General features: G+C 34.6%; 6 protein-coding genes, 1 long non-coding RNA gene and 3 pseudogenes across 11 annotated transcripts; all 10 read right to left on the reverse strand.

The window, feature by feature from the left end:
• Nucleotides 1-14,718: 14,718 nt before the first annotated feature.
• On the reverse strand, nucleotides 14,719-27,842 carry LOC126716856 (uncharacterized). The gene is made up of 2 exons (XR_007652302.1): nucleotides 27,389-27,842; nucleotides 14,719-15,060 (listed from the first exon to the last, which is right to left on the reverse strand). It is a non-coding gene; the product is annotated as an uncharacterized LOC126716856 (long non-coding RNA).
• Nucleotides 27,843-28,659: 817 nt separating this feature from the next.
• LOC126716863 (GTP-binding protein SAR1A-like) lies at nucleotides 28,660-32,780 on the reverse strand (annotated as a pseudogene).
• On the reverse strand, nucleotides 28,660-101,719 carry LOC126716857 (GTP-binding protein SAR1A-like). Of its 2 annotated transcripts, XR_007652303.1 has the most exons (5): nucleotides 101,459-101,719; nucleotides 101,265-101,366; nucleotides 100,192-100,329; nucleotides 98,631-99,063; nucleotides 28,660-28,930 (listed from the first exon to the last, which is right to left on the reverse strand). XR_007652303.1 is itself a non-coding variant. In XM_050417866.1 (4 exons), the coding sequence occupies exons 1-4, from the start codon at nucleotides 101,600-101,602 to the stop codon at nucleotides 98,737-98,739; spliced, it is 711 nt and encodes a 236-aa protein (XP_050273823.1). In that variant the 5' UTR covers nucleotides 101,603-101,719; the 3' UTR covers nucleotides 98,395-98,736. The 2 variants fall into 2 exon arrangements, 1 of the variants encoding a protein (XP_050273823.1); XM_050417866.1 differs by lacking the exon at nucleotides 28,660-28,930 and having other exon boundaries at nucleotides 98,395-99,063.
• Nucleotides 33,585-35,730, reverse strand: LOC126716861 (GTP-binding protein SAR1A-like). The gene is made up of 5 exons (XM_050417868.1): nucleotides 35,562-35,730; nucleotides 34,887-34,988; nucleotides 34,590-34,697; nucleotides 33,843-34,296; nucleotides 33,585-33,708 (listed from the first exon to the last, which is right to left on the reverse strand). Exons 1-4 carry the CDS (start codon nucleotides 35,622-35,624, stop codon nucleotides 33,940-33,942), a joined length of 630 nt encoding a protein of 209 aa, XP_050273825.1. The 5' UTR covers nucleotides 35,625-35,730; the 3' UTR covers nucleotides 33,585-33,708; nucleotides 33,843-33,939.
• LOC126716864 (GTP-binding protein SAR1A-like) lies at nucleotides 48,648-83,794 on the reverse strand. 2 transcript variants are annotated; one of them, XM_050417871.1, is made up of 3 exons: nucleotides 83,487-83,794; nucleotides 81,563-81,694; nucleotides 48,648-49,122 (listed from the first exon to the last, which is right to left on the reverse strand). In XM_050417871.1, exons 1-3 carry the CDS (start codon nucleotides 83,613-83,615, stop codon nucleotides 48,802-48,804), a joined length of 582 nt encoding a protein of 193 aa, XP_050273828.1. In that variant the 5' UTR covers nucleotides 83,616-83,794; the 3' UTR covers nucleotides 48,648-48,801. The 2 variants fall into 2 exon arrangements, with proteins under 2 accessions (XP_050273828.1, XP_050273829.1); XM_050417872.1 differs by lacking the exon at nucleotides 48,648-49,122 and adding an exon at nucleotides 79,369-79,991 and having other exon boundaries at nucleotides 83,487-83,789.
• Nucleotides 59,426-61,989, reverse strand: LOC126716862 (GTP-binding protein SAR1B-like). The gene is made up of 4 exons (XM_050417870.1): nucleotides 61,729-61,989; nucleotides 60,702-60,803; nucleotides 60,399-60,506; nucleotides 59,426-60,118 (listed from the first exon to the last, which is right to left on the reverse strand). Exons 1-4 carry the CDS (start codon nucleotides 61,789-61,791, stop codon nucleotides 59,765-59,767), a joined length of 627 nt encoding a protein of 208 aa, XP_050273827.1. The 5' UTR covers nucleotides 61,792-61,989; the 3' UTR covers nucleotides 59,426-59,764.
• On the reverse strand, nucleotides 80,439-80,565 carry LOC126720112 (small nucleolar RNA snoR83; annotated as a pseudogene).
• Nucleotides 80,879-80,999, reverse strand: LOC126720110 (small nucleolar RNA snoR83; annotated as a pseudogene).
• An 872-nt stretch (nucleotides 101,720-102,591) lies between the features above and the next one.
• On the reverse strand, nucleotides 102,592-106,171 carry LOC126716860 (GTP-binding protein SAR1A-like). The gene is made up of 4 exons (XM_050417867.1): nucleotides 105,924-106,171; nucleotides 105,717-105,818; nucleotides 104,470-104,625; nucleotides 102,592-103,389 (listed from the first exon to the last, which is right to left on the reverse strand). The coding sequence occupies exons 1-4, from the start codon at nucleotides 106,008-106,010 to the stop codon at nucleotides 103,039-103,041; spliced, it is 696 nt and encodes a 231-aa protein (XP_050273824.1). The 5' UTR covers nucleotides 106,011-106,171; the 3' UTR covers nucleotides 102,592-103,038.
• A 9,132-nt stretch (nucleotides 106,172-115,303) lies between these two features.
• LOC126716865 (GTP-binding protein SAR2-like) lies at nucleotides 115,304-119,366 on the reverse strand. Of its 3 annotated transcripts, none has more exons than XM_050417873.1 (4): nucleotides 119,076-119,348; nucleotides 118,852-118,956; nucleotides 117,917-118,042; nucleotides 115,304-115,718 (listed from the first exon to the last, which is right to left on the reverse strand). In XM_050417873.1, the coding sequence occupies exons 1-4, from the start codon at nucleotides 119,217-119,219 to the stop codon at nucleotides 115,392-115,394; spliced, it is 702 nt and encodes a 233-aa protein (XP_050273830.1). In that variant the 5' UTR covers nucleotides 119,220-119,348; the 3' UTR covers nucleotides 115,304-115,391. The 3 variants fall into 3 exon arrangements, with proteins under 3 accessions (XP_050273830.1, XP_050273832.1, XP_050273831.1); XM_050417874.1 differs by lacking the exon at nucleotides 115,304-115,718 and adding an exon at nucleotides 115,816-117,352 and having other exon boundaries at nucleotides 119,076-119,366; XM_050417875.1 differs by lacking the exon at nucleotides 117,917-118,042 and having other exon boundaries at nucleotides 119,076-119,357.
• Between the last annotated feature and the right edge of the window lie 20,912 nt (nucleotides 119,367-140,278).

The following is a 140,278-nucleotide window of genomic DNA, read 5'->3' on the forward strand; positions in this document are numbered from 1 at the left end:
GAAAAAGAGATCACACCAAGTGATTTGAGGCAAGGAAATGTCGAAAATCACGTGGGTTTTAAGGTTTTGAGAGATAAGTGAGTGTTTGGGAGGTGAAGAGATGAGTCTGTCAAGAGAGAGATCGAGAAAAGTGAGAAAGAAATCGTGAACAGCGCTTAAATAGGAACCTCATAAGGCTCGATCAATCGGGATGTGCTGAGGAGGTGTTGAGGTTTAAACGCGTGTCCAGCTATCGAGCCATCCATTGAGGTTCTGTTGAGGAGCTATCAAGGACGTAGAAAGTTTGTCGATCGATCCACCCAACTGTCGAGAGGTGTCGAGCTATCAATAAAAAAACAACTGAAGGGCTCGATAGATAAGCCAGGTGTCGAGGAGCTGCTGAGATTGCTTAAAAACAATTTTTCAAGAAGGGAAAAATACAAATATGAATGCAATCAAGCATGCAACTCAACCAAAGATCCAATCAACATTTAAACTCTCAAAAACATCTCTCAATAAGAAAAATGTCAAGCATTTTGATCCTAAAACGCACACACACACACTAAACAAGTCTAACCAATTTTATATTCCAAAAACAAGTTAAGACAGTTTAGTGAGCATACATTAACACATGTAAACCTTGTGATGGCCAAATCACATTGTACCTGCACATGTATCAAGAGTAGTAAAGAATAATGCGTGTGGTATGAAAAACATCGCAAGATTGCAAAGGTGTCTACATGTTATGACGATTTGAGATATGAGAAAATCATTTTAACTCACACACAATCATAACTGTTTGATGTGGACTATCACCTTCGAGATACATCTTATAACTCTCACATCTCCTAGAATACACGCTGCAATCATATTTAAAGTATTTTATTCTTTTTGCTTTTTATTTTTCTTTACATATTTTTCTTTTAAGCAAACCATGCATGGGCATATAAGAGATAGAAAATAAATACCTAATGATGTTAAGCTTTTAACATTACACTTTTACTATGCCAAAACATACAAATGTTTTTGACATTATACTTTAGCTATGCCGAAGCATATATATGTCATTTTATGATTGGTGGGCAACAGTAGTGAGATGGTTATTTATGCATTTCTCTTAGGATTTTTTAGTCCTTCCCGTTAAAAAAAGTGATACGAATGTTAAGTACAAGAGATCACTTAACCTTACTCATCACAAATATGAGCCACAAAACTCACTTGCTTAATTGTGCATAGAGATGCTCATATAAGCTACAAAAGATACAAAATTTAGAAAACTTTATTTCAATGGTCATCCAAGGTACACAAGTACCAATGTACACAAACACACATTATTTTTGTATTTTTTAATTTTTCAATTTTTTTTTATTTTTATATGCAAAACAAAATAAATAAAACTGAAAACAACAAACAAAAACATGTTAAGCAAAACAAAGTATGAAAACTAGACTGACTCAAAATAATAAAGCAAAACACACAAGTAATGCAAAACAAAAACAAGAAAAGAGAGAAAAAAAAGTGATAGAATCACTTGGAGCCCTTTTTCCTTCCATACCTTGGAAAAACCTTTCCGTTAAGTAAACTCTTAAACCAGCGGTGAGGAAGAAGAATTAAAACCGTTCAAGTTCGAAAGGAACACGAGGGCTTTGAGAAGATCTCCAAGAGGAGCAAGTGATGATTGAAGCTGATTCTAGTTTCCCAAAACTATCATGTCGTTGCTTTGTTGAGTGGCTAACTACTTATAGCAGTTTGGTTGAGTATGACCAACAACTCTATTATGATGACAAAGATACTGCTTCTTCTGTTTAGGCTTTTAAGAGTTAGCTTTCTTAGCCCTAGGGTTTTTAACTTCTTTCTTACCCTGCTTAGAGGGTGCTCCTAAGATAGATTTACCATTGTCTATGTTCTCATTAGCTAAATCAGTTTTGACATTAGTGTTCTCAATTTCAACATTATTAGCAAAAGGAACAAAAACAGTAGAACTAATAGAAGCAATACTAGGAGAAGAGAAATCATACCTTAAATCGATTCGATCAAAAACAGATTTCTGAAGACTGAGCATCTCATCAAGTTTTGTACTTGAAATCCTCTCTAATTGAGCTCTGACTTGGAACAACTCCGCTTCAAGCTTTTTGGTCTTCTCAGCCAAGAAATTATTCTTAAATCTCAGTGCTCCAATAGTCTAATTGGCTTCATCAAACTTTGTGAAAAACTCTTCTCACTCAAGCTCCACATCACTAAGCTTCTTGGAAGCCAACCTATACATCTTCTCATGCTTCTTTGAAACCTTGTATAACTTTGCATAAGCTGTGTGGATGTCATCTTGTTCATCCATCTTCTCAAACTTAGACTCCACCAATTCCTCTTCTTCGTCCTCATCTTTAACAATCCTCTCAGTAGAATTGACAGTGGTAGTGAAGACATTCAAGGTTCCATCGTTCTCATTGTCGGAATCATCCTCAGGCTCAATGTCGCTCAAAGTAGCAACAAGTGTCTTGTTCTTCCCAATGCTCTTCAGGTATATAGGACACTCCTATTTCATATGTCCAAAACCTTGACACCCGAAGCACTTTGGTTCTAAAGGAACAGTGCATTGACCGCCATCCCTAGCATCCTTCTTCCCTTTATCTTGGCTTTTGAACTAAGAAGAACTGGATTGCCTACGGTCCTTGTCGAAGCCCTTCCCATTGGCATTCTTCATGAACTTCTTGAATATCCTGGTAATGTAAGACTTCATCTTAGAATCTTCATCGTCTGAAGACTCATCTGTGTCACTACTCTTGGTTTTCAATGCCATGCCCTTGCTTTTACCTGACTTACCAATCCTCGTTAACCCTAGCTCATAGGTCTGCAGATTACCAACTAGCTCTGTCAAAGGGATCTTGTCAATATCCTTTGATTCCTCGATCCTCGTGATTTTTGCATGGAATCTCTCGAGTAGAGATCTGAGTACCTTTCTCACAATCTTGGATTCAAGAATGATTTTCCTAAGATTGAAGGCTAAGTTCACTATGTCCTTTAATTTGGCATAAAACTCATCAACCGACTCATCATCCTCCATCTTGATTTCTTCAAAGCTTGTAGTGAGCCTCTAAACCTTTGAATCCTTAACAGCCTTGGTTCCCTCATAGGTTGTCTGGAGAATGGTCCATGCCTCCTTAGTAATTTCAGTAGAGGATATCTTCTTAAACTCCTCATTAGTGACCGCACTGAATAAGGCATTCAATGCCTAGCTGTTGAAGTTTGCCACCTTAATCTTGGCATCATCCCAATCGGCTGGTGCTTCCTTCAGCTTGGTCCAGCCTATCTAAACAGCTTGCCACACTTTTTCATCTAAAAACTGCAAGAAAGCTCGTATATGTACTTTTCAGTATACATAGTTAGTGTCATCAAATAAAGGAGGTATAATTAAAGACTGTCCTCTATCCGTGACAAACAGAGGTCAATGGATTAACACAGCAAAGATTAAAACCTAATCAGAGTGTACTTACTCTGATACCACTTGATAGGCCAAAAATGTATTGACCCCTTGTGATTAATCAATTGATTAATTAGCCAAATTTATTAATTAATCAAATTAACATGCAACGCGTGTGATGGCACAAACAAATCACCAATTAAACTAAGTGCAGCGAAAATTAAATTGAAACGGTAATTTATTTACGAATGTGGAAAACCAATACGGCAAAAACCCCACCGAATGATTTTAAGGTTACCACTCCTGAGAATCCACTATTATCACAACAAGCAATTACAAATAAAGGAATCTCAATACCTTATACCAACTTACAGTTGAACCCTTACCCCAATACCCAATTGGACTTATTCTGTAGTGACAATCTCCTTGTAATGTACGGCTCTCAGTACGTGACTAACCAATTGCGCGAATCCCAGTACGCGACTTCAATCACTAACTAGAGAAGTTTGTTGACTGCAAAGCTTTTAAGTTCATCCAAACAATAAAGATCAAGAAGATACTTGGTCACAAAACCCAACGGTGCACAAACACAGCAACTTCTTCACAAGAAAAATGAACTAGGACAAATTCTGTCTTCGGTAACAATTTACTTAAACAAACTTTACTCAACACTTGTGCAACTTGTGTCACTTTTGACAGCTCTTAAAATAATTATTTTATATGTCTAGGGTTATGAGAAAAGAAAACTCAAACACATAATCACGGATTAGAATTAAAACAGATCTGAAACTCTGTTTTTCATAAACCTCAACAGATAGCTATCTGTTGAGCTACTATCAAGCCACAGAGCTGGAACAACTCTTAAAACTCGATAAATGCTAGCTGTCGACTTTAATGACAAGCACTTTCTTAGCTTGAATCTTGGACAAACTTGCATAGGTTTAACACTTGGTCTTGAAACAAGATTTCTTGAAATATTAAACACATCCTACATTTACCCAAATATAAGTAAAGTGTGTTTTATCAAAAGATTAGTCAATTACATAAAATAGTGACATATGTTCCTAACAAGTGAATTACATATGTCCTAACAATAGCAAAGATTAATAGTGCAAAAAATTTAGTGAATCCCTTTACCAAAGCCTTGCCCCAAAAGACTTTTGAGTCACATTTGGAGATAATGAGAGTTAGATTAGTGCACAATAGACTTTAATGCAAGTGGGAGATTGTTAGGATGTCTGTCCTTAAATCCTATTATATGACATTATGTATGACTTAATGTCATAATTAATAAAGTTATTTTATTATTATTTAAAATAATGGTAATATGAATATTTGTACATTATCATATAGTCCATGAGATGCATAGTATATGATTTATGTGATTTATGTCCTTAAATCACAAGTTTTTTTGTAAATTCAGAATTTTAGTTCGTAGTCAGTAACGAAATTGAGCATTTCATCCACAAAGACTATAACATATCAATTAAGATGATTTGTCTTGGTCATGAAAGTGGAGACTTCTAGTTGGTATATTGATATATTTTAAGAGTTAAGACATACTGAACTGTACTACTGTGAGATTTATTATTCTCCTAACGACTGTCAAATGAATAATAAATCTTATAACTTTTATTTACATGAATTCATAATCCTGAGAGAATAATGGACTTGATCATAAAGTGTAGATTGTTTTGATATATCAGAAGTGAGATCTAAAATTACGATCAAAATCTCAGTATGTTAGGCAACCACATTTAGTGTTGATGAAACATATATTTTCAAGATAGAATTCATAGTCTCTTAGTAGAGATATAAAATATTCTCTTAAGATAAGCTTAATGGATTTGGTTATTTAGAGTGTTAGGCCTAACCGCCTTAGTAAGGAGTTACTAAAGTATATATTTATAAAATTGGATTTCATAAATATATAATTAATAACTTAAAAGATTAAACCGGATACTTAAGGAATTAAGATGTAGTAATCTTCAAAGTGGCAATCTACTTTCATGACTTTGTATTACTACGAATATTTTATAAAAGGGTTGCATGTACATTAGAGTCTTGAGATATAATTTATAAATAGGGCTTAGAGTACAACTATATTAATATAGTGGTATTAAATATAGTTAATGGTAACTTTAGACTTGTCAAGAGTTGACAAAAAAACCCAAGACCTATTGGAGCTAGTGTCTTATTAGTCCATTTTCGTCCCGCTCCAAGCCACACATTAGAGCCCAATTGGAAAGGCCTAAAAGATTAGCCCAATTAGATAATCAATTAGACACAAAAAAAGAAACATACAGAATTTTATAAGAGACACTATGGTGAAATAGTGTGTATGTGAGAGAAAGCCACTCTTATTCTCCCTTGGAAATTGATTGATAGATCATACTTCTTAGGCATTAGTGAAATTGGAGTGAAGATTAAAAATATTCCCAAATGCTTCTGATCATTGTTTTGAAATTGACCGCTTCAAGGTACGCTCTCTTGTTCTTAAATTCTGAAATTTACATAGTACTTATTATCAATTGCGAATGAAGTAGATCCGTTAATTTTTCACTGTGTATGTTTTGTATGAGATACAAACCATGTTTTTCCAACAACCCACCCATTTTCCCTAGCCATGATGAGCTCCTTTCTATTCATCTTTTTAAAAACTAATTTCACCTTTCCCGGTTTCCTTTATATTCCCTGATTATTTCACTGTGGCCATAAATTATCTAAAACCACAAATTATAAGCAAAGCACACTCCCCTTCTTCTGCTCTTTCACTGAGAAATTACAATGGCATCATCACCTGATCATTGGTAAATAGCTTAACTTTTTCCCCCATTATTGTAAATTTGTGCTCTCTTTTTTCTTCTCTTTTTTTAATACTTGTAATTTTTCTTGATCAGGACACAGCAATTAAAAGCCAATATCAAGCTCGTTGCTGAAATAGCGGTACCCCTCATCAGCATTTGTGTTGCTGTCTATTTAACTTTTCGCAACTGCGCAGGGAGGAACAAGGCCGATCCAAAAGGCCACAACGAAGGCCCACCGGTCACAATTGAAGTGGATCTGCAAGAGATCGAATCTGCCCCCGAGAGTTAAATGTGAATTTCATGCTTCCAAAGTCTCTTTTAATTTAGTTTCTGTATGCTCTCTCTGTTGTAGTCCATGTTCTCTTCTTGCAAGTGAATTCCCCGGGTTTGTTTTGTAATGCAAGCGCAGACTAGAGCGTGGCCTTTTCTGATAAATTCAATATATATATCTATCTTGCTTTCTCATTTATTATATATATATTTTTAATATAAATTCCCGGACTAATTATTTGGGTATTTGTATGTTGTGTAAAAGAATTTAGAAAAAGTGATTCAATTCTGGGGTTTTTTTTTTTTTTTTTTTTGGGTCCTTTTTCCACTCTTTCTGGCTTTCCAATATCGATGCCGTTAGTCCCATCCGGCCTGGAGATTGGGCCGTCAGATCGGTCAAATCCGTGGGCCGTCGAAGAGATCTTGAATCTCGTTAGCTTCATTTGGAGCGCTTTGGTGGTTTTTGGTGGTCTATTATATTTTCTGTTCTGCGATGACTTTGGTTTTGGTAGGTAACCGTTTGGTGGGATCTGGGTGTCAGCCGGCGTTGTTGGAATATTTTGGGTCTGATTTATTAAAAAAAAAAAAAAAAATCTTATTTTGGTTTTTAGTAATTTTCTTACATGAGAAACTTTTTTTTAGTTAAAAAAAAAGACTTTTTAAGAGCTAAAATATACAAATTGAAATTATAAAACAACGGGTGTGCTTTTTTACTAATAGATATTTATTCTAATAATAAATTTTAGACAATAAGACAAGGAATTCTCAAAAAACTTAAAACACGAAGTTATACATTTCCTCCAACGGTTAAATATTTCCTTTTAACTGTCACCATTCTTAGAAGACCTGTCATGTAATTTCTTTGGTCTGTAGTATAAAGCTGTCACACATTCATTCTTTGAGAGTTTGTCCATATAACATTGCTTTTAGCCTCTCATCAGCTCTTTCATAAAAAATGTCATTTTGACACACCAAAAACCTACTTTATTATTTTAGCATATCATTTTACAACATACCATTTATCACATGTTCTATTCTTTAATCTCATACATTAAAATAACATGTACATCACATTAAAATATCATTAAAAAAACTTCAAACAGTAATATATACTACACAGCCCACCACCACCACTACCCATAGCACAACACCACCACCATTGCCCATAATAGCCCACCCCTACAACCACCACAATCCACCACCGCCGACAACCATAACCAAAACCCAAAATCAACCAACCAACCCACTACCACCGACCACCATAGATAAAATCCAAAATCAACCAACCCACCAAAATCAACATAATGCCACCACCACTACCCATCCGAACCCACCCACCCCCAATCTGTCCATCCGAACCCACCCATCAAACTATAGCCAAAAAAAAAAAAAAAAAAAAAAAAAACCATAGCTAGAGAGAGATCGGCGTGGAAGTGATGCATCGGAGGTGGGAGACCCATCAAACCCATCCCAAATCAAACAAACCCAAAAGTAAGACCCCACTCGCTCGACAATTATGGTCGAAGAAGAGACCTGCACGAGCACGAGAAGGAACCGCCAGGCAGTGTCGCAAACGAGTTGTTTGGCATCGCCGAGGTGCTCCACGATGGAGGGGACAAGGGCAGTATTGAAGTAGAGCTTGAGGTGGTCGCCGGAGAGCACGACGACGCAGTCCAGAGTTTGGAGTGCACCTTGGGAGACTCTAAAATTGTTGTCCTTGAGGAGGGAGGTGTTGGGAGGAGAGAGAGGAAAAGTAAATAAAATAAGCATATAAAACATTGGCATTCTCGTCCGTACGCTCTCATATTTGAGAGCGTACTGTAGCTCCATGCCAAATCTTATGAGATTTGAAACATCTGATGAGTTGGTTTTTGCTGTTTGGTTGAGAATGCTCTAAAAGAGTTTGATTCGCCATGATATGATGCATCTAAAATGACTAAAATACCTTTGGAATCGCCAAAATGACCACAATACCCCCAAAAATCTTAAAATAACCAAAATACCCTTGAAATCTCTAAAATTACCAAATACCCCCACAAAACCTCTAAAATGATGAAAATACCCTAAAACCTAAAAAAAATATTAAAATAACCTCGAAACCTCTCAAATGACCAAAATACCCCAAAACCTCTAAATTGACCAAAATACCCCCAACACCACTAAAATGATAAAAAATAAATAAAAAATCCCCAAAACCTCAAAAATGATTTTTTTAAAAAAATAGCTTGAAACCTCTAAAATGACCAAAGTACTCTCGGAACCACTAAAATGACCAAAATACCTCAAAACCTCTAAAATGACTAAAAATATCTTGAAACCACTAAAATGACCAAAATACCACTAAAACCTCTAAAATGACCAAAATACTTATGAAACCTCTAAAATGACAAAAATAATCTCGAAACCACTACAAATAACTAAAATACCCTCAAATCACTAAAATAACCAAAATATGCTCGAAACCATTAGAATGACCAAAATACCCCCAAAACTTCAAAACAACAAAAAATACACTGAAACCTCTTGATTTACCAAAATAACCCCAAAACCTCTAAAACGACCAAAAATACCCCAAAACTTACCCCAAAAACTATAAAATGATTAAAAAAAATACCCCCCCAAATCGCGAAAATGACCAAAATGCCCTTAAATCCTCCAAAATGAGCAAAAAAGAAAAATGAAACCTCTAAAATGACCAAAATACCCCAAAACCTATAAAATAAATACTCCCAAAATCGCAAGATGTATGATGAATGCCAACGAAGAAAACAATCTTATATCAATAACATAACTTATTAGGACTTTGTTTTTCTTTTATTTTTTGAGAATCAACTTTCTAGGAGTACAACAGAAAAAAGAATAGCATTAATTTTCAAATAGATTCATCATAATACAGAAAATTCAACAAAATCTAAGACATACTTGCAACCAATCCTCCATTAAAATTATCCAACAAAAATTGGACACAAAAAATAAAATAATGCTATGGTGCGCACATTATTTTCTAAAAGGGATACTCTTTCCATATTAATCTAAAGCTATTAGTCTTATATAAATCAGATAGGTACGGCTTTAACAATTTCTAAAAGTAAAAAGTTTATGCATCATTAACCTCTGCTAAGTTTGTGTTGAGGTCTAAAATGTGACAAATATTGAAGTCCAAAGTAAATGTGCCCTCAAAGATAAGAAAGGCCCAATCCATGGGCTAAGGCCCATTTATATGGGTAAAAGGAAGCCCAAACCCATGAATGGGTAAGCTCTAGGACTCAGAAAAGGAAGGAAAAGTAAAGGAAGCCCGGCCCAGCCTTTGTAAGAGAAGTTCCCCAAGGAGCCCAGAAAGAAACTAGACCAGGATACCTTGAAACTGCAAGAACCAGGGAGGGGATCTTTGAGAAGTGCAGGAAAGAATCAACTGAGATTTGGACGGCCCAAGAAAGCATGCTCATGGACACAAGGAACGAAGAAAGACATGTCCCATCAAATGCCCATAACTCAGAAGAAAAGCTTTGGAAAACAGATAGTGACATAGAAATCAACACCTGATGAAGGGAAGCCCGGTACCTCGAGAAGAGAAAGAAAGTGAACCATGAAGGAAGGTGGCTGGGGATCTTTTAATCTGACAAGGAGGAATCTACCTATTTGAAGAAAAAAGACAAAGGGTGAAGCAGACAAAGAGGGGTTCTGAAAAGTCTCTCTAGAAGTCTTGGAAAAAGAAATTAAAAATCAGCCCCATCAAGACCTCCCCAAAAGAGGAAGGTTAGCTGGAAACTTTTTGGAATGAAATCTCAAAAGAAGAATATAATGAGAAAATGAGGAAAGGATCAGCAACCAATGTTGCTTTTAGCAACATTGGTTCTAGTACCTAGGGCAATAAATGGAGAGAATCAATGGCACACCAAAAACCCTAGGGAGGTACTATAAAAGGGGGATCAAGCCATCAGCAAAATTCATTCAGTAACAATTAATCAAAGCAAAAAGAGCATTAGAGAGAGTCATTAAACCTCAGAAAAATAGAGAAAAGAGAGAGACATCGTGAGGGATCCTATGATAAGTGCTTGAGGATACACTAGAATTCAAGGGGATTTAAACATCACAAGTCTTGAAAGCCTACAAAGAGCTATCCAAGTCTATGACTTTTAAACTTATTTGAACCCCATGGCATATCCCAGTGAGAAATAGGGTCCAATGTATTAAAAACTCAATATAATAACATATCACTTTATTTTCTGAGGATCCCTGACGTCCTTGCTTGCACCTTTTTTAATAATTATTTACTATTCCTTAGCCACTATTCTTTACAATATGTATATGTTTGCATCTATGAATGTATATGTGTTGTAAGGCCCATGTTTTGTACACAAATTGGTTCATAATCAGCCTAACATTGCTGCAGTGAACCAAGTCAGTCCACCAACAAACAAATATAAAATTCTTTGGAGGCCTAAGATCCTCATTACCTCTTGGGCCTGGGTACTATCCAAAACAAGAAACCACATTTTAAGGCGACTCTGCTAGAGACTGGTCAAAGGAGAGGGAAAAAGAAGTCTCTTCGCAACGCATGGCTCCAAGGCTAAGGAACAGCAAGGGTACCAACTTGCCACCCATGGCATCAGAGCTCGTGGGAGAGAATGAAGTGGCTTCTAGGCAAAGGAACAAGGTACCCTTGGCAAAACATGAAGTTTCCTCAAGGCCAAGGCGCGAGATGCAAGAACCAAATCCTATGATCCAAATAGCAGAGATGATGAAGGATCTCCAACAGGAGATCCATCTCCTCAAGGAAGGAAGAACCCAGGAAATCAGAGACAACACCCCTCCACTAGTCAACCAAGAAAGGGCCTAGCTAGAGGGAGGATCAGTAGTAGGAAGGGGAGCTAACCTCCAATATCCCACCCTAGCAGATGTAAGTGCCTTTTTTGAACAATAAAGGGAGATCTCCTAGCAGTTCTCTCAGGATCCTCCTTTTCCAGCAGAGTTCCTCAGTAAGCCCTATCCCAAAGGGTATGACATCCAAAATTCTACCCCTTCAATAGAAGGAATGGAAGTGTTGTGGAACATGTGAGCAAATTCATTCACACTATGGGTCCCTATGCTGGGGACAAAGAATTATGTTTAAGGGAATTTACTAAGTCCCTAGTAGACAGAGCATACACGTGATACACTACCTTGAGGCCTGGATCCATCAAGACTTAGGATGAGATGATGGAGAGATTATGTGCAAAGTAATACCCAAGTGAAGATAAATTCACTTTTTCCAGTCTCCAGCCGATGAAGCAAAGCCTTGGGGAGGATCTTGCTCAGTTTATCAAAAGATTCGAAGATGTCTCCCTAGATTGTTATGGAGACTATGAAGAAAAGGAACTTGTGGAGACCTGTATATCTAACATGCTCTTTGATTACAGATTTAATCTGGAGAACTTACGCATAACCCAATTTGCTAATTTACTACAAAGAATCACGAGGATAGCATTAACTATGAAAACAAAGAGGGTACCAGTTTCCCAAGCCATGACAGTCTCGGCATGGGAAAAGAGGAAAAGACCTAAAAGAAAGGTGACCGAGGAACCACTTGTGATCTCATGTACTGCAGAGGAGCTAGACCACGTCTTAGACAAGTGGATTGGAGATGAAATTGTCAGAACATTCACTGTGTCAAGGCCACCTACCAAATAGAAGAGAAAGAATCCTTTATTTTGTAGGATCCACAACTATGTCAAACATTCCACCAAGGATTGTTCAACCCTCCAGATGCTTTTTCACAAGAAGTTGAAGAAGAGGACTTTAGAACTTGCTCAGCAAGAACCCGAGGTACAAAGGAACCTTTTGCCCAACTACAAAGTCAAGGGGTAGCGGCTATGGTAATTCATGGGAACTCGGCTGATGTAAAAGCTAAAGAATTAGAGGGATACTTCCATCCAAACATAGTCAAGACCCTCTAGAAGAACCCCAAGTTCAGGTCCCTGTTTAACTAGCTGGAATTTGGACCAGAAGCAAGAAGGATCGCAACAGAATCCCTCATGAGCGTAGCAGCAGACTCAGGGGTGGAATGTTTCACAGCAGAATCTCATGCAAGTAGAACTTTCTTGGAAACAACTAATACAATAACCTTCACTGACGAAGATATGGACGTTAATTACCCAGACCATTAAAGACCCTTCTATTTGACAGCCACTATAAATGGTGTTCAAATTAGGAGAGCATTGATAGATACAGGAGCTCACTCAAACTCATTGCCTTGAGTATCCTGGAGGCTGTTAGCATGGCTGGTAAGAGGATCCTAGGGGCTCTTGTGGAGATAACAAGATTTTGTGGAGCAGCCAAACCTACTGAAAGGTACGTGCAGTTAGCCCTAAGGGTAGGCCCAATAGTAACTTTGACTCAATTCCACATAATCAACTCAGAGGTTTCTTATGACATTTTGTTGGGGCGACTTTGGCTCTATAAGCATCGCCTAATTCCATCAACGTACCACGAATGTGTGAAAAGGAGGTTGAATAGGAGGATTATAAGGATCCTTGCCAACCCAAACCCCTTCAATCAAGGAGAAGTGAACTTTATAGAAACTATGTTTTATGATGAGTTAGCACCAGATGAAGAATATCCCATGCTAGGGACCCCGAGGGCACTTGTCTTAGAAGAAGAAGAAGATGAAGAAGGGGGTAGCACTCGCGATATGAGGGATCTCTTAGACAAGAAGAGGCAAAAGAAGGAGGCCAATTCCTTAAGATCCCAAGAGTGAGTAGTAGTCCGAGAACCTGAAGGCAAGTTGATATATTGCTAATGAAGGTACATGAGACTTGAATGCACTCCATAGGAGGGTCTCGAACCACCAAACTGCATGATGGCATAAGAGAAGATACCAAAGAATGTGGAGAAGCACAAATTCAGCCTAAAGAGGAGTTGGAAGAAGCAAACTTAGGGCCTGACCCAGGAACCCCAAAACTTTTTTTTATTAGCAGCCAGTTAACAGCAAAGGAAAATGAGCGATTAGTGGAATTACTGAAAAAATATGTAGATGTGTTTGCATGGACATATGACGAGATGCCTGTCCTGGATCCTAGACTAGTGGTCCATTCTCTCAATGTAGGTCCGGAAACTAAGCTAGTAATCTAACCAACTAGGGTCTTCCACACTGAGGTAGAGACCCAGATCAATTAAGAAGTCAAAAAGTTGTTGGCAACAGGATTCATCAAGCCTATTCAACATCCTATATCCTATATGACTTTCCAATATAGTTCTCGTGAAAAAGAAAAAAAATGGCCAACTCCAATTTTGTATGGATTTTCACAACCTAATAAAGCATGCCCTTAGAATGAATTCCCTTTGCCCAACATCGATTCTCCTTGTAGACTTAGCTATAGGAAGTTCCATGTTCTCCTTCATGGATGGATATAGTGGGTACAATCAAATTAGGATGGCTGCCAAGAATGCAGAGAAAACAGCGTTCAGGATGTTGATGACTTCACACAATACTTAACTACAATTAAATTAGGAAGTTCCATGTTCTCCTTCATGAATAGGTATGGTGATGACTTCACACAATACTCGATTGCAATTAAATCTACTATCTACCACCAATCTAATCTATGTTATCTTGATCATAAATCTACAAATTGATTCACATATCCTCCATCATTTAGAAGGTAATAATTGTATGTAATGTATAAATTTTATTATTTTACAATATAAAATTATTATGATAGATGATTAAAATAATTAAATAAAATCTAATGTTCTGGAAATTTTTTGAAATAAAATTTTAAATTTCTTAAAACTTAATTAATAAAGTTTCTATTTTACCTAAAAGTGAAGATAACCCCAGGCCCAATTTTTATTTTACAATATAGGATGTTACAGTTAGCTTCGTACCACGTGTAATACGTTGATCCATTATGATAGTTCCAAATAATATCCTAATACCTATCTATATGTTTTTTTTTTTTTTTTTAATGATGCCATAAAGGATGGAATTTAATAGAAATCATTTAAGATCTAACATATCCAGTAATTTGTTTTTAAAAAAAAAAAATTATTTCAAAAGTCTTTTAATCATAAATTTTTTTAATCATAAAATATACACTATCTAAACTCTAAAGGAAAGCATTCAGAATGATCATATCATTGATACCATATCATGATGGTTGCAAATAACAATATTATAATTCATGATTAAAAAATGAATAATGAAACTGTGAATTAACAATTTAGCAATTCAAATACTAAGTTTAAACTACAAAAACACATACAGAAGATTCTAAATATTGGAACATACTTCTTCTTTCATTATTCAATCAAAACCAAAGTTTCGAAGATAATTCCAATTCTATTAAACCCAATACATAGATACACATGAATGTTAAGAATTCCAAATATAAAAACAACAATCTCCAAAAGCCTTTGCCTAATTCAGCACTATTCTAATTTTTTTTTTTTTTTTGTGTTCTTTAGTTCTTTTTCCTTTCATGTTTCCTCAAACTTTTTCTAATTGACCAAAATATCTTTCATATATGTTAACATTAAACTTAATAAGAAAACTTTACATACCTTTTGTTTTGAAAGTGCTCCAAAAATCAAAATCGATGCAAGAAACTGCACAAAAGAAAGAGAAATTTACATTGTTAATCAATACCTTCAAAGAGATATTTATCTATGACTCAAACTAACAAACCAAAAGCAAATACAAATGTCCATAGAGCATAAATCAAAGAGAAGACTACCAAACGAATTTGCAACACATAAAAAGCAAAAACAAAAGTCGCTAATCCGTACAATGCACGAGAAATTTTATTTCCGTTTTGAATTTATTAAATTTTATTAAAATGAAAAAAATATTTACTAAACTATCTACTTAATTATCAATCATTCTAGTTATAAATTTTTAAACAACAAAATTTGAGTAGAGGATTAACATCAATGTCTAGAAATTCACTGTTTTTTTGATTGGTTATACCTAGAAATTCACAACCCCCATCGACCTCAAGAGCTAATAACAACATAAAACCAAATTATAGAAATTCACATATATATATTCCCAATTGTATAGATTGTAATCCATGACTATTAAAATAGGGAGGAAAGTCCCATTTTAATCTCAGGCATTTTGTCGAACACTTTTGATAGGAGTACATAGACTTTGAATATATTTAAATATTTATTAATTAAAGTTTATATAAATACTTAAAATTATATGTGCATATATTTAACTAATATACCTATCTATTAGTACTTAAATTTCAGCATTAATGATAATAAACGTGGTGATATAATCAATTGGATTTGGATGATAGCAATATATAATAATAAACACATTCTTTTTGTTACCAAATGAAAGGCTTGTTGTGTAAAATTGAAATCTGTTCACTGGCCGGAACAAAAAATATCGGCCAGTATGTATGGTAAGGACTTCCTTGGCTATGGCTGGTGAGTAAGGTCCAAATTGCAAGGGTGGCTAGATACTCAAGTTTTATGTGTGCAGCTGTGTGCGTCTCAACATTGAAGTTTTTCAAGTTTGGTGATTTTCAGAAACAAATTCGCTTCATCTAAGGCAAAGCCGTATTGGTTTACACACACACAACATTCTGTGTCAAGATTTTCATAAGCTTCCTATTTTCATTAGTACAAGCACCAAAACAATCTTTTGCAAAAAAGTAAAATTGCTATAATTACTTGGGAATGTGCCAATTTTAAATTTATGTCAAAAAATAATTCTATTTTACATTAAAATGCTTTCCATTTATAAGATTACTAAAAACAAATTTTTAAGCTTATTTATAATTTCTTATTTTCTATTCACTTTATATAAATTATGAAAATTCATTTGATAGTTGTTTATATTACTTTAGATATTTTTTAAGGTAAGTTTTCCTATTTTTACACATTTAATACATTTATTTGTATTGTAATTAATTATTAAATCAATTATGATGTCATCATAATTTGACCTCAGTATGTTCTCAACAGCCTTGAACTTCTCCCCTTTCCTATTCTTTGTTGAGCCAACCAAATTTTCCACCACACCCAAACAACCAACTGCACAACACAATTAATAAATTACACAAACAATTAAACAAAAATAGGTAAATTATTTATTTGGTACCTGCCCTAGTGTAGTCAAAGGCAAAAGGCACTGAAAAGGCTCTAGCCCAAGTGAAGCAAGGTGCTAAATTCTAAATATATTTTTTAGACATATAGAGCTTAAATCATACGTATTAGTGTATTGAAAATAATAATCAATCCTTTCTTACTTTGTTCCTAATAGATACGAACAGGTCTATAAAACCAAATTTTGGGTTGAATCCCAATAGAGCCCCCCAAAAAAAAGATAAAAAGAGAGAAGAGTGAAGGTGAAAAAAGAAACAGGCAGGAGAGTTGCCATTAGTGCGTCAGCAATGGACCTGTCAAATGCCAAATGTAAAGTACATTTGGTATACAAGCCCAGAATAAGCTCAGCAACTGAATGGCTATAAACCGGGGGAGAGGCCAAATTTTTTGGCATAGCACTATAGTACCATCTTACTAAGATGGCACTATAGCGCTACGCCAAACCAAAATAATATATTTTAATCCTTTTATCTTTTTTTCTCTCCTTTGTGTCAAAATTTCTTTCTTAGCATCTCTGAGTATTTCGTCTCTCTCTCTCTCTCTCTCTCTCTCTCTCTCTCTCTCTCTCTCTCTCTGTGCTGGTGCTTGAGGTAGAAGACCTTGGAGTCACCAGAGGCAACAGAGGGGATGAATCTGGTGTCAAGGAGCTTGAGGATTCCGTCGCAGATGTTGGAGAGCTTCGACTCAATCCGGGTCAAAAAGCGCTGCTGAAGTGGGTTGCAATCTGGGTTACAATCCGCCGAAGTGGAGAGTTTGGACTTTTAGATTTGTTGTGATTTTGCTGGGGTGGCAAGTGTATTTCTGGTGCTTGTTTGATTTGGGTAATTTTTTGTTGTGATTTTGCTAGGTATGGGTTTGCTAAAGGTTGAGGCCGGTGCTAGAGGTTGAGGGAGAGAGAGAGGAAAAGGAACTGAAAAAGAGAAATAGTTAAAAAAGATTAAAAAATAATATTTAAATAACATGGAAAAAAAAATAGAGTTTTAGGATGTTGGGTGTATTAAAAAATGGTATAGTATAATTGATAAAGTAGCTTTTTAAGATATTAAAATAGAATGGAATGAGATTTCCGGTTGCAGATGCTCTTAGGTGTAGAACATACCCAAAAATAAATAAATAATTTGCCAGGCTCAAATCTGGTGTGCCTTTTTTTAAACGTTAATGGGTGCCAACTCATACCTCCACTATGTTACCAAAAAGACAAAAAGAGTTACAATGCTTTATTTCTATGGAAACCTGAGTCTTCAAAGTTCAAAAAAATAAAAATAAAAACAACAAAACAAAAACAAAAGAGAGAGAAGAGATACCGAGACTTGAGGGGAGATACCGACTATTATTGCAGTGGCCCAAATCTGGGTGTGCATCATTATTATTTTTTCACTTATTTGTGCACCATTATTATGACAAATAAAACAATTTGTCAAACAAAGTAAACAGCTTCACGTGCTAGTGAATGATTAGATAAAGACTAGTGACAAAAGATTGTAGGGGCCTACAATTTTGAATCATAATTTACCGTCAAGCATGCAAGAAAACAGAGTGAGAGATTCTCATTATTTCCTGAAGGCCACTACATCCATCCAGCGTTAGCATCCCAGGATGCCAAAAGACCGGAGACAAATTGTACCGTTAATCATGCAATAACTGAATAGATGTGAACACATAGATAAATTTTTCTACGCCCCTAACAGCACTCCAAGAAAAGGTATGAACAGGTTAAAGTAATGCAAATTCAAGGGCTACTTTTTGAAGAATCTGTTGTACGATTTACAATAAGTTTATAATTTTTTTAATCGATAGATGACATGAAAGGAAAAAACCACAAACATACTTAAAAAATAAAAAAATAAAAAAAAAACCTACCCAAGCTAATTTTAATTCCCCCAAAATAACAAAGCCAAATTTCATGCAATAATTATGTCAGTTATTTATAGTTCCTTTTGATAAATATAACAGGCAAGAGATTCTCTAAAAATTCAAAGAAAGCAATAAGATCTACGAGAGTGAACGTGTGACACTCCAAAAAGTAGTGCAGTAGATTTTAGCCATGATAATAACAGGGTTTAGTTTCCATTCAATGCTTTTGTACTTCAGAGATGACGGCACAATCAATGTTTTTAGAAACCGGGCCGACTAGTTTAACAGGTTGAACCGAATAAAAAATGGTCCCAAAAACCGGTGAAGATCCAGGAATGGTGCACACCACGTGTTTTAAAATAGTAATGTGTCAGTTCAGTGCCCCCATCTAGGAATCCCATGTACTAAACAAAAGCCTGAACTAATAATAAGATGCACTATCACACCTAGAAGCTAGTGGGTGATGTACAGTTCCTTTTGGAATTATATAAAGCATACGAGATTTTTAAAAATGAACATGCAACACTAAGTACCTAAAAATCAAATAATTTAAATTAGAAGGGACAAAAAGAGCACTCATTTGACAAAAATGATATTAGATCTAACACCTTATCATAGATTACCAAGATCAAAACCACAGCTATATATAACGCCCGACCTAACAAAGTGTCAGTAGTAAGTATCAAATAGCACTGATATGACCGAATGGAAAAGCTCTAAAACAGAAAAAATACAGTTAGCTTTAGTATAAGCATGTTGTGAAAATACAATCAAAATAATAAAATAACAAGCACCACAAGACACAAAAATTAACGTGATTAGGCTAACTCCAAACCTAACTCCACGATCAACACCAACAAAAAATCATTATTAATAATAGCAATGACAACACTCAAACTCTCACAAAAAGCTCTCAACAATAAACTAACGCAATTCAACCAAAGGTGCTCCCACACTAGGCAAAGCTAGCCTCTACTCTCTCACAAGACAAAGCTTTGCTCTTAATTCACACACATAATAAAGCTACTCTACCACTCCTTTTATAAGGGATGTCACACCTCCTTACTACTTCTCTTTTTAATGTTGGATGTCACACCTTCTTATTGTTCCTCTAGCCGACGTGGGCCTCCAAAACCACTCCTGTAATGGGCTGGACCCACCAATCTATACCTCAACCCATAATTTTTCTTCACTAGTACCCCTTAGGGTGCTCCCTTTTACACCCCCTTCGTAGGTAGTGGTGCTCCACCTCGTTCTCAACAAGACATACTTTTTTTTGGGGATAAGTTTTAAGATGTATTGATATCAAAAAGGGATGCTCTAGTACACAGGGAGTGTACAAGGATCAGATACAAAAAGTTCTAAGGAAAAATAACTTGAGGTCTGGTATGGATCTCTCAAAATCTTCAAAACACCTACTGTTTCTTTCCCTCCAACGACACCACATTAAACAATGGGGAACAATTATCCATACATGACCATTTCGATGACGACCAAACCGGCCTTGCCAGCAAGCAAGGAGCCCACTAATTTGACATAACCCAACTTACTCCAAATTAACCCAAAACTATAGACCAAAAATCCATAGCAACTGGACAATGAAGGAAAAGAAGGTCAACCAATTCACTATCACACTTGCCTCCTTGTCTCAGCAAAATCTAAACAATTCAGGAAAGCAGACAAGAAGAGGTGTCTCCCCACACCAACAGTCTTGCCAAAACTTCACCCTTGACCCATCACTAATATCAATAGAATATAACGAGAAAAAGAAGGCTATCCCCGGCTAAATATTTTTTCACAAACCAACACCATATGGGGGGAGATTTGTTGGAATATTCACGTGTAAATAATGAAGTCCCACATTGGATGCTAATGAGCTTATACCCATTGGGTTTAGGCCTTCTAGGATATGTGTGTCTCTACATGTAATATTAACTTCTCAATTGAAGTCTCCCCAAAGTGTTTCTCTCCTCAACAAAGCAAAAGCCCAATTTTTGCCAGCAATATAAAACTAATAAGAAATAAAATGAAGAATGCAGATAGAGAAGGTTAGGGCACCACAAGGAGGAAGCAGAGTTGTTGGTATGCAAGCCAATTTAGAATGTCTTGCAAATATAGGTATCAAATTAATAATGCAAACATACAGCAATACCAACACTGCAAAACTTGAGCAACAAGTAAAAAACAAAACCCCACAAGAAATTTAAGGCAAGAAGAAAACCATGTCAAACAATCAGAGAGTGACTCTATCTAATGAACAAAGCTGCTCATATATGTTCATCGACTGACCAATGACCACTCATTTATCCACTTAACACTGTAACATGTACAGGCCAATGACCTTTATGTCAATTGGCATTCCTAGTATCGAATGGGGATGTCTAAGGTTCAAATCTTCCTCTCCCACTTAAGATGAAAAAATTAATTTAAAAAAAAAAAAAAAAAAAAAAAAAAAAAAAAAAAAAAACCCACTGATGAAAAGAGCTGCTCATATGTTCATCACCTGACCTTTCGTATTCTATTTGTCAAGGTTAAGTTCAGAACCGTATTTTTCACATGCTAAAAGTATCCAAACTGCAAAGGTCAAAACTTTGTTTACCTTTTCTAAACAACCAAACATATGTTAAAGATGTAAATGTGTGTATTTGATCACATAAGGAAGATGTGTTTGTTCCTAGAACAACCATGTATGAGCAAAGAAGCACATATCAATTAATTTTACCAAATGATTAAATTGGCTCAAAACATTCCATATTGCTCAAAAGTACAAAAGCTCTGGAACATCAAAATTCAACATCCTAAAACAAAGCAAATCCACCTTGATTCTTGACTGGTCTTCAAATGACAAAAGCAAAAGAAATTGGGGAACCAAACTACAATTTTGTAGAGAAACTGTATAGGTTGCAGTTGTTTAAATAGCATATGTATCTGGGTTACAATAATTTCCTATTAAGGTATATTTTTTTACTTCAAAACTACTTTTTTAAAGTGTCTGTTGTAAAATTCACAATGAGTCTGTAATTACATCTTAAGTGAAGACAGGCCAAATTGGATTACTAAGGGAAAATTTCTTGTGCAGGTTCATGGAACTATATTGTGCAGGTTCATGGAACTATATAAGGAAGAAATGCCCTAAAGTTAAATGGTGGAAGATCATCTGGTTTCCAAAAGCTATTTCCAAAGCATGCCTTTTGAGGCTGGCTAATAGTTCACAACAGATTGTCCACCAAAGATCGAATATGCAGTGAGGTGCTAATCTGGATGGTCAGTGTATTCTCTATAGATCTAGAATCAGTAGTAGGGATCACTTATTTATTGAGTGTTCCTTCCCAAAGATAATATGTAGAACTTTAATAGTTCACAACAGATTGTCCACCAAAGATCGAATATGCAGCGAGGTGATAATCTGGATGGTCAGTGTATTCTCTATAGATTGAGAATCGACGGTAGGGATCACTTAATAATACGTAGAACTTTAATGAGCTGGCGCTTAATAAAACACCCAAAGTTCCATTGGTTTGAGATTATGATTTGGGGTGAGAGCCAGCCGAGAGGGAAAAGTCTGAATTTATTGTTTGTAGATTGATCCGTGTAGCTGTTTTGATGTTGTAGGTTGTATAGGTTCTATAGCTGTATTGGAGTTGTACTGCAGGGTTGTGTTCTGAACTTTTATGTATATTTGTTCGTTTGACGCGAAATTGTTGTAAGTTGTACATGTTTTATAGTTGTATTGGTGTCTTACTGCTGTTTTGTGTTCTGAACTGTCTTGTACATTTGTTCCGTTCAGTGTTGGTAAATGCAAGAGGCACACTTAAGCACTTAAGCGCAAAGGCCTCTTGGGGCCTAGGCGGAAAGTGCAAGCGCACACCTATTTGAAGTGAAGCGCACATTTTTAAAATTATTATTGGTGAGAAATGCAACATTCAAATTATTATATAAATTCAAATAAATTTTTTTATATAATTCATATAACATTTAGATATGCCCTACTTTTGCAATTTTAGCACAAAAATTGCAAGTCAAGTCATTTAATTTTTTATTTTTTTGGATAAGCTAGATATGAGTACTTTCATATAATATCCTTTCTTAAATCTCCTATATCCATAATGCCCTATGACTAATTAGTAATATTAGTTAATAATTTAATCACTTAATGACTATAACTCTATAAGAATTAGTCCGCTATGTTCAACATCAACCACTAAAGTAACTAAACAATAACCACATATATTATATCATACAGGTTTTTTTTCTCATGAATGATCTAGGAATATGAGGACATTGCAACGTGGTAATCGGTACCAGGGAGCTAGGTGGGTTATTGTTTCAAGGAGAAAAAATAAAAATAGAGAAGAACTAGGAGGTTGTGGGTTGGATTTTAGGACAAGTTATACTCAATATATTTTCTTTTTTGATAAGTAAGTTACACTAAAAATATGCATAATCAATGGTTTATATCAATAATGTCAAGATCCTAAAGTTTTAATTCAGTTTTGGTTTTTTTTTTTTTTTTTTTTTTTTTTGAAAAATATAAAAAAGCTCCAAAAAGCACTAGAGCCTTGGGGCTTCGAGCTTTGAGCTTAAGTGTGCGTTTAGCTCCAAAGCTTATTTTTGCTATTATTCTTGGGCTCCACTACACTTCTTGGTATTATTCATGGGTCATATAGTTACATGATTGAAAAACAATGAAGAATGCCATGTGATTACAAGATGGGTACGTTCCTAATACAAGATTACTAAGGAATTCTGTAAGAAGGAGTTTTCTGAATGAGGAGAACTAACCCTATCTTGGAATGGAACTGAAGCCATCTTTTATATATATATATATATATATATATATATATAACACCAACCTATCCATGCTAAATTTAATTCTCTAAAAAGAAAAGAAAAGAAAAAGATATAATACACACTAATTTTTATATATATCATATACTATATAATAAAAGTTAATAAAAGTTAAGACTTAGAAACCGTGATTGCGCCAAGTGACTTAACCAAATTGCAGAAATTTTTTCAAATTTTTTTAATAAATAAATAAATATATTTTTTGCACTTATCTTCTTCTCCTATAATAAAAGTTAAGCTTAGAATCCGTAGTTGCACCAAATGGCTTAACCAAATTGCAGAAATTTTGTCATATTTTTTAAAAGAATATATATATATATATATATATATATTGTCCTTATTTTCTTCTCCCATAATTACTTCTTTGATTTATATTTCTTTCTTTTTGATGCTTCACTCAAGTTACTTTTTAATTGGTTGATCTTCTTGGGTAATTAAGCAAGTTTAATCTTTCAATCTCTTTTTTCCTTAGGTGAAAAATCGCATAGCTTTAATATATACATATATATATATATTGTAGGATTTAATACCTTAATTTCACACAATATGCATTCATTATAAAACTTTTTATTATCTATTATATTATCTAATTTTAAGTAAATTAATAAAATATATATATAACGGTAAATATGATTGAGCCTTATAGCTCTATTGTGTGTGCGAATACGCGCATTTTATATATACATGTACATTTTATAATACCTTAATTTCATACAATATATATTTATTATAAAACTTAGAAATAAAATATTCATATATTGCTACTTCGTGGCACAGCTTCCATAGTTTCTTTGGTATTTACAGTTTTGGGTTTCGTGGAAATGACTTTCGTGGCACAGCCTACCACTTCCTTGTATTTTTTTTACGGTTTTGGGTTTCGTGGAAATCAGCTAGGGCCGGATTTGCATTAGGAATTGGTTAACGGTTGGTGCATTAGCATCCGAAATTTACAATTTTACCATCTTAAAACTAACTTTATCATTTATATCATATTATTTTTTATCACATCTAACATCCCAATTTTTATTTTCTTATACAATATATTAAAATAATATATTTTACACAATAAAATATATTTATATCTCTCTCTATTTATTTATCAAAAAAAAATCTCTCTATTTTTCTCTCTTTCTCTCTCTCTCTCTCTCTCTACCACTCATCACCTCCATCACCACCATGAAGACCCAAAACCCCAACACAGATTATTATAAAAAAAAAAAATAAAAAAAAAAAAAAAAAAAACCAACACAGAACCAAAAAAAAAAAAAAAACCTCATTGATCCACCATCAACACAGTTTATCAAAAACCCAAAAAAAAACCCACTGATCCACCATCAACAACACAAGCCGATCCACCCAGGGGCGGAGCTACCCTAAATTTTTTTTTTTTAAATATTAATATATATGTATATTAATTTTAGCAATTTTGTTCTATAAAATTACATTTTATTTCCTTTAACAATATTATTAATTTTTTGAAGAGTAATGTTATACTCACAAACTTTTTTATAACATTTTTACAAAGTTTTTTGGTAGCAAATTCTTATTGGTTCATATATGAACACACCACTCACATCATATTTTTACTTACTTGTAACCACTTATTACATAAGTAATTTATAAAAAAATTACAACTCTAGCATTTTCCTTATTTTAGTAACCATAAATAAATTTATAGATCTAAAATCTAAAACAAAATATACAAGCCCCCCCCAAAAAAAAAAAAAAAAAAAAACTCAACAACAAAAATTACCAATAAAACTAAAAACAAAATTAAGCCCACTTAACTAATTTTATCCAATATAAATAACCCTGCCTTTAAAAAATTCTAAACAAAAATAATTTTGTTCTTACCTACTACAAAAAAAAAAAAAAAAAAAAATTCTCAACAATTAAGCAATTAAGTAGTAGAATCAAAGGTTAAAATCACTGCATACAGCCAATAGTAAAACCGTCCCCTAACTCAAAGTTCTGGCTCCGTTCCTGGATCCACCTGACCCACCAAACTCAACATCTACCTTGCATTTGATCTAGCCAACCAAAATTCAAAGCCGAAAAGCAAGCAAAAAAAACACACAATCAACACCGATCAGAATAAGCCAACGGACCATCAGAAGACCACGCCGCCATCAAATGCGAGGTTGAGCACCATTAGAGGACCACGCCGCCAGGACCACACTGCCAGACCCACGCCGGACAATGGTACCCAGCGGAACTGAAGCAGCTTAAACACCAATCAGTATAAGCCGCCGTGAGAGAGAGAGGCCAGGACTAGGGGTGTCCACAGAACCCGTCCACCCGCCGGACCCGCCCGAACCCGAACCGCCATCACCCGAACCGACCAACCCGACGGTCGTCGGCGGGTCGCCACCCACAGAACCCGATCCCTTCGGGTCGGCCAGCGGGTTTCCTCCCCAAAAACCCGAGCCACCCGACCCGACCATAAAATCAACAAAATCCGGTGAGATTGAAAGGTTTTCCGACAAAGAGCTACTTGAAATCCACCAGATCCGGCGATATTTTTTATTTTCCGACGAAGATCTACTTGAAATCCACCAGATCCGGCGAGATCCGGTGAGATCTACTCCAGATTCGACAGATCCAGCCAAATATCGGCCAGATCTAGACCGATCCGGCGAAATATCGGCCCCGGCGGCGAAATATCGGAACTGGCGGCGAAACCCGACACCAACCCGAAACCCGACGGACCCGAACCGGATGACCCGACCATTAAAACGGGTCGGTTTCGGTTTCGATTTTTACCCATCCGAAAAAATTCGGGTCGGTTCCGGGTCAGGAACAAACCCAACCCGACCCGTAAACAACCCTAGCCAGGACAGAGATGTGATGAGAGAGGCCAGAACTTTGTTGAAAAAGAGAGAGAGAGAGATGAGAAACTGAGAAAATGAAGAGAGAGAAAGTGGCAGATACATTAAATTCATGAAATAAAAAAAGAGATGTTAAATCTATAATATTTTTACAACAAATCACAGGTAATTAGTAAGTTGTTATTGGTTTAAATTTCAAACTAACGCTAAGATTACTTTTTTACCCAATAATAATAACTTGCCACATAGAATTTGTTGTAAAAATGTTATAAAAATATTGTAGACATATCATTTCTCATAAAAAAAAAAAATTATTTTGTTTAAGAACAGTGCTAAGTGCCATCTCCATCTCAAAGGTAAGATGGCACTGTGGCTTTTACAAGACCAGATGTTGCTTACTTTTTTAATGCCTTAATGATAAAATATGCTTAAATATGACATTTACATTCCAGCTGCGAATGTTCTTAATGTCCGGAAACTACCAAATAAATACGCTAATGTCAAAAGACTCGTAACCATATATTAACCATTTATCCTTACTATTTCTATCCTATGTGAGACTTGATTTACAGCAATAATTCTGAACCATTTAGCTTGCTTTTAGTTTATCTCCCTCAACAACAAAAGAAAAAATGCAAATAATTATAATTGTTTACCAAATTCTAAGAATTCACAATAAATTTATATATATATATATATATATTAGTATACAACTCAATTAATAATACATTAAAATATTAACTTAAAGATAGGAGTAGAGGAAGCAGAGTTTTGGTTCTGGGAAGCTTGGCAGTCTTTGGTATTTTGGCACGGCTTTTGGTATTTATAGTAAAAGGGGCCGGATTTGCATTCGGAATTGGTTAACCGTTAATGTTCGGAAACTACCAAATAAATACGCAAATGTCACAAGACTCACAACCATATATTAACTATACATTCTTAATTTGTTTTTAGGAGACTTATGTTCAACAAAAGTAAAAATGGCATTTGGAGGAATTATTCTAATTACTTGTTTTTAAGAGACAAATTCAGAAAACTGTATGAAATACTGAAACCAACAAAAGTAAAAATTGTGGTATTTGGAGGAATTATTCTTAATTTGCGGTATTTGGAGGAATTATTCCTAATTTGTTTTGAAGAGACTTATGTTCAACAAATTCAGATAAAAATTGTATGAAATACTGAAACCAACAAAAGTAAAAATGGCATTTGGAGGAATTATTCTAATTACTTGTTTCTAAGAGACTTATGAAAAGATATATTCAGGTATATATATTTATTCTCACCGCAAAGAGAAGCAGAACGTCCGGATCTTTACCGTCTCCTCACCGAGGTCTCCGAGGTCTTCACGGGTCTTCACCTAGAGAAGCAAGGCTGTAAGAAGCAGAACCGTGGGTTTCGGTCCGGGTCTTCACCGATCTACTGGTTGAGGGGTGAGTCGGATCTGGTGGCGGCGGGGTGGTGGTTTGTGAATCTGGGTCGTAGTGGGTCTGGGGCGTGGTGGGTCGTGGTGCAGTAAATGGTGGGTTGAATTTGGGTTGGAGGGTTGCCGTGGTAGGTTGAGCAGTAGATCGGCGGCGGCTGTGTCGTTGTGGCTATTGTCACACCTGTTTGGAGGAGGAGACAAAGAGGACGATAGGGTCGAAGGAGGAGGAGCAAGAGAATATGAAAAGAGTTTTGCCCTAGGTGAGACAACAATGCTCCTTAAAACAACTCCTTGCCACACCTTTTACCGCATGATTAATAAATAATTACTTTAACATTGGTTAATAAATTATTTTTAGAAACTTTTTTATTAAAATTTTTTTTTTTGACAGTTATTTATAGACCGTTTTTTTGAGACTATTTTATAGACCGTTTTTTGACAGTTATTTATAATTTTCGTGAAAATGATACTAAAATATTTCTAAAATAATCTTTTTAACAAATTCCTTGAAACCATCAGTTAACAAGACTGCCTAATATTATTTTGAAAAATATTAACAGATATTCTTAGAAAACAATCCATGTTCGTTAGCAGGATCCCATTACTTTTTCTTCACTATTTATAATTAATTATCTCATAATGAGAAAAATCTTCTACACCTCTATATTCTGTAATTTTGTCATTTTGAGTGCTACCATACATACATACGGGAAGAAATTTGGTTATCACACATTTCACACCGGTGTTACTCAAAACTCAGTGTGATTTATATCCTTACATGTCTTGCCAAAACTCTCTGAATACTGTATCCCATACACTCCAATTATTACTTATCAAAAATCTGTTTTTGAATACTATAATCACGTACGGAAACAGATTTGATCAAGAAGAATCTGGTTTGGGACTTGATATGATGGTATCATTCAAACTTTGGTAACTAATTCAAGTAATATGAAGTTAATGCACTTAGCAAAAGTGATTCAAGTAATATGATTGTTGCTTTGGTTTGTTATTGTCCAATCTTTACAGATAGTCAAGGTCTTTCTGTTTTGTACTTTATTTGGTTTGGAAAGCAAAAGTGAAGCTAAGTTTACTTCCAACATATAAAGTACTTCCGGAAAAAACATCAGGTAACCTCAATTTGAGAAATGATGAAGTATATTATTGCTTTCAAGCAGATACATAAGCATTTAATTAGTAAAAGTTATAGCATCTGTGCTCTAGGTGTGTCTAAAGGGTAGAGATATAAGAATTGTTGGTAAAGAGCCTGCTGAAGGAGGCACTTGCTTCAACATCAATCTCAAGCTTCCCAAATGGAGACACAGAAGAACTCCCAAGTATGCTCAGTGATTGCCCTCTCCAAACGGATTTCAATCTTTTGCATTACTTCAAGTCCCTTCACCTAAACCAGATGGATATCATGTGCTACTACTTCTTATAGCAGGTGATCAACTCACCTAAACCAGATGGATCTCATGTGGTAGTTGTTATAGCAGGCGTTCAACTTGCGCAGTCAAGAATTGAACTGGCAGAGCGCCCAGCATCTCCACTTGAAATAAGATGTGAAATATTCACTTGTAATGCCTACTACTTAATGTACTTAGAAAGCCACTTGAAACCATCCAGATACTGCCTTTTGTTGTATGATTCAGCCACAAAAACCTCAAGGGGGTGGGCATTTGTGACTGCCAGGTCTACCCTACCCTTCCCTGTGGTGATGTTGGTCAGGTCCAAGAGGGAACACAATTCCTCTTCTGGGCAAGAAGGTTCAGCAGTTATGAAAAAAAATAAGAAATGGGACATTTGCAAAGGCCTCATCAGAAAGTAGAGCGTTCAGCTCTTCTCTTGGCACCGAAAATTGCAGCTCTTCTCTTGGCCCTGAAAATTGCTCTCTGGTCTTGGTATTAGCATTCACAATGTACACAACTGCATCCATCTACAGAACAAAGATTGAAATGTATTTAGCAAAAATGCAATACTTAAAGTTGGTTATGTTTGACAAATCTAAACTCTATATTTTTTAGATCACCAAGAATTGATGGTACCCTTCCATAAAGTTTGTTATGTGAGACGATGAGAAGTTTCAAAAGCCTTCAAACTTCTTAATGAAATTGAAGTTTTACCAAAAAATTGATTCATTGACAAATCTGACAAAAATGCTAGTACTTACTAAAAGTATATTTTTGATCAATACTGTAACTCATGGACTCCAAAATTAGTACATTATGAAAATCCCTATTTGAATTCTATAATTAGGTTACGGAAACAGCTTTTGGTCAAGAAAGATCCGGGTTGGGACTTGGTAATTGGTATGGTGAAATCTTTGCTAAGTAATTCAAGTAAGAAGCAATTAACGACTTTGCCAACTTTTGGAAACGAATGCTGCTTTGGTTTGCTGTTGACTTCTTGTCCAATCTTTATAGAAAGTCAGGTCTTTTTGTTTTGTACTTTATTTACTTTGGAAAGCAAAGGTGAAGCTAAGTTTACTTCAAACTTCCAATGATATAAAAACTTCCGGATTAGCAAAAGCTAACCTAATTTAGGAAATGATGAAGTATATGATTGCTTTTAAGCTGATAGATATGTATATGATTAAATGTTGTAGTGTTTGTGCTCTAAGTGTGTATAATGGGTGGAGATAATAGGAATTGTTGATAAAGAGCATGGTGACAGAGGCACTCAGCTTCAACATCAACCTCAAGCTTAGCAAATGCAAACGTACTGAAGGGGAATTCCCTAGAATGGACAGAGATTGCCTCCAAATGGATTTCAATCTTTTGCATTACTTGAGTCCCTCACCTAAACCAAATGGTTATCGTGTTATAGCGGGCGATCATCTCACCTAAACCACATGGATATCATGGGGTACTTCTCATAAGGGCTCCCAAAACCAGATGGGTCTCATGTGGTTTTTCTTATAACAGGCAATCAACAGAGGAAAATCAACAATCAAACTGACAGTGTGCCCATAAAATCCACTTGGAAAAAAACCAAGTCTTAATTTAAATGTCTATAAGAATAATAAGATACAACCCCACTGTGAGAGGAATGTTTGATGCATATGTTACTTGTACTCTCTCTCCAAAAAAAAAGATATTACCTCTATCACTACTTTATGTAGCGAGATAGCCACTTGAAACCATCTAGATACTCTTGAGCTACAAAAACCTTTAGGGGATGTGCTATGGTGTCATTGTGCAACCCGAGGAGGTAACACAGTCTCTCTTTTAATTGACAAAGAGATCCAGTAGATGTTACACCAAAAATGAGGACTGGAACTTCTGCAAAGGCTTCATCAGAAAGTAGAGAATTCAGTTCTTCTCTTGGCCCCAAAAGTTCCTCCTTAGTCGGAGCATCAGCATTCACAACATAAACAACTGCATCCATCTACAGAACAAAGATTGAAATGTAATTAGCACAAATGCATTACTTAACAAGGGAAGATAGCATAGTGGACTGGAGCAACACACATTGACAAGCATAACTCAAAACATTTTCCACTTTGGTAGCTAATCAGGCAGCAATTTGCCAAATTCCCAATCCAAAATCTCAAGAGATATAAATGGTATATAAAACTACAAGACAAAGGCTAAACAAGAAAGAATAACCTGTCATGTAATAAGAAGTAAATGATGTACTGGTTAAACAACAAAGAGAATGAATTATGTATGTTGAGACACTATCAGCAGACCTTCTAAAACAAAATGTGCTATAACCGAACTCCCATGATCAATGTTTACCTCCCGTAAATCAAATATAAACACGGAAAGGTTTAGCTGGGAATACAAATACAATCATGTAAGTCATGTTCTCAATTAGTCAACATGAATCAAAAAATAGACTCTATGTTAAAAAATAAAAAAGGACTAAGACATAAAGGATAGCACAAAACTAAAACAGAGTATAACAGAAAAAACAGCCTGGTCTAACCGAGTAAGATCTAGAAAACCCCAAAACATGCAAGCTTTCTCAAGAGTGAAAAAGAAATTTGAATTTCAATCACATATCATAGTATTGCACAAATCATTAACTATATACTCTCATCAAAGATAATTGATAGATTGAGAAATCTACCTTGGCACTGTAGTCACTCCATGCTCTATGAGCAATCCTATGTTCTCCCAAATCAAAAAAGTTAAACTTGATTTCGCCATTACTGAACTCCCATGATGTCGAGTACTCAGATGACACCTGCAATATTCACACACCAATACCCACAACAAAGAAAATCAAGTCTCTTCTCAAAAAAGAAAAAAAAAAAGGGAAAAAAAGTACCTCATCTGAGAGGTTGGAAATCACAGCCTTTTTGCAGTCCATATTCTGGCCCAAGAACAAGATATTGGCCTCCTTCAAATTTGGTTGAGAGAGATTAAAGACACCCAGTTGGAACTTGGATTATATAGTAAAAGACATTGAAATTAACAACAAAGCTTTAAGATTGAGCAAAGTGCTTAAGAAATCAAGGAGAGACCTGAATAATGGGGAAATGAAAGATTCCATTCAACAACTCTTGAACCCCTCTGAGCAAATCCATATTCTTCTTCTTCCTTCTCTACTTTTTCTACTATGTCTATGTGTGTGTTCTGTTAGAGACTGTTGTGCGTGTGTTCGTTTAGTAATGAAATCAAGGAGAGAGAGTTTTAGAAATCAAGGAGAGAGAGAGAACTGTACATGTTGTGTGTGTGTTATATTAGAAATCAAGGAGATAGACAGAACTGTCGTGTGTGTATTCTTTTAGAAATCAAGGACAGAGAGATACGGACCTTTTAGATATATTTGTCACACATCTTTTTCCATCATTTCGACTTTACTCTAAAAGCAACCAATCATAACCGCGCAGATTCTCAAAAAAAAAAAAAATAAAGTGTTGAAGGGGGGCCCGCTTTTTCTTTCTTTTTGTGCTGAAATGCCTGACACTCCTACTAGCCGCGGAGAAAGAGAATCTACATTTTTGTCCGACAAAGACCTTTTAAGGAAATCCCAGAAAAGTATATTGCAGAAAACCCTGAGCCATATACATCAAGAAATGTACCCCACTTTCCACGTATTATGCCTAGTTAAAGTACAAAACCGTATGAAAAAACTTTGTTTTGATTCCATGCTTCAAACTTAAAGTATTATTAGTTTATTACACACGTTATACAATTAGTACACACTTCTGAAAATAATGTTCTTTACAATTAGATAGGTTCTTTTTTTTTTTTTAAGTGTAACAAAAATACCGAAAGATTAACTCAACCATTTATTACTCTTAACCTCAAATATTTTATTTACTCATTTTTATTCACATGAGAGAGAGAGAGAGAGAGAGAGAGAAACTTGTTGAAACATGTCGAAAATTTATGTTTTTTTTTTTCACTTTTTCATTTTGAAAAAAAAAAAAACTTTTAATTCCATTATGAGTTGAACTTTAAGAACCAAAAACTTTTAATTATGTGAAAACACCAAATTTTCATATGGATTCATTATTGGTATGCTTTTATTGTACTCCATCACTCTAACTCAAAAAAATATGTGAAAATAAAATAACTTCAAAAAATTTTCCTTTCATTTCGTTGCTTACCTTTAAAGGGATATTTGTCCGTACCAACAGGACTAAAATTTAATCTTTCATATATCCAGTTGCATTTAATTTTGCACCTAGTTATACAAATCAATCTTTAATGATATCGTTATTTATGTGATTCTATAGCACTGTGAGATTATTCCTAACTTTTATTTATTATTTAGGGTATTATATGTTATATTAAAATTTATTTATTCACTAAAAAGTCTAAAATGTTTCCAACAAAATTTAGATTTGGATAGCGTTCTGCAATTTGGCCCTACCATATTTTTTATGATAATCTTATTTATTTATTTATTTTTTTTTTTTTTGATGGGAGATAATCTTATTTTTAGTAAAGCTTCACAAAACAAAGCCGTTAGATTTGGGTGGTCCTGTTTGACTTCAATGGCCAGTTCATATTGGCTAGATACAATTTTGCACGAAAGGTAAATGACAATCAACAGAGGAAAATCAACAATCAAATTGACAGTGTGCCCATAAAATCCACTTGGAAAAAAAATACCAAATCTTCATTTAAATGTCTATAAGAAAAATAAGATACCACCTCACTGTGAGAGGGATGTTTGATGCATATGTAAGTTGTATTCTCTCTCCAAAAAAAAAGATACCACCTCTGCCACTACTTTTTTTTTTTTTTTTTTTTTTTTTTTTTTTTTTTTTGCTAGGTGATTGCGGGGGCTAGAACCCCCGAGCAACAGGTCAAACAAGAACCTGGGTGCCAATAGGCCACTGAGGCCAATGGCACCTCTGCCACTACTTAATGTAGTGAAAAAGCCAGTGGAAACCATCTAGACACTCTTCTGCGTGTATTAAAAAAAAAAAAAAAGAAACCACCTCTACCACTACTTAATGTAGTGAGAAAGCCCCTGGAAATCATCTAGAATATCTTCTGCGTGTAATACTTGAGCCACAAAAACCCCAATGGGACGGGCATTTGCGTCTACCGGCTCTATGGTGACATTGGGCAATCCGAGGAAGTAACACAATATCTCTTCTAATTGAAAAAGAGCTCCAGTAGTTGTTAAGCCATAAATAAGGAATGGAGCTTCCGCAAAGGCTTCATCAGAGAGTAGAGCATTCAGCTCTTCTCTTGGACCCCGAAAATGATCCCAGAGTTGAGCATTCAGCTCTTCTCCTGGCCCCAAAAGTTCCTCCTGAGTTAGAGCCTCAGCATCCACAACGTACACAACTGCATCCATCTACAGAACAAAGATTGAAATGTAATTAGCACAAATGCATACTTAACAAGGAAAGATAGCATGGTGGACTGGAGCAACACGCATTGACAAGCATAACTCCAAAAATTTTCCACTTCGTTAGATAATCAGGCAGCAATTTGCCAAATTCCCAATCAAGAATCTCAAGAGATATACAAGGATAGGTTCCTCAAGAGTAAATAAGAAATTCAAATTACAATCACAATATCATCATATTGTACAAGTCATTAACTAAATATTCTCACAAAAGATAATTGATAGATTGAGAAATTTTCCTTGCCATAGTCTCTCAAAACTCTTTGAGCCATCTGATATCCTCCAATATAAAAAAATTTATACTTGATATTCCCAATAATAGACACCCACGAATTCATCGGATCCCGCTGCATTGTTCATTCACCAATACCCACAACAAAGAAAACCAAATCAATGGTTATCGAATTAAACAAAATTGAAAATACCAACCCACCATTTTATTTCTAGTGAAAAGCCAGAAAATCGAAACTTTCCCAACTGTTTTCTCAGCCACCGCAAATAAGAAGTAAAAAAGAAAAGAAAAAAAGAAGGGGTACCTCATCCCGTGAAACCATTCGGTTTAGGCAGACCATGTCCTGGAATAACAGCAAGATGTTGACCTCTTTTGGTCTAACTCTAAAGGGATTAAAGCCGCCCGGCTTTTCTCAGGCAAAAGAGAGAACACATTCAAATTAACACAAAGCTATAAAATTTGAGCAAATGATTAGAGCATTCAAAAGCAAAAAGGTAAAAAGAGAACACGATCATTCCAACCGTAAACCCAGCACAACCGCACCCACAACCAGCCACAAAGCTCATAACAAAAAAACACAACCCAAATAAAACCACAGTCACAACACAGCCACCATAGCCGCCGCCGCCGCCGCCGCCGCCGCCGCCACCACCACCACACCCACAACCGGTTACAAAACCCATCACTACTGCCACAAAACCCATCATCACCACACCCACAACTGGCTACAAAACTCATCATAACAACACCCACAACCGACCACAAAACCCATCTCCGCCCACCCACAACTGGCCACAAAACTCATCACCACCGCACCCACAACCAAAGAGCAAAAAAATAAAAAGAGAGTGGGGAAGAAACAGCTGAGAAAGAAATAGAGAGAAGAGAGAATTGGAATTAAAAAAAAAAAATTTTAATAAATTTATAGCATTTTGAGAGTTTCACTGTGAATGCTCTATAAGAAATGAGAGAGAGATACCTGATTAATGAGGAAATTACTTAACCAATTCAGCACGGCCAGAACCCAGCTGAGCAAACTCATATCTTTCTTCCTTTTCTTTTCTACTGTATATGTGAGAGAGATAGAGAGAGAGTTATAGCTGGCTTCCCTGTGTGTGTCTTCCACAGACTAGTTTTTGTTTCTTTAAGTAGGCAAAATGGAGGAGGCTTTGGAGTCTGTTTCTGTTTTTTTTACTTTATTTTCTATACACGTGTAATAGAGGCAGTGGGGGAAGGGTGATGAGAGGGTGATTAGATAACGGAATAAACGCACGTATAGATAACGGAATAAACGCACGTATAAAGGAAGGAAATGAGACAAGGAAAATAATCATATATTTTGACTTTTTTAAGACAAGGAAGCGAGAAGAAATATGAAAAATTATTGAATATTCTAAAAATATGATAGATGCATACTTTTTTTTATTAGATAAATTATGAGTTTTATCGTAAATCTAATTAATGGAACTTACAGTTATATGAGGTAAAAAAATACATATTTATAATATTTCGAGAATATCTAATAATTATCCAAAAATATAATGGACATTTTTTACAATCAATAATCATTTCTGTTTTACACACGTATAAAGGAAGGAAATGAGTAAACGAAAATGCACACATATTTTGACTTTTTAAGACAAGAAACGAGAAGAAATATAATGGACATTTTTTGCAATCAATAATCATTTCCAGTTTCTGTTTTATCTTTTTTCTTTTTGAAATTGATATTGATGCTTTTTGGAATAAAAAGAAAATATTAATCCAATGGCTGTTAACGACCAGGAACAAGAAGAAATATAAAGGACATTTTTTGCAATCAATAATCATTTCCAATTTCTGTTTTATCTTTTTTCTTCTTGAAATTGATACTGATGCTTTTGGAATAAAAAGAAAATATTAATCCAATTGCTGTTAGACCAAAGAGATAAAAAGAAAATATCATCAGGCATCAGGTTCACTATCAGATGGTTCATTATTAAGTTGTTTATCAATTTTAAAAAGTAATATTTCTTGTTTTAAGTTAAAGTTATCATTTTTTACATTTTTTAGTTCAATGATTTCTTTCTTAATATATAATAGTGATTTCATGTTGTAAATCATTAACCGTTATCTCTTTGAACTTCTTTTTATTAAATCTTTTCAAAGTTTCATCAAAACTTATTTTTGCTTTCATTTTCTTATAAGGGATAGTATTTTGAGAACCTTTAATATATTCAATATCAAAATAAAATAAAAAACACTTAAAATAACTTGCCATCGAGCAAAAATATGTTTTGAAGCAATATTTTCAACATCTTTTTCTATAACATATTTAGCACTTTTGCAATCAATTCGTAACAAAAACTTTTAATTTAGCAAATCACTTTGAAATTTGGAAATACATAATACTACAAATAAGATTTCTTTTTTAATGAAGCTATAATTTATTTGTGCATTATTCCAGACTCCTAAATGGAAATGAACAATTTGTTCAGATGAGTTTGGTTAAACACGTTGTTTCAAAATACCTCCATAACTAATGTCAGAGGCATCAGTTTCAACAATTTTGAAAGCATTAATAGTAGGGATACCGAGACAAGGCAGAGTTTTAAAATGGGACTTGATTTTTTGATAAGAGAAGTATGAATATCAGTCCAAGGCAGAGGATTGTTTCTGTAATTGATCAAATAGAGGTTTACATTGCTTCCTCAAGTCCTTATAAAAGTCAGCAATGTAGTTTAGAGATCCAAGGAATCTTTGTAGTTCTGTTTTATCAATAATGACGTCGGGAAAGTTATCAGCAAACTGAATGGCTCTGTCAATGGGATGAATTTGTCTTTCAAAAATGTCATAGCCAAGGAAACGGACCTTTGTTTGAAATAGCTTAATTTTCTTAGTAAAGACAATAAGACCATTGCGTTTGATGGTAGCAAGTGAATTATTTGATACAAAAATCGAAAAATCTAAATCCAATTAAATTCTAAATCATATATATATAATGAGAAACCATTATATATTTTAAAAATGTACGGTTTAAAAAATGTGTAAGCTAATATCATATATAATTTAATCATCTTCTAAAAAAAATGTATAATTTGAACCATATAATTTAATCATTTTTAATTGTATCTGTGCATATGCACGGGGTTACACATTAGTATGTAATAAAGAGTGTGTGCAATGGTGACTCCAAGATTTATTTTCTAGGGGATCAATAGTGTTGAGATTGGAATTTGTTATGAGGAATAAAAAATGAAATGATTAATTATTTTTTCTTGTATATACAACTTTCATATTATATAAAATAATTTAAAAATAGTATTCTAAATATAATTTAGTGTACAATACAACTATATTGTACAATAGCTAAAAAAATTATTAATTAGTTTAAAGATTGGTAAGACAACAATCATGGAATGTGTAAAGTTGTGATTTACAACTATTTTGTGTTAGCTTTAATTCCGTGCCAAATTTGATTGTAATTTTGTTTAATCTTATGTACTTTGTATTTTTTCTAAGATTTCATTGTAAGGGTTGTGTGAGAGAGTGTGTGAAGACTCAAGGCAATTGAAGACCAAAGAAGTTTTCGCAATTAACTCGCAAGTAGCCATGTCCATGTGTACCATCTGGCAATCCCATAGAATGTACTTTGTAGTTTCTCTAGCTATACGATTGGCACCATTTACCTAGAATTTGACAATAGTAATATTATAGTTAAAACTATCTATAATATTTTTACAAATGGTTGAAATGATAAATTAGTTTTTATCTGGCTCACTTTTTACATCGCTTTTTAATTTACCAATGGCTATTAACAACTAACCACATTAGCAATTTATAAATATTTCAATCAAAAATTATTTTATCATTTGGTAATTAATGACCTGCTTAATTAGAGGAATTAATGGATAAGATCTTCAATTTTCTGTGTGTGGTCCCTTAAGAACAAGTGGTGGGATCAATTCAACATTCCAGCCCCAGTACAATGGGAGGTCCAGCTGTTTTTTAATTTGGAATTTAGGTGCTTGGTTATGTTCTACTTATTATAACTTAAAATAACAATAATTTAATGCACTGTTGCACTGCTTTTCTCTTAATCCTTGACTGGTATATCATTTATGCCAGTTCAGCAGTTCACGAAACCAATTGTTAAAAGTTAGTAAGAAAGGATCAACTCTTTTTGTTTCGAGAAGGGTGTTAACTAAAAGGCTCGACTCAACACTCAACTATATAAGGCTTTTACACGCTTTGTTGTCTTGCTAGATGAAGTAGATCACTTGTTATTTGTTGTAAAAATATTATAAACGTAGCATCTCTCATTTATTTATTACCCACGCTGACTTTGTGCGCTACTCTATAGGGATTTTTTTTTTATGAGTTTAACTTCTGTCCGGATTTTTTTAAATGAGTTATGGTCGTGTGTGCTGACTACTGAGGTGTATAGATTTTTCTTGAAAATGAAGACGTGGCTTTCATTGATTGGGTGGCGTAGCTCCGGACAGAAATTAAACTCTTCATAGAAACAATATTGAGCCCCCTCTCCCTCGACTTAAACATGTACAGGGACGGGAATAGAAATTGTTGTTTTGGGGTCAAAGTTAAACTATCATATTTGCAATTTACAAAAAACTCAAGGTTACATTTATTAAAGTAATTCTTATTAATACTTAATAAAACTAAATGACCCATTGAGTATTTTAAGATCATTTTCTTGCTTTAAGTTTCTTTTATTCCTTTGAACAACCATATGTCCATAACATTCAAGAAATTAAAAATATGAATATAGGAAAACTAGATAACATTTACAAGAAGACATAATAATAATAGAAATTAAAAATAACAAAATCATATAAGCCAATATAAAACTATAGATAACAAAATAAATAATAATAATAATAATAAGAAGAAGAAGAAGAAGAAGAAGAAGATCACTTTCGTATCTGGTCGTTTGAATAGAAGCCAAAATGAAATTTTGAACAAAGCCTATCACATATCAATTAAATTGAAATTAAAGGAAAATAAAATTATAACTCTTAAGAAAATAAATACATAGAAATGGAAAAGAAATAGTAGAAGAATATAGAACATTTCAAGATTTTAAATTCTTTATTGCTAAGCTTCAAATAACTCAAGACTCTGTTTAAGAAAAATAGAGGAGTTGAATGCTAAGTGAGAATGTGAGCAATGAGTATCGGTGGACGCTTGAAGAGGTCAAGGATTGGAGGCAAGTAACTTGAAAGGATGATAATTTTGAGCTACAGATGAAAAGTTAAAAATTAAAAAAGTAGGGGGTGTTTGGTACGTGCACTTAAAAACATGTGTTTTGTTGTTTGAAAACATGTATGGAAATACATGTAGATGAAAAAGTGTGTAAAAATACGTGTAATGTTGTTTAAAAACTGAAAATATATGTTTGAGTGGGTGTAACAAACGGGGCCTAAATTTTTTAAAGCAAGCCAATGGTCTAATGCCTAGGGGTTTCAATGGCAAAATTTAGTAAAAGAGTGAAAATAAAATAGAAAGTAAGCTTGAAAGGAACACATGTGGACAAATGGGGGGCTAGATTTTTTTTTTTTCTTGGAATCGCCAGCTCTTTACATAAGCTTATAGGATCTCCATTTTTACCTATTTTGAGCAATTTTTGAAAACTTTTGTGGGAGCTACTAATGTAGTTCCGCTCGCATCATTCAAATGATTTTTTTTTTTTTTTATATAATAAAATATTGGAAATTTGTGCTACTTCAATCTAGGCCCATATATTATTATGAGTTTAAATTTGGCCAAGATGTGGCAGAAAAGCTTTAGTTTACACTCTCCTATAGTTGTATGCCATATCAGGATTTTACTAAACAATCCATACAAACTTACCACAAAAAATAACATCTTATTTATAACATATTTCAGAAACAAAAATCAGAATCTCCTCCTTAGAAAAGGTTGCACCGATCCAGCCACCCCACCACCACAAACGCCACCAGCCACTTTGCCACCCGACCACAGATGCCATTACACACCATTGAAGACGCTACTATCACCACTGTCCGATCTATTTTCCCAACCTCCACATCAACAATAAATCAGATGGTGCCGGGCACGCCGCCTAAGAGAGCAAAGCTTCTTAAGAAAAGAAGGGGCATCAAAGAGTTTGGACTAGAAGCAAGAAAGGAAGTTCAAGAGCAAACTCTTGTGGGTCAGAAAGTAATTATGTTGTTGGCTTTAATTGTGATTCAGATTGCACACTTTGCAAATCTCATACTCGGTCTTGTGGCTTGGAAAGTAAATTGAAAAAAAAAAACGATTTTTCTAGTAAAAATTCAATAAAAGTACATTGTTGGGTTTATCGTTTATTGTGTTTCAAATTAACAAAATGATTTTTTTTAGCATAAATTTTAGTCCATTAAAAAATGAATTTTTAAGAAAAAAACGAATTTGGTCTCGATGGTGGTTATGGGTTACAAGTCGTATTGAAGATTAGTGTACTTGGGTTTCTTTTTCAAAGTTTCAAAATTGATATTCTCAACCAATTTTCACTTCCCAAACCCATTTTCCTTAATCGACGTCCAGATTTTTGTTTCTTTAATTTTTTTATAGGACATCAGTTCAAATCGTGCTTCAATATGTTGTTTTTGATGTGATTGTGCGTGGAGAGTAAATCGGGCAATGGTGACGATAGCATCTGTGGTGGGTTGCTGAATTGGTGTTACTTGTTTTAAGAAAGAGGTTTTAATTTTGAATTTTGAATTAGGTCATAATTTAGTTGTTATTGTGTGTAGGTAAGACAATGACATGGCATTTAATTATTGGGTACATTAGGTGGCAAAAAAACATGGCCTTTACGCTATGACCGGACCCAATATACACTCAATTTGAAATTGTTTGCTTAAACAAATAAAACCCATACTATAAATAAATCACATATTAAAATATAAAAATTGTGTAAAAATATAAATTAATGCATGTGCTCAATGCCATTAAGACAAATTTGCTTTTCTAAAAGTTTACTTTAAAGTTCAAACCCATTGGCCATTGCAAAACAAAAGAACGAAATTTGCTCTTCCAATTCTACTGTACAAAATTAGTTTCAATTCCAAAATAATAACAAAATTTTACATAAATAACTAAATTCCAATAAAATTCAAAATTCATAAACAATCAAAACCATGGGCATTCTCAATAAAACCTTTCTTTTTGTCATACATGTCATTCTAGAGCTTAACTTCCATTTGGATATATATATATATATGCAAATAATAAAGTGGGTACTTTTTTTTAGGAGTTGTACTTGTCTTTATAAATCCCCCCCCCCCCCCCCTCCACCAAAAAAAAAAAAAAAAAAATCCACATAAATGAGCAAAAGAGATTATTCTCTTTCCCAAGCCTCCATGATAGCAGGAGGGAGGCATACTTTTTTTTTTTTGAGAAAGGCATACATAGTTACAATAATATGAGATATTTGAGTACAAAATTAGCATCCTTTTTAATCCAACAAAAACGACAACAAATAAAAGAATTAGCCAATACTGGTGCATCTTACAATAGAGGCTGAATTTCCCAAAATGCCTCCTCCAAATTTTTATTTAAGGCAATAACATAGATCTTAGAATCACCATTAACAATTATACTTGGAAACTTTTTATCTCTGGTCAGCTGCAAAGCCCAAACTACGGTAGTAACTTCAACAAAACTATGACTACATGCCACAATTAGAAGCACTGTATTGTCAGAAAAAGTTGATAACTTTGCCCACTTAAAAATAAAAATACAAAACACATACATATATCAAATACAAAATTGTATTTTTTTTCACATTTAAAAATATGTTATTAGAAATATGGTACTGAACACATTTTTTGCATTATGAGTACTTAAAACATGTATTTTCACAACATTTTTTAAACCATAATTTTCACATCATTTTAAACAACAATACTTGAACATCACTACTAAATAGTCCTTAAAATATCTCTATTTCCATCCTGATGCGCTACCGCAACTACATTTGAACACCCTGCATCAGGGGCACAGCCACCTTGTTTTGAAATACAGGCCCCCTTAAAACACATATAATCGGCCCCCCATTTATTCTCAAGACATAAACTTAGTCTACCAGGTAAGGCTTTTTCTCAAATAAAATAATAGTTGAGCCCTCCAATTATCTAAAAACTTGTAATTAATCCAATAGAAAATTACCCCCTCTCTCTAAATAGGATAAATGTTAGCCTATTTCAAAACAAAGCTTTACATTTTCCTTTTCATTTTCATTCCCAAGATACGTGTCATTTGCTTTTTCTCCTCAATATTGCTGACAGCACCATTGTTTAGTTGTTATTAACAAAACAAAGCTCATCTCAACACAACCATACAAAGCTATAAACCTTCATCGTTAGTAAAAAAAATTGTTCATTTTTTTTTTTCATCTCTTTGCTACTAAAATAGTAGAGTGAACTTGCAAGCGTGAGTATGTGGGATTGTGTTGGGTGGATAGTTCATTAAAATAATAATAATATAAATATAAATATAAATATAAATGATGAGGTGGATGTTGCTTAAAATAATAGTGGAATTTGTTTTCCTTGAATGTGAGTAAAATCTATATAATTGAGTTTTAAAAAAAAATATATTTTTAGGTTAACTCTTGAGTCATATTAAAGCTAAAAAAAATATGAGCAAACCAAAAACAATTGATGCATTCTTTAAGACTAGTTAGGGTGGCACGTGCTACCTCTTAAGTGAGAAAATTAAAATAAAATTTCTATTTGAAGAAGTATAAAACTATATACATAAAAAATGGATATCATACAAAGTTAATCTTCTTCGTATAAGAATTTTGATAGTTAATCACACACAAAGTTATGGTGGCTATTTAATATATGAATATCTATTTTACTATAATAGTTTCTTAGTCTTACTTGCTAAAAACAATATCCATTCACTAAGAACTTCTTAGAATGATAATGAACACCATCATCTTCCAACAATAAGTGACTAATTTTTGCTAAGACATTGTCACAATATTTAAAATTTTGTAATAAATGATGTTATATGCTACAATTAAAGCTCCTTATCATATACCTTCAATTATACACAATGAAAATTTTGTCATTCATACTTTTTTTTTAATCATTCTACATGAATTTTGGTGCAATGTTTACCTTACTTAGTTTTTAGTGAACACCCATTTTAGGCAAGAAATGAGACAAAAAAAAAAAAAAAATCTAGAAATAAAACAATGAAGAAAATTATTAGTTAAACACCCATTTCATCAAATTTTCCATTAGATAAATTATTAGTTTCAAAGATTTAAATCTAGAAAATCAATGTTCTCTAGGTAATAAATAAAACACCTTATGTCATAATTCAAATTTTCTAAGCATTATTACCATCTAAACCTCAAAATACATGAAGAAAATTTTTGGGATGTTAAAATTTAGCAGGAGTATTTTCGACATTACACAATGGATATATTTTAAAAATCATAAGTTTTCATTAGAGTTTCACTGAGAGAATAACGATATGACATATTTGCTCTTTTCCAAAATATTAATATAAAAATTACTTGATTTTAAAGTTTATGGAGGAATTGTGAATTACCCCAAACATAAAAGATGAAAAGTGTTTTTATCCTTTTTTTTTTTTTGGTGTAAAACTATATGTTTTCATATAAAATGGTGCATAAATATAAAAATATAATTAAAAAAATACAAAAAGTCAATCCAAAAAAACTGTATGCAAAACAGTGAATTTTGGTTCAACAAGGTTAATCAAACTAACAAAAAAAAATCTAGAAACATAATAGAATGATACAATATTTTCATAATACCTTTATAATTTGGTTATATTTTATTTTGACTTGTAAAGAATTGACACTTCAGCAATTTTGAATATATTATGATGACAACAAGTTGTCTTAATATTTTTACTAAAGAAATGCTATGTCTATAACATTTTCACAACAGATAATAAGCAGTAGGTTTTTGCGAGTCGTTATTGGTGGAAAAAAAAGTAATTTTATTGGTAAATTTAACTTAGAACCAATAATAATTTACCACAAATGATTTGTTAAGAAAGTGTTGTGAGAAATGTTGTGGATGTAGCACCTTTTTTTTCCACAATATCTTTATTTTTAGTTGTGATTGGTTCGAATATGATATTTTATTTTGACTTATAAGGAATTAAAACTTCAACAATTATGAAAATATTGTAACAATTTGTTGTATTAATATTAGAAAAAAAAAAGAAAAAAAAAAAAAAAAGAAAGGCCAATGAAGTGATGGACAATACATATTGAACAAACCAAAAAATTTTGTAGCTACTATTTTAGCATTTACACCTTCATGCTTTTTATATATAGGAAAGTGTTATTAGTCATTTAGAATTTAAGACACCTGTAGCAACCAATTTTTTTTTTAATGCAAAATGTTCTTCTTTAATGATTTGATGATAATGGATGAATTTAAGACACTTGTAACAAATTCAGATTTTATAATTTGATGATAATAGATTAATTTTAATCTATAAAAGACTCACCGTTGACATAAATTTGATGCAAAATATTCTTTTTTGGGATATTTTGTATGTCTATATTGAACTACACAACTTATAAATATATTAGCGTTGAATATTTTGAAAAACTACTATAACTCGGCCCTCAAGTAAAAAATTCTGACTACACCCGCCCTGCACCAACATTTAATTTTATCACCCCCTATGGTGGAGCCTACAGCAAGTTACAAATTGTCTTGGACTTCTCTACACACTAGTCTCTGCCGCAAGAATATGCTCCTTTAAACCCTGTTTCTAGACTATGAAGCTCAGCAAGTAGGCTCACTTGTACATCATTGTCCAGTACTTGTCTTTATAACTTTCACAAGCATAAATAATAATAACAATATTATAACATATTCCTTAATCAAAAAAAGTATATTATAACATATTGGTAATTTCACCATGCTTAAACAGGAAGTATTGTATTCATATTGATACTCTCTCAAACTCTTTTTTCCCACTAATGTAATATCTATTTATTTATTTGTTGGCCATACCCTATTTATGATCAGTTGTGAACTTTTTGATCATAAATGTCAATTTTAACGAACTTTGACGAACCTTTCACGCGCACTCCCCCGATCTCATGTTACATGCAATAAGTCAAAGTTTTCACTTTTCAGTGCATGTACGAAAGGCATCGGATCAAGCTAGTTGGAGAGAATCCCAATTTTCAAAAGAATAATTCAATTGCTAATTATAAATCCCATCTGACATGCATGTCCTTTTTACCTTCCTAATCTCCAAACATTTCTTTTTTTCTTTTTCTTTTTTGGATAAGAAAAGTTTCATTAGACCTGAAATTGAAAAACAACAAAGCAAAGAGAGCAGCCTAATGGTGTCTCAAATATAATGTTTTTTATTCTTTTGATATAGGCTACTGTATCATTTGTTTTGAGTCTATTACTAGGGTCAAGGTGAGTCCTGCTTCTTTGTAATTCCTTTGCTTTGCTTTAATAATTTTTTTTTTCCCAAAAAAAAAAAAAAAAAAAAAAGAAGAAGCAAACCTCGACTTAATAAAAAAGCTGCAACACTAAGACCCAAAAAAAAAAAAAAAAAACCCTCATTAACTACTATACTCTACAACAAAAACAATAAACTAATTAACAATAAAAACAACAATAAAAGGATCCCCAGACAAAGTAAACACCTTGATCTGAATCGTATTCTTAACCTTCGTTTTAGTTGCTAATGTGTCTCTTTACTTCACTTCACTTCTCACTTTATCAATTTGAACTCCTCCAAACAAGATAAATGGTAGCCTCTCAAGCCAACACACTCGTTGATACTTATGAATAAATTACTTGTCATCATTGTTTGCTTGATTGAAAGCCTTTACAACGTTGGTCTTTTACCATAGAATGCATACATAACTTGTAAGAGACCTTAAATTTATACCCTTTGCCTTTTTGTTTGCTGTGGTGAGTTGGAGGTTTTATTGGGACAAAATACTGAGTTAGATGCAGAATTCCTACTACTACAAAGAAGTCAATTGCATATCTAATCTTTACTCCTTCCCATGAGAACCATGTTTCCTTCAACTCAACTACTAGTGGTTTTGTTGGTGACAAGTCTTTTGGACATAGAACCCGGATTTGAATTCCACACAACCCACAATTGTTGGCATAAAAGTTTTGATCATTCATTATATCCATTTGGCAATCAACCAAAATCTTGCCTGTGAATTTGTTGTTACTCAAATCCAACATAGTCAATTTTTGCCACTTTCCTAATGATTATGGAATTGAAATTAATAGATTGTTATGTAATAAGTCCAAACTCTCTAGATTTTTTAGATCACTAAGACTTAGATGGTAGTCTCCCATAAAGGTTGCAATAAAAATTCATTACTTTTAATAGTTATAATTCAATACTTTACGAAATGCAATAAAAATTCAAATCTGGCCAAAACTTTTTAACAGTTATAATTTCTTGGAAGAGGATGGATATGGATTTTGAAATCTGTCTTCAATTACATTGTCCAATCAACATGTTTGTCTCCGTGTGAACTGTGAAGTATATATGAATATGCATGTTTTACTTTAATTCAATTAGCATATTACCGGTTGCATCTTTTTCTTTTTTTTTTCTTTTTTAATTCTTTATCTTTTTTTATAAATAATATTGAATTAGAAGATATTGACAATGGAAGTTAAGACAATAGATGTTTTGTTTCTATTGTTCTATGAACCTAGGATCAGCTTTTGCTATGCAATTTGCAACAACAATTACAACAATAACAAGAGAAATACAAAATAACTTATGGTTTGAGCTTCAACATATTCATTGTACTAGTCAATGAGCCATACATATATATTGTACTAGTCAATGAGCCATACATAATTTATAAGAATATGTATTTATTTTGTGACGTGATATATATAATTTATTTTGTAAATTTTCTAAAGATAATATACTAGGATTATTAGCTGTCTTAGGATTAGGAGTAGACTTAGCCAAATAGGCATTTTAATACTCAAGAATTCCATCTTCTAAGTTCTCTCTCTCATTCTCAAAAAAAAAAAAAAAAAAAAAAGGTTCTCTCACTCTCTCTCTCTCTTTCCTATTATGTATAAGCACCACCTACTTAAATTCATTGCGTCCCCTTTCTGTCTCTATAAATGTATCTTTCTACATACTCTTTTTTATTTTATTTATTCTTTATTTGTTTTTTTTTTCTGGTGTGCTTTGTTAATATTTTTATTTTTATTATTATTATTTTGGATCATATTCTTCTAACTTGTGTCATAACCGGGTAAAATTAACAAGGGTAACATGTTAAAACATCTTATATTTTTGACAATGCAGAAAAGAATTCAAAGCTCCTGAACACCAAGATTGCCCCCATTTAATTCAAAGCAGTCAGCAAAATAGCATTGATTCCTTTTTTACTTTTTCCTTGCACCACATATCTACTAGAACTTTGGAACCATGTCAAAAGGAAATTTGTTCTAAATTTGGTTACAGTTAAACCAGGAATACCTATTTGTTTGAGCAGACACTAATTAAGATGCATGCCGTTAAAGAGCATCTTTAGGCTCAGTGCCTCCTAGTGAGGGATGCAAGTGTTCCACCCCTTTGAGCAATGCATATTGCTATGTAACTCATTTAAATGAAGCAAGAACAAAAAGTTAATATATTGGGTGTGACAGGCTCTGTGATAAGGCACATAAAATTAACTATTGATCAAGAAAGAGCAACAGGCATACTAAACCCAACTGCCAAAAAGCCACTAGACAAATACATTCGAGTATGCAAACATGTCAAGGTTCATAACTTGGTCAAGAAATCTGCACTTGCATACTCTTTCTGAAGGTAACTTAGAGCAAGGGTAAATAGTGCTAATATGCATCACACTGCAAAGAAACTACCGTGCTGGTAATTACTGAATAAAGGAGGTTGACTAGAATTTTGAACTAATACCATTCATTAGGTAAAAAAAAAGGAATTGATTTGTTTCTGATAATGTCCCTCTCCCATTCTATCAAAGCACAAATTATCAAACACCACAAACCATCAACTATTTTGGCTCATCATAGCACAGAGAGAGGTATCTTTGTCATTTTGGCATAAATGAACAACAAGAACAAAAACATATGAAATATTTGAACTGACAACGTGCCAGCTCTAATTAGTAGAAAATAGCATATAGAAAGAAGATGCCAAATCTCCACTTCTATTTCTATTGCCTATTACTTAATGTACTGAGAAAGCCACTTGAAACCATCTCCATAACCCATTTTCCTGACAATACTACACATGAAAACCTCAAGGGGACGAACATTTGAGTCTGCCAGGTTTACCTTACCCTTGCCAGTGGTGAAGTTGGTCAGGCCCAGGTGGAAACGCAATTCATCTTCTGAGGCAGCATATGGTATATCAATCTTGTTGCCAAGAATAAGGAATGGAACATTTGCCAAGGCCTCATCAGAGAGGAGAGCATCCAGCTCTTTTTTTGACTCAGCAAACCTCTCCTTGTCATAAGCGTCCACTAAGTAGACAACTGCATCCACCTTCAGAAAGAAAACAATGTATTTAGCAAAAAAGCATTACTTAAAAGTACAATAGAAGCATAATTTGAGCCAAAAAAACAAATCCTGCAGCACAGTGAAGCAACATAATAAGCATAACTTTAAACATGTTTCTCTTTGTAAGTCAATCAGGAAACAACTTGCCAAATTCCAAATACAAAATTTCAAGAGAGATTTAAGCTAGAAAGCATGGTCGCAGCTGGGAGGGTGCCGCACCCGAGTTCGACGCAACCGGACGCGGGATGCGGCGTCCGACGCGGTTGCCCGAGTGTCGGTGCCGCATCTAAGTTTTTTTTTTTCTCGGATTCGCGCCGACGTGACTCGATTCGCGCCGAATCGGCTTCGATTCGCGCCGAATCTGCTTCGATTCGCGCCGAACTGGGCTGATTTGGCACTATTTTTTTTTTGGACAAAGAGTCATAAGCTTCTACCTGAAATTGAATACGGAGAAAAAGAGAACGCTTCATCCGAAATCTCCTACAAAATAAAGCGGGTGGATATATTGGTGTGGGAGCAAAATAATTAAGAAAAAGCCTCTCATGGCCTACCAAATGATTACATTGGATAGAACGACGACGATGTTTAGGTTGTGATGTTTCTATAACAAGTTCTTTGATTATCTCATCTTCATCTGAGTCATCAAGAAGGAACTTGCGAAACAAATAGTGATTCATGGATGCAGCCTTCAAGACAATTGGAAATCAATTATTACTATAGATGCAAGATTAAAATCAAGTGACATAAGCCACAACAAAATGAATATAACCAATTCACACACAAGTCACAACACAAACACATACATCTAAAAAAAAAACTTGGAAATACTATGAAGTCTCATTGATCATACATTTATTCTAAGACCTGTCATGTCAAAACCAAGCATACGATACTTGGAATGTTCAATGAATAGAAATAATTGGATGAAAGACACTCATAGTGGCTGTAACAGTAGGATATATAATAGGCACTCATAGTGGATCAAATAATAGTTTCATTGGATCAAAGAATTATATCAATGCCTATCACAAGACCAAATGGAACTTAACAAAAGATAAAAAAGATTGCACTTTAAAGTCTTTGTTAGATTGCACTTCAAGTCACAACACGAATACATACATCTAGTTTAAGATAATTCATCAAGTGACATAAGCCACTACAAAATACACAAGCCACTACAAAATACATAAAAGCCTAAGCTACATCCAAAATACAATTAAACCCATTAATTACATGAACTTCGTCTTGCCATGATTTCCTCTTGGAGTTGTTCATAAAAGCTTTTTGTGTTTCGGTTAAGCCACTTGTATCTATCATCATGATTCTCTCTTCCTCTAACCTTTCTTCCTGCTCAAATTTTTTCTTCTCAATCATGATTCTTTCCTTCTCAATCTTAAGTTTTTCTTCCTTACTTTCCTTTTCAATCGCAAGTTTTTCCCTCTCAAAAGACATTTTTTCCTCTTCCAACCAAGTTACATCCTCAATCAATTTCAATTTCTTGTTCAAATATTCCCCTACATCTTTTCCGGTGGCTTTGTTCTTTCGGATGGCCTTTGTGGCCTTCGTACCAATAGGTCTCTCAAAATTGGAAGTGTCACTAAGTCTGGACCCACAATCCCCTTCACTAATAGATATTGACTCCGAAGTTGGAGGCACGGATGATCTCGATCTAGCATTGTTAGGATCGGCAAACTTTGGTTGGTCCTATAACATGAGCCAACAATGGTCAAGAAGAAAGGGTTTCTTGTGCTTCTCTAAATACAAAGCCTTCTCATTGGTAATCTAAAAAAAATTAAAACAAATATAACATGATTAATATCTTCAAACTATTGGTGAATGGACATGTTAACACTATTGCAATATAATTTATACCTTATCTTCTTCGGTTATACCACTTTGATGAAGTGCGTTAACTTGAGCCATACACCCAGCAAACTTATTTGTCTTTTCAATAATCGTTCCCCAACGACTTAGTAAGGAGATAACAGTACGTGTGGTACCGGATGTATTGTACTGTATGAAATATTTCCAAACTTTTTTACGAAAGGTATTTTGTATTTGTTCATTATTGTTTATGGCATCAACACTAGTACTGAGCCATGCTGCCACTAAGAGTTTATCTTCCTCTACACTAAAGTTAGAGTCCCATTTTCCTTTTGTAGAAGAGGCATTTTCAACTTGTGGTGGAGGTGGAGGGGAGAATCAGAAACTGACACAGGAGTATTTTGAGACGTTCCCAAAAATTGTGAGTCAATTTCTATATCCCCGTTCATGATACCCATGATAAATGTTAGGCCTCTACGTAACTCTGTGTCCCTACGTGACTCCATAAAATTAGAAAAAAAAATATAAACTTCCCTGCACATAGAAAATTCTCAAACTAACATTTATATCAACACAACAAATTACAAAGACATTTATAGACATTTACAGAGACAAATTACACAACAAACTTACATTTATATTACAGAGACATTTATATTATAGTTATAGACATTTATATTACATTAATAGACAAATTACAGTGACATTTATAGACATTTATATTACAAATTACAGAGAAAAATTACACAACAAACTTACATTTACAGAGACATTTATATCAACACAACAAATGTAAACTTCCCTGCACACAGAAAATTCCCAAACGTAACTTTGTGGTTTTGTGCAACACAACAAATTACAGAGACAACAAAACATGTAAACTTCCCTACACAAATTACAGAGACCACAGAAACCACACAACAAATTCCTGCAAACAGAAAATTCCCAATACATTCCTCTATTTAGATGTTATACCCAGCAAAAACAGCAAAAAAATAACACCATTTGCCCAAAACAACATAGCAACAACACCATTTTTCACCACAAAATAACACTAAACCCAGAAAATTAAGTCAAAACAACAAACACCTAGATGAAAAAATTCACTACAAAAGAAGAGAGAGCACTGACCTGAAGTGGATCGGCTGGGACGGCGTGGGCTGGGCGGCGACGGCGTGGGCTATGGGCTGGGATGGCGACGGTGTGGGCTATGGGCTGGGATGGCGACGGTGTGGGCTGGGCTGGGACGGTGACAGCGTGGGCTGGGAGATGAGAGAGATGAGAGCTTGATGAATGAGATGAGAGCTTGAGAGAACTTATGAGAGCTTGAGAGTTGAGAGTGCACGGTGAGATGGAATAAAAGAAATGAAAAAAAAATAAAGTGAGTTGTATTATTTTAATCGGAGTTGGAATAAATTTTTTTTTTTTTTTAGATGTCTACTACAGTGCACATCTATAGATAGATGTGCACTGTAGCAAATCAGCTAAAATTTATATGTTTGCCTCCACTACTGCAAGCCTTTTTTGGTATATTGGTAAAGCTAAAATAACATTATAACTTTTTAGCTCAACTGCTGCAAATGCTCTAAGAGCTACCAAAACAAGTGCACAACACCATAAGGCTGCATCAACTATGAGCTACGCACAAAATAATTAAGAGTTGAAAAAAATATTAGATGAGGCTGCATCAGCTATAAGCTACGCATAGAGTAATTAAGAGTTGAAAAAAATATTAGCTTTTGTTTTTACTTGTCTGTGAAAAGGGTGTTTTAGTCTTTGAATGGTTAATTTATGTCTAACTTAACAGTAAAACTAACATCGGGGTGTAAAGTGTAACAAGAGTCATAATTTAGGGTGCAAAGTGTGCATTCGAATAGTTTAAAGTGTAAAGTGTAATCTGGTGTATAGTTTATGGTGATAAAGTGTAATTTCTACGAAAATATATGAGTCACATTTTTGTAGGTTTTCTTGGGTTTATTTGGTTGAAGAGATGAAAAAATGAAAGAATAAAAAATAATAAGAGGACAAAAAAGTAGGAAGTTAAAAAATCCCTATAATTACGCTCTGATGGAATAAACCAATTCAAATAGCCTCCCTGTACTCATTTTTTGATCATTAAAGAAAAAAAGAAAGAAGAAAAAGGTAGTAGAATAGTACTACTAGATCTGCATAAACATTAAAAAAAACACACATTTTGGGGAAGGCGTGAGCATGAAGTAATAAAGCGTTGTTGTCTTTGCCAGTTTAATAAGAGTTTATGTGGGGTAGCCGCAGTTGATTAGCGCCTACAAGCTTGACGTGTTAATGTGGGGGACCAATTCAACAACTCTCTGACTAGACTGGATATGGTCCGAAAGACTAGATAACTTTGGAGAATAAATAGTTCAGAGAATCTAGTACCACATTGTTTTCCTCAATACTCAACAGGGGACAAGTTTAAGTCTTCATGTCTTTTTCCGTGCCATCCCCTGGTGGAACAAATGTGAAATGGGGGAGCAATTCTACATTTCTGCAACTTCTTGTTTCAACATCAAATTCATCAATTAAGGTGCTCACTATGGTATAAAAATAAATAAATAAAGTTTGAAATGTTAAGTATATTATAAAATGATATAGTAAAATGATAATTTTTAGAAACTAATGCTAATACAAGTTTATAAAATTCAAATCCAATGAAACCATGATATCTCAAATCTAAAATCAACCAATTTTAGATTCCGCAATTGACAAAAAACCATCCATATATCATATATGTACAATTCAGCAATTGACAAAAAGATAATCTTAAAGTTGTAGCTTTTTTTTTTTTTTCCTTTTTTGATAATCTGCAAATCTTAAAGTTGTACTTGTCTCTACAACTTTCACAAGCATATATAATAACAATATCATAACATATACGCCTATATTGAAAAAAAAAATGGACAAAGTTTAGTTACAAAATTGGTTGTAGCCTAAAACTACAAATTTACTCAATAAAATAAATATTATTACATGTTTTGAAGTTTAACCGTTGAATTGCATATTTTTTACGCTCTTTATATATATATATATATATATATATAATTTTGTATTAATCAGATATTATTTACTATATGATTTAAGCTTAAATTTTATGCATAATTTTAAATTACAAATATTTGCAATTTAAATAATTTATTGGTAGCCATTGATTTTTAATTTTTTAGAAATTTTACAACCATAAAAGATATAAGAAGAAAATGTAATTCAATGGTTGATTTGTCAAAATTTACCTCTAATAAAAAAAATAGTAAGTAAGATTGTAACTTTAGGCTATTACCAATTTTGTAATTAAATTTTTTTTAAAAAAATTACATATTTTCATCGGTGATTTCATAATGCTTGACCAGGAGGTATTGAAACTCTATCCAACTTTTGTTTTTATTTTTTTCTGAATATATATAATATCTATTTATTTATTTGTTGGACTGGACCATCACCTATTTATAATCATTTGTGGAATTTTTGAGCACAAGTCAATTTTAACGAACCATCCACGCGCACTCCCTACCCAAAGTTGTCAGCGTATGAAAAGGCATCGGATGAAGCTCATAATTACTCATTGGTCATTAGAGTTTAGCAATAGAAGAATACCAAGGGGGTGTTTGGTGAGTGTTTCCAAACAACAATTTTCAATTTTTAAACAACATTTAACGTATTTCCACACACTTTTTCACCCACAAGTATTTCCACAAAAATTTTTAAACAACAATTTTCAGTTTTTAAACATATGTACTAAATGGCCCCCAAATGACCAAAAATAGAATGTTCTGGAACTTAAATATGAAGAAAAGATAACAATTATTTAGTGTACTGTATACATATAATTAAATGAGTCCGGTTAATGTGTGTCCTTAAGGCACATATTAAGCTTTCTATTTTTGAAAATATTTTTTCGGAAATTAAAAAAAGCTGTTATTACTTTTTCAATTCTCAAAATTTTTTTTTCTAAAAATGAAAATTAATGTGTGTCCTTAATAAAATCCTAATTAAATATATGAACAGGAGTGAATTGGCACAAATTTCCTAATATTTTATTATAAAAATACAAAAATAAATCGATATCATACGCGAATAGGGGGGCTATGGCCCCCACAAAAAATTTTAAAAAATTGCTTAAAGTAGTTAAGAATGGAGCTCCTATCAACTTTGAAAAGAGCTGAATGCTGACTCCCTCTCCAAGAAAAAAAAATTTGTCCTCCACCTATCCACAATGTTCCTTCCAAGCTTACTTTTTATTTTATTATCACTCTTTTACTAGTCTTTGCTTCTGAAACCCCCTCACATCAAGCCATTGGTTTGTTACAAAATTTACTTTTTCAATTTTCAACCTTCCATTCATAGCTCAAAATTCCCATCTTTTCAAGTTATTTGGCTTCCACTCCTATCTTTTTAAACTTCCATTGAGACTCTTTGCTCACATTCTCACTTAGCGTTTAATTCTTCTTCTTCTTCTTTTTATTCCATTTTTATGTATTTATTTATCGTATTAGTAATATTTTTCTTTTCCTTTAATTTTAACTCAATTGATATTTGATAGGCTCTGTTCAAAATTTCATTTTGGATTCTATTCAAACCACCAGATATGAAAGTGATCTATATATATAACATCTACAAGAAGACACAATATTAATACAAATTAAAAATAGCAAAATCATATAAGCCAATATGAAACATTGAAACTATATATATATATATATATATATATATTCATGAATTGCAAATACAATAGTTTAACCTTAGCCCCACAAACAACATTCCTAATTCCTCCCTTGTGAATGATAGAATATTTTTAAAGACCATCATAACGCACTTTAAATAAAGTTGTAAATGTTTTAGGAGGGGGATAGGGAGTTCAATAAAGTTGCTAACTTGCTATGAATGAGATCTATATCCACGTGAGGCCAAGGCGAGGGGTAAGCGCCGAAAGCCAACTTGTTTTTGGCAGATTTGAAATTGTTTGCTGAAACAAATAAAACCCATACTAATAAATAAATCACATAATAAAAATATAAAAATTGTGTAAAAAAATAAATTTAATGTATGCGCTCAATGCCATTAAGAGAAATTTGCTTTTTTATAAGTTTACTTCAAAGTTCAAATCCATTACGATACAAGAGAATGCAACACAAAATGTGAATGAGGATCTCCTCTAATTCTACTCTACAAAATTAGTATCAATTCCAAAATGATAACAAAATTTTACATAAGCACACCTATCTGCTTTTTCCCTCTTTATCCCTGCAATCTTGATGGGAATCTGTCAATTCCTCCCAACACATGGATGCACAAAGTTGTGATTGACCCTTTGTTTGTTGGGGTGCTGTGCCTTTGAGAGATTGGTCTGGTACTTGTAAGATAAATTTTGTGTAGTTAGAATTACTTCTATGGGTTAGGCTGTTTGCCTTCATGAATAACCATGTTTTTGTGATTCCAAATAGTCCACAGAGTGGTGAAGATGTCTTGGAGGTATCTCATTGAAGCACTATCCATCCTCTTATGTCTGAGTAATAATTTCCCAATCCAGGTCTGGACAGAGATGTTCAGCAGCTTAGAGGTGTGAATTGCCACAAGCAAAGGAGCATAAAAGAAACCAATGTGAGGTGGACTCTTATGTGTGAAACTCCTTCATGAAGACTTGAACCACGGCCCTTGCCTCCCCGTAGCCTGCACCCCCACAAGCACTTATACTTGTGGAATGACCATCGCACCAAGGGTGCGCGGTGATAAATTATTATTATTATTATTATTTACTAACTTATATATACTCCTTTCTATTTTTTTTGAAAAAAATAATTAATAAAAAAATTTAAAAAAAAAAAAAAAAAACTGTCTAATTGTAAAGACCACACAATTACACTTAAAAAAAAATACCGAAAGATTAACTCAACCATTTATTACTCTTAACCTCAAATATTTTATTACTTATTTTTATTCATATGAGAGAGAGAAACTTCTTGAAACATGTCGAAAATTTATGTTTTTTTTTTATTTTTTTTTATTTCACTTTCTCATTTTGATTAAAAAAAAAACTTTTAATTCCATTATGAGTTGAACTTTAAGAACCAAAACTTTTAATAATGTGAAAACACCAAATTTTCATATGGATTCATTATTGGTATCACTTTTATTGTACTCCATCACTCTAATTCAAAAAAATATGTGAAAATAAAATAACTTATAAAAATTTTCCTTTCATTTGGTTGCTTACCTTTGAAAGGATATTTGTCCTTACCAACAGGACTAAAAATTAATCTTTCATATATCTTGTTTCATTTTTAATTTTACTCCTAGTTATACAAATCAATATTTAATGATATCGTTATTTATGTGATTTTATAGTACTGTGAGATTATTCCTAACTTTTATTTATTATTCAGGGTATTATATATGTTATATTAAAATTTATTTATTCACTAAAAAAGTCTAAAATATTTCCAACAAAATTTAGATTTGGATAGGGTTCTGCAATTTGGCCTTACCATCATTTTTATGATAATCTTATTTTTAGTAAAGCATCACAAAACAAAGCCGTTGGATTTGGGTGGTCGTGTTTGACTTCAATGGCCAGTTCATATTGGCTAGATAAAATTTTGCACGAAAGGTAAATGACAAGAGTCAGTGGAGACTATGAATCATGCCAAGTGCCAAAACTGGTCTCCAAGCAATCACCGCCCTTTGTTACCTAATTGGAATCAAAATCAGCAATATATATATATATATATATATATATATATTCAGCTTCTAATGAAGCTTCCTCCTCCAATCAACAAGCCAGAAGAACTGAGTCCAACCCATATCTTAGTTCACTAAGATTCCCAAGAAACCCCTATGATCTTGCGGAAGATTGAAAATTTTTGAAAAAACTGCCCTCACCAAAGTTAAAGATGAACAATATCGTCAACAAGTCAAGACAAAAACAGTGCTACTATTCGAAATAGTACTCGACGAGTTACTATTTATGAACAATTCGTCATTAACATCAAATTTGCTCTCGGTATATACAATAAAAAAAAAAAAAAAAAAAAAAAATTATTCAATTAAAGTATTTCTCTACGGTTAAAAAAATCTTCTTTCCATTCAAAGCAGTTCAGAAGTCAGGAATCCCTAGCACCTTTGATGTAGAAGCCTAAAAAGTCTATACAAGTGAGCACTCTAGGAGAAGAAGGCATCACTCATTTTCCACAACCTCATTTCATTACCTAATTTTTCATTTGAGTTGATAACCTTCTTAGTAAAGTAATATTTTATTTTCCGATTAAGCATTCAGTTCAAGTCTCATAGTTACCTTACACCTGTAAGTGTTTCAAGTTATTTTAGTTATTTCAAGCTTGTATTTAAAGACATTTCAAGTTATATTTAGTCAAGTAATATTCAGTTATATTTTTGCATTTAAATTTTAGTTATATATCATTATCCTGGTTATATCTAGTTTATCTTCCTATTATGTATCCACTTTATCTTCAGTCTTACTCCATATATTTATCTTTCTCCAAAAAAAAAAGTTATATATATTTATGGTTTATAATTGGGTAGTAAAATTTGGCGTTATGACTTAATTAAGATATCCTTCAAAAAATTTTATTTTTTAAATTAGACATCTAAATGTGATTTTTTTCCCCCGAGAATTTAATCATGCATTGTCAGTTTATTTTGATTTTGAAATGATTTTCTTATCTCATCATTCAATATTTGATAATCTACTATTAGTTAGAATTTTATATGCAACCTAAAAATATGTGTGTGTCTGTGTATATATATATATATAGAGAGAGAGAGAGAGACACTTTTTTTTTTTAGGATGTTATCATTTTTTTAATTGAACCACATTGGCAAAAGAGATACAGCCATATAGGGATGAATGAAAATTTGACCCCGCCCACCACCCCCCCCCCCCCCCCAAAAAAAAAAAAAAAAAAAAAAAAAGATCCAATTATAACTCATTGACTCCAATTAGTACTTTGTGAAAATCTCATTTTGAATTCTATAATCAGGTAACGGAAGCAGCTTCGGTGAAGAAAGATCCAGTTTGAGACTTGGGCTGGTTCAATCTTTGGTGAGTAAATGAAGTAATATTCAATTAATGCACTTACTGACTTTGCCAACTTTTTTGGTTAATTTGTTGTTGTCTAATCTTTTATAGATAGTTGGTCTTTCTGTTTACTTCCAACTTCTAAGGAGATAAAAAGTACTTCCAGAATTAGCAAAAAGAAACCTCAATTTGGGAAATGATGAAGCATATCATTGCTTTTAAGCTGATGAATATGCATATACCTTGTTATAGTATTTGTGCTCTAGTTGCGTCTAATGGGTGGGGATATAATAAGATAGATCTCATGTGGTCTTTCTTAAAGCAGGCAATCAACAGAGGAAAATCAAATCAACAATCAAACTGACAATGTGTACCCATAAAATCAACTTGGAAAAAAAAATACAAAATCCTCATATTTAATGCGTATAAGATAAATAAGATACTATTTCGTTTTGAGAAGGATGTTAAGCCTCTGTTTGGATACAAATTATAAATGAAAATTATTTCACTATTCAGCTCATATTTGCTATTATTCATGGGCCCTACTACATTTTTTGGTACTATTCATAACCCCACTGTACTATTCAACTAACTTTTACTTTTATCTATAGTACTTTCAGTAATAAATTTTCAGTTTCAACAAAATAAACGATACCCAAATAGACCTAAATGTAAATATAAAACACAACCTCTACTATCTCTCCCTCTCTCTTAAAAAAAAGAAATTTTTTTTTTATTCCATCTCTACTACTACTAAATGTACTGAGAAAGCCATTTGAAACCATCTAGATACTGCATTTTGTTGCCTGCTTTAGCCCAAAAAACCTCAAGGGGACGGTCATTTGCGTCTGCCAACTCTTTGGTGACACTGGCCTCACCACTGGGCAACTCGAGGAAGTAACGCAATTTCTCTCTTGGGTTAAGAAAAGCTTCAAGAAATGTTACGCCAAATATAAGGAATGGAGCTTCCGCAAAGGCCTCATCAGAGCGTAGATCAATCAGGTCTTCTCTTGGCCCTGCAAACTGCTCCCTGAGTTCAGCATTCAGCTCTTCTGTTCGCCCCCTGATTATAGCATCAGCATTCACAATGTACACAACTGCATCCATCTACAGAACAAAGATTGAAATGTATTTAGCAAAATTGCATTACTTAACAAGGAAGATAGCATGGTGGAGCAACACATATTGACAAGCATAACTCAGAACATTTTCCACTTTGCTAGCCAATCAAGCAACAATTTGCCAAATTCCCAATCCAGAATCTCAAGAGATATACAAGGATCGGTTCCTCAGGAGTAAATAAGAAATTCAAATTACAATCACAATATCATCATATAGCACAAGTCATTAGCTAAATATTCTCACAAAAGACAATTGAGAAATTTACCTTGCCATAGTCTCTCCAAACTCTACGAGCTATCTGAGGTCCTCCTATACAAAAAAACTTATACTTGATATTCCCAATAATAGACACCCACGAATTCATCGAAGCCCACTGCAATATTCACTCACCAATACCCACAACAAAGAAAATCAAATCAATGGTTATCGAATTAAACAAAATTGAAAATACCAACCCCCCCATATTATTTTTAGTGAAAAACCAGAAAATCGAAACTTTCCCAACCTTTTTCTCAGCTACCACAAATAAGAAGTAGAAAAGAAAAAATATTGCAGAAGAAGAATGTACCTCATCCCCGAAGAGTAAAACCATTTGGGCTTGGCAGGCCATATCCTGGCATAACAGCAAGATGTTGACCTCCTTTGGTCTAAACGGATTAAAGCCGCCGTGCTTCTCACAGGCAAAAAAGAGAACGCGTTCAAATTAACACAAAGCTATAAAATTTGAGCAAATGATTAGAGCATTCACAGCAAAAAGAAAAAAAAAAAAAAAAAATATATATATATATATATAAAAGTAAGTTTTAACCTTAGAATGGTTTTTTTTTTTTTAAATGTTTCATTTAAATATACTTTATCTATATATTATTATTATTATTATTATATTCTTAATCTCTCATCACAATTATCACCACTGCCAGCCACCAACACTACCACCCAAAAAAAAAAAAAAAAAAAACCCACAAAACCCATCACAACCTCACCTACACTCGGCCGCCGCCACCACCACTGCCATATTAAAAAAACAAAACAAAACAAAACAAAACCACGGTTACAACCACAGCCACCATAGCCTTTGCCGCCACCACCACATCCACAACCGGTTACAAAACCCATCACTACCACACACACAAAACCGGCCAAGAAGCTCATCATCACCACTCCCACAACTGGCCACAAAACTCATCACAACAACACCCACAACTGGCCACAAAACCCATCACCACACCCACAACCGGCTATAATACCCATCACAACAACACCCACAACCGGCCACAAAACCCATCACCACACCTACAACCGCCACAAAACCCATCACCACCTCACCCACAACCGGCCACGAAACCTATAACCACACCCACGACTGCCACAAAAACCCATCACCGCCACACCCACAACCGGCCACAAAACCCATCACCACCACATCCACAACCAGAGAGAAGAAAAAATATAGAAGAGAGAGGAAGAAACAGCTGAGAAAGAAATAGAAAGAAGAGAGAATTGAAATAAAAAAAAAAGTTTTTTTTTTTTTAGTAACTTTTTAGCATTTTGAGAGTTTCACTGTGAATGCTCTATAAGAAATGAGAAAGAGATACCTGATTAATGAGGAAATTACTTAACCAATTAAGCACGGCCAGAACCCAGCTGAGCAAACTCATATCTTTCTTCCTTTTCTTTACTACTGTATATGTGTGAGAGAGAGAGAGAGAGAGAGAGAGAGTTATAGCTGGCTTCTGTGTGTCTTTCAGAGACTATTATTTTTGTTTCTTTAAGTAGGCAAAATGGAGGAGGCTTTGAAGTCTGTTTCTGGTTTTTTTACTTTATTTTATATACACATGTAAAGGGGAAGCGGTGAAGGGGATGAGAGGGTGATGTGACAAGGAATAAACCCACGTATAAAGGAAGGAGATGATACAACTCATACAAGGAAATACACACACGTTTTGACTTTTTAAGACAAAAGAAACGAAAGGTATATGATGGTGGACATTTTTTGCAATCAAATATCATGTCCAATTTCTGTTTTTCTTTTTTCTTTTTGGATTTTTTTTTATGAACATCCACGTTTGCATTTTCACCTAAAAGAATGAAGTACACTTTCATCCAAAAAAAAGAGAATGAAATACATCAGTCACAGAAGATCTTGTCTCCAATGGAAGATCTACGTTAGCATTTTCACCTAAAAAAATGAAATACACTTTCCTCAAAAAAAAAAAAAAAAAAAAAAAAAAAAAAAAAAAAAGAATGAAATTCACTTGACACAGAAAATCATGTCCCCAAAATCCACCTAAAAGAACTCCAAATCTTCCGGAGTGTGAAAGCCGCCATTCGCATGGTGGCTGCGAACCATTATTTGCTTCCCTACTTCTAAAAATGGAGATATCATAGTATTCAAAACTGTTTGCAAAAGTTCCCTCAGTTTTGATTCCATTCTTTTGAAATCTTATTTCACATGACATTCTGAAATTGGCTATGTTAATGCTTCACATGACTTGTCTCACCAAAATGAAATCTCTCAACCATTTTATCAAGGCATCTCATAGACCGGGAGTAAAATCATACCAAAAAGTTGGGATCACTTCTTTATATAAAATAATTTTCTTTTGATGTTCAAAACTGTTTTAAAAAACTTGGTTTTGATTCTATTCTTCAAACATAAAATCTTATTACACACATGTTACACAATTAGCACACACTTCCTTCTCAAAATAATGTTCTTAGTGTTCGATTTCAACCATCGTGACAATGTGTGTGCAATGAATATGTAATAAGGACAAATAATGCTAATATCACAACAAAACCTATAATTTTTGCCACAACTTGCTAACATGACAAGTTGTGAATAATATAGTATGTGAGTTATTTTGATACACTCATACAAACATTATTCAACAAGGAGTATCTGAGTATTATTACTTCTCTTCAAAATGGTGAGTTCAATCTACCATGTCCATGTGTACCATCTGGCAATCCCATAGAATGTACTGTGTAGTTTCTCTAGCTATACGGTAGGCACCATCTACCTTGAATTTGACTATAGTAATATTATAGTTAAAAACTATTTATAATATTTATAAAAACTGTTGAAGTGATAAATTTATACTTGTTTTTATCTAACTCACCCCTTAAATTGCTTTTTAATTTATCAGTGACTATTAACTACTAACCACATTATCAATTTGTAAATACTCCAATCAGAAATTATTTTATCATTTGGTAATTAATGGCCTGCTTAATTAGAGGAATTAATGGATAAGATCTTCAATTTTCTGTGTGTGATCCCTTAAGAACAAGTGGTGGGAGCAATTCAATTTCAACATTCCAGCCCCAATACAATGGGAGGTCCAGCTGTGTTTTAATTTGGAATTTAGGTGCTTGGTTATGTTATACTTATTATAACTTAAAATAACAAAAATTTAATGCACTGCCTTTTCTTCTAAAAAATAATAATTGCACTGCTTTTCTCTCCTTGATAGGGATATCATATATGCCAGTTCAGCAGGTCACCACAAAACCAAATGTTAAAAGGTTTTTTTTTTTTTTAAGAGAATCAAATGTTAAAAGTTAGTAAGAAAGGCTCACCTCTTTTTGTGTCGAGGAGGGTGTGAACTAAAAGGCTCAACTCAACACTCAACCATACAAGGCTTTACCACGCTCTGTTGTCTTGCTAGATAAAGTAGATATGAGTTTAACTTCTGTCAGGATTTTTTTAAATTAATGAGCTATGGTTGTGTGCGCTGACTAATTAGGTGTATTGATTTTTCTTTAAAATGAAGACGTGGCTTTCCTTCATTGGGTGGCGTAGCTCCGGACAGAAGTTAAACTCTTCATAGAAACAATATTGAGCCCCCTCTCCCCCGGTTTAAACATGTACAACTTTATTTTAAAGGTATTATGACGGTCTTTAAAAATACCCTATCATTCACAGGGAAGGGACTAGAATTGTTGTTTGGGGGTCAAAGTTAAACTATCATATTTGCAATTTATAAAAAACTCAAGGTTACATTTAATTCTTATTAATACTTTTTTTGACTTAATTCTTATTAATACTTAATAAAACTAAATGACTCATTGAGTATTTTAAGGTCATTTTCTTGCTTTAAGTTTCTCTTATTCCTTTGAACAACCATATGTCCATAACATTCAAGGAATTAAATATATGAATATAGGAAAACTATAACATCTACAAGAAGACATAATAATAATAGAAATTAAAAATAACAAAATCATATAAGCCAATATAAAACTATAGATAACAAAAAAATAATAATAATCTATATATATCTATATATATAATAATAGGTGAATCTAAGGAAAACTCAAACTAGAATTCTAAATTAGAGTTTCAATTTTTCACCATGTGTCATAAATTATTTATTTTTAAAGAGTTTTATTTCTTAATCTTAGAACCAAATGTAGGACCACATCAGAAATATTCATTCAAATAAGTTATTAAGCACAAAAACCAAAGAGTCTAGAATAAATGAATTATAAAAAAAAAGTGTTTCACAATAATAAATAAATAAACAGACATGGATAATTTACATTTTATATCTAATAATATCCTTACAAAATTATTTAAAGAGTTAACAAAATATAAAAATGACTATCAATAGTATTTAAATTATATATATAAAAATTATATTATGTAATTTATTGTTTATCTTTAAGTGCATTTATGCATATGCATAGAGTTGCAAGTTAGTAATAATAATAATAATAAGATCACTTTCATATCTGGTCGTTTGAATAGAAGCCAAAATGAAATTTTGAACAAAGCCTATCACATATCAATTGAATTGAAATTAAAGGAAAATAAAATTATAATTTTTAAGATAATAAATACATAGAAATGGAAGAGAAATATGAGAAGAATATAGAACATTTCAAGATTTAAAATTCTTTATTGCTAAGCTTCAAATAACTCAAGACTCTGTTTAAGAAAAATAGAGGAGTTGAATGCTAAGTGAGAATGTAAGCAATGAGTATCGGTGGACGCTTGAAGAGGTCGAGGGTTGAAGGCAAGTAACTTGAAAGGATGAGAATTTTGAGCTACAAATCAAAGGTTAAAAATTAAAAAAGTAAATATTTTAAAGCAAGCCAAAGGTCTAATGGGTGGGAGTTTCAATGGAAAAATTTAGTAAAAGAGTGAAAATAAAATAAAACGTAAGCTTGAAAGGAACACATGTGGACAAATGGGGGGCAATTTTTTTTCTTGGAATGGCCAGCTCTTTACATAATATTATAGGATCTCCATTTTTACCTATTTTGAGCCATTTTTGAAAAATTTTGTGGGAGCTATTAATGTAGTCCTCTCGCATCATTCAAATGATTTATTTATTTTATTTTTAGGATAAATAACAAAAACCTACCCTGAGGTTTGGGGTAATACCAAACACATCCAAAACTTTTTGAAAATGACCAATTTGGTCCTTAAACACAGACGATGTGTATTGCCATTTGTTCACATCTCCCAAACGATTTTTAGTTCATTTTTTACATTCTTCGTTTCTTCACTTCATCAGTTTATCTCTTCTTCATGCCAGAACATAAACATCTTTCTCTGGCTCTCAAGCTCAAACCAATATCCAAAAGATACACCGAAGCAACATTCCAAAAAAGAAAAACTCACCAAACCAATATCCGTTTTCCAATACCATACACAATCTCATTTGGGAAAAAAATTGCTGAACATTCCAAAAAAGAAAAATTGCACTACATAAAACCAAGCATAGTTGTCAAATCATGAATCGTATCATGAATTGATTTTTGATTTTTCTGTATCGTGTATCGTAAGATACACAAACGTAATAAAATTATAAAATAATTATAGATATACATATATAAAAAGTATATTCATTATAAATTCAAAATATATTCAACTAATGACCAATTTAATAATTACTTATGTAATAAAATTTAACAAAACCAAATAAATCAAATTAACTTATATTTACAACATGATCATTCAAATTGATTAAACTCAGAAGTAATACATGATATATGAATCAAAATAATAATATCTTTTCAACATCTTGATTAATCAACTCCATCTAAGTCAATGTCATCATTATGTTCAACATCTTGCAAAATTATTTTTTCATAAACACTTTTTTCATTATTATCAACATTTTTTTTTTGTTTTTTTTTAATTCTAATAATTTTTTCTTCATATTTTTTCATTGCATTCTAGCTTTTTAGACTCATAATAATAATAACAAAATAAAAAAATAATTATATTTTCGTTTAATACATTATTAATAGCATAGGAAATAAATTTGCACATATGAAAGTATAGTCTAAATTTTGTAGGAGTAAGAGAAGGGAGGAAAAAAACTCATGGACTTGCTATTTTATTAGACTTAATTAAGTTCCCTAATAACCAAAGGCCTTGTAGCTGAATTGGCATCTCCCCATGTACAAAGTGCTTGGGGGTCTAGGGAGGAAATGGTTCAAGAAAAAAAATTAAGTTCCCTAATAATTTTGTGTTAAAAAAGTCTAACAACTTGTTTAAATCAAATAAAACCACAAATTTTAACAAAAAAACCCTTTTTAAACCCACATGTCTATGTATCATATGATACGTACGATTCATCAATACGATACAATTCATATGATATGCACTTATGTATTGCAGAATTCATGAGCACTTACGATACACCTTTACGATACGAAACTTTTTGTACACAATACGATACTGACAACTATGAAACCAAGATCAACCCAATTAGATCCAGCATTACACAGGACAAATAAACATATATCAACCCAACCAATCAATCATCCAATATCAAACCTCAAATAGACCCAAATAAAAATAATTTCAAAACAAAATCCAGACCCACAATGGCAAACATTGTCTGACCCAGCAACCGCCATTCACCATGGCACCACTCATTGTCCTTAAACCCAAACAAATCCACCATCCAACATCACACAATTCACACCTTAAACCCCACCAAAAAAAAAAAAAAAACCCAAATCAAAAATTTTTTTTAAACCATACCCATGATGTCAAGCTCCACCAAATCATGACCTTACAACCGCCATCATCCACCACACATTGCAACCGTCGTTCACCAATCAGCGAGACCCAGCCATCATCCTTCCAAATTTCGACCCAGCCACCTAGCTTTAAACAGCAGCGTATGGCGTGAGTTTGTGGATAAATCGGCTCTAAAACCATCTGGTGGTAGAGGTTTTTGGTCCTCTGCTGAGTCTATGAGCTTGAGCTTGAGAATGAGAGAGAGATATGTTTGGTTTGTGTGAAGAAGAGAGAGCAAAAGAAAAAGGGGAAAATGAAATTGACTAACATGGTTTGGTTTACAAACGGCGTTAGTGTTTAAGGACCAGTTTGGTCATTTTTAAAAAGTTGTGGATGCATTTGGTATTATCTCAAACCTCAAAGTAGGTTATTGTAATTTACCCTATTTTAGGTAAATTAGTTTCAATTCCAAAATAATAACAAAATTTTACATAAATAACTAAATTCCAATAAAATTCAAAATTCATAAACAATCAAAAACATGTGCATTCTCAATAAAACCTTTCTTTTTGTCATACAAGTCATTCTAGGGCTTAACTTCCATATATATATATATATATATATATATATATTAAAGTTGGTACTTTTGTAGGAGTTGTACTTGTCTTTATAATTCCCCCCACCACATAAATGAGCAAAAGAGATTATTCTCTTTCCCAAGCCTCCATGATAGCAAGAAGAAGGCATACACATTTACAATAATATGAGATAGTTGAGTACAAAATATACATGCTTAGTTCATGAGCTACAGAGTTAGCATCCCTTTTAATCCAACAAAAACAACAACCAATAAAAGAATTCGTCAATACTGGTGCATCATACAATAGAGGCTGAATTTCCCAACATGACTCCAAATTTTTTATTTAAGGCATTAACATAGATCTTAGAATCACCTTAACAATTATACTCTGAAACTTTTCATCTTCGGCCAGATGCAAAGCCCAAACTATGGCAGTAACTTCAGCAAAACTATGACTACATGCCATAATTAAAAGCAGTGTATTGTCAGAAAAAGTTGATGACTTTACCCACTTAAAAAAAAAAAAAAAAAAAAAAAACATATACCAAACACAAAATTATATTTTTTTCACATTTAAAAATATGTTATTAGAAACATAGTACTAAACACATATTTTTACAATATTTTTTAAACCACAGTTTTCATATCATTTTAAATAACAATACTTGAACATCACTACTAAATAGGCCCTTAAGATATCTCTATTTCCATCCTGATGAGCTACCACAAAATTTTAAATTTTCTCCATAACATACATAGCCAAAAAATAAAATAATAGTTGAGCCCTCCAATTGTCAAAAAACTTGTAATTAATCCAATAGAGAATGACCCACTCTCTCTAAATAGCTTAAATGTTAGCCCATTTCGAAACAAAGTTTTACATTTTCCTCTTCATTTTCATTCTCAAGATACGTGCCTTTTGTTTTTTCTCCTCAATATTGCTATCAGCCCCATTGTTTAGTTGTTATTAACAAAACTATGCTCATCTCAACACAACCATACAAATAAACATTTATAGTTAGTAAAAAAAAATCTATTCATTTTTTTTTCATCTCTTTGCTACTAAAATAGTAGAGTGAACTTGCAAGTGTGAGTATGTGGGGTTGTGTTGGGTGGATAATTCATTAAAATAATAATAATAATATTATGAATGATGAGGTGGATGTTGCTTAAAATAATAGTGGAATTTGTTTTCCTTGAATGTGAGTAAAATCTATATTATTGAGTTTTTTTTTTTAAAATTATTTTTAGGTTAATTCTTGAGTCATATTAAAGCTAAAAGAAATATAAGCAAACCAAAAACAATTGATGCATTCTTTAAGACTAGTTATGGTGGCACGTGCTACCTCTTAAGTGAGAAAATTAAAATAAAATTTCTATTTGCAGTTTTATAAAACTATATACATAAAAAATGGATGTCATACAAAGTTAATCTTATTCGTATTAGAATTTTGATAATTAATCACACACAAAGTTGTAGTAGCTATTTAACTTATGAATATCTATTTTACTATAATAGTTTCTGTGGGGCCAGAGAATCTGTGATCCTGGCCCACTTTGCATTAGGGCCCAAAGCCCAAACCGAGGAGAACCATTGCCGAGGACGCATAATGAAAGCCCAAAAAAGGGCCTAAGAATCTGACCGAGGACGATCTTATGTTTGGCACCCCACAGAACGCCTGAAAGAAAGGACGAGCTTAGTGCAGAGGCAGGACAAGTGGAAAAGCTGCCAATACAATAATAAAGGACTCTACGCCTGACATGTCCATACTCTTTACCATGCTGTTCAACTTTTACAACTGTTCCCAATCACTTTAAGTATGGGCTGATAGGACAAGTCTCCACCCCAGAAAGTGAAACGGACACGTGGATATTGAAAGGAAAGAAAATACCAATATAAAAGGGAAGAAGAACGAGGGGAGAAGGGGGGCTCCCCAGAAAAAGGAAGTCCTAAAGGAGGGACAACGAGGAGAGCATTAAGCTCCTCGGACGGGGTCCGAGGACTAAAACCCTACAGTCCGCACCGATGGAAGTTTTAGCTAGTCACGCTAGGCCCACCCTCATATAAACTTCCATAGAAGCCACGATTAGACCGCCGTCCGGTGACCAAAGTCTAACCTTTCAAACCCACGCTCTACAAATTGTATTGTTTGGGCCCTTTACGTATGAGCCCACTATCATGTGTGGGTCGTTACAAATTGTGTCCCTACAGTTTCTTAGTACTTATTTGCTAAAGGCAATATCCATTCACTAAAAACTTCTCAGAATGATAATGAATATCATCATCTTCCAACAATAACTGATTGATTTTTGCTAAGACATTGTCACAATATTTAAATTTTCGTAATGAATGGTCTTATATGCTACAATTAAAACTCCTCATCAAATACCTTCAACCATACACAATGAAAATTTTGTCATTCAAACTTTTTTCTTTATCATTCTACATGAATTTAGGTGCAATGTTTAGCTTACTTAGTTTTTAATGAACACCCATTTTAGGCAAGAAAATAGGCAAAAAAAAAAGAAGATAATAAAAGGCATGTGTCGTCGAATTTTTCATTAGATAAATTATTAGTTTCAAAGATTTAAATCTAGAAAATCAATGTTCTCTAGGTAATACATAAAACATCTTATATCATAATTTGAACTTTCTAAGCATTATTTCCATCTAAAACTCAAAATACACGAAGAAAATTTTTGGGATGTTAAAATTTAGCGGGAGTATTTTGGACATTACACAATGGATATATTTTAAAAATCATAAGTTTTCATTAAGGTTTAACTGAGAGAATAACAATATGACATATTTGTTCTTTTCCAAGATATTAATATAAAAATTACTTGATTTTAAATTTTATGGAGGAATTGTGAATTACCCTAAACATAAAAGATGAAAAGTGTTTTTTTTTTTTGGTGCAAAGCTATATGTTTTCACATAAAATGGTGCGTAAAGATAAAAATATAATTAAAAGAAATATAAAAAAGTCAACCCAAAAAAAACTGTATGCAAAATAGTGAATTTTGGCTCAACAAAGTTAATTCAACTATAAAAAAAATCTAGAAACACAATAGAATAGTACAAAATTTTCATAATACCTTTATAATTTGGTTATATTTTATTTTGACCTGTAAAGAATTTACACTTCAACAATTCTGAATATATTATGATGACAACAAGATGTCTTAATATTTTTCACTAAAGAAATGCTATGTCTACAACATTTTCACAACAAATTATAAGCAGTAGGTTGTTATGAGTTGTTATTGGTGAAGAAAAAAGTAATTTCATTTGAAGTTTAACTTAAAACCAATAACAATTTACTACAAATGATTTGTTATGAAAGTGTTGTGAGAAATGTTGTGGATGTAACACTTCTTTTTTCACAATTTCTTTATTTTTAGTTGTAGTTGGTTTCGATATGATATTTTATTTTGACCTATAAGAAATTAAAACTTCAACAATTATGGAAATATTGTAACAATTTATTGCATTAATATTATATATATATATATATATTTATAGGGTCTCATATGCATATAAAAAAATTAGGAAAAAAAAAATTTGAACCGGCAATATTCACAAAAAAAAAAAAAAAAAAAAAAAAAACAAACAAACAAAAACAAAAACAAAAACAAAAAAAAAAAAAGAAGAGGAAGGCCAATGAAGTGATGGACAGTACATATTGAACAAATCAAAAAGTACTGTAGCTACTACTTTAGCTTTTACATCTTCGTGCATTTTATATATAGAAAAGTGTTATTAGTCATTTAGAATTTAAGACACCTGTAACAACCTTTTTTTTTTTTTTTTAATACAAAATGTTCTTCTTTAATGATTTGATGATAATGGATGAATTTAAGACACTTGTAACAAATTTAGAATTTATAATTTGATAATAATAGATTAATTTTATTCTATGAAAGGCTCACAACTGAAATAAATTTGATGCAAAATATTCTTTTTTGGATTTTTGTATATATATATGTCTATATTAAATTAGACAACTTATAAATATATTAGCGTTGAAAATTTTGGAAAAATACTATAACTTTGCCCCCAAGTAAACCCTGCCCTGCACCAACATTTAATTTTATCACCCCCTTTGGTGGATCCTTCTACCAAGTTACAAATTGTCGTGGACTTCTCTCTTCTTCTTCTTCTTCTTCCTTTTTTTTTTTGCTGAATATTGTCGTGGACTTCTGTGCACACTAGTCTCTGCTGCAAGAATATGCTCCTTTAAACCTTGTTTCTAGACTATGGAGCTCAGCAAGTAGGCTTACTTGTCCATCATTGTCCGTAACTTGTCTTTATAACTTTCACAAGCATAAATATTAAATAATAATAACAATATTATAACATATTCCTTTCTTAAGAACATTAGTATCCAAGGTTTTAAATTTTGGGTCATAATAACGAGTGCCCTTAGGGCACTAGTTAAGAATTCATTTTAAGAAAATTTTGACATCACTTTTATGGGAAATGAAAAAAACTATCAAAACATTAATTTTTTTTTTCTTTTCCTATAAAAACTTTTTTTAACTGGATTCTTAACTAGTGCCCTAAGGGCATTCGTTAGCATTTTCCTTAAATTTTTTAGCATTTAACATCTCAAAATGCCACTTTATTTATTTTATCACTTCACTTTAAAATACATCAAATATTAAAAGTTCTATTTTTTTAACATTTCATTTAAAATAATATTAACAACTCATTAAAATAATAAAAAAAACATCACCACAAATTCTACTACAACTAACCACAACTCATCACCACCAGTCACAACCGCAACCCACTGCCATAGCCAAACCCACAACCCACTACCACAACCAAATTCACAACCAATATCAACCACCACTGCCACTACAACCACCAATCCACAATACCACACCCAAAATCAATCACCACCACCACTACAACCAAAAATCCATAAGACCCCCACCCAAAATCAACCACCACTACCACTAAAACCACCAATCCACAAGACCCACACCCCAAATCAACCACCAGCACCACCACTATAACCACCAATCCACAAGATCCACCCCCAAATCAAGTTCCACCATGGCACCACCGCCAGTCCATAAAACTCACTCCAAAAATCAACCACCACCACCCCAACCACCAATCCACAAAGACCTACACCTAAAATAAACCACCACCACCTCCACAGCCACTAATCCACAAAACCCACTCTCAAAATCAACGATGACCACCACCACCACAACAACTCACACAAACCCACTCACACAAACCCATACCAATAGCCCAGGCACAAACCAAGGACAACCACCAATGAATACAGACCACCACGACGATGAGAAAAGAGAGACTAGGACAAGCAACCTTGAGCCATCGTGTGAGAGGATAGAGGTGACAGAGGAGAAGTGAGATAGAGAGGGTGGAGAGAATGGGAATGGCTGAATGGGTTGTGGGCAAGAGGAGAGAGGAGAATGAAGAATAAAATCAAATAAAAAATTTATAATTAGCTACAATGAGCTGTTACTACTAGCAACTAACAGCTCACTGTAGCTAGGTGCTAAATTTTTTAAGATATAGCATCATTGATGAGCTAGTTTTTTTGTGTTTGGAGCTATAAAAATAGCATTTCATCTCTTTTAATCATCTTTGTTGGGAATGCTCTACCAAAAAAAAGTATATTATTACATATTCCACGTGCTAGTAGGCCCCATCTTGGTAATTTCATCATCTTGAACAGGAAGTATTGTATTGATATTGATATTATTTATTTGTTGGCCATACCCTATTTATGATCAGTTGTGTGAACTTTTTTATCATAAATGTCAATTTTAATGAACCATCTACGCGCACTCCCCCAATCTCATGTTAGCACACGCGCTTTCTCTTTCTTTAAAAAAAAAATCACTTTAGCATTAGCATTGGAAAATGCTAATGCTATTCTATTTTACAATTCTAAAAACCACTTTATCATTTATACCATCTTATTTTACAATTCCTCCACATCCCAAACTTCTATTTTTATTAAAATATTATCTTTTAGTCTTTCTTTATTATTTTTTTTCTAACTGAAACTTTTGTTTTCCTAGGCTTTCCAACAGTCTTTTTTTTTTCTCTCTTTCTCCCTCAACACCGGTTCAACACACAAAGCCTTCCTCTCTTTCTCCCTTAACACCTGTGTGACACACACAAACCCATCGGAACAAAAACCCAGAAAAACCCAAGCCACCACTGCCCACTGCTCACCAAAATCCCACCGGAACAAAAACCCATATTAAAAAAAAAAAAAAAACCCAGCGTCACAATAGAAGGAAAAAGAAACCCATCGGAAACTCAGAATAACCAGCCACTTCAGCCACAACAAAGCCACACACACACAAACACAAACCATCAACAGAGCCACACACACACACACAAACCATCAAACCAGTTGGAGCCAACAACGGCCACCACACCCACCACCCAAGCCACCGATCAACAAACCCATGCCACCGATTTGAAACCCAGGCCGTTGAAAATACCCAAAAATCATCATCGAAGCTACCGATGATCAACCCAAACGATCCACCCACCGATCAATGGATCCACCATTTCAAACTCACCAATCAACCGATCCAAACCCACCATCAACCGATCCTAGCCCAACGATCCAAACCCAGCTCGTCGATCCACGCTGATCCAACCTCCAACCTCAAAAATCCAAAACCCAGCACCGGTGCAATGAGAGAGAAACCGTACGATGAGAGATGAGAGGCCGTGCGATGAGAGATGAGAGAGTGGCCGTGTGAGATGGGTGAGAAATTTCGGAGATGGGTGATAAATTTTGGCGATGAAGCTTCAGAGAGGAGAGAGCAGATGGAGAAAGAGAAGGAAGAGTGAGAAGAGCACAGAAAAATGAGAGGGATGAGAGAGAAATTCCGGTGTAAATAGGAGAATAAAATATTATTATTATTTTGCAATTCTGTGAACAGTACAATTCTATGTTTAGAATTGTACTGTAGCAGTATTGCAAAAAAATTTGCAATACTGCTGTTTAACATTCTCTGATGCAGGAGGTTTTTAGGTTTAAAATGTCAAATTCCTCTTAGATATGGCATTAGCATTCCCCAATGCTAATGCAATAAGTCAAAGTTTTCACTTGTCAGTGTATCTACGAAAGGCATCGGATCAGGCTAGTTTGAGAGAATCCCAATTTTCAAAGAATAATTCAATTGCTAATTATAAATCCCATCTGACATGCATGTCCTTTTTACTCTTCTAATCCCCAAACATTTCTATAACTTAGGAGTGTTGGATAGAATATTTAAACAAAACAACACATATTTTCACAACACTTTTTTACCTACATGTATTTTTTAAAAACTTAAACAATATTACAAGAACAACATTACTAAACCGGCCTTTAAATTCCTAAAAATTCTAATGGTGCAGCCTAATGGTATCTCAAATATAATGTTTTTTATTCTTTTGATTTAGGCTATTGTATTATTTGTTTTGAACTTATTATCAAGGTTAAAGCAAGTCCTACTTCTTTGTAATTCCTCAGTTCTGCTTTAATAAAAAAAATTTCCAAAAAAAAAAGAAGCAAACTAATCCTTGACTTAATAAAAAAGCTGCAACACTAAGACACACACACACAAATTTCCAAAAAAAAAAAGAAGCAAACTAATCCTCGACTTAATAAAAAAGTTGCAACACACACACACACACACACACACACACACACACACACACACACACAAAAACCAACTCATTAACTACTATACTCTACAACAAAAACAACACACACACACACACACACACACAAAAACCAACTCATTAACTACTATACTCTACAACAAAAACAACACACACACACACAAAAAAAAAAAAAAAAAAACCAACTCATTAACTACTATACTCTACAACAAAAACAATAAACTAATTATAACAATAAAAGGATCCCCAAAGGGCTCAAAATAAACACCTTGATCAGAATAGTATTCTTAACCTTAGTTTTAGTTGCTAATATGTCTCCTTACTTCACTTCACTTCACTTCTCACTTTATCAATTCGAACTCCCTCCAAACAAGATAAATGGTAGCCTCTCAAGCCAACACACTTGTTGATACTAATGAATAAACTACTTGTCACCATTGTTTGCTTGATTGAAAGCCTTTACAATGTTGGTCTCTGACCATAGAATGCATACATAACTTGTAAGAAACCTTAAATTTATACCCTTTGCTTTTTTGTTTGCTATGGTGAGTTGGAGGTTTTACGGGGTCAAAATACTTGGTTAGATACAGAATTCCTACGATTACAAAGAAGCCAATTGCATATCCAATTTTCACTCCTTCCCATGAGAACCATGTTTCCTTCCACTCAACTGCTGGTGGTTTTGTTGGTGACAAGTCTTTTGGACATAGCATCTGAATTTGCATTCCACACAACAACAACCAAAATCTTGCCTGTGAATTTGTTGTTACTCAAATCCAACATAGTCAATTTTTGCAACTTTCCTAGTGATTGTGAAATTGAAATTAATAGATTGTTGTGTGACAAGTCCATACTCTCTAGATTTTTTAGATCACTAAGACTTTAGATGGTAGTCTCCCAAAAAAGTTGCAATAAAAATTCATTACTTTTAACAGTTATAATTCAATACTTTACAAAATGCAATTAAAATTCAAATCTAGCCAATACTTTTAACAGTTATAATTCCTTGGAAGAGGATGGATATGGATTTTGAAATCTGTCTTCAATTACATTGTCCAATCAACATGTTTGTCTCCGTGTGAACTGTGAAGTATATATGAATATGCATGTTTTACTTTAGCTCAATTAGCATATTACCTGTTGCATCTTTTTTTTTTTTCTTTTTTCTTTTTTCTTTTTTCTTTATAATTCTTTTTCTTTTTTATAAATAATATTGAATTAGAAGATATTGACAATGGAAGTTAAGACTTAGGCTGTGTTTGGTTGGAGTGAAAATAGAGAGGATAGAAAACATAGGGAGGAAAATATGGTGGAAAACAGTGTTTTCCACTGTTTGGCAAAAGAGAGAAAATGGGGAGGAAGGAAAACCGGGAGAAAGTTTTCTCTCCCGGGCCCACAATTTTCATCCTTCCAAATCGGGAGGAAAATCTGGAGAGGAAAGTGCTGTGAAAGCACTTTTACCCAAATACCCTCTCCCAACATTTACAACAACCCAACGCGGCAAAATAAGAAGGAAGCAGAAAATAACCACCAAACCCAGCACCACCACCAAACACCGAAACTTAGCACAGAAAACTAAAACATACCACAATCAAAACAAAAACACAAAACCCAATCAAAAGATTTGAAACACAAAAATAATCTTTCTCATAAGTCTAATGAAATCTGAGCAATAAAATAAAACTAATCAAACCAGAACAAAAAAAAAAAAAACATGTAGGCCGATCTGTGTAGAACGCCGATCTCCACTTCTCTGCCGGTGATCTACGTGTGTATGAGAGAGAATTTGTTTGTGTGAGAGAGAGAAAGAAAGAGAGATCTTCTGCTCTGGAGTAGACGAAGAGAAGAAAAGAAAAAAGAAAAAAGAAAAGTGAAGAGAGCACCAGTGGAGTAGAAAAGAAAAGAAAAAAAAAAAAAAAAAAAAAGTAAAGAGAGCACCAGTGGAGTAGACGAAAAAAAAAAAAAAAAAAAAAAAAAAAGAAAAGTGGAGAGCACCAGTGGAGTAGATGAAGAGAAGAAAAGAATGAGCAAATTGAAGAGAGCTTAGACAAGTGCCAGAGAACAAAAGAAAAAAGAAAAGGGAAGATAGAGATAAGGGAAAGGTGTGGAGGAGAAAAAAAGAGGAAAAAAAAAGAAAAAAGAAAAGAAACGTGTGGATAAAAAAAAAGGGAAAAAAAATAAAGAAGAAGAAATTAAAATTGAGAAATGTCACTACAATATTTTCACAATATTTTCATAATAAATTTTAAGTGATGGGTTGTTACTAACTAATACTGATAAAAAAAATATTTAAGTGATGTGTTCAAATTAAAATCAGTAATAACTTACCACATATGATTTATTGTGAAAATATTGTAAAATGTAAAGACGTAGTATTTTTTTTTTTTTCAACGTGACCTGATCAAGTTGTACATTATTGTAATTTTTACATTATAATAATAAAAATAATAAAATAAATTTATATATATAATATGGTAAATTTTATTTCATTTAATAAGTACAAATAAATCTATTTTTTACCTATTATGTAACAAGGATATAATAGTCAATTTATATAAATTATATTTTCCATCCTTTTCTTTTTCTCTCAAACCAAACAAAAGAGTTTTTCACCCTCTTACTTTTCCACCCCTCCAACCAAACACACAAGAGAGAAAACTAAATATTTTCTATCCTTCCACTTTTCCATCCTCCCATAATTTTCCATCCTCCCACTTTTCCACTCCTCCAACCAAACGAACCCTTAAGGCAATAGATGTTTTGTTTGTATTGTTCTATGAACCTAGGATCAGCTTTTGCTATGCAATTTGCAACAATTGCAACAATAACAAGAGAAATACAAAATAACTTAATGGTTTGAACTTCAACATATTCATTGTACTAGTCAATGAGCCATGAATATTCTGTACTAGTCAATGAGGCATACATAAGTTATAAGAATATGTATTATTTTGTAACGTGATAAATATAATTTATTTTTTTAATTTGCTAAAGATAATATACTAGGATTATTAGCCCTCTTAGGATTAGGAGTAAACTTAGCCAAAGAGGTATTTTAATACTCTAGAATTCCCTCTTCGAAGTTCTCTCTCTCTCTCATTCCCAAAAAAAAAAAAATAATAATAATAATAAATAAATAGGTTCTCTCTCTCTTTCCTACCATGTATAAGCACCAGCTACTTATATTCATTGCGTCCCCCTTTCTGTCTCTATAAATATATCTTTCCATATACTCTTTTTTATTTTATTTATTCTTTATTTGCATTTTTTGGTGTGCTTTGTTGATATTGTTGTTATTATATTTTGGATCATATTCTTCTAACTTGTGTCGTAACCAGGTAAAATGAACAAGAGTAACATGTTAAAACATCTTATATTTCCAACAATGCAGAGAGGAATTCAAAGCTTCCGAACACCAAGATTTCCCCCATTTAATTCAAAGCAGTAAGCAAAATAGCTTTGATTCCTTTTTACTTTTTCCTCGCACCACATATTTACTAGAACTTTGGAACCATGTCAAAAGGAAATTTGTTCTAAATTTGGTTACAGTTAAACCAGGAATACCTTTTTGTTTGAGCAGACACTAATTAAGATGCATGCCAATGGTTAAAGAGCATCTTTAGGCACAGTGCCTCCTAGTGAGGGATGCAAGTGTTCCACCCCTTTGGGTCGTGAGCAACGCATATTGCTATGTAACTCATTTAAATGAAACAAGAACTAAAAGTTAATATATTGGGTGTGACGGGCTTTGTGATAAGGCACATAAAATTGACTATTGATCAAGAAAGAGCAACAGGCATACTAAACCCAACTACCAAAAAGCCACTAGACAAATACATTCGAGCATGCAAACATGTCAAGGTTCATAACTTGATCAAGAAATCTGCACTTGCGTACTCTTTCTGAAGGTAACTTAGAGCAAGGGTAAATAGTGCTAATATGCATCACACTGCAAAGAAACTACCGTGCTGGTAATTACTGAATAAAGGAGGTTGACTAGAATTTTGAACTAATACCATTCATTAGGTAAAAAAAAGGAATTGATTTGTTTCTGATAATGTCCCTCTCCCATTCTATCAAAGCACAAATCATCAAACACCACAAACCATCAACTATTTTGGCTCATCATAGCACAGAGAGAGGTATCTTTGTCATTTTGGCATAAATGAACAACAAGAACAAGAACAAAAACATATGAAATATTTGAACTGACAACATGCCAGCCAGCTCTAATTAGTAGAAAATAGCATATAGAAAGAAGATGCCAAATCTCCACTTATATTTCTATTGCCTATTACTTAATGTACTGAGAAAGCCACTTGAAACCATCTCCATAACCCATTTTCCTGACAATACTACACATGAAAACCTCAAGGGGACGGACATTTGAGTCTGCCAGGTTTACCTTACCCTTGCCAGTGGTGAAGTTGGTCAGGCCCAGGTGGAAACGCAATTCCTCTTCGGAGGCAGCATATGGTATATCAATCTTGTTGCCAAGAATAAGGAATGGAACATTTGCCAAGGCCTCGTCAGAGAGGAGAGCATCCAGCTCTTTTTTTGACTCAGCAAACCTCTCCTTGTCATAAGCGTCCACTAAGTAGACAACTGCATCCACCTTCAGAAAGAAAACAATGTATTTAGCAAAAAAGCATTACTTATAAGTACAATAGAAGCACAATTTGAGCCCCCCCCAAAAAAAAAGTCCTGCAGCACAGTGAAGCAACATAATGAGCATAACTTGAAACGTGTTTCTCTTTATAAGTCAATCAGGAAACAACTTGCCAAATTCCAAATACAAAATTTCAAGAGAGATTTAAGGATCACCATTTCTTTACATTTCCCAAATGAAAGCATTTTTAACCTCAAACAATTGAAAGCATTCCTCTGGTTTTTAAAACAACTGACAAAAAACAAGGTCTGATCAAGAAATAAAAATTAACATGGAAGAGGTCACCAACTCACTGATGTACTCATAAAATTATAAAGTGCCATTTTTAATGCAAGAGATCTACTATGTATATTTTGACCTAGATAGATTTGGTACAATGGCAACGAGAGTGAATTATGTATGGTGAGATACTATAAGCAGACCTTCTAAACACAAAAGGTGCCATCAGTGAACTCCCATGATCAATGTCTCATGTCTGCCTCCCATGAATCAGATAAACATGAAAATGTTTGTCTGGGATTATTAAGGCAGAACTATCATAACATTTACAATTTCACAGGCTATAACATAAACAAGAACAATTGCACAGAATGCTGGTATTCAATTAGGATAGCAAAGCTCAGGAATATGTAAGAAGTCACTATTTCTTTACATTTCCTCTGGTTTTAGAACAACTGACAAGAAAAAAGGTCCTATCAAAGAGAGAAAAATTGACATGTAAGAAGTCACCAATTGACTAGTAAAAAATAAATAAATAAATGAAATTCCATATTTTAATGGAAGAGATCCACAATGCACCTAGATAGATTTGGTAAAATGGTGCAAAGCATGAATTATGTATGGTGAGATACTATTAGCGGACCTTCTAAAAACAAAAGGTGCTATCAGCGAACTCCCACGATCAATCTCTGCCTCCCATGAATCAGATAAACACAGAAAAGGTTTGTCTGGGATTATGAAGGCATAACTATCCTAATATCATTCTGCAGGCAATAACATAAGCAAAACAATTGCACAGGAGGCAAAACTCAGGAATATGGGTAGATTTTTATCTAGCTAGTTGAGAGGGAGGGTGGAGGGGAATAATTCATGTACTTGCATAAAAGCAGAAAAATTTCTCATTTTCTTAGTAACTTGATTAGAATGCAGCCAAATCAGTTTAAAACATTACAAGAGTTAATTGTTCCATTCTAAACCAAATATTCGCTATTGTAAAATTTATGGCACATATAGTCTCAAGACTCACAACCCAAAGTTTATCACAATTCAAATCAAGGCGAATCTGAATCTGAATCTGGCTTACTAGAAAAAATAGTCACAATCATTTAAACCATATTACCTATTGTTCAACCTTGAATCAAGCAATTAGCTCTCTATGAATATATATAAATATATATATATATATATATAATGAAAGTACTCCAAAGAGTAAACAAAAATATATATTATCATCACATTCCATGAATCAGTAACTAAACATTCTCATCAGATGACTATGTATAGATTGATATATCTACCTTGGCATAGTAGTCTTTCCACACTCTACGAGCTATTTGATGTCCTCCCAAATCAAAAGCCTTAAACTTGATTTTCCCAATACTCAACTCCTCTGACGTAGGGTACTGTGTTGGCTGGTGTTGAACTAATCTCTGCAATATTCCATTACCAAAACCCAGAAGAAAAAAAAAAAAAAAAAAAAAAAAAAAAAAAAAAACAAAGAATATCAAGCCAATGGTAATCAAACTATACAAAAGCCTACCAACCATTTGTTTGCTTAGAATCACAATTTAAAAAATAAAAATAAAAAAGCTCTTTCAGTCTTAAGTTTTGTGTTGTTGTGACTTTCGAAATTTATAAATCTCACAGAAACCAATACTGATAACACGAGCAAAAAAATACTACTAACTATCTTTAATCAGAGACAGTTTGAAATTCCCTCTTTTTTTGTTTTTCTTTTTCTTTTTTAATGATTTTCCTAATTTTCCTACCTTCCAAGAAACCAGGCAGAGCTTTGTACAAAAAATAAAAATTCAGGGCTAGCACAAATATGCTTCCTGTTGAGTCAAACACTTAACACATAATCACGTCTACCTCCTAAAAATCTATTATCCAAATAACTTTCTTTCCGTTTCCAACATTTTCTCATCAACCAAAACCTTCAATTAATTACAAAATATAAAAAATATGCAAATTAACAGCTAGCTCAATATGATACCCTACAAAGCTCTAATACCCAACTCAAAATAATTTTTTCCTGCATTTTCTAATCAATCAAACACACCATTTAACAACAACAAAAACAAAAATTAAAATTAAAACCTCAATACACTCAATTTCCAATACCCACTAAAATATAAGAACCTAACACCTAACACCCAAATCATAGTCTTTTTTCTTTCCTGGCGGTTTCTGATCTATTAACCACAAGGTCCACATCATTTGATTGCAATATAACCCCCCTTAAAAAATATTCATACTAAAGCTTTATAATATACCCAACATTCTAATAATTTCTAAAAATCAAATACCCAACTCAAATTCATTCCTTTTCCCACATTTCCTCAAAAACCAAAGCCACAACTTAATGGAATAAATATATAAATAAATAAAAACAACAGGATTTGTATTCTTTCATTTCCATTTATTACTATTCAATTTCTAAAAAAACAAAATTTAAATTCAAAAATCAAAATGAAACACCACAACACCATCAAAATTGAAACTTTCCCAACATTGGCTACTCCTGGTGTTTCCAATTGAGATGTCCAAAGTTTAAATCCCCTGAACCCCAACTAGTGAATTATCAAAAAATTATTATTAACCAAATACTGCAATTTTAACAAACCAACACAAATTTCCAAACAAAATTGAAACTTTCCCAACATTGGCTACTCCTGGCGTTTCCAATGGAAATGTCCAAAGTTTAAATCCCCCCAACCCCAACTATCGAATTATACAAAAAATTATCATTAACCAAACACAGCAATTTTAACAACTAACACAAATACCCAAAAAAAAAAAAAAAAAGCTTTAAACTTGACATAGAGGGTAAAAAAAAACTAGGGCACAAATACCCAGATTTCATTTCCCAGAATTATAATAGTGCTTCCAACTTTAACTCAAAATTCCAAAAACAAAACAAAATACTACTGCCCGTCAGCTGATTTTAACAAATACCCAAATTTCATTTCACAAAAAATATAATGGTCGAAAAATTAAAAATTCCAACTTTAACTCAAAATTTAATACTGATATTCAGCTGATTATAACAAATACCCAAATTTCATATACAAAAGAAAATACTTTTAGAAGCAACATCAAATGAAAATACAAATCTCAACAAACTTCCCTAATTGTCTTTCTGTAGCAAACTAAGCACATAAAATTTAACAAATAAAACCCAAAACTTAAAATTTAAAACTGAACAAAAAAAAAGGGTACCTCGTCTTTGAGCATATGAAGCAAGGTGGTTTTACCAGCGTTATCAAGGCCTAAGAACAAAATCTTAGCCTCCTTTTGCCACAACCCTAGCGAAGCTAAAACTCCATAGAACCAATCAAACAAAAACATGGTTTTTTTTTTTTTTTTTTTAGTACCAAAAATCTCCAAGATTTAAAGCTAGTGCCACTCGATCTGATCGGGAGCGCAGAGATAGAGCTGGGTTCTTGGCGTGGGTACTAAACTATGAGGAATTTTTTTTTTGGGGGGTTTGAGGAATGTAGCGTGGTGACTGGCTGGGTAGGTTTGAGAGTTGGTGTCTTGGTGAAATATGAAGTGTGGGGTTTGGGGCCTTCGTGAACCGGGTTACCGGGTGGGGACTATTGGAGCAATCATTCCAATCAATGAAACGACGTCACCTATGAAAATTTGTGAACCGATTTTCTAATTAGCACAAGAAATAAAAAATAAAAAATCACCATAATGTCATATTTGCATAAGTGACCACATTTTATTAATTGGGAAGAATAGGGATGACAACTTCAGCAGTCTTTTGGTAGACTTAATAATTTCCTATAATGGAGCGAGTATGATACAAAAATGATAAGGTAAAAAACTATTTTAGTTAAACATGGCAAACGATCAGGTCGGATGAATCGGGTTGCGGGTCAAAATGTGTTGGGTTAAAAAATGGTCATTTTAAACGGGCTGAAAAAGGGTTGAGCCAATCGAGTTGTGAACGGGTCAAGCCAACCCGTATTTTCACATGAAAAAAAATTAAACTAAATAAAAAAATAAATAAATACCAAATTTTTAGAGAGAATAAATCAAATTTTCATATTCTTCCAATTCTGATAGTTTTAGGCATGACTAAAATTCTTTACAGTCATGACAACAAAATATTCTATGTTAATAAATCACAGCCAGAATGTTTATAATTACAAATTTACAACTTGAGAGTGAGATAAATTCTAAGGAGCACAAAAAAGTATATATTTTAGGTTTACACATTTCAGATTCAAAGTTCATTAATGATGTGGACTTTTGGACTTTTTCTTTTACTTTAGTTTTGTTTTGGGCTAGTTAGACTTAGTGTTAGTAACTTAGTCTTAGTATTTAAATTAGTGTTAGATGTTTAGTAGTATAGACATGTAGTTGTAGATACTTTTGCCATTAGGGACAAACATAAGGGATGAAAAAAAAGAACTTTTTTAATAATTTAAGGATGACAAACAAATTTTTGGTAAACTTTAAGGAAAGATTGTAAAACATTTTCAACAATTAGAGCCGAAAAAACGAACTTTTTAAAGTTTAGGGATGGAAAACAGATTTTTGGCAAAGTTCAGAGACCAAAATAATATTTTATAAAAAATTAGAAGATTAATAAATTGCAAACTACGACCCTAAAATTTGGGATAATTTGATTATGTCTCGTAAAATTTCAAAATTTTGATTTGCATCATAATGTAATTTATCGTTTGGATTTGTTTCCTTCTATCAATGCACTGTGTTGAACTGTCCATTAAACAACTTCAAACATTGAGGTTACAAAATAAAAATAATCCCAAACATAGATGGTGTAAAATCAAAACAAATATAAACATAGAGGGTGTTTATGGGGTGCCAATCTTCACTTAAGACGGTTAGGCATGACATATTAACAAAAGGGAATAAATCTAAAAAATATCTAACATTAGGGGAGCATATCAAAATTTTAAAATTTTAGAGGACAAAATCAAAATTACCCCAAATTTTAGGCGTGTAGTTTTAAATTTAGTCAAAGTAGAAATATATGTAGTTTTTTTTTTTTTTTTTAATTATGTAAATGGTGAAAAAAAACATAATATGTAAAATAACTTAATATATGTTATTATTAGAAATGCATAATTGTAGGGATCAGGAACACTAAAGCTTTATGAACAAATTCAATGTATTTGATCGATACAACTAATTTATAAGGAACAAGAAGGCAATCCACAATGGGAAGACTAAACAGATAGATTCAAAAATCAAGATGAAATCTCTAGTTGTATTTGACTTGAATAGGCTTTCACCGAGGTACACAATAGTTTTTTGGAAATTTATAATACTTTCTCTTTTTTAGTAGAAAGATCAGATCCCCCTTCCCTATGGGAAGGCCCCATTTTATATCCCCAAATCTCCTCTCTTTCTAATTGTGGATTATCATGTTGGATGTTAGAGAATTTTTGTCCTATCAGGCCCTTTCCTCCTTCCTCTTTACCATGAAAGGAGACTTTTGAAGAGTGTTTACTGTTCAAGCTAGTCATTCATCGTATAATACGGTCGACATTATGTAGGAATACTTAATTAATGCAAATATAACTGTAAGAACTTAATTAGTAACGATCCCAAACTGGTCTTGGGTTCGTACGTTAAAGGCCCAAACAATAAAATTTGTAGAGCGTGGGTGTTCAAGAACTAGATTAACTTTTAAAAATAAAATGATTCAACCTCACGTTTATAAATGGATTAGAACCGATATAACAATTTGTTTTTCTTTGAAACAAGTACAGTTCTTTGGTTTCTAAGCTTTTTTCCTGAGTGTTCTTTGTGTCTTTTCTTTATGTTTCGATCTTTTTCTGCATGCTTTTCTTTCATGTTATATACTGCCATTTTCATACCATCTTCACCACACACGTGTAGGTTGGGTACAGGGGATCTCTTTTTGTCCTATCTAACACCTTTTGAAACCTCCTACTAGCAGCTGTAAGGCTGTTCCATCACTGTTCAGGCATCACCTCCACATTAATGCGGCCAGAGAGTTGGTTGAGAGGCAATTAATGTGGAGGCAGCTGTTGTTATAGATATTTGTTTGCCTTATCTTTCTTACCCTTGGTCCCTTATCCCACCTTTAGTGGTGACGTAGCTCCGAAGTATGTTTGTAACAAGATGGCATTCTAATCGTCCTCGGACTCATATTGCCGAGAAGGATTTTGTCTTCGGACGAATACTGAACTCACCTTTTGTGATATTCACTCTTCCTTTCGTTTGGTTACCCCTACAATCTGATATGGGCCTCCTCGGACAGATTTGCATCCTCAGATGAGCCACAGGTCCAATTAACTTGACTTTAATAATTTTAGTGACTAACTGGCCCCCACAATAACTATTACTTTGGACTCTGTGTTGTCTTTTTTGGATACTCGGTGATTATTCTAGGCAATGTTTCTCTCCTCGGTTATACTATTGTCTAGTTGTCCTCAACAAGTGGGTCCTTGGCTTACATCAGCGAGAAGGCCTGAATTACTCTTCGGCTCCCTTGGTCTTCTGGCCTTCGACCATAGGATTTGGGCCGAGCCTAGATCTTCAAATTGATGTTTGATAGGCCTTTCTCGACCTAGGGTTTGTCTGGTGGAAACATTCATCTACAATAATGTGTTAGTAGTCTAGTAGTCTAATAGTATGTCAGATGACTCAATATATGTATTATTAGAGATACATGTGCATCTCAAACTATATAATTTACTTGTAGTATGGACTATGGAGTATGTAAGTTTTATTATATTAAAATACAACATTATGATAAATTATTCAAATAATTAAAATAAATATTAAATTTTAGTTTAAATTTCTTGAAAATTAGATAATAGAGTACCTGAATTAACCTATCCTAATAATTAATAGGGTTTTACTAATGTATGCTATTAGGGTATATGTTAGTTGTGGGGGCCGGTTAGTCACTAAAATTATTAAAGTCAACATTATGATAAATTATTCAAATAATTAAAATAAATATTAAATTTTAGTTTAAATTTCTTGAAAATTAGATAATAGAGTACCTGAATTAACCTATCCTAATAATTAATAGGGTTTTACTAATGTATGCTATTAGGGTATATGTTAGTTGTGGGGGCCGGTTAGTCACTAAAATTATTAAAGTCAAGTTAATTGGGTCTATGCCCCATCCGAGGATGTAAATCTATCCGAGGAGGCCCATATCAAGTTGTAGGGGTGACCAAACGAAAGGAAGAGTAAGTATCACGAAAGGTGAGTTCAGTATTCGTCCGAGGACAGAATCCTTCTCGGCAATATGAGTCCGAGGACGACCAGAACGCCACCTTGTTACAAACATACTTCGGAGCTACGTCATCACTAAAAGTGGGGTAAGGGACCAAGGGCAAGAAAGAGAAGGCAAACAAATATCTACAACAACAGCTGTCTCCGTATTAATTGCCTCTCAACCAACTCTCTGGCCGCATTAATGTGGAGGTGATGTCTGAACAGTGATGAAGCAGTCTTACAGCTGTTAGTAGGAGGTTCCAGAAGGTGTTAGATAGGACAGAAAGAGATCCCCTGAACCCAACTTACACGTGTGTGGTGAAAATGATATGAAGAGGGCAATATATAACATGAAAGAAAAGCATGGAGAAATGGGATCAGAACATAAAAAAGAAACAGAGAACACTTAAAAAAAAAGCTTAGAAACCGAAGAACTGTACTTCTTTCAAAGTAAAACTAATAGTTATATCGGTGCTAATCCATCTATAAACGTGAGGTTGAATCGTTTTTCTTTTAAAGTTAACCTAGTTCTTGGACACCCACGCTCTACAAATTTTATTGTTTGGACCTTTAACGTACAAACCCAATACCAGTTCGGGATCGTTACAAATTGAGTCCTTACAATTGGCGCCGTCTGTGGGAAGAGCTTGATTTAACTTAAAAGAACTCCAGTGTAACGTTTATGATGGAGGAAGCAGGTCCACACCATTATGCAGCAGGACCGCATCAGGAAGATGCCAACCCGCACCAGGCAGAGTCAAGGGGCTCCCAGCATGGTAATCCCCGCCGGAGTCCCGAACGGAGGGAAGGCCGTGAGGGGAGTGTGCGCACAACTCATACCACCAAAAGTCACTCTCGTGGGAAGAGTCATGTCTTCCATGCAAAGCATGACGAGAACCTGCAACGTGAGATTGCCAATTTGAAAAGAGAATTGCATCACACCCGACGGAAACGCTCCCCACCTGGCTCCGAACAATTATCTGAGGAGACGGATGGAGCTAGTTATAGGCGGAAGTCAAGAACTCCGCCTAGTGAGACATTCTCCTATGAAGAGGAGCATGGCCATCGACATAGGCGCAAAAGCCCGCCTAGCAGGGGCTTGGGTAACAACGCCATGAACAAAGCATTGAGCCAAGTTTCCAAATCACCCTTCACGAGGAATATAGAAGATGCAGTTCTTCCTCGGCGATTCCACCAGCCTACGTTCACCCTGTATGATGGCCGGTCAGACCCAGTAGAACACGTTAGCCATTTTAGCCAGAAAATGGCTATTTACTCTAGGGATGAGGCCTTGATGTGCAAGGTTTTTCCATCAAGTTTGGGTCCAGTGGCGATGAGATGGTTCAACGGCTTAAGGGTCAATTCTATTGAGTCCTTCAAAAAGCTGACCCGGGCTTTTGGCGCTCGCTTTATCACATGCAGTAGGGTTCCTTGGCCTTTGGGATCCTTGCTGACTATGTCCATACGAGAGGGCGAGACTCTCAAAACTTATTCAGATAGGTACTGGGAAATGTTTAATGAAATCGAAGAAGAGCACGATGATGTGGCCATAAGTACTTTCAAAGTTGGCCTCCCAGCCGATCATGATTTAAGGAAATCCCTGATGGGTAAACCTGTTACCAGTGTACACCAGTTGATGGACAGGATTGATAAGTATAGAAGAGTAGAGGAGGATCAACTTCAAGGAAAAGGAAAGGCTAAGGTAATCCCTTAGGAGATGAGGGATTTCAGGTCGGACCGTTATAACAGTAACCGACCCCGGAAGGACTTTGTCAGGCAGTCGGGTTCTGCGGACACCTAAGTGGTTAATGCAGTGTTTCGAGAGTCGGTGCAACAGGTTTTGGAGAAGATAAAGAATGAACCCTTTTTCAAATGGCCAAACAAGATGGCGGGAGAGCCTAGGAAACAAAACCCGAACCTATATTGCCACTATCATTAGGATCATGGGCACACGACGGAAAATTGCAGGAATTTATGGGACTATTTGGAACAGTTGGTCCGAGAAGGGAAATTAAAGCAATTCTTGCATCATTCCAGTGGTAGGGCAAGCCAAACAGGCTCGGAGATGCGTGGGGATGCTTCTTCAAGACTCCCCCTTGGTACGATCAACGTTATCTTTGCTGCCCTAGGGAGGACTAGATCTTGCCCTTCCAGGGTACTGTCGGTGTACCGGCCTCCGGCCGAGGATCATTGCCAAGCGTCGAAGAGAGCCAGGGTGGACGTCCCCTTGATTCTGGGCTTTTCGGATGAGGACGAGATTGGGACCATACAACCCCATGATGATGCTCTGGTGGTCACGTTGAGGATTGGTGGGTACGATGTCAAAAAGGTGATGGTAGATCAAGGTAGCGCTGTGGATATAATGTACCTAGATTTGTATAAGGGGCTAGGTCTGAAGCCAGAGGACTTAACAGCCTACAGCTCCCCTCTAGTGAGTTTTGAGGAAATGATGGTCGCTCTGAAAGGACTGATCAGGCTACCAGTGCAAGCCGGAATGGATGTGGTGGAGGTGGACTTCATTGTCGTAGACGTTTTTTCTCCATACACGGCTATTATGAGCAGACCTTGGCTTCATACCCTGGGAGCAGTCTCATCTACTCTGCATCAGAAGGTGAAGTACCCATCCGGAGGCCAAGCATTGGAGATAGTGGGAAGCCAAGTGGCAGCTCGACAATGCCTAGTAGCGGCTATACAACATCGACCAGAGGCAGAGACCTCGACTACAGCCGATAATGAATTATAGCAATTAAAACCCCCAGCATTGCCCTTAGATATGTCAGCCGACAAGGTAAGGTGTGAAGATTTGGAGAGGGTAATTGTTACTGATGATCTAGAAAAATTCTTCCAGGTTGGGGCTAAGTTGCCTTTGCAAGAGAAGGAGAGATTGCTGGAGTTCCTTCGAACAAATGTAGACGTGTTTGCATGGAACCCGTATGAAGCCCCGGGTGTGGACTCGAATTTCATTTGTCATCGACTCAACATGAACCCCTCCGTTATTCCCAAGAGACAACCATCTCGGCGACCATCGAAAGAGCACGCCGAGGCTGTCAGGAGTAAGGTGGCCAAGCTCAAGCAGGCTGGGGCTATCAAAGAAATTTTTTATCCTCAATGGTTAGCCAATATGGTGGTGGTAAAAAAGAAGACAGGAAAGTGACGAGTGTGTGTGGACTTCACGGATCTCAATAAGGCTTGTCCCAAGGATCCATTTCCCATGTCGAAGATAGACCAGTTGGTGGATGCAACTGTGGGTCATCCTAGGATGAGTTTCTTGGATGCCTTACAAGGATATCACCAATTACCGCTAGCATCGGACGATCAGGAGAAGACTGCTTTTGTCACCCCTATTGGAAACTACCATTACAAAGTGATGCCTTTCGGTTTGAAAAACGCCGAATCTACCTACCAACGGATGATTACTAAAATGTTCGAACCACAACTAGGCAGGAACATTGAAATTTATATCGATGACATGGTAGTAAAGAGTAAAGTGGTGTCCGAGCATGTGGAAGATCTCGCGAATATCTTCGGAATACTGAGAAAACATAAGTTACACTTGAATGCTTCAAAGTGCTCCTTTGGTGTAGGCTCCGGGAAGTTCTTGGGGTACATGGTGACTCATAGAGGAATTGAAGTGAACCCAGATCAGATTAAGGCCATTAACGATTTACAAGCACCTCGGAATCCAAAGGAGGTGCAGAAATTAACTGGAATGACTGCTGCGTTGAACCGGTTTATCTCCAGGTCAGTCGAGAGGTGTCGTCCCTTTTTCCGTTTATTGCATAAATGGCAAGGATTTGAATGGACCGAGGAGTGTGCTGTGGCATTCCAACAGTTGAAGGAATACCTGTCCAGGCCGCCTATCATGTCTAGTCCTAAGGTGGATGAGGTATTGTTTGCTTATCTGGCAGTTGCCCCTCATGCAGTTAGTTTTGTCTTAATACGAGAGGACAGTGGCGTCCAAAGGCCAGTTTACTATGTAAGCAAGTCCCTTCATGAGGCCGAAGTGAGATACTTGTCATTGGAAAAGGCCATCTTGGCAATGGTCCATGCAACAAGCAAACTTCCGCATTACTTTCAGGCCCATACTGTGGTTATCTTGACCCAGTTACCTCTCTAGGCCGTACCTGCTCTGTGTACATCCTGAGACATCAAAGTCAATCCTAGAAGAGCTGCATGAAGGTATTTATGGAAGTCATACAGGGGGAAAGTCCCTATCACACCAGGCCATCATACAAGGATATTGGTGGCCAAACATGCAGAAGGAAGCACAGGAGTATGTTAGAAAATGTGACCAGTGCCAAAGATTCGCTCCAAATATCCACCAGCCAGGAGGAATTCTTAACCCACTCTCCAGCCCTTGGCCCTTTGCTCAATGGGGGTTGGACATTGTCGGCCCTTTTCCTAAAGCCATAGGAAACAAAAAGTATATGTTGGTCAGCATAAATTACTTCACTAAATGGGTCGAAGCTAAACCCTTGGCTAACATCAGAGACATGGATGTTAAGAAGTTTATTTGGAAGAATATTGTCATGCGATTTGGAACTCCCCGCACTCTTGTCTCGGATAACGAGCTTCAATTTGATAGCAAGGCCTTTAGGCAGTACTGTTCAGACTTGGGTATAAGAAACAAATATTTCACTCCGGTTTATCCTCAAGGGAATGGGCAAGCTGAAGCTGTTAACAAAGTAATAGTCAATGGACTTAAGAAGAGACTGGATGATGCAAAAGGAAAATGGGTAAAAGAATTGCCACATGTTCTCTGGACCTATCGAACAACGCCCCGACGTTCAACGGGAGAGACTCCCTTTTCCATGACCTATGGAACCGAGGCCGTCATCCCTCTGGAAACTGGATTCCCAACGTTAAGGACCAGTACATTTTCCTCGAACAGTAACGATGGGATGTTGGAAAAAAGTTTAGACTTGATCGAAGAACGAAGGGAGAGTGCAATGGTCCAATTGGCATATTACCAACATAAACTCAAGTAAGTTTATGATAGTAATGTGAAGCTGAGGCCACTAGTCGTGGGAGATCTGGTGCTGAGGAAAGTTCTGGGGACCACTAAGAATCCAGCTTGGGGAAAATTGGGGCCTAATTGGGAAGGGTCTTATCGAATTACTTCAGTAGCCAGAATAGGGGCCTACTATCTGAAAGACCTAGATGAAAATGCTGTACTTCATCCATGGAATGTAAATAATCTCAAGAGGTATTATTATTAATAAAAGTATTCCAGTTTGAGTTTTTCTTTTAATGTATGTTAACCACACATCCTGTGTTCCCACACTCTATGATATGTATTGAAGTGTTAAACAGAAATTAAGTTATGTCAGGTCCTCGGATCACAAACTTAGTGGAAATTAACACCCTATGATATGTATTAAAGTGTTAAACAGAAACTAAGTTATGTCAAGTTCTCGGATCACAAACTTAGTGAAAATTAACACCCTATGCTATGTGTTGAAGTGTTAAACAGAAACTAAGTTATGTCAGGTCCTCGGATCACAAACTTAGTGGAAATTAACACCCTATGATATGTGTTGAAGTGTTAAACAGAAACTAAGTTATGTTAGATCCTCGGATCACAAACTTAGTGGAAATTAATACCCTATGATATGTGTTGAAGTATTAAACAGAAACTAAGTTATATCAGGTCCTCGGATCACAAACTTAGTGGAAATTAATACCCTATGATATGTGTTGAAGTATTAAACAAAAATTAAGTTATGTCAGATTTTCGGATCGCAAATTTAGTGGAAATTAATACCCTATGATATGTGTTGAAGTATTAAATAGAAACTAAGTTATATCAAGTCCTCGGATCACAAATTTAGTCGAAATTAATACCCTATGATATGTGTTGAAGTATTAAACAGAAACTAAGTTATGTCAGATTTTCGGATCGCAAACTTAGTGGAAATTAATGCCCTACAACATCTACTGAAGTATTAAAGAGGAATCTATGAACGTCATTTAATGTACAATCGAAGTACTGAAGACCCAATTTTATTCAATTTTTGAACTTTCTATAAAGTTTCAATTGATTGGAAAGAATACGTGCGTATCTAAAATGTCTCCCTGAGACCCTGCAGTATTAATGCTTATCATCCATTTTTAATTGCCAATTGGTGATGTTTATAAGTAAAACTTCCCCCATGCAAACAAAGGGTAGTCAAAATGAACCCATCCAAATTACAATAACACAGTGAACAAGTACAAAAATAATATAAAGCAGCAATAGCGATAAGAAAATAAACATAAGAGTCCTTACAAAATTTCTAATCTGATTACAAAACAAATCCTATTTTTTCAATTTAAATTGGATCTTCGGGGCCTGGCCGACTGGTTTGTCTGCCTCTGAGGTAGTGACTTCCTTTATATCCTTAGTAGCTCCCCCAGTTGGCAAGACTGTGGAAGCCAAATCCTGTTGAAAACTTTGGGAGGCCACCTCTGCCTCAGAAACAGTTGCAGTCTTGTCCGAGGAGGCTTCTAGAGGGGCAATACTCCCTTTAGCTGGTTCTGGCTAGTCAGGAGGAGGAAGACTTGGAGGCAAAACCTCCTCATTAGGATCAACGGATGAGGGAGTGGCTTCAGCCTGATGGGTTGGAGGAGCTGAGGGGCGGATTGCCTCAGGATAGAATACATTCTCCGGCCTCCTTAACTCGAACGAAGCCTCAACCCCAGCTCGGTTAAGGGCCTCATCCCAAGTTTTGGCACAGTAGATACGGCACACTGCTGGCACCTCGGCTCTCAAAGCCTCCTCAGTCTCAACTATACCGATCTCATAGCCTCTCTGCTCAGCTTCATTCATTGCTTGTTCGGCCTCGGTCTTTGCTTTCTCGGCTTCCTCCCTGGACTTTTCAGCTTGCTCCCTCAGCTTTTGGATTTCCTCTGAGTGCTTCCTAAGAATTACAACTTGTTCTCGAGCCTTCTTCAGTTCGGCATTCGCCTCACGCAAGTGGTTCCCCTGGTTCTCGCCCTGCTTTTGATAGCCTTCCAGGGCCGACTCAGCGCTCTTGGGAGCTTGCTCCTCAGCAAGTAACTTTTTCTTCGCATCGGCCAAGTCCTGTTCGAATTTGGACAAAGTCTGTACAGCCGTTGCACGTTTCTTCCTTTCATCATCTAGCTGATTGGAGCAGATATTGAACATCTCATCCAGCTTGAAAGTATTTTGGATAATCTGTAGGGAAGAGGTTAACACTATAGTCAGTAAAAAGTACATATTAGTGAATAATGATCACAAAAAGAAAAAAGAAAAGGGTCAGCTTCTTACCATGCCCAAGTATCTTTTATTGTTAAGGATGAGTTCATTTTTCCTCACATTCTTTATCTCGGCCATATCTCTTGGGAGCAACAAGGCCTCCTCTATGGCCGAGGCTATGTGGCACCCTATGCCGCCGTTGAAGTGCCTTATAGATGCATCATCTCGTAGGGGCTCCCCGACGTGCATAGGTACTGGCAACCACACTTGTGGTTTAGAAAGTTGGGGATCAGACCTCTCCTGGCCTCGCGGAGCTTGGTGTCTGATCTTTTGCTACTTGGCAGCTCGTTGGGCATCCTCTTCGAGAGTAGGACGAGACTTGCCAACGTCTACCACCTCCTTACCCTTCTGCTCCCTGCGCCTTTTTAACTCGGCGGCATCAGGACGGGCTGGCTGAAGAGGCTGATAAGAAGGCTGGTGAGGAGCAAGAGGAGGAGACCTAGTGGGAAGAGATGGAGTCTGGGATTGTGTTGATTTTGCCGGTGCATTCTTCCCGGGCTGACCTTCCATCAATTCCATCAAACTTCCTTGGGGCTTCCTTTGTATCCCCATCTCGTCAGGATCTTCTTTGAAGCGTATGGATTGATCAAAAATCTCAAAGCTGTTCGAGGAGTCAAAAAGTTCTACAACTTCTTCCTCTTCTTCTTCCTCTTCCTCTCTCTCTTCCACTTCCTCTTCTCTGAGGGTAAGTTGGGATGAAGAGGCTCCTGCCGAGACGTCGGCCACGAAAAGGGGCTCAATACGGGTTGTATCTTGGGGAAGTAGAACACCCTCTGGAACAATGAACCCCTTAAAGGCAACACTGATATGGTGAAGCCGAGGATCGCGAGCTCTGATCATGCATTTAGGCGCCTGGAAAGCAAATGATAGGGGGGTATAGTCGAGGATTAAATGTGCTGCCTGGAGTTGGCCGTTAGTTTCGTTCACGTATATCTCGGCTTTCAATACCTTATCCAAGCTCGCCTGATTGACTAACCTAAGGTTAGGCTTTGTGTAACGTCTATCTGCAAAACCATTGAATTGGAGTGAAGCGTTGTTAGAGATAGGAATACCAAGACTCAAAAAAAAAAAAAAAAAATGTACATGTAAACCAAATGTTATGAATCTATGACTACACTCCCACCTGGTACTCCTTCCACCGTGGGGCATGGCAGACCATCGTGCCATTCCCCAGAGAAGATAAGGAAATCCTCTTTTAGGTTCTTATTCGAAGTGGGAAGGCATTGAATCAGCCTCACCTCGGGATATCTCGACTTGAGATAGTACCCCTGCCCCTTCAAGTGGTGGAGATTGTACACCCAATTCACGTCATGGTGGGTCAGTTTTAGGTCCATCCTCTCATTCAAAGCATCTATACTTCCCAGGACCCTAAACATATTTGGGGCACACTAGGTAGGGGATAACCTAAAGAAACTAAGGTTGCTCCTAGTAATACTACCCATGGGGATGGTCATCCCACCTTCTATGAAGGCAATCATGGGAATAACCACTTCCCCTGTTTGTCTAGCGTCAACCCATTCCCCTTGGGCAGCGTACCTCATACCCACCGTAAAGGGGATCCTATACTTAGAGCGGAAATTTTTGATACCTTCCTCGGACTCAACTAGACATCGAAACGTACTCTTCTTTTTCCCCATTTTACTAAAGGATTTAGTAGAGAAATTAATGAGTTTAAGATAAAAGTGGTAAAGATTTTGAGAAGACTTACAGGTTTGAAAGAGGGACCTCAGACAAGATTTGAGTATTTGTAGACGCTAGGAAAATGACGAAAAAAGAGAAAGGCAGGTTCAGTGTATGAGCTCTAGAACTGTGTGGTCACCGAAGATAAGAAAGAGAATTGATTTGAGAACGCCTTTATAGTCGTGTAGAAATTATGAGCGGTAAAATTCCCGCTCGCGAAATGAGATAGTCCCCCTACCGTTTGATTTACATCTCACCGTTGAACGTGGGAGACAATGGCGTCGCCAAAATTTAATGTTGTCAAGATCGGGATGCTGAAGCGTCAAAAGCATGCCACAAAACAGGAATGGGTATGGGCTTATGACATCAAAATCCATCTTTTCTCCCGAAAAGTCGAAAAGCAAGATTTTGAAGGGCTATTGTAGGGGCTGGTTAGTCACTAAAATTATTAAAGTCAAGTTAATTGGGCCTGTCGTCCATTCGAGGATGTAAACCTGTCCGAGGAGGCCCATATCAGGTTGTAGGGGTGACCAAACGAAAGGAAGAGTAAGTATCACGAAAGGTGAGTTCAGTATTCGTCCAAAAACAAAATCCTTCTCGGCAATATGAGTCCGAGGATGACCAGAACGCCACCTTGTTACAAACATACTTTGCAGCTACGTCACCACTAAAAGTGGGATAAGGGACCAAGGCCAAGAAAGAGAAGGCAAACAAATATCTACAACAACAGTTGCCTTCGCATTAATTTCCTCTCAACCAACTCTCTGGCCGCATTAACGTGGAGGTGATGCCTGAACAGTGATGAAGCAGCCTTACAGCTGCTAGTAGGAGGTTCCAGAAGGTGTTAGATGAGACAGAAAGAGATCCCCTGAACCCAACTTACACGTATGTGATGAAGATGATATGAAGAAGGCAGTATATAACATGAAAGAAAAGCATGGAGAAATGGGATCGGAACATAAAAAAGAAACAGAGAACACTTAAAAAAAAGCTTAGAAACCGAAGAACTGTACTTCTTTCAAAGTAAAACTAATAGTTATATCGGTGCTAATCCATCTATAAACGTGAGGTTGAATCGTTTTTCTTTTAAAGTTAACCTAGTTCTTGGACACCCACGCTCTACAAATTTTATTGTTTGGGCCTTTAACGTACGAACCCAATACCAGTTCGGGATCGTTACAAATTGAGTCCTTACATTAGTAAACCATTTTATATATTTTTTTTTATGGCAAAGCGAAAATGTGATTAATTTTTCTGACAATTTATTCAATTTCTTATAAAAAATTTCCTAAAATGTTACTTATTAAAAATCTGCTTTTGAATGCTATAATCAGGAATGGAAACAGATTTTGGTCAAGAAGGATCTGGTTTGGGACTTGGTACGATGGTATTGTTCAATCTTTGGCAAGTAATTCAAGTAATATGAAGTTTATGCACTTTTAGCAAAAGTGATTCAAGTAATATGAATGTTGATTTGTTGTGTGTGTGTGTGAGAGAGAGAGAGTTAAGAAAGAGAGAAACTTTTTATTTATAAAACTCTTGTACTGGTGGTGAAGGCTATTGGGTGTGGAAGAAGAAGAAGAAATTTCATCTAGATGGTCAAAATGGTGACCGTTGACAGGTTGTGCCCGTTAGGAGTTAGAAACATTCTAGGCTGGAAAAAAAAAAAAAAAAAACACGCAACGCTCTTTTTCCCACTTAGCTGAACTCAGTTGACCACAACCGAACTAAAAGTGTTAAAGCACGCAACGCTCCTGTCTTAAAGATTAATTAGAGTTACTGTATTTTAAATTCAACTATGTAGTTTTTTTCAACCACAAGTTGAAGATCATAATGATTTTATTAGTCAATAATATGGTCATGTGGATCAATCTAATTGAAGAATCTAAATTAAATTATGTAGTTAAATTTTAACTAACAAAAATAGAAACTTTTTTTTTCTCCCTTTACTCATACATATGGAAGTTTGTCATACTAGAAGCATATTATTGCTTTTAAGTTGATGCATAAGCATTTAATTCGTAAATGTTATAGTATCTGTGCTCTAGGTGTGTCTAATGGGTAGAGATACAAGAATTGTTGGTAAAGAGGCACTTGCTTCAACATCAATCTCAAGCTTCCCAGATGCAGATACAGTAGGAGAACTCCCTAGTATGCACAGTGACTGCATTACTTCCAAGTCCCTTCACCTAAACCAGATGGATCTCATGTGGTACTAGATATAGCAGGAGATCTGGCAGTGCGCCCAGCATCTCCACTTAAAATAAGCTGCAAAATCTTCGCTTCTAATGCCTACTACTTAATGTACTTAGAAAGCAGCTCGAAACCTTCCAGATACTGCCTTCGGTTGTATGATTCAGCCACAAAAACCTCAAGGGGACGGGCATTTGCGTCTGCCAGGTCTACCCTACCATTCCCTGTGGTGATGTTGTTCAGGTCCAAGAGGGAACGCAATTCCGCTATTGGGAAAGAAGAAGGTTTAGCAGCTGTTATGCCAAAAATAAGAAATGGGACATTTGCAAAGGCCTCATCAGAAAGTAGAGCGTTCAGCTCTTCTCTTGGCCCCAAAAATAGCTCCCTGTTCCTGGTATTAGCGTTCACAATGTACACAACTGCATCCATCTATAGAACAAAGATTTAAATGTATTAAGCAAAAATGAAATACTTATCAAGGATGATATCGTGATGAAGTAACACACAACGAGCATAACTCAAAACATTTTCCACTATGTTAGCCAATCAGGCAGCAATTAGCCAAATTCCCAATCCAGAATCCCAAGAGATATACAAGGAACAGTTTTTCGTTTTTAAAATTTTTTTTCCCACATTTCCCAGATGTTATTTAAAGCAATTAACAAGAAAGAATAATCAACATGTAAGATGTAGATGATGTACTAGTGAAATTATGAAATTCCATTTTTCAATGCAAAGGATCTGGAATGTAATATTTGACCTAGATAAATTTGGTAGGATGACAAAGAGAATGAATTTTGTATGTTGAGACACTATTAACAGACCTTCTAAAACAAAATGTGCTATTACCGAACTCCCATGATCAAGGTTTGCTTCTCATGAATCAAATATAAACATGGAATCGTCTGCCCGGGATTATGAAGGCGAAAGTATTTATGGTCAGGCGTAACACAAGCAAAAACAATTTCACATGCAGCTGGTGTTCAGTTGAGCTACCAAAGCTCAAGAATATGGGACACAAATTAATGAAAGTTAATAAATGTAGATATATAAGAGCACCAAAATTCTCATTTGCTTAGTACATTGGTTACAGTTTAGCCAGATCAGTTAAAAATATACAATGCTAACTTTTCCATTCTAAACCAAAATATTCAGTGTTGCCAGATTTCTGGCATATCCAGTCACAACTCAAAGTTTTTCATGGTTCAACTTCTGCTGAATCTGAATTCAGCCTACTAGCAAAATCTAGGCACGATCATGTAAGTCATGTTCCCTATCAGTCCACATTGAATCAAAAAATGGAATCCACATTAATTAAATAAAATAAGGACTAAGACGCAAAGGATTCCATTAAACTAAAACAGAGAGTACATCAGATAAAACAGCCTGGTCTAACACAGCAAGAGAGTTAGAACTAGGTTACCCCAAAACATGCAAGCTTTCTCAAGAGTAAATAAGAAATCTAAATGACAATCACATATTCACAATATCATCATATTGCACAAATCATTAACTAGATATTCTCAACAATGATAGTTGATAGATTGAGAAACATACCTTGGCACAGTAGTCTCTCCAAACTCTACGAGCTATGGAATGTTCTCCTAAATCAAAGAAGTTAAACTTGATTCCCCCAATACTAGACACACATGATGTCAAATACTGTGATTGCATATTCTCATTCCCAAGTATGCTCTGCAATATTCACTCACCAACACCCACAACAAACAATATCAAGTCAATGGTAGTCAAGTTAAACAAAAAACCAAGTCACCATTTGTTCACTAAGAATCAAATTTAAATAAATAAATAAAAGAAGCTTTATCAGTATTAAGTTTCAGTTTTAAAATTCTCACATACACTAATAATAATAACTGTTTTGCACCAGATAAGTTTACACTCGTCCTTTTTGTCCCGCTTTACATCCTCATGAATTATTGACCCAAGAAATCAAACTCACTTGGTTTCTCTTTGGCATCAAGTTCTTACCTTTTACAACCCTATTTGATTCTCATTTTACTAATTTCACACTCTGCTTAACCTAAAACCTCTATCACTATTTTTGGTTCGAGGGTAGTGGGAGGGAAAGGAAAGGAAGTAGAGGAAAGTAAAAGGAAGGGAGGGATTCATGTTCCTCCCTGGGCCACCAATTTCTTTCCTCCCAAGTTGGGAGGAAATGGAGAGAGAAGAAAGGGCTTATGGATGGGATCAATCAATAAGCTATTTCCTTTCTCTTACTTTCTTAATATAAACCAAACACTTGAGAAGATAACTTCTTTCCTTTCTCTTCCACTTCCTCTTCTCCCCTCCCCTTCCTTGTTTTTGTCAAACACAGTTTTAAAAATTCTGAACCCCTCTAGATTTCCAAGTTCCAACTATGTATTAGCTGCTAGTCTAGTTGCATTTATTACAACTATATCATATGCCCAAAAACATAATCTACTAAAACTATCCTCTGCCCAAAAAAAAAACTACTATATTATCTTCCTTATTTCAATTTTTCACAATAGAATTATAGAACCACAATTTCATTTTCAGTGAAAAAGCCAAAAAAAAAAAAAAATCAAACTTCCTTAACTTTTTCTCAGGGAAAAAAAAATAATAATAGGAAAATATTTCAGGAGAGTTACCTCATCAAAGAGTTTCAAAATCACTGACTTTTTATAGGCCATATCCTGGCCTAAGAACAGGACTTTGGCCACCTTTGGTTTGAAGGGATAAAATTCGCCTAGCTTTTCTCAGAGGAAAAAAAAAACACTAATAAACACAAAGCTTTAAAAATTAGCAAAATGCTTAAGAACTAAAAAGAGAGAGAGAAAGGTACCTCAATGTTGAAGAAATAAGAGAAACATAGATTCACCAAGTACACTAAAATATAAGGCCAGACTTGAAAGAGGAAATGAGAGTACCAATTCAGCAAATTCAATAAAAGAAAGGGCAAAGCTTGAGCTCTGTTGGGCAAAACCATCCTTCTTTCTTTCTTTCTCTTGTCTGTTTTCTGTATCTCTGTGAGAGAGAGAGAGAGTGAGAGAAAGAAAAGGAGAGGGAAAAAAAGGCTATGACTTTGTTCAGTTGTTGTATGTCAGAGAGAGAGAGAGAGAGAGAAGACCGTGACTTTGTTCTGATTGGTGGATCCTAAGCAACTTTTTTACAACAATTCTCCTTAAACAATTCCATTTGCCACACCTTTTACCGCGTGATTAATAAATAATTACTTTAACATTGGTTAATAAATTATTTTTAGAAACTTTTTTATTAAAAATTTTTTTTGACAGTTATTTATAATACTCGTTAAAATGATATTAAAATATTTCTAAAATAGTCTTTTAACAAATTCCTTGAAACCATCTAATATTATTTTAAAAAATGCTAACGGATATTCTTAGAAAACAACCTACGCTCGTTAGCATGATCCCATTACATTTTCTTCACTATTTACAATTAATTATCTCATAATGAGAAAAATCTTCTACACCTGTATATTCTGTAATTTTGTCATTTTGAGTGCTACCATACATACATATGGGAAGAAATTTGGCTATCACACATTTCACACCGGTGTTACTCAAAACTCAGTGTGATTTATATCCTTACATGTCTTGCCAAAACTCTCTGGATACTGTATCCCATGCACTCCAATTATTACTTATCAAAAATCTGTTTTTGAATACTATAATCACGTACGGAAACAGATTTTGATCAAGAAGAATCTGGTTTGGGACTTGGTATGATGGTATCATTCAAACTTTGGTAACTAATTCAAGTAATATGAAGTTAATGCACTTAGCAAAAGTGATTCAAGTAATATGATTGTTGCTTTGGTTTGTTATTGTCCAATCTTTGCAGATAGTCAAGGTCTTTCTGTTTTATACTTTATTTGGTTCGGAAAGCAAAAGTGAAGCCAAGTTTACTTCCAACATATAAAGTACTTCCGGAAATAACAACAGGTAACCTCAATTTGGGAAATGATGAAGTATATTATTGCTTTTAAGCAGATACATAAGCATTTAATTAGTAAAAGTTATAGCATCTGTGCTCTAGGTGTGTCTAAAGGGTAGAGATATAAGTATTGTTGGTAAAGAGCCTGCTGAAGGAGGCACTTGCTTCAACATCAATCTCAAGCTTCCCAAATGGAGACACAGAAGAACTCCCAAGTATGCTCAGTGATTGTCCTCTCCAAACGGATTTCAATCTTTTGCATTACTTCAAGTCCCTTCACCTAAACCAGATGGATATCATGTGCTACTACTTCTTATAGCAGGTGATCAACTCACCTAAACCAGATGGATCTCATGTGGTAGTTGTTATAGCAGGCGATCAACTCGCATAGTCAAGAATTGAACTGGCAGAGCGCCCAGCATCTCCACTTGAAATAAGATGTGAAATCTTCACTTGTAATGCCTACTACTTAATGTACTTAGAAAGCCACTTGAAACCATCCAGATACTGCTTTTTGTTGTATGATTCAGCCACAAAAACCTCAAGGGGGCGGGCATTTGCGACTGCCAGGTCTACCCTACCCTTCCCTGTGGTGATGTTGGTCAGGTCCAAGAGGGAACACAATTCCTCTTCTGGGCAAGAAGAAGGTTCAGCAGTTATGAAAAAAATAAGAAATGGGACATTTGCAAAGGCCTCATCAGAAAGTAGAGCGTTCAGCTCTTTGCTTGGCACTGAAAATTGCAGCTCTTCTCTTGGCCCTGAAAATTGCTCTCTGGTCTTGGTATTAGCATTCACAATGTACACAACTGCATCCATCTACAGAACAAAGATTGAAATGTATTTATCAAAAATGCAATACTTAAGAAGGAAGATATCACCGTGGAGCAACACATAATGACAAGCACAACTCGAAACATAGCCACTTTATTAGGCAATCAGGCAGCAATTTGCCAAATTCCCACCCAGAACCTCAAGATATATTTAAGGATCACTTTTTCTTTCTTTCACATTTCCCAGATGTTATTTAAAACAACTAACAAGAAACAAGGGCTAAACAAGAAAGAATAATTAACATGTAAGAGGTAAATGATGTCCTAGTAAAATTATGAAATTCCATATTTTAATGCAAGAGATCTGCATTGTAATATTTGAACTACATAAACTAGGTAGAATGACAGAGAGAATGAGTTATGCATGTTGAGACACTATTGGCAGACCTAGCAACAATATCGGCAAAATCCCATGATCAATGTTTTCCCACGAATCAGACATAAAAACAAAAAGGTTTTCCAAGGATTATGAAGGCAAAATTATATTAAGATTTAGGTTCAGGCAGTAACATAAGCAAAAACAAATTGAACAGGCCACTGGTGTTCAGTTGGGATAGCAAAGCTCAAGCTTATAGGACAGTGACACATAGAAGAAGTTAATAACTGTAGATATATAAGAGCACCAAAATTCTCATTTTCTTAAAAATATAACAATACTATCAAATTTATGGCATATACAGTCACAACTCAAAGTTTACCATGGTTCAAATCGGGGAGAATTCTAGCATTACCTAGTCACAATCATGTAATTCATGTTCTCTATTAGTCAAAATTGAATCAAGAAAAAAAAAAGGACTTAGACAGAAGGATTCCATTAAACAGAAACAGATACTAAGTGCATCAGATAAAACAGCCAGGTCTAAGTCTAACAGAGCAATATGGTTTTTTATTTTTTTTGGAGGGGGATAATCAACAAGAGGGTTAGAGCTAGGCTACCCCAAAACATGCAAGAATTCTCAAGAGTAAATATGAAATTAGAACTAAAATCACAATATCTACGTAGATATTGTACTTATCATTAACTTAATATTCTCATCAAACAAAATTGATAGATTGAGAAATGTACCTTGGCAGAGTAGTCTCTCCAAACTCTACGAGCTATCCAGTGGCTTCCTAAATCATAAAAGTTAAACTTGATTTTCCCAATACAAGATACCCATGATGTCAAATACGGCGCTCGTGTAGTATTTGATGACATCTCATTTCTAGATATGCTCTGCCTCTGCAATTTTCATTCATCAATGTTAGAGATATATTAGCCCATTAGCATAGGCCCAAACCTAATTCTACTTTGCGTGCAAGCCAAGTCTCCTATTTGTACTAGAAATCTATTAGTCTAAGATTTAGTCTACTATATATACATATGTTATAATTCATTGTAACGTAGGATTTGTACTACACTCTAATATGTTATTGATGTAGCCTTTTAGGGTTTTCTCCGTGGATGTAGACCGTTAGGTTAAACCACGTAACTCTCGTGTGTTACTGTGTTTTATATGCTTTTGCTTTCGCATCCATACTAGCATATTCAACATGGTGTATCAATGCTAATATTTAACAATCAATACCCACAAAAAAGAATACGAAGTCAATGGTAATCAAATTAAACAAAACATCAACCCACCATTTGTTTGCTGAGAATCAAAATCAAACCAAAAAAGAAAGAAAAAGAGAAGCTTTTTCATAATTAAATTTTGGCTTTAAAGCTCAAAAATATCACATTCATCACTAACACAAGAACTGTTTTGAGAAAAAGAGTAGGTGCACCACTCGGTTTTTTGCTCTCTCTACACCTTTAACTAATGTAACACTTTATGCACTCTCTTAACCTAAAACCTTTATATTCTGTATGTCTTTAGATTGTCAACTAGATCTTAGTTGATTGACTAGTTTCATCTACTAAAACTATATCCTTTGCAAAAGGCATAATCAATCAAAATTATATAGCCTATAGAAAGTATACAACAACTACTTTATCTAGCTTCTTCCTCCTACTTATTATTTTCTTTACTAGCATTTAATTTTTCATAATAGAACCAAAATCCCATTTTCAATGAAAAACAAAATCGAAACTTTTGGGCTTATTGGCCGACCCTAACAGGATCTATAGCCGATCTCAAAATTCCCAAATTTTGGCACTAAACTTGATAGTTGTTGTTGGACTAGGTTCTTTAACCATCACCGCAACCTATTCTCAGCTCCAAAAATAAAATAATAAAAAAAAAATTATGATTTCCTTTACTTTTAAAGAGATAGGTACCTCATCTCCTGAGCCAAGAAAAAAAAAAAAGCAAAGGAGAGAGAGAGAAGTACCAAATCTGAGAGGCTCAAAATCACAGACTGTTTGTAGATCATATCCTGGCCTAAGAACAAGATGTTGGCTTCCTTTGGTTTGAAGGGGTAAAAGGTGCTCAGCTTTTCTCATGGAAAAAAAAAACAGAGAGAAATTAACACCAAACTTTAAGAATGAGCAAAATGCATAATAAGAAATGAGGGAGAGAGAGAGAGAGAGAGAGGCACCTCAATGTTGAAGACATGGACAAACCATTGATTCAGCAAATACAATAAAACATAAGGCAAGACTTGAACCCAATTGATCAAAATCATCCTTTCTTTTCTTTTCTTTTCTTTTCTTTTCTTTTCTTTGTTGCGTGTGTGTGTAAGAGAGGTCAGAAAGATAGAGACTTTGTGAGTTTATTTATAAAAACACTAGTACTGGTGGTGAAGGCTATGGTGTGGAAGAAGAGGAATTTCTTCTAGGTAGTCAAAATGGTGACCGTTGACAGGTTGTGCCCGTTTGGAGTTGGGAACATTCTAGACTAGAAAAAAAAAGCGCCAAAAACACAGCTCAAGTGCCTCTCTGTTGACCACAACCTAAGTAAAAGTGTTAAAAACACGCAACACTCTTGTCTTAAAAAATAATTAGATTAACTGTATTTTAAATTCAACTATGTAGTTTTTTTCAACTACAACAAGTTGAAGATCATAATGATTTTATTAGTCAATAATATAGTCATGTGGATCAATCTAATTGAAGAATCTAAATTAAATTATTATTATTTTTAAAATGTAGTTAAATTTTAACTAACAAAAATAGAAACTTTTTTTGTAAGTTTGTATATTTCATCCAAAAGTAAATGAGAAAATACAATGCCATTGCTCATTTCACCTTAAAATTTTTTTTTTTTTTTAAAAGACCGAATTTGCTATGTTAAATTGTTAATGCTGATTTCAAGTTTTCAACTAATAAATTCTTATTATTAAATATTTAAAAAAAAAAAAAAAAAAGAGTGAACAACCCTTCAACCCCAAATTTTCCTTCCGTTTAATGAATCAACCTTGGCATTATCTAAATTAAATTTTTAATTCATAGTGAACAATTACTACACGGATTGGCCCCATTCCCTAACCTTAACAGGACGCGTTTGCTTGCCAATAGAATATGCCATTAGAATATTCTCTTTGAATGTTCTCTTGGATTTGGGTTGGAAAGCCTGAACATTTCATGGTTGGTGTGTTATGCTGTATTATTACTTATGGACTAAGATTTCTAGAATTTTTACGTTAATTTCAGGATAAAATGCAAAACTCATATTCTATATTTTATCAAAATTCATTTTATTTTTTTAACTTTACTTTTATTTATTTAAATTTTCCATGTTTTAAGATTATTCATTTAAGGCATCTTCATCAACTTATGTTAAATGTTACAGTTAATTATTCAAATTTTTAATTTTTTTTTTCAATTTTTTTATTTAAAAAATTCAATTAATGATTGAAAAATATTTGAAGTTTATGGAGAGGCATTGATTGGATCAACTTAAAATTTTAAGGGATTGAAATGAATAAAAGCAAAGTTAGATGACTGAAATGAATTATGGTAAAATTAAAAGATAGTTTTTGTATTTTAACCATAATTTTAAAGTAAAGTTTCTAAAATTTTATTTATTTATATTGAAATAAGTAGATTAGATTTTATTATTATAGGATAAATTAATATTGACCATTTTGATGATACGGTAAAATCCATATCCAATCATTTCAAAATGAATTAGATAAGAATTTTAAAACTTGTAATGCCTTTTCATGCTGTGATTCTTTTCCATTGCATTGTATTGTCTGGTAGGGAATTTTTATCAAGCAGTTGTTCTTTTATTAAGCTTTCCATTATATTGTAACTTCTTTTCGATTCTAGCAAGTGATAGATAAGGAATGGTGTTTAGAGAATCACCCTAAAAGATGACGAACTTTAACAAAGGAATGGCTACAGTACTATTCAAGGGTTTTTTTTACAATGGATGTAGTTGTTTTTTAATACTGTAACTCTTGCACTCCCATTAGTGCTTATTAGAAATCTCTTTTTAGTTTCTATAATCAAGTTACAGAAATAGCTTTTGATCAAGAAGGATCTGGTTTGGGACTTGGTATTGTTCGATCAATCATTGGTAAGAGAAGGGCCAATCTTTGGAAGTTAATGTTTGCTTTGGGTTTTTGTTGTCCAATCTTTATAAATAGTTAAGGTCTTTCTGTTTATTTTCTTTTGAAAGCAAAAGTGAAGCTAGGTTTACTTCCTACTCCCAAGGAGATATGATTATAAATTACTTTCAGAATTGGAAAAAGGAAACCTCAATCCAGAAATGACGAAATGTGTATTTGGCAACCGATTAAAAATTAGTTTTTTTGTGTAAATTATCTACTGTTTGCGAATCTCTTACTACTTTTTGTTTTTACTTTATTTCAAGTAATCTAACTTTCAGCTTTTTGAAATAAGCTAGTGGAAATAAGCAATTTCCAAATGCATACAAAGTATATTATTGCTTTGAAGTTGATACATATATGTCCTTTATCTAATTTGTTGTGAAAATAATTTATTTACATAATATTCAAAAAGAGAGAAGAAAAATAGACACAAAAAATTTATGTAGTTTAGCAATATGCCTACATCTATGAACATCAACAAAATAAAGTGTTACTATAAAATAAGAATATTATAATAGTAACACAGTAACACTCTTACAAAGACCAAAACCTCAAATACGCCTTTTAACTCCCTTCCAGAAAGAATAGAGAACACCCTATTTAATATGCTCTTGAGCTTGCAGAACCACTCTTTCTCGCACTTGTATTGTACAGCACACAATAACAGTACTCTCAATTGCAAGTGGGATTCAGTCAACTTTAGTTTGACCGACTTGGCTTATACTGGCTTGCAATTCAAGCCATAAGAGTAATAGCTATACAACAAATCTTCGCATTGGCCTAAATTGATAAAGTGTCACAAACAAACTCCTCCATCGCCACCACTTTATCTCTTAGAGTTATCACAAGCTGCAAACACTGAATAAGTCCAAGCAATGCCTGAACTTGCATGTTAGAACCGGCTTTGTCAACATATCAGTTGTGTTCTCCAAAGTGTGAATCTTCTTAAGAACAATGTCTCTTGTAGCAATCATCTCCCTTATTGTGTGGAACCTTATAGCAATACGATTTGTCCAAGTATGATAAACCCAATGCTTTGCCAAATAAATGGCACTCAACTAAACACCACCTTATTTCAAACCAAGCTCTCTAATTAGTCCCTTCAACCACAGTACTTCTTTTGTAGATTCAATAGTAGACATGGTGACTATGGATTGTATACGAGACCTTTAAAATGTATTCAATTTTTTATCATCCTTCGGCCCCTGACTATAGACAATCTAAAGTGATTTGCCAATGGAATGCTTATAGGATTAGTACATTGCATGTGGAATTTTTCAAGAACCTTTGTAACGTAGTTCATTTGATACCTCTTGTTATTTGCCCAACAAGTGACATCAGAGCTTTAAGGTAGTGTGCAACAAGAGTGGTGAGGTGTTCAGGGTCCTTCCTAGCGGTGACAGAGCAAGTCTAAAGGAATTACACAAATGATATGGAGAAATGCCTAACAAAGGAGTATTGCTATTGGTGCTAGATCACGATGAAGCGTGTAGTTCCAAAAGACATGGATGTGTGAGCCAATTCCCATAGATAAGTGTGTGGGGTTAACACATGGTTCCCATGGATGGCGTACAAGAGGTTCACAGATGATGTGTTGGTGATAGAAAAAACTTATAAGCAAAGGAGAGTGAGTAGGACTTGTTCATAGTCTACAAAGTGGCAAAGAGTCAAAGACTCATGCATGAGAGGAAAATTGTTGGGAAGACACGTGTGAGTGAAGTTTTATATTAAATAAAAATAAAAATAACAAGAGGGAGTGATTTTTTTTTTTCTTTTTTGGTTGAATAATTTAATATCATATAGTTGGGCCTAAACTTATAAATTTAAGTCTTTTGAGTTAAATTGTATCCCTCTATGTTATATTAACTAGTCAATTAGAAGCTGCTCAAGTTTTCTCCCTCAACCTAATCTAGTCTAATCTAATCCAATCATCAATACATATATAAAAACAGAGACTTCATATGGGAGTACATGAGGTTATGCCATGTGACGCTCTAATTTTGCATTTAGCTTTTTTTACCTCTTTTCATTATTATTATTATTATTTTTTTGTTACCCAGAATATCACATTAACTTATTTTTACTGTTACCTCATTAATTGACTAAGTTTACACCACAACTTTCTTTTTTCTTTATGTCTTTTAGCATACCCACCATTTTAGTATTAAAAACAAAAGCACAAAAAAAAAAAAAAATTAAGGACTAATATAACTAACCCAATAAGGTACTAGGGAGAGATAGAGAGACACAAATATATTTTTGATTGTTAAATGAAACGCACTATTTCACAATTATCAAAATAAAAAATTTGAGATTGACAAAGTATTTGTAAGAGAGAGAAAGAAATGAATCTGAGGGGCCACCACCATCGTCATGTTGGCTAGCCTCCCACCACCACCATGCTAGTTGGCCTCCCACCACCATCAAGCCGGTGAAACCTCTACGGTTTTTTTTTTTTGGTTAATTCTTACCATGAACTCATTACTAACAAAATTCTATAACAGTTATGCTATAATATATGTATAAAATTCTCAAAACCATTAGTAGAATGTGATGTTTATAAGAATTGTAGCAAAAGTGCATTACCTGAACTATGCTAATCTTATTTAAATGGTTAAAAATTAACAATTTTTATTGAGATCATAGTCCTAGGGACAAAATTCAAGGGTTAAGTTCTTTTGTTTTTGTATAGATAAATTGCCAATGGTAAAGCGTAATGCTCTAAGGGCCTGTTTGGATTGGGAGGAGAAGGAGAGGGAGTGGAGGAAAGTAGAGTAGAGTTGGCTGAAAATAGGCTAATTTTAGGCCAAATCTACTCTACTCCCCATCCCTCTCCTTCAATCCAAACGGACTATAAAATATTGAAAGATAATCACAAGCAGCATATGCAATTAGTGCTTTCCTAAGTCCAACACATTCTTTCTTCTATTTTAATTTGCCCTATCAAAATCAATGCTTCCCCTATTTAACTACAAGTGAGTTAGTGCTTCCTTTTTGTTTTATTGCAATCATTCATAATTTGCAGAGCTAAAGATAAAAATTATGTTAATGAAAAAAAAAAAAAAAAAAAAAAAAAAAGACCTCATGAGAGTGCACGAGGTCTTGCTATATGGTATTCTAATTTTATATTTAACATTTTTTTTTTACTTTTTTTATTAAGTATTTTTTACTGTTATCCAAAAGTTTACATTAACTTATATTTAACTGTTATCTCATTAATCTCCCATTGATTGTCTTAGCTTATACCACACATTTCTTTCTTTTTCATGTCTTTTAGCATACCCACCATTTTAGTATTAAAAAACAATTTAAGGACTAATACTAATAACTAACCAAATAAGGCACCAGGGAAAGATAGAGAAACACGAAAATGTTGTGGACAGTTAAATGAAACACATTGTTTCACTATTACCAAAATAAAAGACCTAAGTTTGACGAAGCATTTGTAAGAGAGGGAAAGAGGGGCCACTATCTCTTTCATATTGGCCTCCCCCACCATCAAGTTGTCGAAATCTCTATAGGTAATTTTTTTTACCATAGTTTAAAATCATTTATATAACACACGCATATGCACTTGCTCACACCATCTCTTAATGTCGCATTATCGATGAGTGGAAGGCAGCGAGAGAGTTGGGCATATTTTCATTTCATAATATGCAATCTGTGAACACAACACAGATTAGTTGATTTTCATGGTCTTGTTACTTTTTTGTATTTATTTTTGGTCTCATGATTTAAAAAGAAAAATTAAACTTACGTTGAGAAGGTTATAAATTTGCAATGAAGTTACTAAACTAATTTTTAATATTTCAAAATGTATATATTTCTTTACTCAAGTTTAGATTATTTTTTCATTTTAATATATGTATAATATTCTCCAAAAACGTCTTACTAGTTTTATATACAATTATGAAAACCTGTGCTAAAATTCTTCCATTTGTCAAAGTTTAAGCACCCATTACGTGACATGTGGCAGCTTCAACATGTCAAGTTATAATACCTACACTTTAGGTTTATGAGTCCACGTGTACTTTGTGTCAAAAGATTTAAATTTAGTCTTTAATGTACATTATTAAATTACTACTAAAGAATTTGAATTTTTAAATGGGTAGAATAGAATATAATGTGTCATAAATTACACTCATAAATTATCCACTATTAGCCCTTTTGGATATACACCACTGTAAGTTTTTTTAAAAAATTTTCTCCCCTCTCTCCGTGTGTGCATGTTAAAAAAATACTTAGGATCCACTTGGATATAGCTTATTTTGCTGAAAATTGAAAACACTATAGCAAAATAATTTTTAAATATGTAAATAGTGTCGTAGGACCTATTTTTCATGAAAAAGTTGTTGAAAAAGAGGTTTGTGAGTCCCGTAAACAGTGCATAGGACCCACTAGTGTGACACCACCGCCACAAAATGCTCAAAAAAAAAAAAAAAAAAAAGGAAATGCGCAGATACAGACACATTCCTTTTCATCCGTATCCAAACCCAGCTTTAATATTCTCAAAAAAAAAAAAAATAACAATAAATAAATAAATTATCCACTATTAAAGGTAGCCGACTTTTTATTTCTTTTCCTTGTAAAGAAGTCTACATATGAATATATGATTTTGTTCACCATGTAGGAATTTCTTTCCAACCTTTTGTCAAAAAAAAAAAAAAAAAACGTGTAGAAAAGAAATTAATTGTTTTTTTTTTAATCTTTTCTCTCTCTCCCTTAATTGTTAATCTCTCCAATAAATAAGAATATTATCTAGACATTTCATTACGTATACATACTTATAAAGAAAAGCTGTGGAGCCCTTTATAGTAATCAGCCTTAAAGGTAGCTTTAATTTAAGTAGACTTTCTTTTTTCTTTTTTTGGGAGAAGGAATTTAAGTAGACTTTGGTTGTGCCTTTAAGTCCAGATTTGTTGTGCTAAGCTTGCCCAAAAAAAAAAAAAAAAAAAAAAAAAAAAAAAAAAAAAAAGAGTTGGATGCTTTGGGCACACGAAATGTGAAAGTAAACAATGATTAAGTTTGATTCCTATGCTTGTGGAAAGAGTCTAAAGTTTGAAAAAATAAAAGCCAACAAAAGTCTATAAACAAACGCATAATAATAATAATAATAATAATAATGGATGCAACATGTTGTTGGTTGAGCTGGCATGTTACAAGTGATCCAGGTGACACGTGGCCAAGAGTTTATATCAACAATCTCTCTCTTTGAAATTCATAATTTTTGCTCTCTATTTGAAGCCATGTTTTGTGAATATCAAATACTATTTGTTCAAGACTTGGTAATTTCCGTTCTCAATATGAAGTTTTGATTTGTGTTAATTGGTTTTGGTTCAATGAGGAACAAAGATGAAGGTTGATTTGCACTTGAATTTTAGATTTTTCATCTAAAATTTTATTTTAAACATTAAGTTGTGTGACTAAACATTACTATTCCTTATTTGAGTTTACGGTGAAAAACAAGGAGATAGTAGAAGACAATTAGTAAAAAGAGCCAGCCGACTTTATCTTTACCGGAGTTTTTCACTCTAAAGAAAGCAATTCAAGCAGTGGCAATGATCAAAACTACATCCTTAGCATAGGGTTAAAAAAGATAAATGTTATTAATTAATGTTGAAAAAACTAAACTAGTTCCAAAAATAGGAAGCAAATTAATACAACAAAATCTATGATCCATCTCAACTTAGAGTGATTTTCCTATATAATTAGGGATTTAAATTTATTTTAATAATTTATTTCTATCTTGGAGTGCTAATATTGTTGCTAATTGCTTCATATGAAATTATTTTGATGTATCTTTTTTTTTTTTTATATGAATATTTTGAATAGATGGTGTCACATGTTTGAATATGATTTGTATATATATATATATATATATATATAATTTTTTTTTTTTTACAACCTACCTGCCATATTTGAAGAATAAATATGCCCTTAAATGTCTATCATTGACCTTTCAAATCCTACATTAAAGTTTTTGCCATCTTCCTTTCAGTTAAAATTATTATAAAATCTCTCATTTAAATTCTACATATAATTATGTATATATAATGCAAATTGATTCCTTATTCATCAAAAAAAAAAAAAAAAGAAGCAAATTGATTCCTCAAATCCCTCTTTAACATTTTACCATATACAGATATATCCAAAAATGGGCTACATATAATTATGTATATTTGATGCAAAATGGATTCCTCATTCCCCTCTTTTACATTTTACCAAACACAGATATATCCAAAAATGGGCAATAATATACCTTCTTTGAGGTTTAAAAAACGTTAAAGGCACAAACTTTTTTATGAACTGCAAAAGCTTTTTTATGAACTGTTGATAAAATGAGTTGGTTATTCTATAGAGATTAGTCAAGTTTGTAAAAATGTTATAAAATAGTTTATATAACTCATTTTCATTGTTATGAGCATTATCAAAGCAACATTTTTTTTTTCTTCAGTTTTGTTTAACGTTTCAGATCCTACCTCTTCTCAGGTTTTTTTTTTTTTTTTTTTTGGGTTCTCAATCAAACCTTTGTTTTCCTATCAATCTCTCTAAAGAAAAAAGACTCTTCGTTTCTCATCTTAAATAAAACCGTTACCATTAAACCCAGTCTCCACAGTTGTCAACACCTTTTCATCTTCTCCTAATGATTTTTACATAGAATTAGAAAGAAGAATGTGATGAACTTCAAAGATCTTGTGGAGAAATTGAAGTCAAGCTTGGTATGTTTTCTCTTGCTAACTACTTTTTTTTTGTTTGGAGAATGAATTCTCTAATATCTTTTGGTTTCCTTCGATTTGATTATATTAGTTGGCACTTGGCTATATGATGTTTCCAAAATGATTTTACTATTTAAATTTTATATGTTAATTATCCTTAATATATTGTTAAGTTGGTGCTAAATTAGTGAGTCGATTGAAAATTTGTAACAACAAATGAAGCAAAGAGATTTGAAAGTACTGAAAGTCTTTGTGATTTTACTAGAGAAAAATGAAGTGTATCATACTGACCTGAGAATACTTGAAAATTCTGATGTCCTAAAATGTGACAATGAATTTCCTAAATTCAAATTCAGTTATGCATATGATTGTACATTAATTTCTTTTTCTTCAAAACTTTGCTTGGTTAGAAAAAGTTTGGCTTAATGGGTATAGACTTATGAAGGTGCCGCGACTTTCCAGTTCCATGACAAAATGTTTTCCATTGTGTTTTGTCTTCTCATGGCACAAGTTGTTTATGAGGGCAGAATAGTCGATTTGAAATTAAAATTTTAAATAGTTAAATGTTAAAACATTTAACTTAATACCTAAATAATAACATATAATAATAATGTAGCCCTATTGATTAGTATGGATCTCATTCATGCAAAAATAAAAAATTTAGTATGGATCTCATGTGGTATTTGTTATAGCTAGCTAGCAGGCAATCAAAAATCAAGAATAATTTATCAGAAATTTAACTGACAGTGCACCCAGAATCTCTACATGAAACAGTCTTCACTTCTAATGCCCACTACTTGATGTACTGAGAAAGCCACTTGATTGCATCTTGATGCTGCTTTCTGTTGGATGGTTCAGCCACAAAAACCTCAAGGGGACGGGCATTTGTGCCAGCCTGCAGCTTTACCCTACCCTTCCCTGTGGTCTTGTCTGTCAGTCCCAAGAGGAAACACAATTCCTTTTCAGAGGGATAAGAAGGTTCTGGAGTTTCGCAAAAAATAAGGAGTGGAACATTTATAAAGTCCTCATCAGAGAGTAGATCATGCAGATCTTCTCTTGCCTCAGAAAATTGCTCCATGCTCGTATCAGCAGCATTCACAACGTACACAATTGCATCTCTCTACAAAACAAAGATTTAAATGCATATTACTTAACAACGAAGGTAGCACTTTTCACTTTTCACTTTGCTAGCCAGTAGCGAGCACAACTCAAAACACTTTTGGTAGCCAATCAGGCAGCAATTTTTGCCAAATTCCCAATCCAGAATGTCAATAGTGAGCACAACTCAAAACACTTTTCTTTTCTTTTCTTTTCTTTTTCTTTTTTTTTGGGTTTTCCATATTTCCCAAATGGTATTTAAAACAATTAACAAGAAAGTATAATCAACAGGTAAGATGTAGTAAGATGTAGATGATGTACTATTATAGTTATGAAATTCCATTTTTTAATGCAGGAGACCTGCATTGTAATATTTGAACTAGATAAATTCAGTAGAATGACAGAGAGAATGAGTATGTATGTTGAGTCACTATTGGCAGACCTAGGTGCTATCAGCGAACTCCCATGAATCAGATATAAACACAAAAAGGTTTGCCTAGGATTATGAAGTCAAGATTATATTAAGATTTAGGGTCAGGCAGTAACATAAGCAAAAACAAATTCAACAGGCCGCTAGTGTTCAGTTGGGATATAGCAAAGCTCAAGCATATGGGACATATATTAAAGAAAGTTAATAAAGGGGTGTTCGCAATGCAATGTGGTTTGGGGACATTTTTAGCACCGTACTTTGCAGTACGGTTTGGCCAAAACCATCATGACACCACACCTTAGTTTTGTGGTCACATGTGTGGACCGACAGTATGGTGTGGTGCGGCGTTCAAGGTGTAGTTTGGTCAATTTTAGGCTAATATATTTTTCAAGATGTCATGGACAATTACTTGTTTACTATTAATAACCATTACAATATGACTATAAGTTTCAAAAACATATATATAACATGTGTAACAAAAAAAGTAACTCAAATATATACAAGACGACAAAAGAAAATCCATGATGCAGTAAACTAAAAAGTACCACAAATATATACAAAAATAATCCATGATTGTAAACCATACACAATTATACATGTTAAACAAGTAAAACATGTAACTCAAAAATACTTAGCATGCAACAACCATAAGGTCCATAACAGTGTATTGTATACACAGCTAGTCATGTCTGCTAGTTTCAAGTTTCAGTTATCACAACCATAATGGAAACAAGTCTAAAGCAAGCATGAAATAAATTACAAACCCAAAACAAGTATTAAATTACAAACCCAACAAGAAATTGTTTAAATAAATATGAATGCAACAAAAAAAGTCCATCCATCCAATGCTATACTTGAGAGAGACTGAGAGTGGGTGAGACTTGAGAGAGACTAAGAGTGAATGAGGGTATTAGGAGAGAAGAGTGAGAGTGTGAGATGGAGAAGTGAATGAGGTTTTGAACTTTTGATTTTATATTTATCCAAAACAAAGCCATTTTATCATGAAACTAGAACGCACTCACACTAGGCTGGCCACTTACCATATGTATGTATACAAACACACATGGGAACGGTGCTGTTTTTTTATTATAAAATCGTGCACCACACCGCAACATGCGATGCATTTGACTATCACTTGTAGTGTAGTGCAGTGCAGTTACTCCATTTTGTGGGCAATTTTGATCAATTTGAGTGCCATCATGTAGTTTGAGCGGTTTGTTGAGCACCTAATTTTAGGGGTAGATATATAAGAGCACCAAAGCAGCAACATAATAAGGTTTTGACCGTTAGATTAAATCTCACTTCTGATATATCAAAGCAGTCTACATTACATGATTGGATTTACTATTCTCTTAGAATTGAGAGTTTATGTAAATAAAAGTCATGAGATTTATTATTCATTTAACAGTCATTAATAGAATAATAAATCTCACAGTGGTCTAGTTCAATATGTTTTATACACTTAAAACATATTAACATATCAACTAGAAGTCTCCACTTTCATGATCAAGACAAATCATCTTAGTTGATATGTTATAGTTTTCATAGATGAAATGTCCAATTTCATCACTAACTATGAACTAAGATTTTGAGTTTGCAAAAAACTTGTGATTTACATCTTCTGTGACTAAATCACATAAGTCAAATATTATGCATCTCAAGGACTATATGATAATGTCAAAATATTCGTGTTAAGCATTATTTGATAATAAAACAACTTTATTACTTATAATATAATGTCATACATAGTATTATATAATAGGATTTTAGGGCACTAATCCTAACACTACCTTGGCACAATAGTCTTTCCAAACTCTACAAGCTGTCCGAAGTTCTCCAAAATCAAATAAGTTAAACTTGATTCTCCCCATGCTAGACAGCCGTGAATATGGTGGTGTCTCTATTCCAAATATACCCTGCAATATTCACTCACATTTACAACAAAGAATATCTAGTCAATGGTAGTCAAGTTAAACAAAATGGCAAGTCATCATTTGTTCAACGAGGATCAAATCTAAGTAAATTAATAAAAGGAAGCTTTACCAAGAATCAAGTTTCAGTTTAAAAATTCTCACATTCACTAATGATAATAATAACTGTTTTGCGCCAGATAGGTGTACCGCTCGGCCTTTTTTCCAGCTTTACATTCTTTTGAATTATTGACCCAAGAAATCAAACTCACTTGGTTTTTCTTTGGCATCAAGGTTTTACCTTTTACAACCCTAATAGCTTCTATTTTTAGTAATGTCACACTCTACTTAACCTAAAACCTCTAACATTATGTTTGGTTTGAGGGAAAGTGGGGGGAAAGGAAAGGGAATCTATCGTATGGTTGAGATGAATTGAAGTAGAGGAAACTGGAAAGTAAAAGGGAGGGATTTATTTCCCTCCCCTGGGCCACCAATTTGGGAGAAAATGGAGAGACAAGAAGGGCGTGGGATCAATCAATGAGCTATTTCCTTTCACTTTCTTTCTTATTAAAAACCCAGATAACTTCTTTAATTTCACTTCCATAACTTTCTTTTCCCTCCATTGTTTTTGCCAAACACAGTGTTAAATTCTGAAGTCTGAACCCCTTTAGATTTCCTCTAGATTTCCAACTGGGTGTTAGCTGCTACTCTAGTTGCATTTATTACAACTATATCCTATTCCAAAAACACATAATCTACTATAACTATATCTTCTGCACACACACAAAAAAAGGAAAAAAAAAAAAGGAGAGTACCTCATCTTCATCTGAGAGATTCAAAATCACTGATCGTTTGTAGTCATCACTGCCTAGGAACAACAGATTGGCCGCCTTTGGTCTGAAGGGATAAAATTCGCCCAACTTCTCTCACCAAAAAAAAAAAAAAAAAATACTAATTAACAAAAAGCTTTACAAATGAGCAAAATGCTTAAGAAATTACAGATACTGAGAGAGAGAGAGAGAGAGAGAGAGAAAGCTACCTCAATCTTGAAGAAATGAGAGAACAATGGATCCAACAATAACAATAAAATATAAGGCCAGGCTAGATTGAAGAAATGAAAGTACCAATTCAGAAATTTCAATAAAATAAAGGGCAAAGCTTGAAACCAGTTCGGCAAATCCATCCTTCCTCCTTTTCTTTTCTGGTTTTGTGTCTCTGAGAGAGAGAGAGTGGGTGATGGAAAAGTTGCAGAGAAAAGCTTAGAGAGAGAAAGTGAGTAGTGGTGAATGGCGATGGGGAAGAGTGAAGAGAAAGCTACAACTTTCAGTTTCACACGTACAACTGCCTCACACGTTCGGACAGTCCACACTTGGAACTGCTAGTTTAGGTTTTTTTTTTTTTTTAACTTTTGAGACAACAAATTATCCAGCCAGCATACCATTTGACACACTTTTTATCACTTGGTTTATTGTGATAAGTGAATAATTACTTTCACATTAATCTATCACTTTTCCTTTACCACTTATAGATAATTGTCTCATAATTGTAATAAAAATGCTTGACACAAAAGTTGTGCTCCTAAATTTTCTCTCTTAATTGCAAAAATTGCTTTTTGTAGTGATGATTTTCTTGTTTCATTTACAATCCTATATAAAATAAATTGCAAATTATTTTCATAATTTAAAAAAATGTCTAATTTTATTTTAAAATTTTTTATTTAAAATTTATTGAGAACAATTATTCAGTCTCTTTTCTTTTGTTTGAATTTTGTTAATGTTAAAGGCATACATTAACCATCCATGTTTGAAAAAATTTTATAAAAAATTGAAAAAGCTGTCAAAACAGTTAATTACTCTTTTTATATTTCTATACAAAGTTTCATAAAATAGTTTAATAATATATGCCCTTACATGTTAATAAAGCCTTTTAAATATATATTAATTCTAGTATTTTAAACAAAAAAAAACATTATTTATGTTTTGGCCCTCCAACCTAGGGTATTATTATTATTATTTAAAAAAAAAAAAAAAACAACAAACACCCACACATAAGAGAGAGAAAAATGGTATTAGACAGTATACAATTGCTCTCAATAGATAAGAATGAGTTTTAACTCTAGTTCCAGTCTTGGAATAAAAATTAAAAAGTGAAAAGTAAAAAGAAAAAATAGCAATATTCTAGGATTGGAAGGATCCTAGTCCACATTTGACATTCCGCGCCAATCATCATCACATTCTATGTAACATGCTAATTTATTCGGTAGTACTTGTCTTGTCTTAAAGTTAAAACGACTTTTAAAGAGTGGAATATGATTGGTAGATACCCAAAACATTGAATGTGGTCAAAATTATTAAAAACTAGTACTAATAATTTGTCATTTATGGTAGCAACAGTGCCGACACATGATGCTTGAATCTAGGTAGACTTGAAAGGACCCCGTAGAAAATGGAAACCTTATCTAATAAATAAATATAAAAAATGTGCCGTTTTAGTACATTTACTTTTTATTTATGCTTTTTGATTGGCTGTTCGACATGTTTTATTCATTCACCATGTGGGTTTTTTCAGACATGTGATCCATTTGCTATCTCAATTCTTACACGTTACATCGCTGCAACGTACGTGGGCCCCACACCTTCTTTATCGTATAAACCAAACAAAATTATAATGATTTTTTTTTTTTTTTGGTTAAATGCATATATTTTAAAATAGTAAACTATTTTAAGAAATTTTATAGAAAAATAAAAAAGTTATTAACTTTTTTAACAGTGTTTCAAGTCATCATAAATTATTTTTGAAAATTGATAATTAATATGTATCCTTAAGAATGATTAATTATGAGTTATAATATATGTGGAGCCCAATAATTTGCAACCCTGGCCCATTTTTACATAGGGGCCCAAAGCCCGAGTCGAGAAGGGATAGAGCCGAGGATGTATAATAAAAGTCCAAGTAATCTTGAGACATAACCGAGGATGATTCTATCCTCGGCATCCCTGAGGCCATCCTGAAAGAAATGGCAAGAACGGTATAGGAACAATTTTGGGAAAAACCTAAAATATCTATGTTGATAGAGAAAGGACCGCTGGACAGTATGGTGACCAAGGACAAAGGGAAAGCTGCCATTACTGCTATTGAATACTCTGCACTTGACAGAACCATGCTCTTCAGCTTTTACAACCACCCCCAACCACTTTGGGTATGGACTAATGGGACAAGTATCAGTCCTGGAAAGTCGAACCAACACGTGGACATTGGATAAGGGATACAGGCTAATATAAAAGAGGAAGCAAGCAATCCGGAAAGGGGGCTGGGGAAAAAAGACCAATAACCAGAGCCTCCTAGACCGTCTTGAGGAGAAAGACTCCCCGAACAAATATGGTTTAATTCTGTATGAACATCACGACTAACCACCGTTCGATGACCAAGGCCTAGCCTTTTAAACCCACGCTCTACAAATTATATTGTTTGGGCCCTCAACATGCGAACCCAATACTGTTTTGGGGTCATCGCGAATTGAGTCCTTACAATATATATGAATGATTTATTGTTTTGCATTTACTTACAAATTTATTGTAGTTATGTGTGTTTTGTATAATTTTACTTTACTTTTGAAAAAAATGTATAACAGTGTTATTTAATAAAGTATTAAATAAATCTTAACAACTACTCTTAGGATATTCATTAACAAGTAATCATTATATATAATCATTTTATTCAAACAAGTAAAATTATTATTTATTATAATTTAATATTTAGAAGTTAACATTAATGGTGATAGCAATTTGTTTCTAGGAAAAGTTTGATGGTGTCACAAATAATCCCAAGTCCATAACTCGTCCATATGACCCGTCCAAGGAAAGAAGGTACATATGGACGAGCCTCGTCCATATATGGACAAGCAGTGTCTACGGAATCTACTTATCATTTACAAAGGATAAGCCTTCCGAGATGGTTTCGTCCATCTTCCACTAAGGATGGACGAGCTCATCATAGAGGTCTCGTCCATCTTTACTAAGGACGGACAAGTTCATCGACTCGTCCAACCCCTGGGTAACTTCCACAGCGGTTATGGAAGTTACCCCCAACTCTCCGGACTCCTCGACATTGGGAACGGTTACCAAACAGATAATCGTTCCACACACACACTATATAAGGCTTCTTCGATGAAGGGTAAGGGGGGACAATTTTTTCACTTTTGAGAAAATATTTCTTTGATACAGAGAATTCAAAGTAACTAACTTGATCATCGGAGGATTTTTGGCCGGTCCCCACCGGTCCCTCTGATTCTGTGTTCTTTGTATTACAAGAGATAATCCAAATATCAACGTTCGAGTCTTGTCAACCCACTGATATCAAAGGAATCATCAGTTGGCGCCGTCTGTGGGAAGAGATTGTTTCACAGTTTGCTTCTCCGTGACAAAGGGTTGATGGTTCGGACTAGATCAAGGCCTACTAGCCCAGGCCATCAGGGGAGCAGTAACCCGCATCGCGATCGCCAATCTGCGCCGATCATGCAGTCATCTGCCCAACATGCACAATCTATGGCAGACGCTATGGCGGAGTTGACTCGCCAAAACCAAGAATTACGAATGGAGATTAATATGAGGAGGCAAACACAAGAAGAACGTGAAGGAAGACAAACAGAGAGTCATGGTGGAAGAGAGAATACCGAAGTTGGAAGTCAGTTTAGAGGCACCACTTCACGAGCGGTACCATACTTAAAGGAAGAAATGGACCAAATGAAGAGAGTTATGGAGGAAATGAAGGAGAGTATAAAAAGGGCGAATCCGATAGAAGATTTGGTTCACAGGACTGATTCTCCCTTTACGGCTTCTATCAACGGTCACCCCCTACCATCAAAGTTCAAGTTGCCTTCTCTGGATTCATATGATGGAACACATGACCCGTTTGATCACATAGCCACTTTCAAGACCACCATGCATCTTCAAGGGGTGCCTGATGAGATAATGTGTAGAGCCTTTCCTACCACCCTTAAGGGTTCAGCGCGAGTTTGGTTCAGCAAAATACCTCCAAATTCGGTGAGTTCTTTTGAAGAGTTGAGTAAGTTATTTGTTAACAATTTCATTGGAGGACAAAGGCACAAGCGTTCCTCGTCCAGTTTGTCGATACTTGGCATATATTGAACTTCATCTAACTTCTCTAATGATTCATCTGCTGAGGCCTCTTTTGCTATAGTATCAGCTTCCACGTTCTCCTCCCTTGGGATTTGAACGAAGTCAGCTTTTTCAAACCTTTTCACAAGGCGCATCACTCTACCAAGGTATTTCTTCATTCTTTCTTCCTTCGCTTCATACGTCCCATTCACTTGCCCCATGATCAATTGGGAATCCCCTATGACACATATGGACTTGGCTTCTACGGACTTTGCCAATTCTAGCCCTTTGAGGAGGGTTTCATATTCGACTTCATTGTTAGTCGCTTGATACTGTAGACGGACTTTATGTTTCAGTTTATCTCCCTCTGGGGATTGCAAGACCACCCCAATTCCTCCTGCATGCCGTGTAGACGAATCATCCACGTGGACGATCCATCTCTTACTGTCTTCTGTCTCACTATGACTTGGGGTAAACTCCGCAATAAAATCTGCTAGGGCTTGAGCTTTTATGGCATGCCTTGGTTGATACTTGATATCGAACTCACTTAGCTCCACAGCCCACTGGATTAATCGTCCTGCAGCTTCCAGTCTATTCATTGCCTTCTTGAGCGGATGATCCGTCATGACATTAATGACATGTGCTTGGAAATAATGCCTCAGTTTCCTTGAAGCGGTGATTAGTGCGAAGGCCAATTTCTCCATTTGCGGATACCGTCCTTCCGCTCCTTTCAATGCCTTGCTTGTATAGTACACAGGTCTTTGCACTTTATCTTCCTCTCTTATCAATGCTGAGCTCACAGCATGCGGGGTTACCGCTAAGTATAAATATAATTCCTCTCCTTCTACTGATGGACTCAGCAGCGGTGCCATGGTAAGGTATAGCTTCAAATCTTCGAAGGCTCTCTGACACTCGTCGGTCCATTCGAATGCTTTTTTGAGAACCTTAAAAAATGGCAAACATTTATCAGTAGCTTTAGAGACAAACCTGTTAAGCGCAGCAACTCGTCCAGTGAGGGATTGGATTTCCTTGGTATTTTGCGGTGGCTTCATGTCCAATATTGCTTGAATTTTATCTGGATTCGCTTCGATTCCCCTGTGGGATACCATAAAGCCAAGGAACTTTCCTGATGATACTCCAAAGGCACACTTGCTTGAATTCAGCTTCATGTGATACTGCCTCAATGTTTCAAATGTCTCCTGCAGGTCGTCAAGATGCTTTCCCTCGTCCTGACTTTTCACCAGCATGTCATCTACATAGACTTCAACATTCCGCCCAATCTGCGGACGGAACATGTGGTTGACCAACCTCTGATATGTCGCCCCTGCGTTCTTTAAACCAAATGGCATCACCTTATAGCAGAATAAACCCTGACTGGTGACAAAAGATGTCTTCTCTTGATCAGCCTCGTCTATTCTTATCTGATTGTATCCTGAAAAGGCATCCATGAAACTAAGCAATTTGTGGCCTGCAGTTGAGTCTACTAACTGGTCAATGCGCGGTAGTGAATAACTATCTTTGGGGCAAGCCTTATTCAGATCAGTGAAGTCCACGCACATTCTCCACTTGCCATTTGCTTTTTTGACCATTACTACATTGGCCAACCAATCCGGGTAGTACACTTCCCGAATGAACTTTGCTACCATCAGCTTTTGGACCTCGTCCTTGATTGCGCTATCTCTCTCAGGGGCAAACACCCTCTTCTTTTGCCGCACTGGCTTGGAGGAAGGACATACATTCAAACGGTGGGTAATGACACTCGGGTCTATACCCGGCATATCCTCGTGACTCCACGCAAACACATCGATGTTTTTCTTCAAAAATTGGACGAGGTCTTTTTTAATCTTCTCTTCTAAATCTGCTCCAACCCTGGTACACCTCTCAGGGTTATTTTCATCCAAGGAAATATCTTCCAATGCTTCGGTAGGCTCTACTACAACCTTCTTTTCTTCAATATTCATTGCTTGAACTTGTTCATCCATGGCCAGCATGGCCAAGTAACATTCTCTTGCTGCTAGCTGGTCACCTTGTACCTGTCCTACCCCGTGCTCTGTTGGAAACTTGACTGATAAATGGTAAGTAGAGGTAACAGCTTTCCAACTATTCAAAGTTGGTCTACCAATGATGGCATTGTAGGAGGATGGACAATCTACCACAAGGAAGTTTACATCCCTGGTGATTTGTCGTGGATATGCCCCCACTACCACGGATAAGGAAATGGTACCCACTGGTTGCACCTTCATCCCACCAAAACCTACTAGGGGGGAGTTCACTGGACGGAGCTGGTCTCGTCCTAATCTCATCTGCTGAAAAGCTGGATAATATAAAATGTCTGCTGAGCTTCCGTTGTCCACAAGCACTCTTCTGGTTGTGTAGTTTGCAATTAGTAAGGAGATGACGAGGGCATCATCATGAGGGTGATGAATTCTGTTAGCATCCTCGTCCGTGAAAGTGATTGCCCGCTCGTCCGTAGACCTTGCTCTTGGTGATCGTCCAGAAAGCTGGACGCTCTGTACTACCTTCAGGTATGCTTTCTTGGACTTGGACGACTGGCCAGTTGAACTTCCCCCAATGATGACTCTTATCTCCCCGAGTGGTGGTCGCGATGATTCTTCCATCTTTCCCTTCTGTTTCTCGTCCCTCTGGTCTCGTCCAAGGAAACCCCTCAACTTCCCTTGTCTTATGAGATTTTCAATTTGTTGCTTTAAGTCAAAACACTCGTCCGTGTCATGACCATGATCCCTGTGGAAGCGATCCTATTGCGCTTGTTGGGATCACCCTTCATTTTCTCCGGCCATTTCAGGGAAGGATCATCCTTGATTTGCATAAGGACTTGCTCAAGCGGGGCGTTTAAAGGGGTATACTGCTGGTTCCGTACTGGAAGGCCTGGCTTCTTACTTTCTCGGTCTCTCCTTTCCTCCGTCCGTCCCTTCTTTGGACGAGTACCTTGCTCGTGCTGACGACTGGGATTTGCGTCCATTCTCTCGAACCTCTTCCTCTTCTTAGCAATGATTGCATCTTCTGCATTCATAAAATTCTGAGCCGAATGGACGAGTTCGGCCATGGCCTGGGGCTCTTTTTCATAGAGCTTGTGTATAAACAAATCCGAATTCACCCCGTTGTGGAAGGCTGCCAGTAGGAGCTTATCATCTGCTTCATCTACACTGAGAGCTTCTCTGTTAAAACAGGTGATAAATGACCGAAGGCTCTCGTTCTCTCCCTGCTCTATTGTCAACAAACTGGACGAGGAACGCTTGTGCCTTTGTCCTCCAATGAAATTGTTAACAAATAACTTACTCAACTCTTCAAAAAAACTCACCGAATTTGGAGGTATTTTGCTGAACCAAACTCGCGCTGAACCCTTAAGGGTGGTAGGAAAGGCTCTACACATTATCTCATCAGGCACCCCTTGAAGATGCATGATGGTCTTGAAAGTGGCTATGTGATCAAACGGGTCACGTGTTCCATCATATGAATCCAGAGAAGGCAACTTGAACTTTGATGGTAGGGGGTGACTGTTGATAGAAGCCGTAAAGGGAGAATCAGTCCTATGAACCAAATCTTCTATCGGATTTGCCATTTTCATACTCTCCTTCATTTCCTCCATAACTCTCTTCATTTGGTCCATTTCTTCCTTCAAGTATGGTACCGCTCGTGAAGTGGTGCCTCTAAACTGACTTCCAACTTCGGTATTCTCTCTTCCACCATGACTCTCTGTTTGTCTTCCTTCACGTTCTTCTTGTGTTTGCCTCCTCATATTAATCTCCATTCGTAATTCTTGGTTTTGGCGAGTCAACTTCGCCATAGCGTCTGCCATAGATTGTGCATGTTGGGCAGATGGACGAGCTCATCATAGAGGTCTCGTCCATCTTTACTAAGGATGGACGAGTTCATCGACCCGTCCAACCCCTGGGTAACTTCCACAGCGGTTATGGAAGTTACCCCCAACTCTCCGGACTCCTCGACATTGGGAACGGTTACCAAACAGATAACCGTTCCACACACACACTATATAAGGCTTCTTCGATGAAGGGTAAGGGGGGACAATTTTTTCACTTTTGAGAAAATATTTCTTTGATACAGAGAATTCAAAGTAACTAACTTGATCATCGGAGGATTTTTGGCCGGTCCCCACCGGTCCCTCTGATTCTGTGTTCTTTGTATTACAAGAGATAATCCAAATATCAACGTTCGAGTCTTGTCAACCCACTGATATCCAAGGAATCATCAAAGTTAATGGACGTTCTTAGATTATTGGTTTAAGAAATATTTTTAGAAAATTTAGTTTGGAAAAAAAAACTGAACTTTTTTTTTATAGTTTTTTTTTTCTCCCATAAAAGTAGTATTAAAACTTTTTAAAAATAATTCTGTAGGGTCGCAATTTGGTGTCCAGACCCAATAGGTATGGGGTTCTGGCCCAAGGAGCCCCGAAACAATGAATTTATAGAGAATGGGTTACAGAACTAGACCTTAACGAAGTGTATTCTGGCTAGAATTGGGCCATGCTATAATAGAAAGTAAGATAACCCCCTTCATGTCCGCTAGATATTCAGTCCGAGGAGACGTGGTGGACGTATACCGGTCCCTGCTCAAAGGCTATGGTTCTAGCACTGTTCTACTGTTTTAAGTTCCGTTTTTTCTCCGTCTCCCTCTTCATGGGGACTCCCATTTCTTATATAATCTTCTTGAAGTCATCAGGGCCTTACAATTGTTGATCATCTGGACCTCCACTTGAGTGCCTGTCCCATCGGACATCCCCCCATCTTTCTGTGAGTTGTGGTAGCCAATGCAACACTGTTCACAAGTCCTCTTCACATTAATGTAGCCAGAAAAGTAGCTGTCATGCATTTAATGTGGCAGCTGCAACCTCACCCTTGGCATCCTATGCTTTCTTCCTTCTTACAGGCTTGTGGGACTCATCCTTGTTGCTAATGCTCGTTAAGGTGGGTCCTTCTAGCAGGCAGAGTGCATGTTTAAGCCATATTTGATACGTCCGAGGAGACATTTCTCCCTAGACCACCTTTTAAACATCTTCAGGCCCACAAGAATTGGGCCGGGAGCCCTTTTGGCACCCACGTTTTCTCCTCAGACGTGGTCGAATTTTCCACACAGGACCCAAGGCCCATTGTATGATCTTGGGCCTTTGCCCCTACAAATTCATTAACAAATGTCCTAAACTAACAAAACCCTTTGTTTTTATATAAAAGTTACAAATATGGACATTGCAATTTTGTACAAAGGACAATGATATTAATTTTAAAATTATTTAATTTATACACAATAAACAAGACCTACAACAACCCTTTTTTATATATAAAAGTTACAAATATGGAGATTGCAATTTCGAACAAAGGACAATAATATTAATTTTAAAATTATTTAATTCATACACAATAAACAAGACCTGCAACAAGTATAAATATAAATATATAAGGGTCAAATTATATATTACTGTCCATTGAATGTGATTGATATATATATATATATATATATATAAAGATAGAGAGGGAGAGAGAGACAGAGTTGTGTTCAAATTTAAGTTACATCTTGTGTAATTACTGTGTATCTTTGGTGTAATGACTTCACAAGTACAAAATTTTTATGATATAAGGGAACAAGAAGAAATGATTATAAATTTTTTATTCAACTATAAGAGACCTTATTGAAGAGGATAAAAGTTAAGGTTGACAGATCCGTTTAGATAAGCCAGTCATAAGTGACGATATTAAGTTAATGAATGATAAACGTCAAGATGACGAGTTGAGGTACTAAACAGAGAGATCACACGACGGATGGTTTCCCATAGTGGACGGATGATCCTCCATGATGGACGGATTCTAGGTACACGGGCCCGAGACTAACAGATATAAAGGCCACGTGGCACCCACATGGCTTAAGTAAACCCAAAGAATTCTAAATGGAAATATCTCGCACTCTACGATTGACCCTGTTCAATGGAATCATTATATGGGAAGAATCCTGCAAAATATGTATATTTATTAGGATCTTTCCCATAAGAAAACACTTTCTTGCCCAAGAAATAGGAGTTGGTTCTACACTACTATAAAAAACCCCCAAGCCCTCAAAAAACAAGGTACACATAATTCCCCTTAATTCTGGCACTCTAAAGTTGTAAAATTTTTCTAACTTAACATTCGGAGGGTTTTTGGCCGGTACCACACCGGTGCTCTCTGTAGGATTTTTCTTCTTCTTTATTATGCAGGTTTTGTTTTGAGTATGTAAAGATTGTATGACTTATTGACGATTTTTAACATCATCACTTATCAATTAAGTAACTTATAATAAAAGTTAAACGCAATAGGACTTGGTCAAGTGCTTATACACACATTATCAAAAAAAAAAAAAAAAAAAAAAGTGCTTATACACACTGTCCACACGAATCTTATTCCAACGTTGGACTTCGATTTGATTATTAAAAAAAAAAAAAAATGTTAATTTATTCAACGGAACTTGTACCCAGCGACATTTTTGGCAAAATCGTTACAGTAAGACCGGAAGAAACTTCTTGGACAGTGGAAACACGAATGTCTGGCATTTTCGGTAGAGAAACATGATGTTGGGGGTAAAAAAGGAAAGAAAATGAATATCCTCTGAATTTTTTTTTCTTTTTTCTTTTTTGAGAATCGAATATCCTCCGGATTCTAGATACCTACCTGATAACCATTTTAGTATTTTTGTATTATTTATGTTTTGATTGGCTGTTGAAATGATTCCCCATTGTGGGTTGGTGGGATCCACAATTCCTTTATTAAAAACAAAACAAAATTATAATAACGTATTTATTTCCATCTTTTTTTTTCTTTTTTCTTTTTTTTTTTAATTTCAATTTCAAATATGTATTAATTAATGGCGTAAATGTACTTTTAGTGAGCATTTGGGCAGGGTTGAAAGTTGCGTTTCAGCCCTGCGTTTTCATGCCTTTTTTTTTTTTTTTTTTTTTCTTCTCTGCACGTGAACAGTAAAATCACTGTGCAGGAGACAAAAAATACTATTCGTGCACTGTTTACGCACTGTTTACGTACTGTTCATGGGTCCCACGATACTATTCACACATTTAAAAATTATTTTGCTACAGTGTTTTCAGTTTTAGCAACAATAAGCTCAATTCAAACGGACCCTTAGTCTATACATTTTGCATTTTTTTCATTTTGGTCCCTACATTTTATTTTTACTACTTTTAGTCTCTAAACCAATTAACGTTTGACATATAGGTCCTTTCTATCACCCAACTAACGACAAAAGTTGACGAGCCTGACGGTGGAATAAAAAAAAATATAATCACATATTAATTAATTAAATTAAAAACAAACATTTAAAAAAAAAATTCATTAGTTTTTGGGAAGAACATGACTGTTCATATTCTTCATGTTCTTACCTAAACATGTTTGATTGCCCAAAAATTTTAAATATCGAAGATTTAAAATAACTCATCAATGCCCTTGAGTCCTCTCTCCACCATTTAAAAAAACCTACTTTGTATAAATTTATGATCTTTTCTTTTCTTCTTCCATTTCAATTCCAGATCCTCTCTTTCTCTTTCTCACGGTGCATGTTTGTGTTTGTATCTATCTTTTTCTTCTTCCTTTGATCCAGCTATCGATCCCTTACTCTCTCTTAAATCTTAATCTCTGACTCTTTTTTTTTTCTTTCTCTCTCTAAACCCGACTCTCTCTCCCTCTTTGTTGTTTGATCGATGATGGTGGTGTGGGTTTGATTGGCAATGGTGGAGTGGGTTTGATCGGGTTTTTCTAAATATCTTGTGTTTTAATAGTAACTATTAAATTAACTAAAACACAATGATAATGAAAATAACACAAAGAGAAATTGAATAATACTTTTTAATTTTATTAATTTAAAGAGAAAAATTACACAACACTATTTGGACTGAGACGCGACACTCACTCTCTTTAAAGAGATTCAAGCCCTTTGTTGGCTAAACTTTGTAACCGATGCAGACCTTCTCTAACTTGTCTCCCACAGGATATAATAGCCCAACAAGTGTTGTATGGATAGAACAACCTCTGCACAAAGTGTTCAAGCCCAAAACTCCATCAGAAAGAACACCTTTCATTGCCAAGAACCTCTCTAATTTTTTTACTGTATATTGCAGTTACTTGGATTGGGTCTAAATGAGTCTATTTATAGGCTTAATGGGCCTCACGAAATTACTACCCAAATTAATCTGATTAATTAGATCCATTATTCTGATGTAGTGGGTGTTACAAGATTAATTGCTAGATATTAATCTGATGGGATGGAGTTACACAATTACTGGTGAGATAAGGAGTTTCTGAAGAATGAAAATGCCCAAACGAATAGTTCATTAAGTGGGTTAATGGATCTTCATTTTCCATAATAAAATGGAGTATTAATTCGGGTCATTTACTCACCAACGGATATGGTAATTATTCTGAATGGGCTGTCAAGTGGGAAGATCCAAAAGCCTGATTCATTTTCATTTTTGATACCTCCACCCTTCACCTCCCTCTTGTGCACGTATATAGCCCAATATTTGAGACAATTTATGTTAACCCATTAATCATCACAATTAAAAAAAAAAAAATAGTCTCTCTCCTTTTCAATGTGGCATTAAACATTTTCACCAACTCCTCATCTTTATATTTATGTTGTAACATTTATTCATTTTAATTATTTAATATTAAAATGTCCCAACAAGTTGAATTGTTAAGTTTTTACTAGTTCCCATCTAAAAAGTCCACAACTGATATCAATTTTTTACTTGCCACTAATAATTTGCCACATCAGCAATTGTTAGAAGTTTGATTCAATATTTTGTGTCTATAAACTTTCTCATGTTTTAAGAAAAGCCACCAACATTCTATCTTAAAAAATATTTAGAGTTTTTGTATTTTAGATTCTTTAATTAAAATAAATTGTTTAGTTTTTTAACCACAAGGTTGAATTCAAATATATTTGAAAAAACAATTATGGTTTTGTTGGTCAATACAATTATGTGATCATTTCAATTGAACAATCTAAAATATATTATTAAAAAAGGGTCAAAATACATTGTTGGTCTTTAAAGTTAACCTACTGGAACATTTATTGTCCTTTTCTTTTTTTGATAAACAATTGTGTCTAGACCTATTCTAGAATATAACTATTTTCTTGGGTGTATACAATCCCTCCGTCCCACACACATTAAGTTATAACTAGGAGAAATCCCATGGGGGGTAGTCTCAGGATGCTAACTAGAGTTTTTGATTCCAGCATCTCATGGATATCATGAGACTTTAGGAATCACAAAGCCAATCCCTTGGGGTTGGCGTTTGTTATCCTTGAAGTTTCAAAAATGAGTGCTATTAGTTCCTCTACCAACTTCTATTAGTTTTCTTGTCAATAAATCTAATGAAGTAATGACATGACTTTTTTAGTGATGTGATTAGTTTTTATTATAAAAAAATCACACATCAATTTGGGAAGAAGACTCAAACTTGTTTAATGTGGTTTGCCCACTTAATTTAAACTAGTTTCTAATTCTCTTTCCCAAATCAAACTTAGTAACAAAAATTTCCAAATTGAAATGAGATATCTCTCTCTTTCTCGACAAAGACGGATCCACGTTGAGAACAAATTGACACAATATCAAAAGGTTAGAAACAAAAGTGATAGATTTGAAACATCATAAACCAAATTAACACACAACCTAAGAGTTAGGGACCGGATAAGTAACTTACCCTAAATATACATATATAAAATTTATCATTATCCTCCCCAAACAAGCAAGTCCTAGTTTGCGATTTTCGGGAATGAGCCATGCTTTTTTAAGAGATCGTATCTCATGCACTGGGCACATATGAAAATTTTCCGCTTTCCTGAATATAGGACAACAATGTACCTAGTTCAGCCCTTCAGGGAATGAGCCATGTTTCCCAAAAATAGAGAACTAGTAGAGAGTATGATGTGAGGGTGTTTTTGAACATTTTTCTCTAAATTGGGAACTTACCCTAAAGTGGGGAAACTAATACTAAGAATTAACATCAGGTTTATTTCTGGATAATAAGGGCATGTTTGGTTTTTTTTTTTTTCATCACTCATCACTCCTCACTTAATTTTCGTCACTCATCACTCATCGTTTATCATTCATCACTTAAAATACCCAACTCCCTACACCCTACCCGTTTGGCACACGTTTTCAACTTCTCATCACTCAATTTTTTCTACTTTTTGTGGGATCCATACCTAAGCACCATGTCAGGCATTCCTGTTAGCCTACTCGCCTCACACCATTTCCTCCCAAAACCAGAGACTTCAACCCAGGCCTTCCTTTTTTTTTTTTCCTTCAACCCCCAATACCCACAACAACCACTTCGGTTCTGAACTTGAAGCACAAACCCACAACAACAAATTCGTTGCCCCAATCGTTGATTTTTTATTTTTTATTTTTATTTTTTTATGGGTTTGAGATGAGAAAGGCAAAAAGGAAGAAAAAAAGAAAGAAAGAAAGAAAGATCAGACCTGCGACGATCTCCATCGTCCCCAGTGGTGGCACCATTTTATGGGTTCTGTAATGAAGAAAAAAAAAAGTCCAGAAACCCAAACTCACCGAACCCAGTAAAAGAAGAAGAAGAAAAAAAAAATGAAGAAGAAGAAAGAAAGAACTAAATGGAGTGCAGCGTAGACCAGAGAAAGAAGAGAGAAAAAAAAAATGTTTGTGGAAAAGAAAGTCGTTGAAAGACCATCAAAAGCAACGCCTCACGTGTTGCACTGACAGTGGGTCCATGCATGTGGGTTTAATTACGAAAATGCTATTGGAAACTGAAAACACCCAAAATGTGTTTTTAGTTTCCATAACTCATCATTCAAAAATCAAAGAATTGAGTAATGGAAACAAAAACAGAAAACAAATTCAAACGGACTTTTTTTTTGTGGGACCCACATATTTTGAATTATGAGTGATAGAAATAGAATTATGAGTTATGGAAACAACAAATCCAAACACCCCTTGATCCATTTCTCATACTATTATTCTTTATTTCAATTACCAAGATTAAAAAAAAAAAAAAATACTAATAATAAAGTTCTAGGCGTGGGTTGGTGTGTGAGTCCCTGCCGTGCGTGGATCGCGTATTGATCAAATTATAGGCGTGGGTCGGTGAAGTGATATAGCCATCTAGGTGTGGATTGAGACATTTGCCAAATCCCAGAATCTCAAAAAAGATATGAAGGATCACCATTGTGTTTTAGAATGGTATTTTAACACAACTAACAAGAAAGAATAATCAACATGTGAGAAGTCAATGATGTACTAGTAAAATTATGAAACCCCATATATATTATAAGAATAATGCCAGAGATTTGCAATGTAATTAATATTTGACCTGATAAATTTGGTAGGTCGAGACACTATTAGTATTAGCACACCTTCTAAAACAAAATGTGCTATCACCAAAATCCAATGTTTCAAATACGGAATAGAAGGCAATAACATAACATAAGCACACACAATTTCAGAAGACCAGCTGGGATAGCAAAGCTCATATGTAAAAGAAACTTAATAAATATAGAATATATTTGAGCACCAAAAATTTTTCATTTGCTTTGTATTTTGGTTAGAGTTTAGCTCAATCATGTAAGTCATGTTCCCTACTATGACAGAAAGGATTCCATTAAATTAATTTAAAGTAAGCAAGAGAGTTAGAACTAGGCTACCCCAAAAGATGCAAGCATTCTCAAGAGTAAATATGAAATTTAAACTACAATCACAATATCATCATATTGAACATATCATTAACTTAATGTTCCCACTAAAGATAATTTGATAGATTGAGAAATCTACCTTTCCCAATACTACACACCCATGATGTCAAATATTGCTTACGCAAATACAAATTAATACAGCTTTAAAAACGACACACAGCTTTAAAAATGAGCACAAAGTGCTTAAGAAATGAGAGAGAGAGAGAGAGAGTCACCTAAGGGAGAAAATGAGGGATAACCAGACCGGTTTTTATAGACGGAGGAACTTGAGAAAGTTTGAACAGACAGCCTGGCCTTGTTTTTCTTTTCTTTTTGATGTGACCCCAACCCATCCTTTATAAAACATTTTATAAAGATCTACAGTACAGTCCCATTTTGACATTTTTTTTTAAAAAAAAAAAAAAAGGAAAAACGAGAAACTTCATTAAACATTAAAAAAAGAAATTATATATTAGAGAATAGTTTGTTCAAAAAAATAATAATTCTCTTTGATCCAAACAGATAAATTATCAATGCTCAAGACAGGTTTGGTTAATAAATGAGTTGGAACAGGTATATTACATTGCCGTGTAACATGGGAAGACTCTACTTTACGAAAGCAAGATAACGAAATGCAACTGACAATTTTTTTTTTTTTTAAATTTTTTTTTTATAAAATAAAATTCTACTCTAATTTAATCTAAGTTTATATATATGTAAAGTTCATTCCTGAAAATTTGAACTTTGACTCTTGTCCTCCACACCCCACAAGCACTTATACTTGTGGAGTGACCATTGCATCAAAGTTGTACAATAGTGCAACTGACAATTCTTAAGTTCCCACAATCTAATATTTTTTAGGTACAATATTTTATCACCATAATTACTAAAAGCATTCACGGTCCTAAATAATTTAGCTTCTAGTATCTTAAAAAACTATTTTATATATTTTACCATCCTATTTTTACAATACATTCAACATTAATTTAAGTATATATATGTGTAAAACTCCTTCTTGGAGACTTGAACTTCGACCATTTCCCTCCACACCCACTTATACTTGTGGAGTGATCATCGCATCAAAGCTGTGCAGTAGTGCAACCGACAATTCTTAAGTTCCCACAATCTAATATTTTTTAGGTACAATATTTTATCACCATAATTACTAAAAGCATTCACGGTCCTCAAAAATTTAGGTTATAATATCTTTAAAAACTATTTTATATATTTTACCATCCCATTGTAGCTTGCTTTATAGTATTTTAGCACCACCATTGCAATTGCTCTAAATGAGCATGTGAAACGATGAAAGAGATATATATAAATTTTCCCACCTAAATCTGATATGTAAAAAAAAAAAAAAAAAAAAAAAAACGGATTGGGTAAGGTTCGACCCATTTTTCTACCAAGGAAAAAAAATCATAGGCCATGTCAATTGTCAAGTATTTATCTTCGGTTTTAGGTCGGGTTATTGGGCCCAGATCCAATTTTACCACATGTATTTTAAATAATAAAATCAACTATTATATGAAAAATGAAAATATCATCACAGTGTACTCTTGGAAGTTGAAATGTTGAAGAATTACTAATATTGTTTATTATAATTGGTGGATAAATAGTATTAGTTGTAGTCCAGGTAAAAATGATATTCCAATCACCATTTATCACTAGTAAATTGAGAAAAGCATTGTAAAAACAATTATATATATAAAAAAAAAATAAAAAAACTTATTAGATAGTGTCTTTTAAACTTATTTGGTTACGTACAACATTTAAAAAAAAAAAAAAAATTCAAGGAAAAACTATAATTTTTGTTAACTATTAACAAATAAGCTCTTAACATAGAAAAAAAAAGTTCAAATGCATTTTGCTATGGATCTTTTTTTTTTTTTTTTTTTTTGCTGATTTTGGTAAAGCAGACAAAACAATGCAAAAGTTCCTTTTTTGGGCTCCTAAAAGAAAAGAGAGGACATGGGATGAGGCCCAAGAAGAACAAAGGGCAGCCCACAGTTTCCAAATTAATGGGCCAACAAATTGGGCTCCATATGGGAATAACAAAAGTCCCATATTCTGAAGGTTGCTTCTTGCTAGCACCTTTTTCAGGTCCCTTCCAACATTCACTATACTTCTCAATCGACATTTGAATGATCTTGCTTTATTAAAGGCTAAAATGGTGTTCTGAGAATCACCCTGAGCACTCACAGCAGTGGTGCTATATAGGTATAATGCTATTTTTTAGCTCCAAATATCAAAAAACCTTCACGCAGCAGAGGAGCTAAATCTAAAAAATTTAGCTCCTCAGCTACAGTGCACATCTATCTTTAGATGTGCACTGTAGCTCAAAGCTAAAAAAAAAAATTATTTTTTTTATTACACTTCTCTCTCCTCTCTCATTAAAATATTCCATTCCTTTTTCTCTCTCTCTCTCTCTCTCTCTCTCTCTGGCTTCTCTTCTTTCTTCTTTCTTCCTCAATTTTTTTTCTCTCTAGCTCACCGGTCTCTCATCTCCCTCATCCCTCAGCTCGCCGGCCTCCCTCATCCCTCAGCTCGCCGGTCAATTTTTTTTTTTTCTCTCTAGCTCGCCGGCCTTCCTCATCTCCCTCATCCCTCATCTCTCTAGCTCGACTGCCCAGCGCCGACCACTCCTCACACTGGGTTGGGCTGGGCTTCAGTGGATTTTTGTGCTCGTTGTGCTCATTCCTTTTGCGCCGACCGAAGCCCATTCCTTTTGTGCTCGTTGTGGATTTTTTTTTTTTTTTTTTTTGCTGTGGACTGTCAGTAGTGGTGGTGGTGGTGGTGGTGTTGGTGTTTTCCGATCTGTTGTGGGCAAGTGGGCTTGTGTTTGTGTTTGTGGCAGTGGGCTTGTGCTTGTTGTGGGTTTTTTTTTTTTTGCTGTGGACTGCTGGTAGTGGTGGTGGTGGTGGTGGTGTTTTCCGATATGTTGTGGGCAAGTGGGCTTGTGTTTGTGTTTGTAGCAGTGAGCTTGTGCTCGTTGTGGGTTTTTTTTTTTTTTTGCTGTGGACTGCCGGTGGTGGTGGTTGTGCCTGTGGTTGACGGTAGAGGTGGTTGAGGTTGGTGGTGTAATATTTTTTTGGTAATGGAATATATTACTTTATTGTGGTGGTTATAATATTTTATTGTGATGTTTATATTATTTTATTATATTGAAAGCTAAAATAGATCCACTACTGCAGCATGTGTGTAGGTAAAATAGATAAAGTAACTTTTAGTGGAGCTAAATTGCTAAAAATTTAGCTCCACTGCTGTGAATGACAAAAACTATAACAGGCTTCCAGAAACTATTATTATGATTGTAGCTTCTGTTTCAGTCCATAACACACTACCCATTACATCTTTTGTTGTCCATGTTTTGATACTTCCATTAAGTGTTAATTTCCACGCATCACTCTCATATACGTAGAAATCAAAATCCAATAAAACCATTAAACTTTTTAAGTATGTCAAAATCTATATCTTAAAATGTAAACAATAGAAACTTGATGTAAAAGAGATTATTCACTTTCTTCCTAATTACTCTATTGGAACCCTCTCAAAAAAAAAAAAAAACTCTATTGGAACCTATATATTTTATTAGTGGTGTGCATGGGTCAAGTTTGAGGTTTTTTTTTTTTAACCCAACTTGACCTTGTCAGGTTGATAAATTTCCAAACCATCACATGACCAAAAAGTTATTGTTAGGTTGGGTTGGGTTTGTGAGTTGTGCAATTATTTAATTACTTTTTTCAATAAATTATTACATTCATATAATATGTTTAATTTATATTTAAATTTTATAAATGAATCAAAACTGATTCTTAAAATACCAAAATCAAAATCAACTAAAAAATATTTGGGATAATTACACTTTGCCCACCTATGGTTTGCCTCTAATTCTATGTGCCCACCCGTGGTTTAAATTTTGACACTTTGGCCACCTGTGATTTTGACCGTGAGTACTCCGTAATCCACCTCAATGTTTTCCATTACTCTAACACCAAATAAGTAAAAAACACATCCCAAAACGAATCAAAACTCAATCTCACTTACAAAACTCACTCACTCCCATCCAACCCAACGAAGATCCTATACAATGCAATGCGCTTCGCTTGAGACTCTAGACCGAGAATCATCTGGGCTTTGATCGTGCAAGTAACCTGAGGAAGAAGGAGCTTTGATTCTGGGTTCATCTGAAGCTTGGGTGAGTTCAAGTGAGTTCATTGTGCAATAAATTTTTTGTATTTGATCCTGAAGCTTGGGTGAGTTCGGGCGAGTTTGTGAGAAGTTGTCTGAGTTAGAGATGAAAATGGGTTAGATGCAACACTCTTCATCTCAATAATTAAAAACCCAGGGCTAGAGTCTCAAGCGATTTGGACTGAACTAGAGATGAAAATGAGGAAGTCCATTCTATCTCAGACTAGGACAAATAGTTGATTTGGACTGAACTAGACATTGTGGAACGAGACCATTGAGAATTACATGGATATGATCTTTCAAACACCAGGGCTGTATTGAATTTAGCATTTATAATATTTGCATTTCAAAAAGCGCAAGAGTATATAAGATTAGATTTTATTATTATTATTTTTTTTAGAATAGTTGCACGACTTTCTAGTGTTAAGTAGTATAAGAATCTGTTTTTGTGTTTGATCAGCTCCAAGATACAAAGAAAACTTCTGGAGAAACAGAGGTGAAATTTCAAGTGTCCAAAGATACACTCGGTTCCATGCTAAGATCAATGGCCTATTTCCTTTGAAAGATCACTGTATCCAGCAAGATTCTACTGCAGAAATTTTATTTATTAAAGATCTTTTATAAAAAGTTCAAAAGTAATTATGCCAATGACCTTTGGGTAAAATGGCACTTCGAATCTGCATAAGAATGGTATTTGGTGAGGTCACAGATTTAAACCCACAATCAAAACCCATGAGCAAAACCTAGGAGCATGCACAAATCGAAGCCCATTGTAGGATCTGCCACAGCTGAACAGAGGAGCAACTGTGTCTTTCTTCCTCGGCTCGGATCTGCCACAGTTGTCTTAAGCAAGTGGGAGTGAGTGAGTTTGGTGAGCAAGTTGAGTGGGAGTGAGTGAGTTTTGGGAGTGAGAGTGAGTTTTGATCCGTTTGGGATGTGTTTTTTACTTATTTGGTGTTAGAGTAACGGAAAACATTGAGGTGGGTTACGGAGCACTCACGGTCAGAATCATAGGTGGGCAAAGTGTCAAAATTTAAACCACGGGTGAGCAAGTTGAGTGGGAGTGAGTGAGTTTTGGGAGTGAGAGTGAGTTTTGATCCGTTTGGGATGTGTTTTTTACTTATTTGGTGTTAGAGTAACGGAAAACATTGAGGTGGGTTACGGAGCACTCACGGTCAGAATCATAGGTGGGCAAAGTGTCAAAATTTAAACC

This window comes from Quercus robur, chromosome 3 (genome assembly GCF_932294415.1).
Source record: "Quercus robur chromosome 3, dhQueRobu3.1, whole genome shotgun sequence".
NCBI classification, from domain to species: domain Eukaryota; kingdom Viridiplantae; phylum Streptophyta; class Magnoliopsida; order Fagales; family Fagaceae; genus Quercus; species Quercus robur.

Excerpts from the sequence above, each read along its gene's own strand:
- LOC126716861 (XM_050417868.1), bottom strand. The coding sequence starts at position 35,624 with ATGAGTTTGCTCAGCTGGGTTCTGGCCGTGCTGAATTGGTTAAGTAAT. Across the intron at positions 34,989-35,561 it reads GTAATTTCCTCATTAATCAG|CCGGGCGGCTTTAATCCCTT; the intron begins GTATCTCTCTCT and ends GCCTGAGAAAAG. Across the intron at positions 34,297-34,589 it reads TTTTGAGAGACTATGGCAAG|ATGGATGCAGTTGTGTACGT; the intron begins GAAAATTTCTCA and ends TTTGTTCTGTAG.
- LOC126716862 (XM_050417870.1), bottom strand. The coding sequence starts at position 61,791 with ATGAGTTTGCTCAGCTGGGTTCTGGCCGTGCTTAATTGGTTAAGTAAT. Across the intron at positions 60,804-61,728 it reads GTAATTTCCTCATTAATCAG|CACGGCGGCTTTAATCCGTT; the intron begins GTATCTCTTTCT and ends GCCTGTGAGAAG. Across the intron at positions 60,119-60,398 it reads TTTGGAGAGACTATGGCAAG|ATGGATGCAGTTGTGTACAT; the intron begins GTAAATTTCTCA and ends TTTGTTCTGTAG.
- LOC126716864 (XM_050417871.1), bottom strand. The coding sequence starts at position 83,615 with ATGTTTTTGTTTGATTGGTTCTATGGAGTTTTAGCTTCGCTAGGGTTG. Across the intron at positions 81,695-83,486 it reads TTCATATGCTCAAAGACGAG|AGATTAGTTCAACACCAGCC; the intron begins GTACCCTTTTTT and ends GGAATATTGCAG. Across the intron at positions 49,123-81,562 it reads GGAAAGACTACTATGCCAAG|GTGGATGCAGTTGTCTACTT; the intron begins GTAGATATATCA and ends TTCTTTCTGAAG.
- LOC126716857 (XM_050417866.1), bottom strand. The coding sequence starts at position 101,602 with ATGGTTTTGCCCAACAGAGCTCAAGCTTTGCCCTTTCTTTTATTGAAT. Across the intron at positions 100,330-101,264 it reads TTTTGAAACTCTTTGATGAG|AGCATACTTGGGAATGAGAA; the intron begins GTAACTCTCCTG and ends TGAATATTGCAG. Across the intron at positions 99,064-100,191 it reads GGAGAGACTACTGTGCCAAG|ATGGATGCAGTTGTGTACAT; the intron begins GTATGTTTCTCA and ends TTTGTTCTATAG.
- LOC126716860 (XM_050417867.1), bottom strand. The coding sequence starts at position 106,010 with ATGATTTTGATCAATTGGGTTCAAGTCTTGCCTTATGTTTTATTGTAT. Across the intron at positions 104,626-105,716 it reads TTTTGAGCCTCTCAGATTTG|AGGCAGAGCATATCTAGAAA; the intron begins GTACTTCTCTCT and ends TGAAAATTGCAG. Across the intron at positions 103,390-104,469 it reads GGAGAGACTACTCTGCCAAG|ATGGATGCAGTTGTGTACAT; the intron begins GTACATTTCTCA and ends TTTGTTCTGTAG.
- LOC126716865 (XM_050417873.1), bottom strand. The coding sequence starts at position 119,219 with ATGGATTTGCCGAACTGGTTTCAAGCTTTGCCCTTTATTTTATTGAAA. Across the intron at positions 118,957-119,075 it reads CTCATTTCTTCAAGATTGAG|TTGGGCGAATTTTATCCCTT; the intron begins GTAGCTTTCTCT and ends TGGTGAGAGAAG. Across the intron at positions 118,043-118,851 it reads ATCTCTCAGATGAAGATGAG|GGTATATTTGGAATAGAGAC; the intron begins GTACTCTCCTTT and ends TGAATATTGCAG.